Genomic DNA, 144,179 nt, shown 5'->3' on the forward strand with positions numbered 1-144,179 from the left:
AACTCAGGTGTGCCCGTGCAGCCGGCGAGCCTCAAGTGGCGAACGTATTAATCATGTCCTTCTATGTTGTTTTCTGAGACTCTGATATCTAGGGCCTCGTTGACCCTGGAGACCGCTGCTCCCAGAGCCGGCCAGTTCCTAGAGAGAGGAACTGATTCACTGTGAGCACGCCTTGCACGCACAAAGCCGCGGACCCGGAGCCCACGCCCCTGCCACCTTCTCCAGCGGCACCCACACTCAGGACCACTGTCTCCTGCCCTCCTCACCCCAGGGCCAGGTACCAGAAAACTAGGTTTTCTGCACCCCAGAGCCCAATGAAATTAACCAAACTGCGGACCCTGCCTTGCCCGTTCTTCCCCGTGAAAACCACGATAAAGGCTGCTGCCTGTATATCTCCCCGCCCTCCGCCTCCTGATGGACCCTGGTCTCGGCCGTGTGGCCTCCCAGCGTGTGGCACGGTGCGCCCCCTCCTCTTGGGATCGGTGAGTATAAAACAAACTAGCTTTTCAGCGCCGGTCATCTCTTGTTCTGCTGGCCCTGTAACACCTAATAATAACAAAACCCGTATGTTAAAAAAAAAAAAACAGGGTGCGACGTACAGTGGTCTGTGGGTCAGAGTTAATGAGTGGCTTTTATCGGGAAGATCCAGTTACACGGAGAGCAGTTAAGACAGCGTCTGCTGAAGCCACCGTGGGAAGACTGGAGGTACTTAACCTGGTTCACGGCATATTACAATAATCCCCGTGTTTGCTGTTGCCATGACGAGGCCCCTGGGGCCACAGCAGCGAATGGGCCCTGCCCTCACACCACTTTCAGGCTTCCACAGCATTTGTCAGGGGGCCCTCAGCTAGCCGGGAGGAGCAGAAAAGGCTCCCTGGGACCCAAGTACAAGTTAGCCAGGCAAGCAAATGGTATGTGGGCAAGCAAATGTTTGTTTTGTTTTTAATTTAAATTTTTTTAAATGTTTATTTACTTTTGAGAGAGACAGAATGCAAGCAGGGAGGGACAGAGAGAAAGGGAGACACCGAATCTCAAGCAGGCTCCAGACTCTGAGCTGTCAGCACAGAGCCCGAAGCGGGGCTCGAACCCACGAACTGTGAGATCATGACCCGAAGTCGGACGCTTAACCGATTGAGCCACCTAGGCGCCCTGTCGTTTTGTCTTTGATTTAAACTGAGGTAGGAACAGGTTTGGTCATCGGTAGGGGGCTGCTAAGACCAGCTGTGACTATGTCACATTCTAATGTGAGCAGAACCCTCCCGGTTCACCGAGAAGCATGAGCGAGGGGCCATCCCCCACAGTACGGCATTAATTGTGCATTTATACACTGCATGTACCTTCTACATCCTTAGGCAAGGTTAGTAACTGGGACACAGACCCGGCCCCTGAAGACCTCACAGAGAAGCTCCCTACCCAGGACACTATGGGACCCACGGGGGAGTGTGGGGTGGGGGGCAGAGACCAGCAGAGAGTTGGGGCTCCCGAAGCCGGTGGCCTGGGAAGGAGCACTGTTTTTCTATCACAGGGGCCGGCACCTTCTGGACCAGTTTGGCTCCAGACTGGGTCATGAGTCAGAAAAGCCGTTGTGTTCCAGTCACGATAAGGTCACAGAACCTTGCGTTTGTTTCCTCATCCGCAGAAAGGAACAACGTCCAACTTCCCCCTCTCATGACGAGAGACCCATAATGTCATGAGAACTTACCAAAGAACCAGGAGACCTTCCTCGGCAACAGGATCCTGGCCCCCAGCTTTCCGTGTGGTGGGGCTCTCAGTACTGATCCTGTTAAATCCACTTCTATCTTTAGTGAAAACCTACAACGTTATTGCCACGAGTCAGAGAGATCGGAAGGTGTTAAAGCTGCCACTGGCATTCGGCCGTGATGCCTCACGCAGAGGGGACCAAAAGGTAACGAGACCAAGTTCCTCACACGACTTCAATTTAAATTAAACTTCCTTTAATGAAATAAAAAACAAACGGTGCATTGCATAATATCTGTGGTCACAGTATAAAACAATACAATTAGTTCATGTAACATCGGGTATGGACAAAAATACACGAGACCCTTTATTTGTCTACGTAAAATCTGGCAGATCCTTCTGTGCGACGCTAAGAAAGACAGAGAGTCAACTTTTTTTTTTTTCTCCTCCTAGCGATCTGCGCGCAATATTTATCACGGAGAATTTGGTCAAACAGCAGAGGAGGACTTACCGAAATCCCAGATCCCTTCTCCCTCTGCTGCCATCGGTGAAGCTAAAAAAAAACACAAGTTTTCTGAAAGTAGCAAGTTGTGTAGTATTGCTTATTATTCCTGCCCAAAAGGCTCAGTCTTTGGCTCACGGATGTCAGTGACAAAATCATGGCTGCAGGCAGTCTGTAAAGCAAGAAGCGAGAGCCACCGGGGGAAACAGACAAGGGTCTGGGCAGAAGGGATGTCCTTTGCCGGGATCTTAAGGAAAAGCCGCGTGGGGGGGGGGGGGGGAGGGGGAGGGAAACACACAAATAAATACATTTCTAAATTAACATTTAAATCCAGTTGGTGAGTCAGAGTTCCATCGTCCCATGAAAAATCCGAAGCGTTGTTAAAAAGTCAGAGTTTGCATTTTTTTTCTTTTTTCTTTTTTAAAAAGTGAACAGTGTTATGTAAACATCATGAAGTAAACAATTGAAAGTAAATTTGAGGCTTCTATCTGAACATAGCTTAGGCTCTTCCTGGGGGCTGTTTTTATGATTAGTTAAAAAAAAAAAAAAAACAAAAACAAACCCAAACTGTTTATAAAGTTTCTTTTTGTTAAGAAGTGCAATTTCATCTGTGTGAATTGTGGCTAGGTTCTTCTTCTGTTCACACCAGTGCCTCTGGCAGGAACCCCCTTCCAGAAGAGCACTTTGGGGGGGGGGAGCCGTATTTGGTACAGCAAGAGAGTGTATCTCACATATTTAAAAGGACACACATTCCAGGCCAGTTTCTGGCCCTGGATGGAGTGAGGTCCCTGGTACAACACCCTGGGATTTCTTCCTCCTCTGTACCAGCCCCTAGGCGACTGGCAGTGTGGCCAGCCCCACGATCACAGGGTGGGGTTGGGGTCAATGCCTTAGCAACCCCAGCCTCGAGCTGCAGTGGCAGTTTGCAGTCAAACGCTCTGCCACGGAGCGATACCCCCAGCAGTGGCGGTTTGAGAGCAGAAGGTACAGCATGTGAACACCTGTCACTTGCCGTGTGTCTGGCGTGACCCATCCATGGTTTTACGCATACCTGGGGCCACCTGGCCACACTCACAGCAAGGTACCCTTTGCTCTACCAAGAAGGGCCTGCACTACGACAACCCTGAACCTTCTTTTAATGGTGATAACTGTGTGGACTCAAAGGGCACTGGTGTCCCTAACGTAGCACCTGTGAATGTGTGTTCCCTCTTCCGTTCCCGTATATACAATCACCTGGGACCCACCTCCTCTGAGATAGCATAGTTAAGAAACAACTGGTAGAAAAGACCCAAATCTAGTGCCATCAAGGCCTCCTCCTGTTCCTCTGGTCACCCGTGCTCGGGTGGGGCAGGTGCTGGGCTTGGAACTCACTTGTGCCACTACCGTTAACACGGCGTCTACCGTGAGTGGTCCCCTAGGTGGGCAGGACAAAAAGGGAAGCGGGGTGGCAATCTGCCTCCTGGGGGTGACTCAGTGACAAGGGCAGAGTGGGCTGTGTGTGGGCAGCGCAGGGAGGGAAGCAGCGGGGACGATGGTGAGCCGGTGGGCGGGGGAGTGTGGCTCGTCTGGCCCCTTGTGACAAAGAGCCGCACATGAATGGCCATCATTTTGTAGGACTTTATTGCTCAAAACAAACGAATCTTTTTTCCCTTCGGAAGACAGAGCAGCGTGAGATCCGTCAGAGCCAGGATGAAAGCGCAGAGGATTGCAATGCGGGGCATGACTCACCAGTGAGCCTCAGAAAGCCCACTGGGATGCTTCCGAAAGGCCAGTGCTATGCAGGGGCAGATGCCTCGGGGAGCAGAGGAGCTCTTTTGGTCCGCGTCCTACTCCGGGTACGAGCGGTCAGGCAAAATGGATTGCTCTCAGATCTACTTTGTAGGCTGTTCACACGGCAGTAAATTGCTGGTTTCCTTCGTGTTCCTAACAGGAAAGCAAACATACCACAAAGCGTACCCTTGCTCGCTGACCCCCGGCGGGGGGTCTTACGACGACTTGAAGGGCTGAAAAGGTCATGGAAAATGCACGGTTCTTCCAGGCAATTTCTGATTCTGTGAAGTCGGTCAGTCTTGCAAGCAGCAATACACCTTCACATTAAGGAGCCCAAGCAGCCACGAAGGACGTGGGGTACACGTGTGGGTGCCCCTCGGTGGCCGAGGCCTTCACCTTCCACGAAGGGCAGGAGAGGGGGACGGAGGTGACGTCCTCCTCCAGACACAGCCCCGGCACCCCCGACACTCCTGGCCCGAGCCGAGGACAGCTGACCCCCCAGGACTCTCTTCTGTACTCCCTGGGGCCCCCTGAGGCACGGCGGCCTCAGAACCATCGGAGTGAGGGCCTGCTCCTTCCCTTGTCCCCAACCTCGTCTTCCTTGAGGACCTTCTTACTGCCCCGGACAGAGGTGGCTGTGTATTTTTCTTCATATTCATTCTTAAGGCTAAGGTGGCAAGATAAGGTGCTTGGTGGGGAGCCAAATTCTAGATTCCAGGGCCATTTCAGCACGCTCACATAAAGCAAATACGAAAGAAATGGAAAGGGGGCAGAGAAGCAAAAAAAAAAAAAAGGAAAAGGAAAAAAAAGCATTTGGGCTCAGTAAGAAGTTACATACTGCAAGTTTAGATTTCAAATGTCTAAACCCCTGAAAATACGGGGTGGGTAGGGTAGTCAAAGCCACGAATGAGCCTGCGGCACAGGTCTGTGTTGTCGCTGGGCCGGGGTGGACGGCTTCGTCTAGCGGCCCTCCTAACACGGGCCCGACACGGAAGCTGGCTCCCGGCGGGCAGCTCTGTCCTCCCCTAAGACAAAGAACTCTGAGAGCCACCGTCCTTCCTCACCGCGACCCCTCGAAACCAAACATACGAACACACACAGGTCAGAGATCTATAAACCGGTAGGAGAAAAAAATTAGACAAAGGGTAACCATTAAAAAGCCGCAGCCGGGAACACACACACACGATTGTTCTACCAGAAAGTGCCGTGGGAAGAAGAGTCGTGGGCTGGTAAACGTGTCCGCGCTCAGAACTTGACATGCGGGGGGGAGGGAGCGCCCGGTCCCACCTGAGATCGGAGAGGACTGGTTTCTAGTGTCACACACTGCGCGTGAAAAAGATCGCGGTCCTCCTCCCGCCCCGTCGCTCCTAGACCGCCCCTGTCGCGGCTCCCCCGGCGTGGCCTAGTCCATTTCCATGGACATGAGGCGGCGGCGCTCACGCCTTGTCTCCTGGACCTCCTTCTTACAGCACCAGTGGGAGCTACAGTACCCGATGAGGCAGGACAGGAGCCCGATGACGGTGGACAGGCCCACGCCGATCAGCAGCGGGTACTTGAAGGCGTTCAGCACTGGAGGGAAGGAACAGGGGGATGCCGGTCAGTGGTGCGAGGAGGCGGCCTCGGGAAGCCTGCCCCCTCCCCTCCCCTCCCCTCCCCTCCCCTCCCCTCCCCTCCCCACCCAAGCGGGTGTCCCCGCGGGGCCCAGCTGGCACTCAAGCTGTCCCCAGCACCTAGCGCAGTGCTCCGGGCAGGAGCCCTCTGATCTGCCCACAAAGTGAGCACATGACACCCCGCCCGGTTCTGTGGGGGAGAAACAAAAAACCGGGAGAAAGATTTCGTTCGTTTGATGTCTCTGAATGTCAGCTTGCTTTTTAGGGTTTTGGCAGGAGACTGATTTTTAAAAGTCAGTATAAGGGCGCCGCACATTCAGCAGCAGATGCGTCCTTAAAAAAAAAACAAAAAAACACAACACTGTTCATACATCAATTCTGTGCATCGAATAACTGAAGTGTACTAGTGGGGCTATTTTAAGTAACACTAGAGTCGATTATCCAGGAAAGTGAATAATTCCCTCCCTTGTTCAGGAAATCTGGCTTTTCAAATGGAGCTACTTGAAACAAGGAATTTCTGCGATGCAAACAGGGGATAAATGACGAAGTTTCAGGAATGCACAGACACGGTACGGACCGCACACCCCCAAATCCCAAGTCCCTTCTCCCAGAAGCAGCAGCACTCTTGGCGCGGGTGCTAGCACGCCTGCCGGCAGCTGGCATTTAATGTCGCTCACCTTTCGGAAGAGCCCATCGTACGGCAGAGGAGACAGAGAGCCACAGAGGCTAAGGCATCCGTGGACAAGCTGGGGCTCCAGTTCCAGTCTCCCCCACACTGACATCTCCTCAGGGACACCCACTCAAAGCTCTCCCCTAACCCTCAGAGGCGCCGGGGCTTTAATTCTCTCCGGGGAATTTCTCCATTAACGTGTACTCTCAAGTTTTTGCAGAGAAGACAGGTTTCTCATTAGCCCAGGAACAGCTGCCCCCGCTCTGGGATGCTCGGGGAACAGAGGGGTGGGAAGGGGGCCCTCCGACCACCTAGTTAGAATGACTCTGGAGGTCGGTGTGGGCCAACAAAGCAGGGAGCCCCTTCTCGTCCCAGGGTTCCGGAGAGAACCCCCTGCATGCTAATGACACCAGTTGGACCCTCCCTTTTCCAAGAAGCAAAACCAAGAGGGCAGGAGGGGCAGGAACCCACTCACCACCTCTCCCGGGGCCCTGAACCCACTCCCTTGATGCCGTTCTCTGGCTCTGCCTGGCAGAATCCATGCCAGCCCCGTGACAGGGAAAGTGGGTCTGCACACAATTCGGAGAAACCATCAAACGTCTCTCCGGTAAGTCCTAACCACCACCTCCCGGTGGCGGCTCGGGCACATGATGCCGCACCTGGGGTAGCAGCAAGGCCTCCTTCTGCGTGCCGGCCCAGGGTAGGTCTACAGAGAGAGAGAGGGCCGGGTGCTGGGTGGCACATTCCTCGAAGGGCGGCCACCTGACCCTGTCGGCCGCCGCACAGCCCAGAGACGTAACCGGACGTCCTCCTTACCATCCATCTTCACAGTCACAAAGATGGGCTTGGAGTAGATCTCTGCCTCCTTCTGCCAGGAGCCTGTTGGGGACCTCACCCATGGGGTCACGGAGCAGTAGTAGTTGCCAAAGTCCTGGTCCTCGGAGCCATGGACTCGCAGCAAGAATTCCAGCACGCCGACACGCTCCAGGCTGAGCTCGCTCTTCCGGTCTCTCTCGGCCGTGGTCACAATCCCCTTCCGATCCAGAGAAGACAGGAGGACGGGAGCCTTGTCCAGACCGAAGGAGTGCACCGCGAACCAGGACACGTCAAAGGCCATGTCGTCTGTGGATTACAGACCACGCCAAAACCCCGGGTCAGCGCAACGGGCAGAAACGCCACACGAGGCTAACACGTGCGTAACCTCGCCAGGGGCCAGCGCTGGCCTGTATGCCATGGGTCTCACTGGATCCTCGCGACCCCGCGATGACGGCCCTGTCACACTGCCCGCTCAACAGCGGGACCAAATACCTTATTCGAGGTCACAGAGCCAGGGGCGGGAGAATGTGTGGCTTCACCCAGGGAGCGTAGCTGCGGACTCTGCCCTTTTTTTTTTTTTTTTTTTTTTTTTTTTTTACATTTATGTAGTTTTGAGAGAGACAGAGCACAAGCGAGGGAGGGTCAGAAAGAGAGGGAGACAGAATCCAAAGCAGGCTCCAGGCTCCGAGCTGTCAGCACAGAGCCTGACGCAGGGCTCGAACTCACAAATCGTGAGATCATGACCTGAGCTGAACTCTGACACTTAACTGGCTGAGCCACCCAGGTGCCCCGACTCCGCCCTCTTTTTTTTTTAATTCATTTATTTTGAGAGAGAATGGCAAAGGGAGAGTGAGCAAGGGAGGGGCAGACAGAGAGGGGGAAGAGAGAATCCAAGCAGGCTGCTGTCAGCGCAGAGCCCGATGCGGTGCGAGAACCCACGATCCAAGAGCAGGAGTCGGACGCTTGACCGACTGAGCCACCCAGGCGCCCCCGGAATCTGCCCTCTCTACCCTGCTGCCACCGCCCAGCCCAACGGGCACCCCAAACTGTCTCCCACAGCAGTGTTCCTTGACATTTCAGGCAGAAGAGCCCAGACCCAGAGGCCGCTAACCGCGGTCAAGAACAAAAGGTACGTAAAGTGACCTGTACACAATTCAGTGTCAACAGTTTAGATTTTATTGTTCTCAGTCCTTTTCTTCCCCGGCCGAAGCACTCAAGTTCCAGACAAGAGGGAAAAAAACGTCAAACTGAGAAAACTGAACACAACTTAACAGTCCCAGAGAGGAATACTACTGAACCTTAAAGTACCCTGCAAAACGAGGGCTCTAACAGCGTCAAATAAATGAAGATGGGCATCTGACAAAGAAGACTGGTACAAGAGGCAGTGCTCACAGGGTGTGAAGTCAGAGCACACGCCATGAGCCCCTGACCTCTTCCTCTGGCCGTTCCCAGTGGAGCAGCAGTGTCAGAACTGGGACACATCCAGCAGGCAAGAAAGGACCACGAGGCCACAAACACGGTTTTCTTTCTCTGTGTTTAAATGTTTATTCACCTCTCAGAGCCAGTGAGAGAGAGACACAGAGCGTGAGCAGGGGAGGGGCAGAGAGAGAGGGAGACACAGAATCCGAAGCAGGCTCTAGGCTCTGAGCTGTCAGCACAGAGCCCGACGCGGGGCTCGAACTCATGGAGTGTGAGATCAGGACCTGAGCCGAAGCCGGACGCTCAACCGACTGAGCCACCCGGGCGCCCCCAACACCGTTTTCTCTCAAATTCACTTGACAAGGCTTTCTGCATACATGTGAAATTACCCCACGCCCGTTAAACAAAAAGTAACATTTATTCACGAGTGAAAATACACTGGTGACCTCCAATAGCACTACGTCAAGGCAAACGGTATTCAGGTGCTTACGTATTAAAAGAAAAAAAACAAAAGCAAGACTTTGTACAAAATTATCCACATGGTTAAGTCCTTTCCAACTTGCTCTGGAAATGCTAAGTGCCAGAGCAAACCTCAGCTCCCTACCCACAGGATGACAGCTCTCCACGCCAACGCTCAAAATACCTGCTTTCCCTCCCCCTCGTCCGCTGCGGCACTTGAGCAGAAAATCGGATTGTTCTCAGTGTGTGGGTCATCTCTTGCCAAGAAGACCAACTCCCCGGGGGAAGGGGGGGGGGGCAGAGGAAGTGCTGTCAACATCCTCACGCCCTCACGGTGCCAGGGCAGAGGGGGCCCCCGGGATCATGGTCACGTGCTCAGTGCAGCTGTCGCCTGCGGACGCGGGGCGGTTACCGAAGGCAAAGTCACAACTGCTGTCCCCGTTATGTGGGCTCCGATTCGTGCCCCAGTCCCGCCGCGCCTCACAGAGCTGAGGCCGGCCTGGAGGGCCAGGCTCCCAGGCTGGACCAGTACTGGCGGGCCACGTGGCCTGGAGGAGTGACTTAATTCCCCGAGGCTCAGTTTCCTCGGCTGTAAAATGAGTATCAACAGCTTCACCGTGGTTAAGTTAGCTATCTCTGCAAGATGCTTAGAACAGCACCTCGCACGTAGGAAGCGCTCACTAGCCCTACCTCCACAGTACGACACACACGGTCCACAAACAGGTGCTAACAGGGAGGGCGTTAGCGCCTGTAGCAGAGGCTCGCGGTGCCCGCCCCGACCAGCTGCTGACGGTGCTGACTGCTAACACTCTCACACCCGTGCCCTCTTGCCGAGGGTCAGCCTCAGCTGACGGAAGCCACCTCCTGGAGGTTAGGAAACACCCTTGCTCCCCAACCGTTCAGCCCGTGAACAGTGGCTGACTGACGGCGGGCATCTAAAAGCCCAGTCCCTCACCTCAAGGAGGCCATACTCTGTGGTACAACCCACACACCAGAACTCCCCGTGGGGAGTTAAGACTCGTTCTGAAGTCACGTCTTTGCCTGGCTTCCTTCCCTTGCCCGGCTGGACTCCCTCACTCCCTGGGTGCACAACTTCAATTAATCACTTGCACACCTGTCTCGGGGCTTTGCTTCTAGAGGGCGTGACCTAAGACACTGCCTCTAAAGGGCCACACGATCTGCCCCGTCCCTCCCCTTCTGGGCACAAGAGCGCCTTGGCGCTTGGCCCACGTATGTGATATGTCCTTTCCAAAAGAGAATTCCTTCACGGCCCATCGGATGCATGAGGAAAAACTGAATTATAGCGTGTGCTTAATTATTCAGAATCTTCCACCCACACCGTCCACGGGTGCAAAGTTCTGGAAAACTGTGATCTGCATGATAACAGCCACCTATAGCTTCGGTAATTACCCTGGGGGAAAAGACTCTTATATTAAGGGCATGATTAATATACGGGGACCCATTAATTTGCTGAGCATGAACATTTACATGATTTATTTTTGCACATGTCACAAACGAGCTTCAAGGGTAAACATGGTACCAACCGCTGAAAAGGGTGTACCTCCCCTCCTCCTGCCAGCCTCTACTACTTTCACTTCCGTTTCTACTTCTGAATCCAACTCTGTCCCCCCCTCCCCCCCAGTCCACATCTCAGCTTATTCGAGACCGAGGCACCCTACCCCGCACCTTGAGAACAGAGCTAACCAACTGGTGGCTCGGAGGGACTTCTTTTCTTTTTCACCAATTCTTCTTTCTCCCACCTCTAAACCTCAACCATGTTGAGGCTCCCTGCAAGAACCAATTCGGTATCAACCAGCTAGTCCCGGGGTCCGTAACCTGCAGCCCGCAGGCCAGACCCAGCCCACCACCTATTTTTGTCAATAAAGCTTCGGTGGAACACAGCCAAGCGCATTTGCTTACATACTGTCCGCGGCTGCTCTCGCTGCGGAGGTGACTGCTGCGGAGGTGACTGCTGCAGAGGTGACTGCTGCAGGCCTCCCACGAGGCCAAAAATACCTCTCACCGGAACCCTTTATGGAACATAACTGCTGACCCTGCAGTAGTGGCTACCCGAACCGCGGGCCGGAGGGCCTGCGGCCACCCAGGCCTCCGCTGCTCGATGCCAGAGGGATCATGCCGTTCACTCTGGTTTCCCTGCAGGCCGTCCTCGTGTTGCTTACAACCTGCCCTGAATACAGAAAGAAAACCTGCTTCCCGTGCCCACCCCAGGGCCACGCATCCAGTGGTCTCTGCGCAGAGCTCGATTCCTTTCAAACCCTGCGGGTCTAAGTGTCAGGCGAAGACACCGACTGGTGTCTTACAACAGGTGTAAGACTGATGGCCCACGGCTCCCAGGCGTCCTGTTGGCAGTGCTAATATTTTTTGCAAAGAAAAGGTTTACAAAGGTTTCCCAAGAATTTAAACAATAGCACCGCCTGGTCGCTCGCCCCATTTACTCTGCTCTGTATTTCATCACAGACTTAACACCACCTGATATTACGTTATATGGTGATTTCTGTCTCCTTAATCAGGTGGCAAGCTCCGTGAGAAGAGACGTGGAGTGTTCTAGTGCCTCCTCTATTCCCAGCACCTGTTGACAGAAGACGCTCAATGCATCTCTGAATGAATAAATGAATGAAAGACCAGGGAAAGGGGCTGGACTCTGCTGGTAGGTTTCGAAGCAGCTTGAATCGGCCCCGGAAGTGGCCCACTGATTGCCTTGAGAGCTCATGTTCCAGTGTCTGGAATCATCTAACGCACAGATGCCTCCATCGACAAGTATTTATTAAACACCTACTGAGTACCAAGTCCTGAGCTAGGCAATTTGGGATCAGCAGAGAGTCTAATCCCTGGCCTCCAGGTCTACGCAACACAGTGGGAAGACACGAGACACATTCAGGGAAAGCAACATGGAGCAGGAGGCAAGACAGAGAGAAATACCTGGATCCAGCGCTCCTCCTTCAACAGCGATGATACAAAACAGCTTGATCAGATCTCCCCGGATAACCGACGGTGTGTCTGAATGCACGGAGGCATTAAATATAGGACCTGGAAAACAGGGATGGCACCTCATTATTCCCGTTCACACTCGTGTTTAAATTCCATTCCTGGCGCTCTAATGGCCATCTAAATGTGGCCCGCCTTCCTTGGACCTGGGCTAGGTGGCGGTCTAAGGTGGCTTTGCTTCTCTTCAGAGAGACACGTGCATCACGCACAGTCAAATGAGCGTCCTCTTCATTATAGCCACCACAGAACTCTTCCTACAGAATTACTTTTGCTTCTGGCTTTTCCCGTACCTCTTCTCTGATGAGAACCGTGGTCCCATTCGAAGGCCACCCCCACCTGCCAGCCTGATACAGCCTGGGTTGCTTCTGCTTCTGTGCGGGTCACCTCCAGGCCAAGGTGGCAGGAGAGCAGAGGGAACAGGACTGGACTGGGGACACTTCTGGCCCCCGACGGGGAGAGCGGCCTCGCTGTGCTGGGGACAGGGGCTCTGCCGTTAGGAGGCTGAGATCCAGTGAGCAGACCAACTTGCCAACAATGACGACACTGTAGGGGGCACTGGCGGGCACCACAGGCTCCAATCTGTCAGGGGAAATCGAGGCAGCATGGGTATTGCTTCAAAACACTACCCACACAGGATCGGTCTTGCACACCTTCCTGAGAACACCTCTCCTTGACTTTCAGTTTGCTTTAAAAAAAGAACTTTTTCCTTCTTCCAGAGGCCAGAAGATGGTGCTACTCAAAGTGTGCTAACTGTATAGGGCACAGGTACTCCAAGCTTTCGAGTTGTGAGCACAAAAATGAGCAACAAAATTCGAAGTATAAAGAGTGAACACATAAAGAGAATTTAGTGCTAGAATTTCGTAATATTTGCCACAGAGTCAGTTAGATGCATCTGACTGTAGATATCATTGCTATTATGCTATTTGATTACTAGACATAAGTAAGTGACTTATTAAATTAAAAAAAAAAAAAGAATGCCAGGGCGCCTGAGTGGCTCATTTGGTTGGGCGGCTGACTCTTGGTTTCGGCTCGGGTCATGATCTCACGGTTTGTGAGTTCGAACCCCACGTCGGACTCTGCACTGATAGCGCGGAGCCTGCTTGGGATTCTCTCCCTCCCCCTCTCCCTAAGAATAAAATATGGGGCACCTGGGTAGCTCAGTTGGTTGAGCTTCTGACTTTGGCTCAGGTCATGGTCTCATGGTTTGTGAGTTCGAGCCTCACATTGGGCTCACTGCTGTCAGTACAGAGCCGGCTTCAGATCCTCTGTTCCCCTCTCTCTCTGCCCCTCCTTTGCTCATTCTCATTCTCTTTGTCTCTCTCTGTCTCTCTCTCTCTCAAAATAAAAATTAAAAAAATAAAATAAACTTCAAAAAAAAAAGTATCCCTTTGCACGGCCGCAATCTGGCTCCTATCCTCTTCACTCCTTTTACTCCTCGGTTTTATGTGGCAGCATTACGTAGCTTTCAGCCAACCTGATCCGAAGAGCTCAGTATTTACCTCATTCTAATTTCTAAAATCTCAGAACAGGCAAACCTGAAGAAGGTTCCAGAATACCTATGGGACTTCTCTTGGGTTTCCTGGGAAGCAAAAAGAGATGGATGGCCCTGGACACAGATTCTGAAACTCATTCAAAGCTAAAAATATTGTGATTACTATCTTTTAAATCAGATCATCAAAGAGGAGGAAGTACTTTTTTTTTTTTAACACCTAAAAGAAATGACCGAGAAAGAGTGTGAAGGTCATGCGAACCAACGAGGCAGAGTCGAAAAGGCTGTATTTTCACTTCACCGTGAGCGGGAAGATGAACTGCTCGGATTGCTTTCCTCACACCAAGGACCAGAGTGGTCTGTTCTGCTGGGAGAAAGGCAAAGGGCGGGTGGAGGAGACGGCAGCCCAGGGGGGTGGGGCAGCCCTGAGCAGGTTGTGGGGAGAGTTCAGATGAACCACGGACAGCAGGAGGGCATCAACTCTGGGGGCAGGGCAGGGGGATCATGACAGAATGCCGGTCCCGGGCATGGGGAAAGGGACGAAAGCAGAGAGAAGAGGGAAGCCTGACCTACGTGTGGACGGCCTGCCCTTCAATTAACTGCTCTCCCAGCCACGGTTTCCACAGGTCCTGACCAGCCTGGATTTGATCTACCTGGATGGCTCCCTGGGAGTGCACGTTAGTAGCAGCCAAGGTGACCCGTGAGGACCACACGTTTTCTCTGACTAGAAACAGAGCTCCACCAAGGGGCTTTCTGGAAGTGTCCAGCCCCCTTCTGACAGACCACAAAATGGTAATAAAACAGGAAGAGCCTCATCATGGATTTAGGTTTCTAAATTTGAACCCGCAAAGGAAGACTTACCAATTTGGACAAATTTCACTTTCGTTTCTTTGTATGTCCAAAGAAAACCCAAAATGCCTTGTAGGTCACAAGTTATGGTTGTCATTTCCCCTAGCGGCTACGGCTGTGGGAACAACGGAGCACTTGTGCTATGGCTCACGATGCAGACAAGGGTCTGGGAAAAGGCTTCATTGTGATATATAAACGGCGGTGCACTTCCTTCTAATGAAATCAACAACTTGCTGTTAATATGGGTCTTTATGCCAGCCTTGGAAATATTTTTATTATGGTCAATTTCTGTGGTAGTGCTGTTTTTGTGAGGGAATTTGGTTAACTTCACAGACGACAGACGTCGGCACAGAGAATGTAAGTGAACAATCAGAGTCACTAGATGTCCCCCGATTCCTAGTCTGCAGAGAGTAAGCACATGGACCACTTAGTTTTTAAATACAAACACCGACAGGACCATGTTCCAACTCCAGCCCTAAAAAAAAGGTTATAAACAGCAGTGTTTTTGTGAAAGCCCAAACTGCAGGCCACCCACATGTCCATCAATAGGGTAATGGTTAACTAAATTTTCTAGGAGGTGTAGTCATTAAAGTTGTTATTTACCTAGAATTCGTTTTAACATGAAAAATACGTATCTTATAAGGTTAAGGCGGGAAAGCAGATCATGAAAATGTATATACGGCCTGAAGTCACAGTCATGAAGAAAACACGGAAGAGAAGATTTCTAGGAAGACAGACAACACCAATTAACAAGGTCTGGTAGGTTATGGGTAATTCTTTTCCTTTTCTACTGTATCATATTTAAAGTTTTTTCTCTTTTAAGGAGAAGAGCTTTCGTATTATCCTTTTTGAAAGGCCAAAACCTTGAACACCATAACATTTAATCCATATTTCCCCCTGACACTTTGGGTCAGTGACATTCATGACTCAGCAGGGCCCCTTGGGAAACACTGTCCTCGTACCAAGAGGCAAGTACCCCCAAACCAGAGGATAGAAAGGTGGACACCAGGAAGGACCTCTTTGTCATATGGCTCTTATGGCGTGCTGCTGATTTTTAGGAAGCAAAGACTCTTCAATATCAAGTCAGTGCTTGCTGGCAGTCAATCGGGGTGAGGGCACTGTGCTGGAAGGATCTGATGGCAACTTCTCCTAACTCAACTGTGAACTGGCCATGACAACTGCATGGATTAAATACAATAAAAACCTCAGCCAGTCTAAGACCGAAGCCAGTCTTCAACCTTTTATCATTTTATCTGTTGTGCAGAGATTTAAAGAATTGAGAAATAGATTCAATACCCATTCCTCACCCAGGAATAAAAAGATCTTATGTCTCCCTTCTTTCCCATAACAATTTGAGAGAAACAGCAAATAACAAATGTAAAACAAGATGGAATAAACTCCTATGGAGAGTAAAACAGATACATGAATGAAACACAAAGACCACATAATCCTCTGAATATCAATAGATACAGAGTAAGTATTTGACAACATTCACCATCTCTCATGGTAAAAACAAACAAGCAAACAAAAACAAACAAAAAAAACCACTCACCAAACCAGTAATGAAGGGAAACTTCCCCAACTCAATAAAGGGCATCTATGAAAAACCCACAGTTACAATGATTCTTAATGGTAAAAAACTGCAAACTTTCCCCGTAAGATCAGGAACCACACAAGGATATCCTCTCGTGCCACTACCATTCAACATTGTACTAGAGATGCTAGCCAGGGCAATTAGGCAAGAAGAAGAATTAGAAGGCATTCAGTTTGGAAAGGAAAAATTAAAATTGTCTTTATTCACAGATGCCATTTCATTGTATTTAAAACAGTCCAAGGAATCAACCAAAAAAAAAACAAAAAAACCAATTAAAACTAATAATAAGCCCAACAAGGTTACAGAGTCTGACATCAATATGAAAGGTTGCAGAACCTGACATCGATATACAAAAATCAGTTGTGTTTCTTTCTATACACTTGTAACGAATAAACAGAAAAGGAAATTAAGAGAGCCATCCCAGGGGTGCCTGGGTGGCTCAGTCGGTAGAGCGTCCAACTCTTGATTTTGGCTCAGGTCATGATCTGCTGGTTCGTGGGCTCCTGCTCCATGTCGGACTCTGTGCTGACAGCATGGAACCTGCTTGGGATTTTCTTTCTCCCTTTCTCCCTCTCTCCCTCCCTCCCTCTAAATAAATAAATAAATAAATAAATAAATAAATAAATAAATAAATAGCAATTCCATTTACAATAGCATCAAAAAATAAAATAAAATACTTAGGATAAATTTAATGAAAGAAGTTCAAGATTTGTATGCTGACAACTATAAAATATCACTGACAGAAATTAAAGAAGGCCCAAATAAATAAAAAGATGTACCATGTTCATGGATTGGAAGGCAATACTGTTATATGGCAATCTCTCCAAACTGATCTACAGATTCAACAGAAGTCCTATCAAAGTCCCAGCTGTCATTTTTGCAGACATTAATGGGTGATCCTAAAATTCATACAGATATGAAGGGACCTAGAAAAGCCAAAACAATCTTGAAAAAGAACAAAGTTGGGAAGGCTCATATTTCTTGATTTCAAAACTTACCTCACAGCTCAGTAATCAAACAATGTGGTACTGGTATAGGAATAGACATACAAAGCAATGTTATAGAACTGAGAGTCTAAAACAACCCTTACACTTATGGGTAAATGATTCTTGACAAGTGTGCCAAGACAAGTCAAGGGGGAAAGAAGAGGCTATTCAACAGATGGTGCAAGAACAGCTGGTTCTTCACATGTAACAAGGCAAAACTGAATCCCTTCCCCTGCCACACACAAAAATTAACTAAAATGGATCATAGCCCTAAATGTTAAGAGTTGAAACGTAAAACTGTCAGAAGAAAACAGAACCATAAATCTTCACAACCTTGGATCAGGAAATTGTTACCTGGACAAGACACCAAAAACATAAACAAAAAAAGAAAAAACTAAATTGGACTTCATCAAAATTAAAAGGTTGCATGCTTCAAGGGATACCATCAACAAAGTGAAAAGACTACCCACAGACGGGGAGAAGGTATTTTTAAACAATGTATCTGTGAAGGGGCTTGTATCCAGACCATATGAAAAACTCAACTAACCAATGATAAAAACATAAATAACTCAATTTAAAAATGAGTAAACAATCTGAACAGACATTTCTCCAGAGAAGATACACATATGACCAATAACTCCACGAAAGGATGCCTAACATCAACAGTCATTGGGGAAATGCAAATTAAAGCCACAATAAAATACTACTTCACACACCCACCAGGTTGGCTCTTCTAGAAAAGATGGAGAATACCAGGGTTGGTGAGGATGCGCAACACTTAGAACCGTCACACGTTGCCGGTGGGAATATAAAACTGAGCGGCTGCTTTGGAAAACAAACATGGCAGTTCCTCAGAGTTAAAGAGAGCTACCATATGACCCAGCATCACTCCTCGGTGAGAAATGAACCCTCGTGTCCATCCAAAATCTTGTACACTAATGTTTATGCCAGCATGATTCACAGTAGCCGAAGAGTGGAAACAACTTAATGTCCATCAACAGACGAATGGATAAACGAAATGTGGGACGTCCACACAATGGAATACTATTCAGCCACGAAAAGGAATGAAGCAGTGGCACACGCCCTAACACGGACGCTTGAAAACATCATGTAAAATGAAAGAAGCCAGGCACAAATGTCCACATATGTGATTCAATTTATGTGAAATGTCCAGAGGAGGCAACTCTACAGAGACAGAAAGATTAGTGGCTGCGGGGGGCTGGGGGTGGGGGTGGGGAGTACTAATGAGTCGAGTTTCTTTCTGGAGCGATGAAAAATTCTGGAAGAGATTGTGGACGGTTGCACAACTCTGTGAATATACTAAAAACTACTCAATTGTACAGTTCACATGGGTGACTTTTCCAATGTGTTAACTGTAATTCAATAAAGCTATTATTAAAAAAACAAACAAGCAAATACACAACAAAAGAAACTTGTGCTTTCTCTGCTCTTTCCAAATCTCAGGGTTTAAATCAATATTTCCTCTTCAGTAACCTAAAGGTTAACGGATTAGAAGATGCCAGAAGACAATTTTTTTAAGTTTTTTTTTAATTTATTTTGAGAGAGTGACAGAGAGAGAGAATGAATCCCAAGTAGGCTCCATACTGTCAGCTATCAACACAGCGTCTGATGTCAACACAGGGCTCAAACTCAGGAACCATGAGATCATTGGCTAACGTAAAGTGAGCCAAAATCAAGAGTCAGATGCTTAACCAACTGAGCCACCCAGGTGCCCCAAGATAATTTCATTATAGTATTAAAGTTTATGTTAATACAAAATAATACTAAAAAAAAAAAACTTTAACAGAAAAAAATAAACTTTAAGGTCTAGTTTACTTTTAATATAAAAGGTAATCATTTAATTCAACAAATATCTCGTATTCACTATGCTGATTCAATTAACACTTGAATTTTTACAGATGAGTATAAATGTACACGTTCAGAAATTTCTCCCTGGGATCCATGGGAGATTGACTGAAAATATTCAACATTAAACTCACAAATGATGATCGTTCACCTTGATATCCTAAACAAAACTGGGGATCAAACACTTTTAACTGACCTACCTACCAAAATGCACACACATAGGCAGAGATTTCAGAAGAGCCTCATGAATTACACAGATGAAAAAGAAACATTTCTCTATGTATCCATGCCATTAAAAAAAAAAAAAAAAGTGGACCTTTCCGCCTTACAGGCATAAAAACATTCTACTTAACCAAAGATAAAATCAAGTCGGAAATAGATACAAAAATGCCCTTGTTTTAACATGAACACCACCAATAACTATTCCTAATGAACCGGTGACAGGTACATTCATTCATCCATACCACCACAGCTCTGGTAACTCGATTAACTGACGGGAAATCTTTCTCCAGTCCCAAAGCAAGGGGAGGCATAAGGTCAGAAGCTCACCCCCTACGGGGAAATACTGCTCTGTAAGTTGGACCAAAACTAGTGCCCATCACCTTCAGTCCTGGGGACCCCTAAAGACCCACTAAAGAGTTAAAGCTATGGGGCTGGATGCCACAGGGGTCTTGGCCCTGAACCTTGCACTTCTGGCAAGCCATTTACAACGCCTCTGGGGGTTCAGCTCCCTCTTCTCTTTGTTCTCCACCATGTTCTCTAAAGGATCTAAAATAGCTGAGTTTGGGTTCATCTATTTTAAAAAAAAAAAAAAAAGGTAGTTTTTACACACAAAAACTGATACACGAATGTTCACAAGGATTATTCGCAATGGTCCAGGAACTAGAAAACACCCGAATGGCCACAGGCTGATAAACAGACAAACAAAATGTCGTGTCTCTGCACACTGGAGTATTATTCAGCCATAAAAATGGATGAATTACTGATACATGCTACAACATGGATATCCTTGAGGGCACTGTTTAATAATTAAGAATACAGGCAAACAAAAAACAGAAAACCCTATGTTAAGGTGGAAAAAAAAAAAAAAAGACATGAAGACCATATATTATATTCCATTAACGTAAAGTGTCCAGAACGGGTACGTGTATAGAGACAGAAAGAAGGGGAGTGCTTGCTGGGAGGCTAGGGATTGAAGGGTGTCGGCGGAGGGGTACAGGATTTCTGCAGGCGTATGAGGAAAATGTTCTCCAATCGACTGTGGTGATGGCTGCACAACTGTGACTGTCCTCAAAGCCACTGAATTATGCCCTCTGAATGGGTAAACTATATGGCACATGAATCACACCTCAATAAAGAAAGCCATTCAAAAAAAAAGTAAGCCACTGGATCAAGATCCTAGGGTCTCTCTAGTTCAGTGTGTGGTTCAACAGGGCTCCCTACTCACCAGCAGTCTGGAAGTCGATCTCAATAGGGTTGGACAGACTGGTTGCTGCTTCTCGCCACAGGCTGCCCCGGACAGGAGACCAGGCTGTCACCACGCAGCGGTACAGCCCTGCATCCGACACCTGAGTCTGGTACATTCGATAACGAAACTCATCTTCCTGCACCTTCTCTAGCACAACGCCATCCACCCGCGATGCGTCTGTCCAGTTCTCCAGCTTCACCACGGAATCCTGGTCCAGGGAGATGATGTACTTGGTTTCATTGGGGCTGGAGAGGTCCCCAACAGGCTTCTCAGCGGTGATGAGAACAGAGTAGCGCGGCGACTTAATATTCTTGGAAGACACTTTGCACGTCATCTCAAATGTATTTCCTGCAGCAAAGAAAGGCTTTGGCTGCCTTGCCTTCACCACAAGCACGGAATCTGGAACGAAGCACCAGAAAGAGGTGATTTCCAACAAGGCTGGTTAAAATGGACGTACGTCTGAGAGCACAATGACGGGGGAATTGGAATTTAGGCGCAAACTGCCGCACGACAGCACTTAAGAAAATCCGGAAGCCCGGAAAGAAAACCACACGGATCTGGAAGCAGGCTACAGGCCACCATGCTGGATGAAGCAGAAGAGTCTGGAACGATTTGGTGGGCGTGAGGGAATCTGGGAGACTTGCGGTGCCCTCAAGGACAGGAGGCAGAGCTCACGCTTAGAGGACGGGAGGAGACGTGGTTGAACCCATCACCCAAGGGGGACTCTAGGCCATGCCAGTTGCCTGCCCTCCCCTGAGGTTCTGCTGGGTGAGGGAGAGTCTGCTGGGAGGGACAGAGCAAGGGAGAAATGGGTTCTTTCTGTTTCATCATATGATGCTCTCGGTCAGAATGGGTTATTACTCAAGTGACGGAAACATGCACCTGTAGCTCTAGTCCTTCCCACAGAGACACTGTTTTAACATTTTGGGCGAGTGTCCATGGCTACACTAACTTTACGTTTAAGCACATTACTCCCTGCTTCTCTGTGAAAACAGAAATCCCTAAGCATATACACATTAGGAGTCATCTATATTATGACAGCTGAATGTCAGGCACGCGGAAGGTACTTCAACATTGGTTGAATGGATGAATAAATGAATTAAACATATTCTTTTCATCCTTTAATAAGATTATTAATTCTATAATCTGCCTAGCTAAAAACTGAAATTTTTATATTGGGTTTTTGCAGGAGCACCAAACCTATTAGGCAGAACACGTGTGTTATATAGTGTCTGTCCGGTGTCACTGGTTCCTGAGGTCCCACGGAGCCACCCACATTCTTTCTTGGTTCTCCCATGAGTTTGGTAATCCACTGATTAATTACCCAAGTACTTAGAGCCTCCCATATTCCAGGCACTGGCGATGCCACGGTAAACAAAGAATGCCTTATATGCTAGCAGGGGAAGAGGAACAAAATAAGTAAAATATACAGTATGGTTAGCGGGGGATCACGTGTGAGAAAATGAAGACGAGCCAGCAAAGGAGGTGGAGAAGGAAGAGCTGTGAGGTAGGAGGGAAGCCTAGGGAGGACACTGTCCCACAGCCAAGGGAAGACCAGAGAGGACGGTGTCCCACGGCCAAGGAAAAACCGAAGTACTTCTGGGAGGAGGGAATGATCACCGGCACTAAATCCTAAGTCAAGTAGGACAGCCAACAACTGGATTGTGCAGTAAGTCAATCACTAGCGATCTTAACATGAGGACCGGGGACAAAAGCCTGATCAGGGCAGGTGCCAGAAGGAACAGGAAAAAAGGAACTGGAGACACCCAGTACAGACAAATCAAATGCTTTGGCTATAAAACGAAAGAAAGAGCAGTGAGTGGGGGCCAAGGGGCTTGGGGAACGGAAAGATGGAGGGTGAAGTGAGATCAAAATTACTCTATAGGGGCACCTGGGTGACACAGTTAAGCATTTAACTCTTGATTTCGGCTCAGGTCATGATCTCACAGTTTGTGGGTTCAAGCCCCAGAGTCAGGCTCCACACTAAGCATGGAGTCTGCTTGGGATTCATTCCTCTCTCTCTCTCTTTCTCTCTCTCTCTCTCTCTTTCTCTCTGTGTCTCTCTCTGCCCCTCCCCTGCACATGCACATGCATGCATGCTCTCTCTCTCTCAAAATAAATACATAAACTTAAAAAAAAATTCCTTTAAAGGGACCTCTGGGTGGCTCAGTTGGTTAAGCATCCCACTTCAGCTCAGGTCACGATCTCATGGTTCGTGAGTTCAAGCCCCACGTGGAGCTTTGTGCTGACAGCGTGGAGCCTGCTTCGGAACCTGTCTCCCTCTCTGTCTTCTCCTCCCCCCTCCCCCCCCCTCCACTGCCACTCTCAAAAATAAATATTAAAAAAGTTACTTCATAAAATACAAAAGTAAAAGACAAGAGGTCTAACGGTACGTTTATAGGTCAACAGGAAAGGGCTGGAAATTGTAGTAATGTTGACAACAGAAGAGGGGGGAGCCATATGCCTGACCGGTGGGAGAAGCTGCCCTTTGCTAGGACCTGGGCTGGGGGCGAGCGTGGGGAAATTCTCCTCTGATGGCTTCTGCTTCTTTAGGGCAAGAGAAAGCAGGGCAAACAGCTGAGGGTAAGGCTGGGAGAGGAGGATTTCAGAGAAGGTGGTATGCAATAATCACTGTGGAGAGGAGGGAAGTGAACAGATTAGGGAAATGCAGAATGATTGCCAGGCAGCGTTGAGAGCTCGGTTGCCATAAACGATCTGAGATTTAAAGAGAAGCCAGCCCACACGTTTAAATGCTTCTGTCCAATGACAAATGCAGGTAGGGGGGAGAGCAGGCGGCTTTGAACTGGCCCGTGGTTAGGTCAGAGCACCATGCAAAACCAGAGCAGGGCAAAAGGGAGCTCAGCGTGCAAGGGGGCGGTGACGGCTGGCCGGGAATCTAAGCAAGGTGACTGCACATCTACCCTCTCCCTTCCACCCCCGGACATACCTCAGAATGAAAGCAGGGGCTATTAAAAAATGGGCAGGGGCACCTGGGTGGCTCAGTCGGTGAAGTGTCTGACCTCAGCTCAGGTCATGATCTCACAGTCCGTGAGTTCGAGCCCCGCGTCAGGCTCTGTGCTGACAGCTCGGAGCCTGGAGCCGGCTTCGGATTCTGTGTCTCCCTCTCTCTCTGCCCCTTCCCTGCTTATGCTCTCTCTCTGTCTCAAAAATTAAAAAAAAAAAAAGATGACACAGGGCAATAGGTGTAGACTGGACTGCCCTTGACAAGTGGTGCTATGACAGGAGAGAGAAATGAAGGCCAGTACATACAAGGTCATGGACTGCCGGTCCGGTAGGATTAAAGGGCTGATGCGGGAGTACTGGTGGGAAGAAACGGAAGGTGTGTTTATTGAACAGAATGTCTGGAATGGAGGACGCAGAAGGTTTTTGGTGATCACAACTCAGACGGTCTAGTGTAGGGTGTGAACGTGGGAGAAAATGACCAAGCCACACAGAGGACACGATGACTCGGGAGGAGGGCAGGGGACTGAGACAGAAAGGTTCATCTTCACCAGGCTTTTCCACCCTGGCCACATAGGAGAAGTGGCTTGGCAGCATTTAAAAATTCCAAAGCCCAGGCTGCATATACCCTCAGGCCAATTAAGACAGGACCCCTTGGGGGACTTAAGTATCAGGGTGGTTTTTTTTTAATGTTTATTTATTTTTGACGAAGAGAGAGACAGAGACAGAGCATGAGTGGGGGAGGGGCAGAGAGCGGGAGACAGAATCCGAAGCAGGTTCCAGGCTCCGAGCTGTCAGCACAGACAGCGGGGCTCAAACTCACGGACCGCGAGATCATGACCTGAGCCGAAGTCGGACGCTTCAACGACTGAGCCACCCAGGCGTCCCAGGCATCAGGGTTTTTTGGAAGCTCCGCGGGTGTTTGCAATGTGCATCCAAAGTGTGGGCCAGCACTGTACGCAGAGAGAAGCTAGCAAGTCAGTAAGAGGACTGGAGGGTGTGGCCGTGAAACAAAAGTGCCTCCCTTCCCAGAAGGAATGAGGACCAGGAGTCCAATGAAGGGGTGGCATGAGCTGATGAATAGGCCCTGCTGTAGAAGGAGCGTGGGGAGGAAACCCCTCTACTCAGGAGACCCCAGGGGAAACGGCGGCCTCAGGGGACAGAGCGAGGCTGGTCATGTTTCAGGTGGGAAGAGAAAGGAATGTTCCAAGCTGAGCTTCAGGCAACAGGAGATCCCACGGAGTCCGAGAGGGTCCTGTTTGGGTTTGGGGGGGCGTGTAGTACGGAGGGGGTGGCAACCAGTCAACTGAGGTGTGTCGAAAGGCATGTGGTACGTAACACCTCGGGCACGAGGGGGACCTAGGAAGCCTGGGCTCCCTGCAGTGAAGGACTTGATGAGTCGGGCGTCCCAAGGCAGACAAAATTGCTTCCCTCAAGTTCTTGTCACCTCTCCCCAGAAACAATCTCTCTGAATGGATGACTGACGCCTCAGGGGCAGGTGCAGTGGCCCGTGGCTGCCCTTTCATCTGTGGCACCGCAAACGTGCCTGCATCCAGCAGGAACTCGCAGACACGAACCCACCCCAAACACCCCAGACCACCCAGCAGAGCAAATGTCAAGAGCGGAGCCCCTCCACACTGCGGGCACCTACGAGATGAGCGTCTACCACCCACCCAGCCCCAGCTCTCTCCCCGGGACTGAGCCTCCTCGAGCATCAGCCTCTTGAAGGGGTTCACGCTGTTGATAAATGCAGTAGTCGCTCGAGTTTGCATTCTCTGGGCTTCCTGGCAGCAAGGGAGCCTGCAGGTGGGCCAGGCACGTAAAAACGCGCAGTGGGATGACCCGGGCCCGAACGAGAAAACGGACCGTCCCTGAACAAGACTAACGCGCCTACCTTCCGATGCCCAAAATATGTTGACGGGTTTGGAGAAGACGTCCTTGCTCTTGACCCAGCTGTCGTTACGCTGTTTGGTCCATGCGGACACAGCACAGTAATAACTGCCTCGGTCTTCCTCTGTGGTCCTTTGGATTCGGAAACTGAACGTGTCCGTACGCTCCTTAGAAAAAATGAAGTCTCCGTCCTGGGCCCGCTGCTTGCTCCGGTCTCCGTACTTCAGCGTCCAGTCCCCGTTCATGACTGCAAGCAGCTCGCTGGCCACCAGGTCATCGCTGCGCCGGTTCACCCTGTAGTACCAGGACACCGTGAAACGGATGCTGGCCTGCAAGCTCTTCATGTCCACTATGCGGCACTCCAGCTCCGTGAGGTCGTCTGAAAACTCGGGGACCTTAGAAGCATTCAGGTACACCTGATAGTCTGGTTCTGAACGAGGGGGAGAGGGAGAGAGGTGGGGGGAAGGGGCAGGATAAATAAAACCAGACAGCAACATACTAAGAATTAGCAAAAAGAACGAGACAAGCGCTACTCCCGTCCTGACCGTCAAATGCCCATCCTACCGACCACAGTGAAGGGAATCAAAGTCTTTGCGCTGGAGAGGAAGGATCTAGAAAGAGTCAGTTCCTGCAAAACTTGTACAACGCTGCCACCCGGGAAACCTCCCAAGGCCAGAAGCCAAATAAATGCCTGTAATCAGAGTCCTGACCTTTCCATAGGCTCGGGGGCTGTGTCAGTTACCCCAGCAGGTCGGTCTTCCGTGAGGGAGCCGAGGGGCTCAGTGCTCATGCTCTACCGAGGTTTTGCCTGGTAAAGCCAGCCTGCCAGGCTGTGCCGACAGAGCTCCAAAGCCCCCGCTGGAGCAGCACGGGAAAACCCCATCCCAGAGTGCATTCCAGCACTCGAGGCCGATCCCCACCCTGGCCTGGTTCCTGCCACCCTTGGCCAGGCTCCAAAGGCAAGGCCCTCAGGTCACCATTCGTCCTGCAGATTCTCATCCTCACTTTCCTGGTCCTCTGACTTTTTTCCGCTCAGTGTGTTCAGTAGTCAGTACAGCCTCCCCACACGACACTGTCTTCGCTGCCCCACGTGACTCTCCCACATAGTTCCCGCACACGGGAGAGCAGAGCGGGCTCTCTTGGGACCACGCCACTTCCCTGCCAGGTGCACGTTCTGCCGGGGGTGGGAGGGAAGCCAGCGCCCTCCTGGCGTCCCCTGACTGCCGTCACAGCCCTCTCACTTTTATTCTCCCCTCATGTGAAAACCCTCCTTCCTCGGAGGTTCACTGCACCCATCTCATCCATTTTTACCACTCCATGTTTCTGTCTCTGCTGTCCCCAAGGCCTTCCTCCACACTTGCCAAGGAACTGGCATTAGAACCTCTCTGTGGCCTTCCACCCCCTCCTCGGGTCATTCTCAACGATCTGAGGTTCTCCAGCCCCCACACCGTGTCACACCACTGTGGTCACCTGCTGGCAGTGGCCGTCTCCTCCTGACCGCCCTGCAAACTTCCACTCATCCTTCACTGTACCCTCCTCTGTGTCCGCCTTCGGGGTCCCCAGAGTGTGGCACCCTTTCTCCCTGCTCCCATAAGCCGTGGAGGTACGCTCGTACAGCAGCGTCCCTGTTATTACCGTTGAAGATCTCCTCCCCAAGTGCCAGATACACAGCCTTGTATGCAGCGGGCACTCAATCAATGTGTGCTGCCTGGCTTTTACAGAAAGTCACATTCTTCTCTTGTGGCATATGGTCCGCCAGGAGAAAACTAATTCTCCCTAAAGGGAACTTTCCATCTGCTACGGCGATCTTTATTCCCATCGCCCCAAACAGTTTAGTTTTATTTAACGTTGCTTTTATTGATGACTCATTCAGATTATAAACTGCTGAGGTCAAGGAACTGTTCTGTGATTTACACCTCTAATAAAATGTGTAACATCATGACTTCTCCAAGAATGATTCAGTGGCCAGGAAATGGAAAGAACGCAAAATCCTAACGCCTTCAAATGGCATCTTCACAAGCATTTCATTGCAAGTGGGGGTAGGCCCTGTGGCATATATAGTTAAACCAAGGGGACCTGGCCCACCAACGGGAGCACGCCGTGCCGTGGGGTGGAGGTTACAGAAACAGCATGGGCTGCCAGCACGCCACGCTGCCTCCTCATCGGACAGGTGAATGTGCTAGAGTCGCACAGCTGGGGGGTGTCCTGCCTCCTGGGCACAGGGCCGGCACCCCACGCTGCCTCGGCAATGACACCGCCTGTGGAATAAATACCACCCAAATGCCTTTACACCGTCCCGTGCCTAAGACCTTCCCAGATTACCCTACATCCCAGGCTTCAGATCCTTTCCTCCTGGCAGACTTTGCCAGAGCTACCTGAGCGCAGAGAGGACAACCAGGTTCCTCTCGCGCGGCAAGGACAGCAGTGGACTGGCTGGGCGCATGGCAAGATCGCACTGCTCTGTCAGGACTGACCTGGAGAGCCACACCAAGAGTGCTCGTGACACGGCAGGAGAAGCCACTGCCATGCACGGATCCCACCCCCATTACGAGCAGAACACGAAGACCCTTCATGTAGTTCCATGTTAACCAGAACAACAAACTGAGGCAGTAAAGGGCAGTGGTGAAGAGCCAGGGATCCGGAGGCAGACCGTTCGAATCCTGGCTTGGCCATCTACTTGCTGTGCACTTGGGCAGACTACTTAACCTCTCTGGTGCCTCACCTATAAAAATAGAGATAGTAGCAGTTACTGGCTCGCAATGCTGCTTGTGAGGACTAAGAGTTAAACTATACAGGCTGCACGCGGCTGGCTCTGTCGGTAGAGCGTGTGACTCTTGATCTCAGGGTTGTTAAGTTCGAGCCCCACGTTGGGTATAGAGATCATTTAAAAATAAAATGTTTTTTGGGGCGCCTGGGTGGCGCAGTCGGTTAAGCGTCCGACTTCAGCCAGGTCACGATCTCGCGGTCCGGGAGTTCGAGCCCCGCGTCAGGCTCTGGGCTGATGGCTCAGAGCCTGGAGCCTGTTTCCGATTCTGTGTCTCCCTCTCTCTCTGCCCCTCCCCCGTTCATGCTCTGTCTCTCTCTGTCCCAAAAATAAATAAACGTTGAAAAAAAAAAAAATTAAAAATAAAATGTTTTTTAAAAAAGGAGTTAAAATATACACAAAAGTGCTTACACTGGTGCCTGGCACGTGTGTGTATGCTTATGCACACACACATATACGTATATATACGGGCACACGTGCATATTGGCGAACTACCATTCACCATTCCCAGCTCATATCTGAGGAAGCAGAGCTTTAAAGAGGTCAGTCACGTGCCCATATAGCTCCAAAGTGGGATCTGAACCCAGGGCCATACCCTTTCTAACGCCTTTCAAGGACAGCCTCGCCTCCCGGATGAACCACGTTCCATCTTCGAAACTATTTTCTCACTCCCACTGACTGGCACAATGACCTGTAGCATCACAGGATGTCGTGCCTGGCAACAACACTGGTATGGCATCATCACCAGGAACCTCACCCACAGAGGCAGCTCCCCTCCACGTGCCGTCACCTAAGCCTGGATGACCAGCACCACCCAAATGGCCGAGAAGCAAGCTGTCGGATTTTCTTCTGTTTCCTTAGCAGTCACCAGCTCTTAAAAATAAGCCCTTCAGGGGGCACCTGGGGGGCTCAGTCGGTTAAGCGTCCGACTTCGGCTCAGGTCATGATCTTACGGTTCGTGGGTTCGAGCCCCGCGTCGGGCTCTGTGCTGACAGCTCAGCGCCTGGAGCCTGCTTCGGATTCTGTGTCTCCCTCTTTCTCTCTGCCCTTCCCATTCACGCTCTGTCTCTTTCTCTCAAAAATAGGCAAACTTAAAAAAAATTTTTTTTTAATTTTTTCAAATTAATGTTTTTAATGTTTGTTTATTTTTGAGAGAGAGACAGAGCATGAGTGGGGGAGAAGCAGAGAGAAAGGCAGACACAGAATCCAAAGCAGGCTCCAGGCTCCGAGCTGTCAGCACAGAGCCCGACGCGGGGGTTTGAACCCATGAACCGTGAGATCATGACCTGAGTTGAAGTTGGACGCCTAACTGACTGAGCACCCAGGCACCCCCCCCCCAAATATTTTTTTAAATAAGCCCTTCAGTCCTTGCTGGTTTACTTTCTTCCCCTGAGCATATTCCTCCAGAGGCATGCTGAAAATAAAGCTATTAAAATTACCATGAAAGACGGATGGTAGAGAAGCAGTAACATCTGTGGTCAGACCACAAGGCCCCCCCACAGCTCATTCCCTGGATACTGGAACCCAGCTGCTCCCCTGGGTTCCTCCTTAGGCTCAGACCCGAACACCAGCACAGAGCTGGCTTCTAGGCATCTCAGGTGGGTGTGTCCGTGGCATGGCCAGCGTACCACATTTGTACCATCACCTCGTTCCCCACCTGCCTCTGCCAATGCACACGCGCACAAACACGCATGCAAATATATAATACACACACATGCATGCAGGCACACACATGCACAAGCACATTCATACATGCATGCACACACATACGCACATTCATATATGCACACATGCTCACATATACAAGCACATTCATATGCTCACACAAAGCACACATTCATACATTACACACACACGTACACATTCATACGCATACGTACACACACTCATACATGCATGGACACACATATGCAAATACGCATTCATACACATACACACTCGTACACACACATGCACACATACATAAGCACACATTCACACACACTTGTACACATGCATGCACACGTATGTAAGCACACATTCATACACATACTCGTACACACACATGCACACATATGTAAGCACACATTCATACACACACACTCCTACACACGCACACACATACATAAGCACACGTTCATACACATACACACTTGTACACACACGCATGCACACACATACATAAGCACACGTTCATACACATGCACACTCATACACGCATGCACACACATACATAAGCACACGTTCACAAACACATGCACACCCATACGTAAGCACACACTCATACACACTCGCACATACGCGCGCGTGCACACACAGCTGACTCCCGCTCCAGACTCGGCCAGCTCTTCCTCCTAACTTCCCAATTACTGTTCCTGCTGCCACACCCACCATTTGCTCTCCAGGTCACCTCTGCTCAAGGCGTGTGCCGTGTCCGACTCTCCACTCCGAGGGGCCCTAAGCCTCACACTGCTCCCATTCCAGGACCTGCACACAGTAGGTGCTCTGGAAGTATCTGTGAACAAAAGTGGGAGCCTCATGAACACCGCCCTCATCCCGGCCCTCTCTGCCTCTGGCCGAGACTATTATAAGCAATCAACCCACCTCCAGGTGGACACAGGTATCAGGTCATCTGTACCGTAAACTTCTCACCTCCAGGGTGATGGGCACACTCCCCAGCCTGGCACACGAGGCTCTCATGAGTGTGAGTCTACCCCATTTATCTGGCCTCACCACCTGCTGCCTTCTTATATCTATTGTACATTCCCCTGGGGTGACACCTCTCCTCATTCCCTGACCTCCTCCCACATTTCCAGGCTTTCTACCTCCCTTCCTGCCGCTCCCTCTGCCTCGGCACCTGCGGCACCTGCGACACCTGCTCCGGTGGCTGTTGAAGAGACGACTGAACAGACTCCCCCGTTCCACTCCACACCCCACCCCCAAGTGAGTCAGTTTAAACCCGATGAATCCAAACACAGAGAAGGCAGAGCACTGCGGGGCTGCAGCATGTGAACGTCTAATTCAGCAGGACAGGAGATTCTCGTTGACTGGCTGATCTCCTTCTCTGTTAAGACTATATCTTAGGCCCCCCTACTGCAAAGACGAACAAAAACAAGTGGGTGCTCGGCTTGTGAACTTACAAGGCATAGGTTCCAGTGATTTAAAGGATGTTCAAAGGCCATGTGAACTACCCACCAGCCTTTCAGGCCGACTTTGGACTTGGACTCCTGGAGGAGGCATACACGGCCCCTCTATGTCAGAACAGCGGGAGTATAGGTGGGTTCTTCTTTCAGTTTTGTTTTGGCACACGGGTAGAAATTTTCCCTTTTTGTTGTTTTGCGATTTTAAACCTTGTTTGTGGAGAACTGTGCCCGTTCCTCGAACTCCATCATGCACATTCGTCTTCTGTATAGCCTTCTCTACTGACCAGAGAACGCCTACTTGGAATTCACCTGTCAAACCTCTGCTTCTTGTTCAACAAACCTTCACAGAGACCCAACACCCACCAGGCTCCCTGCTCTCCAAGCCTTTTATCTGAACACTGCCTTGAACTTTGATTATTATTATAGGTATGTCTTATGGACCTTCTGTACGTCGCTTCCCAGGGCCAGAGACCAGCTACCTAATTCCTCCTTCTGTGCCAGGCATGTAGTGCCTTGTACATAAATGATATTAAACCGTTTGCCGAATTGGAATAAATTTAATATTTTGCATAAAAATGCTCGTTTGTGGCATAAGCATTTCACTACTGATTTATCCTGCTTGATCTCATCAAGAAATCAGCTAAGAATGCAATGGTGGTTATGTTTAAAAACCTGCTTATCAGTTAAGGATGCACACGAAAGTACTTAATGGCAAAATGACATGATATCTGGGATATGCTTTAAATTCTACCAGAAAAAGTGTGTGTGTCTGTCTGTCTGCGGGAGGGAAGAGAGACAAAATACAATTAGCAAACTACTGGCAATTACTGAAGCTGATGGTTCTTTCCGCTTCTGCGTGAGTTTTTTTTACATTTATATTCCAAAAAGTTTTAAAAAATTAACAAACAACTCACCCACACTGTAAGCCCTTTCACAGAGTACAGAGACCAGACTAAGCACGACATCATCACTACTATTCTTAGAAACAAGGGTCTGCTCCCTAATCTGGCTCCACGAGGCTCTCTGCTCATATACACACCCCCACCCCCCCACCAAAGCTATAGTCTCTAATAGACTCTCCACCCCCTGCCCAAAGAAAGACTTGTTTTTTTCAATATATGTCATTGAACTCCCTTGTTACAACTTTCAAACACAATGAGAAGCTGTCACAAGCTCATTTGTTAAAGCAGGTAATTTGTGCCTACTGTGTGTAGGGCCTGCACTGGACGTTTTCACACAGATTGCCTCCTTTCCTCGAACAGGAATTACACACACACATAAGCACACGGCATCATAGCGGCCGGCATTTATTGAGGACTTTCCACACACCACACGCTGTGCCATATACATTTCCTCGCGTTCTTGCTTAATCTTAACAACCTTTGAATATAGGTACTATTTCCACGTACGTTTCCTAAATAGAAAAAAAAAAAAAAGCAAAACAAAACCCAGTGCCCAGAGGTGTGAAGTTGGAAGCCTCAGGTCTTGCACCGCGCATGTGAGCAGGATCCTGGCCTGGCTCCCCCACCAGGACCGAAGTGCCCAGCCTCCTTACATACCCGGTTGTGAACACTTTCTCAAAACCCACCAACATCCCAGAAGACGAGAGTGGCAATCACAGCCGAGGCACTAATCCCAAACTGTGTGTGACAGGGCCCAGCTCTAATACCCGCTCTGCAGCCTTGTTAACTTGGGAGAGCTAATCAGATGGGCAGGCTGCACGCACGAGTTAGAGGGAACGGGAGAGGGCGTGCCCCCGTGTCTGCCGATGCCAGTTCTGTTGCCTCGCACTGGGCAGGTACTACAGGGGCAGCGAACCGGCTGGCTAATTGTCAGAGTGGCTGCTCTCGCCATCTGCGTAACAATTACGTATTCTCTGAGGTTTAAACAGTTTATAAAAACCCGTTGTTTGGGGGAGACCCCCTACCCCACCTTACAGGACCATGATTGGGAGGTTGTTTTCAGCGTCAGCCACTTCAGAGAAGAAAGTAGCAACGTTTGGACCACCTCACGCAGTTTCCTCTCTTGCTTCATCCTCCTCGCCGATCCCAGAGAAGGAAGAGTGAACTGCCGGGTTTGGGGGGAGCAGGGGCAGGAAAGGGGCTGGGCGTGGTCAGCTCGACCCCCTCTCCTCGGGAGCAGCTGACTACGGGACCCACATCCTTAGTCCCTCCATGCCCTGAGACACACTCCCACGTCTTACTTGGTTAAGGACTTGGTGCGGAAGAGTACGTTATATATTGACCCTCCCTTCCAATAAATCCTCGTTATCGCCGCCAAGAGGATGTAGAGAGGACTCGAGCGCCAGTCACTGTGCTAAAAGCACTTCATAGGCAGCGTTCCACGGAAACCTAGAAAACCGAAGCCTCACAACCTTAGCAACGCACCCAAGATAACATGCCTAGAGAGCGGTGGAGCACATGCCCGCTCTCCAGCACCGGCCCACATGCTACTCTGCCTCCAGAGATAACCCCCGGACAGACAGCTGATAACAGTCGCCCATAAGTTCTGCAGATCTGAATCTTATCTCCTGTGGACGGCCCAGAACTCTGAAGTCTCTACCAAGTACTTAGCAGATTAGCAGCTCCCTTTAAAGGAAAATAATTACCTTCCTCGCTGGCACACGGCTGGAAGAGGGGACAGTCCTCTGGTGGGGAAGAATGCTAATCAGGTTCTTGGGACTGAAAAACCTGGCTCAGCTCTGCCTCCTCCTGTTCTTGTAGCCGAAACCCACGGAACGCCTACCAATTAACACCGCAGAGGTCTGGTACTTTGGGCAGACAGCTCAACCATAAACTGATTAGGATCCAACTCGTGCCAAAGACTCATTTCAGGCATCTGACTGCAGAGAGAGGTGGCCTGCTGTGTAGATCAACCAACCCTTCCTCCAGAGCCTCTCGTTTTAGCCATATACCAAATTGGGTCAACACAAAGCAACGTTTGTCCTCCATAGTAACAGCTTCTTACAGAAACTCCTTCACACACTTAAGATTTACGCCCTCAGCTTTTATAGAGTGGATATGAGAAACATCCATTTAAACAATCACTCAGAGCCTTTCATAAAGGAACAGTTGAAAGCACTGTCCATTATGTTCTCCGATGCCCTTCCATAAAAAAAAGCACATGATAAATTCAGTGCCAACAGAAAGTTTGGCTCCCTCTGTTTTCCTTCATCAGAGGTGAACTGTACAATCACATTTCTTCTTGCCCCAACTCTTCAAAACTTCAGAAGCAAATTCAGCACTCAAGTGGAGCTAACTAATGGATCCCAACCACCTTGCGATATCTATTCTTTGATTTGTTTCTCACCCCTTTTGATCTTGGTTTTATTTTTATATCTCCTGCTTTAAATCGGGCTTCATTTTGCAAGCCAACTTAAATCTTTTTTCTCTCCTTCAAAAGTAGGACACAAATCCTAAGTAAAAGAGGCTTTTTCTTACCCTCTACAAAACCATCACAGCCCTCCCGACTGCTTCAAGTGCTCTTGGACTCACCAGACCCATGCATCTCTGTCTGGTTAACACAATGGAACGTACGAGATGAGAAGACCCCAATCAGCTTCGACTCCCTCCTCTGCTCAGTGCACTAACCCCAAGCCATCAGGACAAGAACGGCCCAGCTTTTAAAACTTTATGCTTTACCATTTCAGGGGTAAAGCGGATTCCAAGAGCCCAGAATGTTTCTACATAAGATAATAATACTTGGGGGGCCCGGGTGGCTCAGCCAGTCAGGCGTCTGACTTTGGCTCAGGTCGTGATCTCGTGGTTCGTGAGTTCAAACCCCAGGTCAGGCTCTGTCCTGATAGCTTGGAGCCTGGAGCCCGCTTCGGATTTTGTATCTCCCTCACATTCTTTCTTTCTCAAAAATAAACATAAAAAAAAAAAAAAGATGACAATACTTGGAACAGACTTGACTCTGCGACATAATTCTCTATAAGCCATTCTAAACGTTTCTTTTGAAATAAAAGAAACAAGCACTCACCATTTGGTAGATTCTATTTTCCACACATGTCTGCAGTTATGTTTCCAAGCCTACATGCCCTTTTGGAATATGACCTTGCTCCTCTCTCATTAAGAAATGGGGTCCCAGGGCGCCTGGGTGACTCAGTCGGTTGAGCATCCGACTTCAGCTCAGGTCATGATCTCGCGGTTCATGAGTTCGAGCCCCGTGTCGGGCTCTGTGCTGACAGCTTGGAGCCTGGAGCCTGCTTCGGATTCTGTGTCTTCCTCTCTCTCTGCCCCTTCCCCACTCACGTGAGCTCTGTCTCTGTCTCTCAAAAGTGAATAAATGTTAAAAAAAAATTTTTTTTTTAAAGAAATGAATGCTGGAGAGTCCTTCCCTAAATCCTAACCCTCAAAATCATAACCAAAATAAAAATCAGTGGTTTTCAGATGGGAATAGGGCAGTACCTCACTCATGAGGTTATCGTGGGGATCAAATATTTAATGCACGTAAAGCCCTTAGCTCAGTGCCTGGTGTACAGTAAGTGTTTGATAAACGGTAATTATTATTTTTAACGTGTCAAGTAGCAAAACGGAAAGTTCTGTGTAACACCTGCCTAGGGAAGCAACTTTCGCAAGATGCAGTTTTGTGACAACATTCCATAGTCACATAATGTAAAATGACCTACATAAACAGAGTCCTTGGCACGTTGCCTGTCTTCCTATTTTTCTTGGACACCTCTCAGTCACCTCCAACAGCCCCCAAGGTGCATGCGGTAAGGTGTCCACATGCACGCACATACACGTCGTGTATCTAGAGATAATCATAGAGTGTCAGGCCAGGCCCATCCGTCTCTGGGCAGAGTCCAAAGGGGAGGTCCTGGAGAAAGGTCTGCTGCTGTACTCGTGCCCGACTCACCCCTGATAAGTGTCCCGGCAGCTGTAATGGAGTGAGTCACAGGCACGGGGAAGGAGGAGGTTTAAGAGGAAGAAAAAGAACACAGGCGGGGTTTCTACCACTTACACCCCCAGAAAGTTACCCTTCTGCACATATCTCTGTGCATTCTGGAAGCTGAACACGATTGCTTTCCTTGCAATTCTTGTTTTCCTATGCACATGCTTTAATACTCTCCATGTTTATCTATCCATTCGGCCAATGTTGCCCGAGTGCCCACCAAGTGCAGAGCGCCGCACAAGGTATGGGCGTTCTGCGAACCTTCCATCGGTCAGGGTAAAGCACGCTGATGACTTTCCTGACAGTGGTGCCGGCACTCTGCGGGCAAACAAACGGCTGGATCCTTGGGACAATAATGGAGCCTTTTCCCACCATTTAGTCTATTTCTTCTCACTCTCTGGAGGACGGGGCCACCAACAAATCCTTTCCAGTTAAAAGAGCCTATTCCCTCCCGGAGCAACCCTCCTGCTTTCTGACAGTCCCTGCATCTCCCCCAGGCGACGCCAGGATCAGTGCACCAGCACTTCAGAGAGGCCCTCACACTGGATTGCAGGCGGCGCTTTCTTAAAAAAAAAAAAAAAAAAGAAAAAAAAACCCCACCAGAGCTGTGATTCTAAGTTGGAGAGGAGGGGGGACCAGGAGTCAGCGCTGGGATTTGACGCACCATACAATGCACCAAGGATCAGAGCCGGGAGACAAATTCAGCTCCAGAGATGAAAAATCTTCTTTCGGTGCTGACAACATCTGTTTTATTTTGAAGGTTGCTAAGGAGAGTTCTAGCTGGGCCAACATTGTTCCAGTTCAGTACTTCATAGTGAGACTCTCGCACAGGGCTCAGACGGCAGGAATAAAAGCTCGCCAGATAAACCCTGCTCCTTTTACTGTGCAGATATCAAAGAATCACTTTGCTACCAGGGATGATTAACACCCTGCCTGGTCTCGCTCTGAATTGGCCATACCTTCTGCTCACACTCTTATTCCTCGTCCCCTCCCTGCCCCCTCTGTTCCCCACTTGCCGGCTCCCCCTCTCTGCCAATAAATTAGGAAGAAACAGACAGTGAACGTGCCACTGACCCGGGAGACTTTTGACACTGAGACGAGGAAGAGCTAAGTGTGGGATGGGGGTCATGGTGGGAGGGTACTTAGCATCAGACAATGGAGGAAATGATTTCCTGGCCTTTACAGATCTGGTTTACCTACTAACAATCACAGCAGAGCCCAATGCCTGCATCAGGGCTCAGAACAGCCATGGGATGGCGGAGAGATCAAGCTCAAAACAGAAGAGTCTGACAAGTGGGCCCGTCCCCACCTGTGTAATGGTGCACCCCGATCTCCGCTCGTCCCCAATCCTGCTTAAGCTTCTCTGTAATTAATTATAAGAGAGGAACAAAAATGAGGAAAGTCAGCCCTGGGTGGGGGCAAGCGTGTAGGAGAACAAGGGCCGGGGGAGATGAGAGTGGCAAAAAAAGACGAGGGCACGACAATTTCACATACGTGCGGAGTTGTTATAAAGTGAGGGTCAAGGTGGTCAACAGGTGAGAACCGCCCTGCCCCTCCAGCGGGGACTGGCAGCCAGTGAGAGGGCTCACCAGAAGAGCCTGGGGAGCAGGGAGACCCCTGCACTGAACTGGCAGCTGCAAATAAAATCATTTGGGGATTCCAGGGCATTCAGCAAAAAAAAAAAAAAAAAATGCATTCCATTAACTGAAGGAATTCTCTTTCTGCTCTGGGCTTTAGGAAGGCACCAGCTCCTGCCAGTGAGCACCTCAGAGTATAGGAAAAGGAAAGGGAGAATGGCAGTGCTCTTGCTCCAACAAAGATCCATTTCAAAGAGCCCTTCGGAGGGGCCGACCCTGCAAATCTTGACAACAAAAGGAAACTATATCCTCTCAAATGAGGGTATTGAGACAACCGAGGCCACATTATCCAAACATTGCCCTTGCCTGCCAGATTCTATTGCAGCCTGCTTTGCCCCTCCTTCCCCCCACCTTGGGATCTAGCCAGGCTAAAGTATGCTGGTCCCGATGTAAAGAATGCCAAGATCACGCAAAAGGCACAGTGCTCTAACTCATCCGGATATCCTAGGGAAGGGAGGGAGCCAGCAAGGCTAAGAGCCACCCCGTCCCCGCCCCCCCCCCCACCAGGCACTCACCTAGCCAGGTCACATCCACACTGGCTGGGGCAGACCTGGCCTCTGCCACCTTGTGCCAGCTCCTGTTGTGTCCGGGTGCCCAGAGCGCCACGTGGCAGAAATAGTAGCCGGAGTTTTCCTTGCTAACGTCTCGAACCAGTAAATGGTAGGAGCGTGCATCCACGTGACTCAGGGCCACGTGAGGAGAGCTGTGCACCAGGGAATCCCGGTCCAGCCGTGCCAGCACGGGGGCGCCAGGCCAAGCACCATCAGGCGTCCTGCTGAAGTACCATGTCACCTCGGGTCGGACGTCATCTGCTCGGTCGGTTGTGATGTTGCAGGTCAGGTCCAACCCCTTTCCTTCAGCCACAGACACATTCCTGGCCACAGCCACTCGAAGAACTTGAAAATGAAAAAAAAAAAAAAAAAAAAACCCATCTAGATAAACAGGGTTATGTTTGCCCCTCCCTGCTTTAGATCCTATTTATTTATTTATTTATTTATTTATTTATTTATTTATTTATTTTAATGTTTATTTTGAGACCCAGAGTGCATGTGCAAGACAGGTAAGGGCAGAGAGAGGCGGGGAAGAGAGGATCCCAGCCAGACTCTGGCTGATGGCACAGAGTCCAATGTGTGGCCTGAACTCACAAACCACGAGATCATGACCTGAGCCCAAGTCGGATGCTCAACCGGCTGAGCCACCCATGTGCTCCTAGATCCTCCTCTCCTTTTATCTTATTTATGGCATTAAAGTCAGAAGGCTCTGTGCAATTGTAAGTGTGTGAGAAATATTTACTGAATAAATTAAGGAACTATAACTCGTTTCTTTTCATTCCACGAAAATACTAACAGCAGCAAACACTAATACACTTACTATGTGCCAGGCACTATTCTGAGTGCCTTGTAAATACTAACCTTCAAAACAACCCTAGGAGGTAAGTACTAGCATTGTCTCCCTTTTACTGACAAGGAAACTGAAGCACAGAGAAGTTAAGTAAGTTGCCCAAGGTCACACAGGCGACCGTTTGAAAAGAAGTCGGAACATCGCAAAACTACAATTATAGTTTCACCATGTGCGTGATAAAACTTGGGTGCTTCTACAGACAGCTCAGTTCTGACTGGCTGACGTAACTAGTTTGGGACTAGGGCCTTGGGGTTGGAGGCTGGCAGGCAGGAGGTAAGGGTGGAAACATCTTCTGGGCACAACAGGAGAAAATCCTAAACAGAAGGACCAGGAAAGTGAAACCAGACAATATGCCTTCATGAGTCAAGTCTTCAAAATGCAATGTACTTAGAGCATCACATATTCTGTTAGACACGCCCACCTTAAAGTCAATCATAAAGCATATATTCTGAAACTTTGCAAAACGCCATGACTTTTGAACTCTCCACACCACTGCCTTCTCGCATGAGTGTGGATGATTAAAAGTAGACTATATTTAGATGAAGCATTGAAGTATTTGGTGTCACAGTCTCTAGACAGATCTGGTTTCAGCATTCCCCTGTCAAAGCTTTTTACATGGAAACGTTTTACTTTATTCGAGCGTTGTTTGTTTGTTTTTTTTTTTTTTTTTAAAGAAGTTGAACATCTGTAATCAGAGTAGAAAAACATTCAATTCGTGGTAATGCTCTGGGAACAACTGCTTAAATGAGAAATAGCTAACGTCTCCCAGGGGGTTCAAGTGCAGGCGCAATCCTGGTCTTCCAGCAAGACTGGCTCAGCGTCAGCTATCCTGAGTAAGCTCAGTAACAAAGGCTGGTGCCTAGTTCAGAAATGGCCCAACCCCAAAGCCCAGGCCCTCTGGAGTAGATGGTTTTCACAGGAGTATTTCCAGAGCCTGACAACATTTCCGACAACCATTTCAGGCCACGTTCAAGACCCACCTTGACGAAGATGGAAAATGAAGTGGGTATATTATAAAAGAGAACTGATAAGTCGAATTTTTCACCCTCCAAATTGTGCCTCCTCCTTCACCTCTTGAAAGGGGCCAAAAGTAATTTGAGGGCATCTTTTGAGAGGAGTCAGTATGGAAACTTCTGCCCTGAGCCTGTGCTGTGGTGAACAGCCCCACATATGATGCCTGTGGTCAGAGACCCTGGAATGCTGCTAGCATCCCTCTGTGTGGCTGGAGGCAGAAGGAGAGAGCCACATGAGGGAAGTAGGGGTAAATACACAGCTGTAGACTGCACATATGGAGAAAATGGATTCTTAGCTTTAGGAATATCCGCAGAAACGGCTCTTCAACTGAATAGTTCACTTTGTAATTTTCTCTCCGCAAGTTGCGAAATAGCTTGTCACATCACTAACCATTGTTCCCGTATGTTCTGGACTGGGGGGGGGGGGCGGGGGGGAGGCTGGTTCACAGCTGGGAGACAGGAAAGTGCAGGCAAAAGAAAAAGGAGAATCATTTCTAAGGACTCGTAATGCAAGGGGATACCTCAGACAAAGCCTGTGGTGGTGAAGCTTTCTCGGGCTGGACAGAACTGAACCCATAAATCAGACACCAAGATGTGCACGAACCAGACCACTCCCAACTTGGCGGGGAGGCGGGTATTGCCACATATATTACACAGCCCCACTGTTTAAGTGGCTTTGGGCTGTTTATCATAACAACGCAATAAGAATATTTAAGAAGGTAATTCTGGAGAGTGCAGGTGTTGACAAAAGAGAAAGGCCAGCACTCCAGCGTGGTGGCTCTCAACCTGGAGTCCAAGAAGACAGTTTAGAAACTCTGTGACATGGATGGGAAAAAAATCTTGCCTTTGTGCACATGCGTGATCTCTCTCTTGCTCTCAAGAAAAAAAAAAGAAGCCACAGATATTTTCAAATGACGTTGTAATTGTTGCACGTATCTTAAAATATCATTTGCATCCATTGCTACTTGGAAACTACAGTAGTTACTAAGCCTGCCAACTACAGATTACTTAATGAATGAATAAAGCACAATATTACTACATAACAAATTTGTCTTAAAATATTTTGATAACTATTTTAATGTAATTGTTTTCCTTTGTCACCTCAAATATGCGTTTTAGAAGTTAAAACACGTTAATTCTGAGAAAGCATCTGTGGACTGTCAAAAGACCACCAAAGCGGCCCATGGCACAAAATGGTTACGAACCCCAGGCTCAGGTGAGAGTCAGAGGCTAGTACATCCAGGCTCAGAGTTTTCAAGTCTTATACTAGCTATTATGGGTTCTGTGGCTTGTTTGAAATAACAAATACCTTTACAGTTGAGATTCCTGCACAAAAAGGTAACTTGTTGCAAAGCTGAAACTCTTAATCCTCTGCCCTGTGAGAAGAGTTGTCTGATACAAGCTTGAACATCCCAGCTTCTTAGGACAGATTCCAGGCAGATCACACCCTCAAAGGAAGGTGACCTGAGTCCATTTAGAAAGTGATTTCTGCGGCCAGTGGAACCAAGACTGACCGCGATGGGTAGCATCCTTCCTCGGCAAGAGCACCTCCCGCCTCACCTCACTAATGGCTGCGGTCACTCAGGAACCTCACTCAGGAACCTGCTTTTTTACCAAACCCAGTTCCTGGGCAGTGGTATAAATGCAGAGCAAAATGCTCAGGACCATGCAATCTGCAGAGGAAAAATACTCCCCGTGTGCACGGTTTCCTGTTTTCCTTCCCGTCTGAGTTACAGAGTGGCCACACATTCACACTTTACACTGAGGAAATGAGTCTGTCTTCCCACCGTACAAAGCAGGGGGCGGCAGCAACAGATGTGAACGTTAGATTCCCAGAAAACCAAGGACAGCCATCCATCCACAGCAAGGACCACATCTTGAGATGGTCTCTTTACGCTGTCTTTGTCAGAGCTGGAGGTTCTACGGTGCCTGGAAACGTTCCTCAAACCCCTCTGACCCCAGGGCCCAGACAGGGCTGACCGCCTGGTAGGTTCTCCATTAATGCCTGTTGGATACTGAGTCAACAACAGCTTGTTTTTCTCTCTTACCTGTCTTTTCATGGCTTTTCCTAAATGTCTCTTGTATTTTCTTACTTCTCCAGTAGGAATAGGAAAAGGTTGGCTTTTTTTTTTTTTTTTTTTTAAAAACAAAAAACAAAGGCTACTTCACAGATGAGAGGACGCAGAACTTCTTGCACGGAGACCCCAGGGCCAGATGCTTGCTCCTGGGGTGTGTGTCATACATGGAATGAGAAGAGGCCCGGCCCTAGAGAAGTCTCACCTAGCAGGGCACGGCCCATCTGAGGGGACCCAGAGGACCCAAGATAGACGAGAGGTCTGCGCATGAGACAGACACACATCCCCACCAGCTGTGCAGAATGGAGGATTCAGAAATTCAGGAAACACCCGAGCAAGATAAAGCCAAAACACAATAAAGGGAGCAGGGTGCGGACAGCTCGGCCCCAAAGCCCCTCGGAACACCAGGTCGGACCTCACTCTGACACTTAAAGGGACTTAAGCTTTCAGTCAACAAACTGTCTTAGTATCTTCTGCAACCTGCAGCGTCCCCTGAGTATGAATCCAGACGGGAAGCAGCTGTAAAGCCACACTACAGGCACACGGCACAACACCAATGCGCCTTTCCCCAGCTGTCACCACCACCTACTCCCCCATCCCCTCAAAGCCAGGCCGCAGGTGACCTGTCAGCAAAAGACAGGGCTCCCTCCCGCCTGTTTCTTTCCCCGGCACCGGCCAGAACACAGGCCAGGGTGCCAACCGGATAAGTCCCAGGAGCTCACCTGTCGGCTGGATCAGCACGGTGGCCACGTCCACGGCTTTCTCCTGAATCTCCTGCCAGCTGCCCTGCTCTCCGATCCACTCGCTGACCACGCACCTGTAGGAGCCCTGGTCGGCGGCCAGGGCGCGGGCCACGGACAGGCGGTAGCCGTCGGCGCCCACGGTGTCCAGGCGCACGTCTCCCACGCGGTAGCGCTGCTCGTAGCCGGGCCCCGGGCGGAAGCGGCCCTCGTGGGTCAGGGCCAGCACGCTCCGCCGGGCCGTGCCCCGCTGCAGCTCCCACAGCAGCGCCAGGTGCGTGTGCAGCGGCGACGCCGTGGAGGCCGAGCAGCGCAGCTCGAACGGCTCGCCCAGGCGCAGGCTCAGGCCCGGCTCGGGCGGCGCAACGGCACCCACCTGCAGGGCATCGGCCAACACTGCGGGAGGAAGAAGAGGCGTCAGTCGCGCAGCGCCCCCCGCCCCTGCAGGCACCAGCCCCTTCTGGGGCTTTCTGGCCCCAGGGGGAGCGGCGTCCCTGCCCTATTTAATGACCACGTGGGAACACTCCCCATTTTAATTTGTGCGTAAGGCAAAAAAAAAAAAAAAGAAGAAAAAGAAAAAAAAGGAAAAAAGAAAAAAGGAAAAGAACAAAGGAAAAGAAAAAAGAAAAAATAAGAGGCACTAAGAAGACATTCCTCCCCGCCCCTCCCCCCCCCAGCTGGATGGAAAACACTCCCTTTTGGGAGTTGTGCCCTGGGGATGCGTTTCTGCCACCCTTGAACAAGTTGCTTTACTACCCTGTGCCTCAGTTTCCTCATCTCTAAACAGGGATGACAACTGGACCCATCTCAGGGAGTTGAGGGAGTTGAAGGAGTGATAAGGGAAGGTGCCTGGCACTCGGCAAAGCTGGAAGATAACTAGCTGTTACTGTCAAACGCTCCTCTGTTCGGGCACAGGGCTGCAATAGGGAGCCTGAAGAATCTCCTAGCAGATAAAGCAGCATGATGGGAAGACGGCAAAAGCGTGGCATGAGCTGCCTGTGCCCTGAGGCCCAGGAAATGCCTAAGAATAACTAGGGTGAGCAGAAAGTTTCTGCAGGATAGGAACCCTTTAAGGAAACCTGAAGCCTCAGCTATTTACTCTATTAGGGCCATTTGGAAAAAGGCTGCCTCTTTACAGAGTCTAGAATAAGGGGCCAGAAATCAAGAAAGTGTTGGTGAGTGCACGTTAGGAAGGGAAGTGATAAGCGAGGTAACCAGAAAAGCGGCCTCTACCAGGGGGCAAGGACAATCTCCCAGGCTGGTCTACAAGCTGGATAAAAGAATCCTCAAACAACCCTATTCATGATCTCTTCCGTTTTTCTCAACATTCCACACCGAGAAAGGAATTCAGCGTCCTTAAGACAAAGCTACATCTTTAGAAAGACCTATCCTAAAGACCATCTCTACTGCACAATGAATGACCTTCTAGTATATATACGTCGGTCTGTGAGTCTGGTTCACATGACTCAGTTCCCGTGGCCAGTTATCTGTTAGCACACAGCCACAAAGCCGAGGGCCACACAGACCCTGGACCGTGCCAGGCAGGCACCGGAGGCGCCACCTGGGCAGCCAGCCAGTCTCTTTTGTGACCGTTTATCTATCTCCTTTCCTCACCCAAGAAAAGCCTCTCCTTGCTTCTTCCTTCCAAAGACTGGAGAAGAAACAGGAAACCACTGGGGGAAAAGGGTAGGGGAAATTCTCCGGCTGCCCCCTACTCCTCAACATGAGAATTACAGGGGACATAAGTGTGCATCTGACCTAATAGAGGTAGGGCGTGTGTGTGACTAAAAGCAACACATTATTGAACTGCCATCAAGAATGTCTCATGGGACTTTTTTCTAAAAAACATCTTTAGGATTTTCTGTTAGAATAAGGAAGAGGTGACGGAAGAGGCAGATTTGATGTGTCAATACCTACATAATGCATGTGGCTGTTTTATTCCCTCATGATGGTTGAACGGGGTGGGGGGCGGGGGAACAGCAGCTGCAACATGGCAGGGTTCTGCGCATGATTACAGAGAGAACAGATACTTGGGTCTGCCCCCTTTTTTTAGATCATCGTGTACATCTTCTACATGCCCAATCGTTACCTACAGTCCCTGCTCTAATATAAATGCTTTATGGCGGGGCGCCTGGGTGGCTCAGTCAGTTCAGCGTCTGACTGGGGCTCAGGTCAGGATCTCACAGTTCATCAATTTGAGCCCCTCATTGGTCTCCCTGCTGTCAGCCGGCTTTGCATCCTCTGTGCCCCTCTCTCTCTGCCCCTCCTCTGCTCGTGCACTCTCGCTCTCTCTCTCTCAAAAATAAACAAACTTAAAAAAAATACATAAATAAATACTTTTTTGGAACAAGGCAGGGTATGAATAAATGCATAATTAAGTAATAACAATAATAATGTTTCTATTTTGCTGGCCCCAAATGAAAATAGTTTGTTCTTGCTTATTTACTAATTAGCTGAGAGAATTTTAGGCAAGTAATTAACCTATGCTCTTCCACTTCCTCATGTGTAAATTAGGCAAATATCCTGCCTGGTCTTCTTCATTGGGTTCAGAGAATCAAAGGTGGGAATAAATCTAATAGGACTTGGGAAACAAAACAAGCAAACAAACCAAACCGCACCCCAAACATTCCAGGTACATAAGGTATGATTCTCCGCAGAGAGGCCAGTAAGATAGCGGGGTCCGTTGGAAGCTAGCAGTGACCATGTCGTCCTGTCTCTACAGAGAACCCACACAAATTCTAGAGTGGGCACTGAGATCATGAAGGGCACGAAGAAGGGCATGAGCTTGGAAGTATGTGATAGTCTCATGAGAGTGAACGTTATCATGACCGTCACCTTCTCACTGCAAATCTGCTAATCACCTTGTGCTCAGAGCCTTTAAGGGGAGCACCGTTTCACAGAGGAGAAGTGGAGCCATGCAGCATGCCCACGGCCACACGGCTGTCCAGCCAGTCACTGGAGCGAGTGCGGGCAGCCTGGCCCAGACCTGGGCCCTGCCACCACGCCAGCCAAGGATGGGTCAGAATCACAGTGAAGAGAAAGGACCCTCCCAGGCGACCCCGCCTACCCTCTGCTGTTAAGCAGGTAAGGTGCTTCTTTCTGTCCATTGGACGGAGGGAGCAGAGCCCCAGAGGAGTCTCCTTTCTTGGCAAAGTCACCCCCAGCCGAGTGGCAGGGGAAGGTCTAGCCCCTGACGCGATGCCCACCCCCCTCCCGAGAGGCTATACCTTTAACCTGCACTATATCCTCATAGTTGCCCTGGACGGTGGCGTCGGTGCTGGGGGTGGAACACTTGTAGTGGCCCTGGTCCGAGGGCTGGACATTCTTGATGTGGAGCTCCACGCCATCGTTGGCGGTCCGCCGCAGCAGGATCTCACCCCTCTGCAGGCGCTCCCGGTACGGCTGGGCCGGGAAGCCCGCCTCCCAGGTGCTGGCCAGCTCCACGAAGCTGCTGCCCGAAGACGAGAAGCTCCAGTCGAAGTTCTGCTCGCTGGGGCCGTCATAGTCGCTCACGTTGCAGGGGATGACCAGCTCGGTGCCCACCACCCGCACCAGGCTCCCCGAGGGGACTCTCACCACACGCCCTCGACACAGAGCTGCAATGACAAGAGAGGACAGGCAGGCATTGAGTCGTGGAAGGTCATCCCAGTATAAATGGGTCAAAACCCCGTTGGGTGTTCCTGCTCACAGGCTTGTGGCAAAAATGTGACATGTGGCCAGCTGGGAAAAATGAGGCGCTGCCTCGATCTGAGAAGGTTAAGCCCATCCCTAGAACCCCGAGCCAGGAATACAACCCTCAAGTGCATGCCTCTCACACAACAGTTTCCTAGGATTGGCGGGGAAGAAGACAAGTATGAAAAGTAGGCTAACCGTAAACCTGAATGGCTTCTTCCCTCCCGTTACTATTTAACATACCATTGTCACTCAGCGTGATGCAGAAATATTTTAGGGTTGGTGCGAAAGAAAAGGACACAGCTAATCAAGTATTTACATTTCTGCCCACCCTGGATCAACCCTCATCCCTGGAGACCATTCCCTAGGGCTCCTGAGACCTGATTTACACTGATGGATGCCAATCCCGAAACCCGAGAGCAGCCTGCTGATAAAAAGATTTAACTCCGGTTATCTGACATTGCCTATAAATTAATATTAAAATATGACGACTCCACCAAGTATTAATTTTCTATTTTCTGGCTCATTTCCTTCTCTCTACTCTTCACCCTGATCTAAATTCAGAATGAGGATAGGGAAACACAAAGGGAGACAGCGCCTTGTCTGGCTGGTTGCTGGGCGTTGTTAGGAACGCGGCAGCTTGCCGAGTTCAGAGGACAAAGCCAAGAGTTTACTGGTGTTCCCTGCCCCGAGAGCACATACCTCCCAGGCCTCTGATAGGGCCCGGGGGACCGCACCTATGTGGCCTTTAAGATGTCATCTTTCCCATGAACTTGAGGGTGATTTTGTGGTACATTTATGACCTGTGTACAGCATTTCAATTTGGACCAAATGAACTTGTCTGGCTCCTGCCTGATGTACCAGTTTTATGAGCAAACTGGTACAGCACTAAGGCAAAGGGGAAGCCATGGGCTCTGATATCCAGGAGGTCTAAGTTTGGGTGTTCATATACCTTGTACTAGGATGAATGCACATTCACTAGATTTCTCGAAATTAACTCTTTTTCTTCAGTATTAACGTCAGGCATGGCTAGGTCAAAAGGAACATCACTCAAAAATCACAAGAATTAAAAAAAAAATACTCCTTGTTTAAAAAAAAACTGAACAAAATCAACACTATACTAACAATTATAATGGAAAGACAAGAGGGGCGCCTGGGTGGCTCAGTTAGGCATCCGACTTCGGCTCAGGTCATGACCTCATGGTTTGTGAGTTGGAGCCCCGCCATCAGGCTCTGTGCGGACAGCTCGGAGCCTGGAACCTGCTTCAGATTCTGTCTGTCTCTGTCTCTGTCTCTGTCTCTCTCCCTCTGCCCCTCCCCTGCTTGCACTCTCTCTTTCTCTCTCAAAACTAAATAAACATGAAAAAAATTTTTTTAAAAAAGCAAGTATGAAGTGATTAGAAGGACTGGAAAGAGCTCATGCCCAATACAAAGAAGTTAGATTTTTTATAAGGGAATCAGTTATGTCTTATACAGAAATCACATACAAAATTGAGTAATTTCCCTAGAAAGTTTAGTTGTAAGAACAACTACCACACCAGATTTGCCCTCAAATACACTCTGATAGGAGTATGCACTCTGAAGGAAACCGAAGAGACTGACCTCTCTTAGCTCTGGCTGCCTCAACTATAAAATGGGGAAAGAAGGATTTACTGAATTTGTGAAACGGAAAATGCCTGGCTGAGAGTCTGCCGTGTTATAAGAGCTCAATAAAATGGGAACTTCTGTTATGTATTTTCAATTTTGTATTTCTATCATTTGTTAAGGGTTCAATTACAATCCCCCCCCCAACAATACCCCTATGGTGAAGACCAAGCCCACAGTATCTCAACGGGTGACCATACTTGGGAATGGGGTCACCGCAGAGGTTATCAGTTGTTATTAGACATCATCGGTTGAGGTCATACGAGAACAGAGCAGGACCCTAACCCTATGACTAGTATCCTTAAAGAGAGGGAAGCCTCTCTTTATGCACAGACGTGTATAAAGGGAAGACACCCCATGAAAATGAGGGCAGAGATGGGAGGTGAGGTGTTTACAAGCCAAGGAACACCAAAGGTTGCCCACAAACCACCGGAAGCGGGCGGGGAGGCCTGGAGAAGACTCTCCCTCATCCTCCGAAGGAATCGACCCCGCTGGCATGCGGTCTGCTAGTCTCCAGAGCTGTGAGAGAGCACCTGTCTGCTGTTGAAGCCCCCAGGTAGTGGTTCTTTGTTACAGCAGCCCAAGCAGACGGATACACCATTGTTGCTTGCTTTCCAATGATTCACTTCATGGTTTTCAAAGTCTGAGTTGCCATTCGGTGATTGTGAAACGAATTTGTAGTGGTTGTGACCAGCATGTGTGTGCGTGTCTTAATACAATGCAACAGAAGAGGAAATATTAGAGTCCACTGCATTTAGTATGGAATAAATACTGTTGCATTCAATGTTAAGTACACAAAGGTGTGTGTGTACCAGATGATGATGAAAATTATATATCTTAATTTGTATTGGGGTAAAAAAAAAAGAAAAACAAGTTGAACACTTTTTAAAATCCATCTCTTATTTTCTGCACCCATTACCATTTCCTTGAAGGGGGGGAAAAGGAAGCATCCCTACAACAGAAATAGTGATAAGGTTAGTGTGTGCTCTATGCAGGGGGCTGTGTGTCAGCCTACCAGGGGGCAGGTCTGGACTGCTGCCCCGTTCAAAGAAAAGATGCCACACCCTAAAACACTCTACTTAAAAATAGAGTTATTGGTGCTAATAACTTGGAACTGCGGGTCACGTGTCTTCCTGCAGACAACAGGACCGCCATATTGTTACAGAATAGCACTCAAACATGCTGCTGCTTTCTTCCTAGGACAACCTGGTGCTTACAGGATGTGGCCCATGACCTCACATCTATTGCTTCTGGCAAACACACAGCATATAGCCTTCCTGCTGCCCAGCATTCCTCAAGTGCTCCTCAGATCAGGCTGACTCTGGTGGAAACCGGGTCAATCAGAATCATTCTGGCTCGCTTTTGCGGAAGCCAATCAGAAACTTTCAGTTCCCTTGGAATCAGGGTACTATAGAGATGATTTTCAAAAAGAAAGAGTCCAATGGGGGGTGGGATGGAGGGGAAAGTGGGTGATGGGCATTGAGGAGGGCACCTGTTGGGATGAGCACTGGGTGTTGTATGGAAACCAATTTGACAATAAATTTCATATTAAAAAAAAAAAAAAAAAGGAAGAAAGAAAGCGTCCAAGATGGTTGTGTAGGAAGATCCTGAACTCACTTCCTCCCAAGGACACATGCAATCTACAGCTATGTAGGGATCACTTCCCTTTGAAAAAGATCTGAAAACTAGATGAACTGTGTCCACACAACAGAAGACAAAAGGACTACACTGAGATGGGTGGGAGAATTAGGAACACTGTCGCACCAAAACAACCACCCCCCCACTGCAGGAACATCTCGCCAGACAGGCATTTCTCCTGGAGGAGCAAGGGGTCAGGGCCCCACATCAGACACTCCAACCCTTGGGATCCATGTTGGAGACACGAGCGCCCCAAAACATCTGGCTTAGAATCCAACAGGGCTGACATCCAAAGAACCTACGGTGCCATGGGAAATGGAGATTCTTCTTTTAAAGGGATCACCTGCTTAGGGATGCCTGGGTGGCTCAGTCAGGTAAGCGTCAGACTTCGGCTCAGGTCATGATCTTGCGGTCTGTGGGCTCGGGCCCCGCGTCGGGCTCTGTGCTGACACTCAGAGCCTGGAGCCTGCTTCGGATTCTGTGTCTCCCTTTCTCTCTGCCCACCACCCCCCACTCCCACCCCAGCTCGTGGGGGTCTCACTTGCCCCAGAATCCAGTGAAAAAGCACCCATTCCAAAAGCACCCAGACTGTATGTGAAGGAGATTCATTTGCTGGTCTGGGGCATCTGCTGGAAAGACAGCTGGCGCTCTCTCCAGAGATGGGGCACTGGCAGAGACCATTTGTAGCTCTCTACCTACCCTGCTGGTGTAGACTGGGTGCTTGGGCACAACTCAGCACCCTCCCATGGCCTCACTGGGCTGGGTAGGGGTGAGTGCTCATGGCACCGTCCTGCCGCCTTGCTGAGGCTGGAGATCTTGGGTGACTGCAATAATACCGGCTCCCTGGCAGGCGTAAGCAAGCAGGAACAATCACGGCATTCTCTGCCTCCCTTGCCAAAGCTGATGAGTGCAGGTGGCAGTTGTGATGCTCCCCTACACCCTGGCTGGGGCTGGCAAGCCCTAGTGGTCATAGCATTCTCCCACCCTCACCTCGGGCCAAAGCATGCATGCAGACAGGGCACTCTCCTGCTGCACTGCTGAAGCCCACGGGCATCTTCCCACTGCCTTTCTGAAGCTGGAAGGGTACCCCACCCCTACAATCTCTAGCTGATCTGCTAAAGCCAGCAGACATGCAGAAACCACACAGGAGATACCCCCTATCTGCCTGGCCCTGGTGGCCAAGGGGGCTGGTGTTCCTGAACTCCAGGGGACTAGGACAATCAGAAAGACAATTCTTAGCAAGCCAACACCCACAGGACACTGCACAGACAGCAGACGGCAACACACTTATGTGAAAAAAGGCCTATTTACTTATCCTGAAGCTTCAGCCTGCAGGATAACCTTCAGGTTTCCAACACATCCGGAGGCTATGCAGGCATTCCCAGGGAACATAAGCAAAGAGACACCATCCTTGTGCACCCCACTGGCCTCACTACAGCTTGATGAGAACTTCCAATAAGATTGTACGCTCTCTCAGGGCCCCAATTTTTGCAACTGTTACCCAAGGGACGCCTCCAGATCTCCTGGTCTGGAGGCCAGCGGGTTTACAAGTGCAGTCCCACAGGACTGTATATATTTGCATAATTTAAAAACTGCTGCCTAAGGGTCTGGCTTCTACTCAGCCTGAAACGAGGTGATAAATGAGATTTGTCCCCTTGGAGCAGTGACAGATCCTGGCACACCCTCAACAATAGGGACATATCAAGAATAAATCAGGCTACTTAGACAATCACAAAGGTTTGAGAGACAACTAAGAGCTATGGCAAGGTCAAACAGGAAGGATCATTACCTACACAAGGCCACTCCTTCATGCCTGAGAGGTAGCTATTTCACCTAATACCCAAAAACTAACGGAGAGTCAAGCAAAGTAAGACAGACAAATATGTTCCAAACAAGAGAACACACACACACACACACACACACACACACACACACACACACACACCTCAGAAGAAGACCTTAATGACATGGAGATAAGTAATCTCCCTAATAAAGAAATCAGAGTAACGGTCATAAAGATGCTCACCAAACTTGGGAGAAGAATGCATGAACCCAGTGAGAATTTCAACAAAGATAAGAAAATAGAGGAAAGTACCAACCAAAAGTTACAGAGCTGAAGAATATAATAACTGAACTGAAATATACAGTAGAGGAATTCAGAGCAGACTGGATGAAGCAAAAGAATGGATCAGTGAACTGGAAGACAAAGCATTGGAAATCACTCAGAGCAGCAAGAAGAAAAAAAATTTTTAAAGATGAAGATATGGGGTACCTGGGTGGCTCAGTCAGTTAAGCATCCAACTCTGGCTCATGGCATGATCTTGCGGTTGGTGGGTTCAAGCCCCACATGAGGCTCTGTGACACTGACAAGCTCAGAGCTGGAGCCTGCTTTGGATTCTATGTCTCTATCTCTCTGGCCCTCCCCCACTTGTGCTCTCTCTCAAAAATAAACAAACATTATAAAATGCTTTTCTTAGATAAAAAAATAAAAAAGAAGATAACTTAAGAGATCTGTAGGACAATATTAAATGGAATAACATTCACATCATAGGGGTCCTAGAAGGAGAAGAGACAGAGAAAGGTGTGGAAAACTTAATTCAAGAAATAATGGCCGAAAACATCCCTAACCTGAGGACAGAAATAGAAAACCAAGCCCAATAAGCACAGAGAATTCTAAATAAAATATACCCAAAGAGAGCCACACCAAGACACATTATAATTAAAATGTCAAAAGTCAAAGAAAAAAAGAGAACCTTTAAAGCAGCAAGAGAAGACCAACTTGTTACATACAAGGGAAACCTCATAAAGTTATCAGCAATTTTTCATCAGAAATTCTGCAGGCCAGAAGAGGGTGGCATGACATATTCAAAATGCTGAAAGGAAAAAACTTCTGACCAAGAATACTCTACCTGGTAAGGTTATCATTCAGAATTGAAGGAGAGAGAGTTTCCCAGATAAGCAAAAGCTAAGGGAGTTCATCACACTAAGCCAGCCTTACAAGAAATATTAAAGGGACTTTTTAAAGCTGAAAAAAATGTCACTAATTAACAACGAGAAACTATACAAAAGTAAAAAAATCTCATCAGAAAAGGTAAGCATATATTAAAAGTAGTGGATTAATCACTTATAAATTTAGTATAAAAGTTGAAAGATAAAAGTAATAAAATTAAAATTACAATAATTAGTTAATAAATGCATAAAATAAAAAAAAGTAAAACGTGACATCAAAAACAAAATGTGAGCTGGCAGGACGTAAAAGTGCAGAGTTTTGGAATGTGTTCACATTTAAGTTGCTATCAATCCAAATAGACTGTCATGTACATGGGACAGTATATGTGCACCTAATGGTGACCACAAAGCAAAAACTTATAGTAAATACACAAAAGAAAATGAGAAACGAATGTAACACTAAAGAAAGAAATCATACCACAAGGGAAGAGAAAAAGAGAAGAAAGGAACAGAGAGGAACTACAAAACAGACAGAAAACAGTGAACAAAATAGCAAGAAGTACATACCTATCTTTAATTATTTTAAATGTAAATGAACTAAATTCTCCAATAAAAAGACATAGAGGGGCTGAATGCATTTTAAAAAACAAGTCTCTTCTGTATACTGCCTACAAGAGACTTACTTTAGGATACACACCAACTGAAAATGAAGGGATGGAAAAAGATATTCCATGCAAACAGAAACGAAAAGAAAGTTGGTGTAGCTATACTCATATCACACAAAATAGATGTTAAAACAAAGACTGTAATAGAAGACAAAGAGGACCACTACATAATGATAAAAGGTTCAAGCAAGCAAGAAGATACAACATTTATATATACTCATGTACCCAACATAGAGGCACCAAAATATTTAAAGCAAATATTAACAGGGGCCACTGCTCAGTCAGGAAAGCATCTGACTTCAGCTCAGGTCATGATCTCGCGCTTTTTAAGTTCAAGTCCCGTGTCGGGCTCCGTGCTGACAGCTCGGAGCCTGGAGTCTGCTTCGGATTTTGTGTCTCCCTCCCTCTTCACCCCTCCCCTGCTTGCACTCTGTTTCTCTCTCTCCCCCAAAAATAAACGTTAAAAAATAATAAATAAAATAAAGTAAAATGTTAAAGCAAATATTAACAGACCTAAAGAGGGAAGTTGACAGCAATATAATAATAGTAGAGGGTTTTTAACACCCCACTTACATCAATAGATACATCATCTAGACAGAAAATCAGTAAGCATATCAGCTTTGAACAGCACATTATCAGACCAGGTGGACTTAACAGATATATACAGAACATTCCACTCAAAAGCAGCAAAATATACATTCTTCTCAAGTGCACATGGAACATTCTCCAGACAGCTCACATGTTAGGCCATGAAACAAGTCTCAATAAATTCAAGAAAACTTAAATGATATCAAGCATCTTTCCCAATCACAATGGTATGAAACTAGAAATCATCTACAAGAAGAAAACTTACTTAAAAAAAACACAAATACGTGGAGATTAAACAACTGGGACAACAAAGAAATCAAGAGAAATTAAAAAAATACCTAGAGGAAAATGAACAGAAATACAACATACCAAAATCTATGGGATGCAGCAAAAGTGGTCCTGAGAGGGAAATTCGTAACAATGCAGGCTTACCTCTAGAAACAAGAGAAATATCAAATAAATAACCTAACTTTATGTCTAAAGGAACTAGAAAAAGAAGAACCAAAGAAGCCCAAAGTTAGTGCAAGGAAAGGAATAATAAAGATCACGAGTGGAAATTAATAAAGACTAAAAGGAAATAAAGAGAACAGGGGAAAAAAATTCAATGAAGCTAAGAACCTTGAGAAGATAAACAAAATTCTTTAACAAACAAAATTGACAAGGCTTTAGCTAGACTCACCAGGCAAAAAAGGAAAAATCAACAAAATCAGAAATGAAAGAGAAGTTGCAACTGATAGCACAGAAATACAAAGGATTATGACACTACTGTGAATAAGTATATGCCAACAAATTGGACAACCTAGAAGAAATGGATAAATTCTTAGAAATATTTGATCTTCAAGAATGAATCAGGAAGAAATAGAAAATCAGAAAAGACTGATTACTAGTAAGGAGACTGAATCAGTAATCAAAAACCTCCCAACAAATAAAAGTCCAGTACCAGACGGTTTCTCCGAATTTTACCAAACATTCAAAGAAACATTGAAGAGGAGGGAATGCTTTCAAATTCATTTTATGAAGCCAACATTCCTCTGATACCAAAACCACATAGCACCACCATAAAAAAAAAAAAAAAAAATTACAGGCCAATATGCCTGATGAACACAGATGCAAAAATCTTCAATAAAACATTAGCAAACAAAATTGAACGATGCATTAAATGGATCACACCCATTCACACACACACCGTCATATACCATCAACAATACATTAAAGGGATCACCACCAACAAATGAGATTTATTTCAGGGGAGCAAGTCTTGTTCAACATCCATGAATTGATCAGTGTCATACACCACATTAACAAAATGCAAGATAAAAATCATATGATCATCTCAATAAATGCATAAAAAGCATTTGGCAAAATTCAACATCCATTTACGATAAGAACTCTCATCAAAGTGGGTACTGAAGAAACATACCCCAACAAGAACCATATATGACAAACCACAGCTAATATCATGTTCAATAAGAAAGAAATAAGACAAATGATAAGATAAGATAAGAAAGATAAGAAATAAGACAAATACCCACTCTTCCCACTTTTATTCAACATAGTATGGGGGTTCTAGCCACAATAATTAGGCAAGAAAAATAAAACACAACCAAACTGGAAAAGAAGAGATAAAACTTTCACTATCTGCAGATGACTAATGCTAGAGATAGAAAACCCTAAAGATTCCACCAAAAAAAAGTGTTAGAAAAAATGAATTCAGTAAAGCTACAGAATACAAAATTAACATACAAAAATCTGTTGCATTTCTATGCAGTAATAACAAATCATTAGAAACGGAAATCAAGAAAACAATCCCATTTACAATTGCATCAATAAGAATACGATACCTAGATGGTACGCCTGGGTGGCTCAGTCGGTTAAGCATCTGACTTCAGCTCAGGTCATGATCTCAAGGTTCAAGAGTTCAAGCCCCGCGCTGGGCTCTGTGCTGACAGCTTGAGCCTGGAGCCTGTTTCAGATTCTGTGTCTCCCTCTCTCTGCCTCTCTCTCTCTCAAAAATAAGTAAACATTAAAAAAAAATTTTTAAAAAAGAGAATACAATACCTAGGAATAAACCAAGGAGACAAAAGACCTGACATCAGTGGAAGAAGACACAAATAAATGGGAAGATACTCCATGTTCATGGATTGGAAGAATTAACATTGTTAAAATCTCCATACCACTCAAAGCAATCTACAGATTCAGTGTAATCCCTATCAAAATTCCAATGGCACTTTTCACAATACTAGAAAAAATAATTCTAAAATTTATATGGAATTGCAAAAGACCCCAAAGACCCTAAATCATCAGAGCAGTCTTGAGAAGCAAGAACAAAGTCAGAAGTACCATGCTCCCAGATTTCAACCTATACTACAAAACTACAGCAATCAAAACAGTATGGTACTGGCATAAAAACAGCTACATAGATAAATGCAAGAGAACAGAGCCCAGCAATAAACCCATGCACATGTGGTCAATTAATTTACAAAAAAGGCAAGAATACAAAATGGTGCTGGGAAAACTGAACAGCTACAGGCAAAAGAATGGACCTGGACCTCCATCTTACACCATATACAAAAGTCAACTCAAAATGAATAAGACACTTGAATGTAAGACATAAAACTACAAAGTTCCTAGAAGAAAACAGAGGTGTTAAGCTCTACGAAGTTGGTCTTAGTGATGTTTTTTTGGATCTGACTTCAAAGGCAAGGGTAACAAAAGCAAAAATAAACAAATGGGACTACATGAAACTAAAAAGCTTCTGTACAGCAAAGAAAACCATCGACAAAATGGAAAGGCAACACGCTGAACAGGAGAAGATATTGGTAAATCATATATTCAATAGGGAGTTATTCAAAACATATAAAGAACTCATACTACTCAATTACAAAAGAGCCCAAACAATCTGATTTAAAAATGGGTAGAAAATCTGCACAGACCTTTTTCTAAAGAAAATATAGAGTGCAAGGGCACCTGGGTGGCTCAGTCAGTTGAGTGTCTGACTCTTGATTTTGGCTCAGGTCATGATCCCGGGTCGTGAGATTGAGCCCTGCATCAGGCTCTGCGCTGTGTGGAGGCCGCTTAAGAGTCTCAATCTCTTTCTCCCTCTCTGCCCTTCCTCTCCCACCCCCGACCCTGCTTGCAACTTTCTCTCTGAAAAAGAAAGAAGAGGGGTGCCTGGGTGGTTCAGTAGGTTAAGCGTCCGACTTTGGCTCAGGTCATGATCTCATGGTTTGTGAGTTAGAGCCCTGCATTGGGCTCTGTGCTGACAGCTCAGAGCCTGGAGCCTGCTTTGGATTCTGTGTCTCTTTCTCTCTCTGCCCCTCTCCCACTTATGCTCTGTCTCTCTCTGTCTCTCAAAAATAAATAAATGTAAAAAAAAAAACAACTTTTTTTTAAAGAAAGAAGAAAACATACAGATGGCCAAAAGGCACATGAAAAGATGGTCAAGATCACTGATAATGATGGAAATACAAATCAAAATCACAACGAGGTATCCCCTTAAACCTGTCAGAATAGCTGTTACCAAAAAGAGAAGAAATAACAAGTATTGGCGAGGATGTGGAGAAAAGGGAACCCTTGTGCACTGTTGGTGGGGATGTAAATTGGTGCACCCGCTCAGGAAAACAGTATGGAGGTCCCTCAAAAAATTAAAAATTGAACTACCCTAGGATCCAGCAATTTCACTTCTGGGTATCTATCCCCAACCTTGAGGGTACCATGCTAAATGAAACAAATCAGACAGAAAAAGACAAATAACATTTGCTTTCACTTACACGTGGAATCTAAAATACAAAGCAATCGAACAAAAGTCCAACTCATAGATACTGAGAACAGACTGGTGGTCGCCCGAGGAGAGGAGGCGTGGGGGAGGTGAAATGGGTGAAAGGGATGAAGAAGTACAAACTTCTAGTTATGAAATAAGTCACTGGGATATAATGGACAGCCTGGGGAACACAGTCAACAATAGTGTATTAACTTTGTATGGAGACAGATGGTAACTACACTTACTGAGGTGATAATTCTACAATACATACAAAGGCTGGATCACTATCCTGTACGAAACAAATGTATTTGTGTCAATTATACTTCAGTTTAAAAAAACAGAGAAGGGGGGCGCCTGGGTGGCGCAGTCGGTTAAGCGTCCGACTTCAGCCAGGTCACGATCTCGCGGTCTGTGAGTTCGAGCCCCGCGTCAGGCTCTGGGCTGACGGCTCAGAGCCTGGAGCCTGCTTCCGATTCTGTGTCTCCCTCTCTCTCTGCCCCTCCCCCGTTCATGCTCTGTCTCTCTCTGTCCCAAAAATAAATAAACGTTGAAAAAAAAAAAAAAACAGAGAAGGGCGCCTGGGTGACTCAGTCGGTCGAGCGTCCGACTTCAGCTCAGGTCATGATCTCACAGCTCGTGAGTTTGAGCCCCGCGTCGGGCTCTGTGCTGACAGCTTGGAGCCTGGAGCCTGCTTCGGATTCTCTCTCTCTGCCCCTAACCCACTTGCATTCTGTCTCTGTATCCCTCAAAAATAAATGAAACATTAAAAAAATTTTTTTTTAATAAAAAAAAAAAGAGATGATTTGCTCTGAAGCCATATTCGCACAGCCCTCCTGGCTAGGTGAGGAGGCCATCTACAGCAAAGAGAGCCAGGCAGGCACCTGGACCAGACAGGTGAATTGAACCTCACCTGGCATCACGAGCCACCGGATCCAGCCACACCACCTCAATCACTCCACTCACACGCACACGCACGCGTACACACTTCTTCCCCCGCACATTTCAGTATCTTGCAATTTCACTCACCCCCACTCATATCCCTTCAGCGAATTTCTATCACTGGCAACCCAGGGCCTTGGAATCCTACATGACCATTCAGCCCTGAACCCATTCGTCACCAGAGTTCACAAAGGACATATGCAATCTCTTTTTTATATTTACTTTTAGTGATGACCAGACAATTGTGAAGATCCCTAAGAGAACTTTCAGAAGGAAATGTTGTGGGGGAGACCCTTAAGAGGCAGCGTAGCCCAGGGGTGCCTGGGTGGCTCAGTCGGTTGAGAGTCCGACTTTGGCTCAGGTCATGATCTCACAGTTCGTGAGTTCAAGCCCCGCGTTGGGCTCTGTGCTGACAGCTCGGAGCCTGGAGCCTGCTTTGGAATCTGTGTCTCCCTCTCTCTCTGCCCCATCCCCACTCATGCTCTGTCTCTGTCTTAAAAATAAATAAAACATTATAAAAAAAAAAAAAAAGAGGCAGTGCAGCCCGGTGCTTAACCTCCTTGGGGCCAAGTTTCATCATCCGTGAAATGGAGACAGCAATAACCACCCCCCCCACACACACACCCATACTGTGTAAGGAGTCACTGAGTTGTGTACCCTCACCGCAGTGCCCTGCGGTGGTAAGGAGCTAACCTCATCACAACCTTCCACGCTGCTTTCTTGGCAAGGTTTACAAAGGAATCCCCTAATGTACAAATCTTGTCAATTCCTGTCAGTGGTCAAGAACTTGACCAGGGTTAGCAAGCTGCCCACAGCGCCCTCAGGCAGGAGCCTACATCCCTTATAAGGTCTCTCTCCCGTCTCTCTCCCTCTTCTTAGTGATTGGAGCTTTGGCACCTGACCCAGCCCCTAGTCTCCGCTCTGTAATCCGTTTCCCACGTGGTTGCCCAAATCATCTTTTTAACCCATGAATCATGCATCCGTTCACTAGTCAAGGTCTGTGATGGCTCCTTACCACCTCCAGGATACAATCGATCTTTCCCAACGGCCCCCCCCATGTGATTCCCCCAGTTCACGCCACCATCCCTCTCACCTGAATTATTGCAAGAGCCTCCCAGCTGGCCTCTGGCTTCCACTCATGCCCTGTACTCCCAACCCAGCAGTTGAGGCACTATTTTAAACACTTAGGCTGGATTAGGTCATCACCCTGCTGCAAACTTGCCGATGGCTCCCCATCTCAGGTCAAAGCCCAAACCCACAGAGGCCTCACAGACTAGCATCTGAGGCCTCACAGGACCCAGCGCTGCTTCTCGAACCTCCTGCTCCTCTCCCACGCACTCCCTGGATGGTAGCCAGCCAAGCCTTCCCCCTAACATTCCTGGAACAAACCAGATCTTCTCCAACCTCCGTGCTCTTCCGCAGGTCCAGAGTTCAGAGCACACTCCACCTCGAAGCCTCCTTCACCGGATTCAGATCTTTATTCCCGGGTCAGCCTCTTGTGCACACACCCACACCCCCCAGATCTCCTGCCAGATTTTCTTATCACTCATCGCTAATAGACTCTATGTGTATTTGTATATTTTTACTATCATTTATTGTCTGTCTCTTCCCACTAGAATGTGAGTTTCTACAAGAGCAGTGATGGTTATCTGCTTTGTTCACTGCTGAATGCCAGAGCCTAGAACAGGGCCTGGTACCTAGCAGTTTGTTCAATAAACATTTGCTTAATGAGTGAATGAATAATAGACTTACGAGGTCATTGGCAGGCTGGCCACTCCAGGTGGCTTTGTCTCTTGCCACTTTTCCACCCTCTAAAGTTCAGCCTCCGACAAAACAGAGGACCCTTCATTTCCTGGAAATGCCATGCTTTCTGAGGCCTCACGGCCCCTGCTTCTGTATCTCCTTCACCTGGAATGCCTCCCAGCAATCTCCTCATCCTCTTGGAAGACACTGTCCCAGAAGCACCTCCTCTGTGAAGCCTTCCCCCTCTCTCCTGGGATCACTTGGGCACTCCTGCCTCCATGTTCCAGCTCAACCTGCAAAAATACCTTCAGTGCTGGCTACGTTAGCGTGCCACTGGGAAAAGTAAAGCAGGTATGAACAGATGCTTGAAAGATCAAATTCTAATCTAAAAAGATATAAACCCAGCCAGCATCTTGCATGCAGAACAGAGATGTTCCCTCATCCGTACAAACCAAGATGTTAAATTTTGGTAACAGAATTTCAACTTGCTCTGAGCAGTCTGGTATTTAGCACAGATTTCCTTTAATATTGTTAAATAACAGCTAATAATATTTTTAAATATAGTTTGTAAAAATTAAAGCATATGGCCCTTTTCAAATCAAAAAGAGTGTCTGCAGAGCCACCCACTGCCAATTTTTGTCAAAACCTCTTGTAACAGTTGATAACTGACGGAAAAAGAACAATTTTCTCTGGTTTTCCAAATTCTACCAGTATTTCAAACTAAGAGCCCCAGACACTTAATGGCAACTGAAACGTATTAATTTAGCTCTCCACAAAGAGGTCTTTACAAAGGAATGATTTTAACCTGTGCTTTCATTTGTTTTTAGGGTTCAGTGTAAGAACCCCTCATACGAAAAGAATTTCTTCATCAGCCTTAAAAGCACCATTGAGGACACTACTGTGTTGTTCAATGACTTAAGCGTCCGCATGTTAAAATTCCCTTGAAATGCAGTACCAGAAAAAAATACCTGTTGATGGACCATTGTACATTCTTTCCCCAGAAAACAAGAAGTACGCAGGCATTCCTTGCGTTCAAGCCAGTTGGCACAGCCAAGAGTGCCTTTGTTATTCAAGACAAAATAAGGGCACAGCAACTTCACATCTGTAGAGCGGTATGAAAGCTTCTGTGCCAAAGCATTAGAACTCCCAGTTACTAAGTGGCCCAGCACCACATCCCAAACCCTTACAGGTAAGTCTCAGAAGCTTCTACTGTCTCCTAACTCCCATTCTAAATAAATTTTGCGGGGCGCCTGGGTGAGTCAGTCGGTTAAGCATCTGACTCTCGGTTTCAGCTCAGGTCAATGTCTCGTGGTTTTGTGAGGTCAAGCCTTGCGTTGGGATTCTTTCTCTGCCTCTCTCTCTGCCTCTCTCCCACTTGCACTCTGTCTCTCTCAAAAATAAATAAACTTTAAACAAATAATTTGCCTAAGCCTACAAAACAACCTCAAAGAAAAAATACCTAATGTAATTGTTACTGCTAACTTCATCTCTCTTTTCTCTATCCCAACTTCCAACTCCTGTTTCCCCCAACATATACAAAATTCATGTGTCCGTCCGTACCTTAGCTTCAAGTCAGTACTAAATATGGTCAACTATGGAAACCATACACAGTTTAAACTTCTAATAATAATCTGTTCTTTATCTCCATACCTTTCTCTCTCTCTCTATGTCCCTATTGCCTTTGTACTTTTTTGTTGTTTTTTTTTTTTTTACCTTCATCTTAAGGTTTTTATTGCATGTATACATGGATGTCTTTGTAAATTGCCTCCAATGCTTTTTTGGAAGGAGGGGAGGGAAGTAGGGTATACATTTCTAAAGACCAATAATTAAGATTTCCTCTTTAGGGAGATTTTCCCTTTCTGCTATGAAGGAGAGTAGCTTGTATCAGATCAACTCCAGCCTCGCAAACAACTACAAAAGATGGCTAAAATACAAGAAACAGCTAACTGAATGCATTGTCAGTAGTCAAGGTATGAAGGATCAGGGGACCAAGATCCCAGAAACACACCAAGGTGGGCCCCACAATGTCTACTGCTTTTTCTCTTGAGACATTTGCCAATTTTTTTAAATGTTTATTTTTGAGAGAGAGAGAGAGAGAGAGAGAGAGAGAGAGAGCATGAGTGGGGTAGGGGCAGAGAGAAAGGGAGACACAGAATCCAAAGCAGGCTCCTGGCTCTCAGCTGTCAGCACAGAGCCCGATGCAGGGCTTGAACTCACAAACCATGAGCTCATGACCTGAGCGGAGGTCAGACGCTTAACCGACTGAGCCACCCACACACCCCAAGACATTTGCCAATTTTTAAGCGACGTAGGTGCTTCCCAGTGCCTCACAGGGCCAAGACGACAACTGAAGTTCAAACCCCTTTAGGAAGTCATAGCTGGAGAAGTCAGGATCCCAGAGAAAAAGGCAACAACAGAGAAGCCAGCCTGACCTGCTGCACTGATTTTTCCTCAAGGCGAACTGACATGAAAGCTACACTCAGGGGGACAGGGCTGGGTAAGTGGCTGAGAAGCTAAGAAGAAAGTAAACAGTAGGAGGCTAAAAGGTTAAGCAAAGTTTTCAACCATCTCACAGTACTGGGGAGACGAAAATTGGAATTCTGAGTTCACAAAGGAAGGTAGACTGTAGTAAACACCCCAGGCGTTTGGGGACAGCCCTGAAGGGCCATGCCCTCGGAGTGAGAGCAAAGCTCAAAGAATCAGCTGTCGTCGACACTGAGTTCCAGTCTCAAAACATCTCTCAGTCCCTCACGGGATCGTGGTGAGCTCTTATTCTGCTGGACTGCCGGAAAAACAAGCACATCTTCTTAGGAAAAAGAGAACATCGTGCAGAGGTGCAGAGTCTCTGTGGCTTTTCAGTATTCAATTGAAACTTATCTGACGTTCCAGATGATAGGACCAAATGACTGAATTACAAAAGAGGAAGAAAAAAAAAAAAAAAAGAAAAACAGACAAGAGAAATAGATCCACAGGGATCCAGATACTGCTGTTATCAGCATGGACTTGAAAATAACTATGGTTAATTTACTACAGAAATAGACAACAGAATTTGACCCCTTAACTGAAATCTATTAAAATAATCAAATTGAAATATTAGAACTAAAAAACAAAATAAAAAAACACATATTTGAAATTAAGAGCTCAATAAACAGGGGTGCCTGGGAGGCTCAGTCAGTTGAGTGTCTGACTTCGGCTCAGGTCATGATCTCATGGCTTGTGGGTTCAAGCCCCGAGCCTGCTTCGGATTCTGGGTCTCCCTCCCTCTCTGCCTCTCCCCGTCTCGCGTTCTGTCTCTGTCTGTCTCTCTCTCAAAAATAAACATTAAAAATTTTTTTTTAAAAGAGCTCATTAGCTCTTTGGTCTCGGTTGCGGAAACAAGATGACGAAGGGGACGTCATCGTTTGGAAAGCGTCGCAATATGACGCACACATTGTGCCGCCGCTGTGGCTCGAAGGCCTGCCACCTTCAGAAGTCGACCTGTGGCAAATGTGGCTATCCTGCCAAGTGGAAGAGAAAGTATAACTGGAGTGCCAAGGCTAAAAGAAGAAATACCACTGGGACCGGTCGAATGAGGCACCTAAAAATTGTATACCGCAGATTCAGGCATGGATTCCGTGAAGGAACAACGCCTAAACCCAAGAGGGAAGCTGTCGCAGCATCCAGTTCATCTTTTTTTTTTTTTTTTTTTTTAATTTTTTTTTTCAATGTTTATTTATTTTTGGGACAGAGAGAGACAGAGCATGAACGGGGGAGGAGCAGAGAGAGAGGGAGACACAGAATTGGAAACAGGCTCCAGGCTCTGAGCCATCAGCCCAGAGCCTGACGCGGGGCTCAAACTCACGGACCGCGAGATCGTGACCTGGCTGAAGTCGGACGCTTAACCGACTGCGCCACCCAGGCGCCCCGGCATCCAGTTCATCTTAAGGATTTCAACGATTAGTCACACAATAAATGTTCTGGTTTAAAAAAATAAATAAAAAAATAAAAAAATTAAAAAGCTCAATAAACAGGTTTAATAGTAGACTAGAAGGAACAGGAAAAAAGTCAATATAAGTTATCCAAACTGAAGCCCAGGGTAAAAAAAAGGATGAAAAATACAGAAAATAGTTTACAAGACACATAAAAAACAGTAAAAAGGTTAAACACAAGTGTAAGAGAGTCCTACAGGAGAAAGAAAGAATGTGGTAGAAGTAGGCAAAATTAATTTTTGAAGAGATAGTGGCCAATATGTTAAATTGACAGAAGACATCATGTCCCAGATTCAAGAAGTGCTACATATCCTGCGCAGGAGGAATACAGAGAAAACCACACCTAGGAACATCGTGGTAAAACTCTCTAAAGGCAGAGAAGGGAGCATGAATACAACCGACAGCTGACTTTTAACAGACACTCCTCGTAAGACAATGGGATGACATCTTTAAAGTAATGACAGAGTTGGGAATGCAAGCCGGTGCAGCCACTCTGGAAAACAGTATGGAGGTTCCTCAAAAACCGAAAAATAGAACTACCCTACGATCCAGCAATTGCACTACTAGGCATTTGTCCATGGGATACGGGTGTGCTGTTTCGAAGGGACACATGCACCCCCATGTCTATAGCAGCACTATCAACAATAGCCAAAGTATGGAAAGAGCCCAAAGGTCCATCGATGGATGAATGGATAAAGAAGATGTGGTATATATATATATATATATATATATATATATATATACACAATGGAGTATTACTCGGCAATCAAAAAGAATGAAATCTTGCCATTTACAATTATGTGGATGGAACTGGAGGGTATTATGCTAAGTGAAATTAGTCAGAGAAAGACAAAAATCATATGACTTCACTCATATGAGGACCTCAACAGACAAAACAGATGAACATGAGGGAACGGAAACAAAAATAATATAAAAACAGGGAGGGGGACAAAACATAAGAGACTCATAAATATGGAGAATAAACAGAGGGTTGCTGGAGGGGATGTGGGAGGCGGGATGGGCTAAACGGGTAAGGGGCACTAAGGAATCTACTCCTGAAATCATTGTTGCACTTTATGCTAACTAATTTGGATGTAAATTTAAAACAATAAAAAATAAAATTAATGACAGAGAATAACTGCCGACCTACAACCGTGTACAGAAAAAAATTTCCTTAAAAGGCAGACAGAATAAATATGCTTCAACCAACTCTCAACAAGCGAAAGAGAATTAATTGAAAAAATACTGAAGAAATACCAAAAGAAATACTAAAGGGAGTTCTTCAAACGGAAGGAAAATGATCCCAGATGGAATCATGGATGTAAGAAGGCATAAAGAGCAACAGAAAGGATAACTCTGTGGCAAATCTACTGGATGCTGACTATACAGTCCAATATTAGTAATGTCTTCTAGAATTTAACATATATGCATAATCAAAATATATGACATCAACAGCACAAAAGCGAGGCGAAGCTTCGATGTTCTAAGGTCTTGCGTGATCCTGGAAGTGATAAAAAGGACCACCGGTAGACACTAATAAGTCAACAATGTATGTTCCAACCTCTAAACTAACCACCAAAATGGCAGAATGAATAACAAACAAACTAATGGAGGGAGGGGAATAATGAAAAAATATCTGATTAATCAAAGAAGCCATCATTTCAGCTAACTTCATAGAAGCACTTCTCATTTAACCTGTAATCTATTCACTTTGATTCATCAGCAAATAGCTGCCAACAATAAGTTGGGTATAATCCGCTGTGTGTCTCATACCATGCACCGAGCTGGGTGCAATTCAAAACTTCCCTTAATGAATCCACAGAACAGAACCATAAGGTAGACACTACCTCCCCTATCAGAGAACTGATGAAACTGAGGACCGAAGCTGAGACAACAGATGCAAAGAAGTTAAACAACTTGCAGAAGGCCATCACAGCTATTAAAGGAGGGACTCCCACCCAGATTCATCTGGCCTATGTGCTGCCCTGTCCAAAGATGGGCCGGAATGGTTTGCTTTCGACTGCATTGTTAATATCACCACCTTCAGTTGGTTTTGTCCTTCCTCCTAGTAGGAAGAAGAAACCGCTCGAAATTCCATATGAAATATTTCAAATTCTCCAAGGGCAATGTGGACCGGCTAGGCAGCAACGTAACAACGAGTCACTAAGAGAGGAAATATTACACGTTCTCAGTATGATGTAGATAGAGACAAACAGAATTGTCATAAACCATTTCCAGTTTCTTCAAAACCTTCTCTGACCTGTTGCCTTCATTATTTTAAGCGATACTAACTTGAACATCTCACACAATCATATTCAAAAAAGGGAAAAGAACTTTATCCCTTCCCATATAGGAAGGACTTCTGGAATCCCTACTGCTGTGACTTTTCAGTAGTAGGGATAACTAAGAAGCAAGAGGTAATCGCTTCCAGATTACCATTTCGCTACCTTTGAAGTATTCAAGAAAATTAGTAAAGGCCTTCAACTTTCTTGTAGCGTGCAGAATGGATGGGGATGGGAAAGAAAAGTCAGGCAAGTTTTTCAAGGTAAGCTATTCCTGCAACACTTATTTCAATAAGTGCTTACTGGCAACCGTGAGGAATCATTAAGAGAGACAAGCTAATGAAGACTAAACCGTATTTATCTACCCTCTTCCACCCCTTCATGATATCCATGGGAAATATGCAGATTTTATTTCTTGGGTTATCATCAACATTATTCTAAATCAAGACCCACAGAGTACAGTGTATCTGTAAAGGATTTTTTTTTTTTTTTTTTGCGATTGTTTCCATTATTGCACAAACTTTATCATCTCACTGAGCTGCCCGGAAGCAAATAATCTGACTTTCCAACCTGAGCCATTTGTAAGATGAATATTGGCAGTTACTGAATCCATTGGTACAGGGAGAGCTGAAATACTGCAACAAAGAGCTTATGGTATTGCAGTCTGCCTTGTCAAAGGACATCTAAATCCCTCTTTTCTGAGTCCTTACAAGGCCCCTAAAAGAGACCGGGGGCGGGGAGGGGGGGGGCGCACGGGGTACGGATTTCCACACGGAATCCCCAGTCCACATGTGAGCTAGAGATGAACACAGAGAAGGTCAAACTTGCAAACTCTAGTAGAGCCTTTCCTGGCATGTCGGACTCACCAAATGAAAAACCTTTGTCTCTTCACGTCTGCCATTGCAAGGTCTGGCAGGAAGAGATGGTGGCAGCTCTCCCTAAGTGACAAAAACGCAGCCAGGTACACACGAAACAAGTCAGAGCCAGCAGAGAACGTGTAATGAAGTCACATATGGTGGTACTTCAAAATCCCATCTGAACGCAAATCAGGTTCTACAAGAGCAGGTCGTATAATCATTTAAAAAAAAAGAAAAAAGAAAAAAAGCAAGGTTCGGCTCAGACCTCCCCGGGATGCACTAGACAAATAGAAGACAGCATTACTCACTCAACAACCGAGTGAGCTACCGAGCAGGAAGCCCCTGTGCGAGACGACAGGAGAGAGAAGGACTAACCAGCCTCTGGAACTTCTCCTGGGAGACTTAGAGTGTGTTAAGAGCCATAAGGTGCACACGAAAACTGTAATATAAGGAAGGATATGAGAAACCAAAGAGAGGTACTAACGAGTGCCATGGGGTTCGAAAGTGAGGGCATGTCCACCCAAAGGGTTTAGTGGAAAGCTTCATGGGTGTCAACAGTTGAATTAGGCCTTTTGAGAATGGCGCTGGACTGGGGACACTGAGGATCAAAGTGCTTTTTTTCACACACACACAAAAAAATCCTTTGCAGAAGGGAGGAGCATAAGGAAAGAGCCTGGGGTGGGGGGAGGGACCCGTGGGGAGCAGGGGGGTTGGAGCAGTGACCGAAGGCGGACAGGAGTGGACACACGGGAGGTCCGTCGGGAGCCCTCTGCACGAGGACAGGCGGGACAGAAAGAGAACCAAAAGTAGGGCAATGCAGGCGATGGAAAGGCAGCAGCTCTGAGGGCCACGCTAAGAAGCAGCCTCAACTGATAGACCTGTGGCATTAGAGACAGCAAGGAAGGGCTAACAGCTGCCTAAGGAAACAGTGGAGAAAAAGTGCCAGTGACACGTAGGCAAGTTGAAAGGTCCGCCAGGCAGTGGGGATGGAAAACCCCCAAAAGGTATCTGAGCCCAAAATGAATGTGGAGTCGCACGCATGGAGGGAGGTGGGTGAAGAGGGCATCTGTGTAAAGGTAAAGACGTGGGATCACTGAGGTCACCACAAAACAGAGTGCAGACAAGAGCAGGAGGGACAAACCACCATGATCTCTTGCATTTAAGACACAAGCAGCCGAAAAAGACTTAGCAAAAGCAAAGAAAACAAAAAAATCACAGACACAGAGTTAGGGAAAAAACAGGAAAGGCTTCTATCCTGGCAGCCGTGGGATGCAAGGCTTTCAAGATTAAAAGGCTGAGAGTAACGTGCCATTCCCTTATGCACATACCCATCTCCTTGCTCCTGGCAGCCTGCAAGCTGGTCAGGCGGGACCTGCTCCCTACCCTGCATCCTGCACAGTATCGAGAGCAGACTCCTGCGATAGGTTTCGGTTTGGGAAAAAACAAACAAAAAACGAATAGCAATGTCAAACCTGCAGAAAAGTCAAGGCAGAGCGCTGCTGAGAAAAGACTACTGAATTGATAACTACTGGTCACTGGTAACCACGGAAATGCATTCTCAGTGATGCGGTGTGGGATTTCCAGAGAGAGAGCCAGGGGAAAGGGAACGATCAAGGATGCAATCCAGAGAGGGCACAACCATGAAAAAGATCCAAAGCCGGCAAGACGAAGGGCACAAGTGGGAAGTTGATCCTGCAAAGTCAACCAGTCGGTTCTCCAAGCACCTTCTAGGCACTGGGGAAATGCAGCTCAGTGTCCCTGCCCATAAGAAGCTGGTGTTCTAGTAAGGAAGGGGGCAAGGAACAAACCCAGAGTGCTGATAAATAACCTGATAGGATAGTGACAGGGATGGGTGGGGGAGGGGTAGCAGGCTGCTTTTGCCAACAAGGTCAGGAAAGGTGATCCTCTCACAAGGTCACCTTGACCTTGAGTTCAGACCGGAATGAGGAGGCGGCAGGGGCTGAACGCTGGGGCAGGACTGCTCCGGGCAGAGAGAACAGCTAGTATAAAGGCACCAAGACAGAGCAAGCTTGGGGTGTTCACGGAACAGAAAAAATGTCAGTGTGACTGGACTGTAATGAAGGAGGGGGCAGAGGCCTTGACTCTGGTTGGAATGGGAAGCACATCAGCTAGGGAATGACAGACAGACCCTGCTTTTTAGAAAGCTCCCCCAGGCTGCTGTGTGAAAGACGGATTATGGTGGACCCAACTGGGAAGCGAGGACAAGGTACAGTAGATCAAGTACAAGATGATGGGCACCTGTCCTCAGGCTGTAATGGCAGTCATTCTCAGAGTGGTCAGACTCAGGATACACCTTGCATAGTTAGTAGATCCTTAAACCACATGGGGGTTAGGGGTGCCAACCCCCCAGGCAGTCAAAAATACACATATAAGTTTTGACTCCCCAAAAGCTTAGCTACGAATAGCCTACTGTTGTTGACCGAAAGCCTTCCTAGTAACATAGTTGATGAACACAACATTTTGTGTGTCCTACGGAGTGTATATTATATTCTTAAAATAAAGTAAGCTAGAGAAAAGGAAAATATTATGAAAATCAGAAGAACATACATTTATCGTATGGTACTGTAAAAAGTCCACATGTAAGCGAATCTGCATATATAGTTCAAACCCACGTTGACCAAGAGTCAGCTGTGTATATCTGGAGCTGGGGGGAGGCCCAAGCAAAGAGCTTCATTGAAGAGTCACCAGCACATAGATGATATTTAAAGCCACAGGTTGCCTGGGGTCACACAGGGAGACAGAATGTATACATAATTATAGAGACAAAAGGAGCCAAAGACAGGGCCCTTACTTTTGTTAGAATTTAGGAGAAAAGGATGGGTAAAATTAAAGCCCCCCCCCTTTTTCTTATGTTTTATTTTATATTTGAGAGAGAGAGAGAGAGAGAGAGAGCGCGCGCACAGGGGAGGGATAGAGAGATAGAGACAGAATCTGAAGCAGGCTCCAGGCTCCAAGCTGTCAGCAGAGCCTGACGCGGGGCTCAAACTCACAAGCAGTGAGATCATGACCGGAGCTCACCGAAGTTGGATGCTTAACCAACTGAGCCACCCAGATGCCCAAATTATAGAGAAGTTTTGAGGCAAAAGCTTGAGGAACATTAAGTTCATCTCCAATGTCTCAGTAAAGTAGCAGAGAGGGGTTTAGATCTTATCATGGAAAAGGTTTAGAATAAGCCATTAGAAGGAATATAATAGAGGGGCGCCTGGGTGGCTCAGTCGGTGAAGCATCTGACTTCAGCTCAGGTCATGATCTCACTCATAGTTTGTGAGTTCAAGCTCCGCATCGGGCTCTGTCATGACAGCTCAGAGCCTGGAGCTGTTTTGGATTCTGTGTCTCCCTCTCTCTGCCCCTCCCCTGCTCATGTTCTGTCTCTCTCTCTCTCTCTCTCTCTCAAAAATTAATAAACGTTAAAAATTTTTAAATAAAAGCATTTAAAAAAAGGATTGTAATAGGAAACCATTACAGAATGAACACAAGGGAGGGCTGAAATGCAGTAATGACCCCCTGATTTGGGGGAAACTCAGGTGGGCAGGTTTCAAGATTTTCCCCAGCAGGATGATACAGCTCAGGATCAGAGACAACGGTCGGTGTGGATAACTCAACCACGTGCAAGAACTGGCAAAGGATTACGGGAGTGGGTTATGGGATGTCGACAAGCCCACCATTGAAATGCACGCCACACTAGGAGTAGAGCCCAGGACAGTGAGCGTGGCCTGGTGGACTGGACAACAGGAACATTCAAGATCGAGGGATCACAGTGAGTATGAAGATTAGGTTCAAGAGACACAAGGGAACTTAAAAGGGGCAAGAAGGAAGAAGCTGTGGTCATGAGGAAAATCAGAGTGGACTATCAAAAAGGGAAAAGAGGGGCACACGGGTGGCTCAGTCAGTTGAGCGTCTGACTTGGGTTCAGGTGTGATCTTGCAGTTCGTGAGTTCGAGCCCCACATCGGGCTCGTGAGTGTCAGCCTGTCAGCGCAGAGCCCGCTTTGGATCCTCTGTCCCTTCTCTGCCCCTCCCCCGCTTGTGCTCTCCCCCACAAATAAATAAATGTTAAAAGAAAAAAAAATGGTAGAAGAATTCTGAGTGACAACAAGGTCCAGGTATGGCCATTAAATCTCACACAGTGGGATTTTCCTAGGGGCTGAGCTTACCATAGAAGGTCCTCCCTGAGTCTTTGCTGGCCCAGGCTGGCTGCTGCAACATGAGGGAGGGGCAGGGTGGCGAACAGACGGGGAACAGGGCGAACAGACGGCGAACAGGGTGGGGAAGGGCGGTCCAGTCATGCAAGCCTTGTTCTCACCTAACATCTATCTCCGTGATATCTGGCTCCGGTCTGTAGCTGCTCATACCTGCTCATGGGCATGGGGTAGCCTTCATCCAGGGCAAGGCGGAGCTAGTATCCATATGCCGTGGGTCAAACAAGAACCCGGTGACACGGACAACACTGACTCCACCGGAACCGACAGGCTCTTCAGGAACAACCCGCCTTCACTTAGCCTCTGGTGCTGAGATAACCATTACCTCTGGCACGACGGACAGGAGGGCGAGGATAACAGGAGAGATGCAGGGCCCCCAGCGGCTGAAAAACGCAACTGCAAGCCACTTCTTAAAAGACTGGTTCATGAGGGCCCCTGTTGGGATGAGCACTGGGCGTTGTATGGAAACCAGTTTGACAATAAATTTCATATTAAAAAAAAAAAAAGACTGGATCACGAACTGACTGCACTTCTTCCTAGTAAAATGCTGTATCCTGTAAGCATGACATCGCTTCCAGTTCCGGGGCCTCTGAGAAACCCCGGGGTGGGGGCAGAGCCTTGCGAAATCTTTAATTCTACGTTATGAAATCATGGGGTTCTCTACTGTGTCAGCTCGGCCAAGCTGGCACTACATCTCCCAGCATCCTCCTCCCTGCGCAGCTCCGGGTTGAAAGGAACCCAGAATTTTTCAGAAGCACCTGTGAGACTTGGGAGGCAGAGGGAAGGGAAGCTGCAGCCATTAGGCTCTGGTGGTCGCCATGGCTAAAGATGGCGAGAGACAGATGCGCGGGCACTCGCGAGCACTAGTTTTGTCCTGGTTTTTCTTTCTGCTCCAGGTTTCTTCCCAAGCACTATCCTTAGCGACCAGCGTGACCCCAAGACCACCACGGGCTCGGCTGCAAAGGCAGAGGCGGTGGCTCTAAACAGGCTTTTCCCAGACCCTTTGCCACCCCCTCCCCCGCTTCACCATCCCACTCTGCGTGGCTCCCAGGTCCTCTGTAAGCCCCAACCTGGCCACAGGTGCTTCAGGAGGCCTGACCGGTGGTTTTCCTCGGCTCCTCCGGCTCCCCCTTTCAAGCCTTCACTTCCTCAGCTCCTCCCATAATCGTGTAAAGATTAATTCCTCTGACACGGGCCTTGTTCCACCATATTTACGGTGGCTCTGCTTCCCTGACGGAACCCTAACGGACACAGTAGGCCAAGTATTGAGCAGAGAGCTTTGCCCTCAAAGACTCAGTAATGGACAGAAACCACCTTACATTTATAGCCTTGCTTTACAGTTTGCAAAGCCTGCTCACATGATTTAATACTCAACCTTGAGAGGATTGAATAAGGAAACTGAGGTTCCGAGAAGTTAGGTGGCCAAACGACCCGCGCAGAGACCACTTGGAGGCAATCTGCGCTAATGAGTAACCAAAATAACTCTCTACGTGTAGAATGATTTAAACAATTCTCTGTCCAAGGACCAGAGACAGAAAAGGCTGCGGCAAGATCTATCCAGAAGGATTAGTTTGGAGCGTTCTGTAAAATTAACAGCTGCTAGCGGCCCAAGCACTGAGCAGCATCCCTCACTGCTCAGCCATTTTCAATTCTCCCCATGTTCAAACTGGCCAGGGTGGTCTGCCAAGTTCTGGGCGAACACCTGGCCCTCCTTTCAGCCTCTAGTTTCAAGAGAATGGGGGATTCACATTGGGTTTAAACTCGCATTTGTGCGTGGAAGGCACCTGAGACAGTCGTCGGTGAAATACTCCCCTAGTCCTACCGTGGCCAGCTTTGTCCTCTCTCTCTATTTTACTGTCTCCGGTACCCTTTCTCTGCTCTTTCTTAGCCTTGTCCACCCTTCTTCCCTAGCAAGGCCTCACTCAAGCCCACCCTTGACACCTCTAGGCACACTGCCAGGTTGCCATGGGTGGTGTGGACGTCCCTGCCCATCTTCCCCACTGAGGCTCAGTAAGCAATACACTGTGGTGGTCTTCAACAGAAGACTCTGGGTTCACACGCCCTTTAAGGAGAAGACTTGAGCTCTGTCAGTCTGATATTTCACACACCTACCGTGTGCTGAACCACATCACCAGGTAAGGTGACTGAGCCAACACCTAGCCAAGTGCCAGAGCTGAGGAGGCGGAAACAGTGTGGCAGCTTTGCAGAAAGGCCAGGAGGAGAGGAGTTCTCCAACAACGGGAATCCTAAGATATAAGTAAATAAAGGACAGGAGGGGCTTAAAGCATTCTAGGGAACACAGCACCTGAAAAAACAAAACAAAACAGACACTCACCTACAACATCAGACTTAAACTCCTCCAGGTGGCATTCAAAGCGCTTCCCAATCTTACGATTTTCTCTCCCGTCCCAACCCTTTCCCTCTGGAGAGGCCCTCGGCTCTAACCCTCAGCTCTAGCCACAAAAATGCCCTTACAAATGGGTCAATTTCCCTACCCTTGCTCTCCCCTCTGCCTGAAACAAATACCCCGCCCCTTCTCTGTCAGACAAAACCCCGATGATCGACAAGATTCAGTAAGCTCATAGAAGTTCACCTGACGGAAGCCGTTCCTGATCCCCAACCTCCCCCTTCCCCCCCCCCCCTCAGTCCCCAGCCAGAGTTGTGAATGTGCCTCTGAGGGGCAACTCGGCTCAGCCACCGCTCGTAGGAAGCTCGTGTGCTGCCCTCATAGGACTGTGAGCCCCTTGAAGGGGCAGATCGTTGCCTCCTCATCGCCACATTCCCAGCCCAGCAACGTGCCTGGTGACAGAATGACTGATCACTTCTACCTCAGTGGGCTTTGGTAAACTGGAATGTCAGAACCCAAACTGATCTTTGGATCATCATCTAGGGGGGTGAACAGGAGTTACTTCATCTCACTGATATCAGAAATGACCCCTGATCAGTAACTTCCAGAAGAGCTCTTTGCTAAGCTCAGCGCAGAAAGCAAAGAGCACAGGGCTAGGGCACCTGTCACACACAGCATCGGTCAAGAACACCGCGGGGCGGGGACCTCGGCACCTCGGGAGGCGACGCAATCCCAATATTCCAAAGCCCACATTTTGACACCTCAGGGTTATTATCACTCTGCCGTGGGGCTAGAGGAGCCAACACAGCTGGGTGCTTTGGATCCTTGTAAAAGGTTCTCGTTCCAGACACAGCACCAAAGCCTAAAAAACGCACAGACAGGTACAGAGGAGACACAGGTAGTAACACACACAGGTATGGAGCATTATGTCCGTCACCTTACCTCTCCTGCAAGAGCGCCTCTGTCTAAACCAGCCCCCAATACTCTCCCTTCTCTCCACACGTTTTCGTCTCGAATGATCTCGGACACCTCTTCAACGTCACCTCGCTTCCCGTGTGTGGGTCACGCCTCCACATCTAGACTGGCAGCTACAGGGGTCGAGGGACTGTGTCTACGTCCCTACGTGCCCAGAGCTCTAGAGTAACGCCTGGCACAGGGTGGAGAGGAAGTAGTAGTTAGGAAGGAGGCAAATGGAGGGGCGAGCCACGGGCCGCAGGCAGCAGCACACTGCCCCTTCCCTCAGACGTGGCCAGAGCTGGCTGCTGGCCGGAGCAGGGGTGACAGGCCCTCGGGCTGTGGTCTGGACTGACCCCACCACGGGGCCCCTGAGGCTCGCACTGGGAGTAGAGAAGCCTGCTTCTCCACGCTGTGAGCACGAGGAAGCCCAGGAAGGGAGGAGATGCCAGTTGGGGATGGGAGAGGTTGTGTCAACCCCACAAAGGGAGGAAGGGGTGGAGGTGGCGGAAAGACAATAGCCAGAGTGGTCAGTCCTCCACACCAGCTGCCAAGGAAAAGAAGTGAGGAAAACCTCCCAAGCAAGACTGGAGGCTTTCCCGTCCCTTCTTCTTCACGTGTGGACTCCATTTTCTCCTAGCCCACTCCACAACCCTCTGTCCTAGAAATGGAGTCACAGGCCAGTCCTCCAGAAATACTGTGGTAGTCACAAAAAGAGACCACAAGCACGCGTGCAAAAGAGAGAAGGACACACAGGTCACCTCTGAATCCTGTGATTAAGGTTCCACAACACAGATTTTACATGTGCATCTCACAGAGGTACGGTACATGCCCTCTACAGTACACATGCTATTTGCACACGTATATATGCAAGATATCTACAGACGTTTTCTAAGCACACACACTAATCTAATCGTCCGCAGGCTTGCATGCCTACACGCCAGGGTAAACAAAAATGGACACTGTCCCGTTTTCACGGGGCTTCCAGCTGGGGTGAGATAAAACCCCTCCTAATAAACAGACCATCAATTGATGGCTGTGCTGTGAAGGAACGTGGCTCAACGAGAGCCGACGACAAAGGAATGTGCTACAGGCAGCCTCACCCTGGATCAGAACGTGTCATCCTCTCTCAGGGCAGCAAGGCTTGACCTGAGCCCCAGAGACTCAAACAAATGGAATTAATTCCAAGACGACATATGAACAGAAGAGGGGCACTGCACACATAGGCTGTAGAGTCGGTTCCTAAGGGCATGGAATGAGGGTGACTGGGGAAAACCATCACGGGTTCCGTTCTCACACTTGTCTGTTCTGAGGCCCGGATGCCTTCGATGAACATGCTGGACGGGACACAGAGCTCGTGTGAGCACTGCCGTTTCCTTAGGACCAAACTCACACCCGGCCTTGGGGTTAACTCCCGTAAGGCTCGTGGATTCTGAGGCTACAACTGGGCAGTATACCCCCACCTTGCTACACCGCTGTGATATTCCAGAGATGCGCCCACAGAGCTCCGTCCTCTGCCACTTACGAGCCAGGTACAACACTTGAGCTGAGACTCATCCTGGTGTTTCGACTGCACGCTTATTTGCGGGATAAATTGTTATTAAAGCGGGGGCTCTGATGAACGGACCACGCGGTTGCATAAACCGGGTTTCCAGAGAAAAGCATCTAAAATCCCCCTTCTCTCCTCTACGAGGTATCTGTGTCTCTTATCAGGTGTTAGTTAGTCCTTTGAAGAAATGTTCTGATCGACCACCTATGGGGAACATCAGTAATTGTTTTGTGAACCATTTTCCTTGTAGGAAACAACCCAGAATAGGATTAGGGCCTGACTTACCACCTGAATTTAGCAGGCGAGCTCCCTGTTAGCCCCAGCAGACCTCACCAGCCTTATGCACGTGGGCTCTGAGCTGCTATGTGGGCACTGACAACACCTCTCAGGGTGACTTTGCTCACATTCGTCCTCTCCGCCAACCTCCCCTCCTCAGAGCTTAATATCCACATCCCCTGAGGTCTCTCGTACCGTTCCAGTTTAAGTCAGCTAATTCCCGGACGGAATGCCAACCGGCACGACACCGATCTACTCCCGCCTCCGAGACACTGTGCGGGTCATTCTCCTAACTTGAAATGCTCTGCCTGCTCCTGGCTCAAAGTGCTTTCTAGTCCCACCTGCTCCGTGGAGCCTTTCCATAATAACAGCTCCTGGCCTCGCTTTTGTCCCTGGGATCCTGACAGCCCCATATACACAGCTATCTAATGATTCAGCCACTTCGACGTTTCAAAAGCACCGGCGATCCACTCTGTTATAACGGGTTCCGTCTCCACGTTGGCCCCCCCTTTCCTAGTTCCTTTGTAATTTCCCAGTGTCAGAAACACAGTAAATAGTCCCTAAGTGCTGCTGAAGCACTAAAACGTAAGCTCCCGAGGAAAAGCAGGAACGTCTCATACGGCAGAGTAGGGTAGCAACTGGGCACAAATCATTTATCCACAACCGCCACCACTTTGTGCAATCCAGGGGCCCGCCACATGCCGGGCTCTGGGCTAGGCACCATGGCCTGAGCTTGAGGCTTACTGTACGGATTCCTCAGTCAAAGATGACGGACTACGGTGCCCTGTAATAAATAAGAAAACATTTGGATGTGCCAGCCTTCGGAAAATGGAAAAATGAATCACCGTGCCCAAAGTGGCTTGGCTTCACTTTCTGAAGTCCTCGCCGCAACAGAAGCAGAGCGGCAGTGCACTGGACAGACACCAAATCGGCTGGCATTCCGCTCTTAGGACATCCTAGGGGACGGTGCATTTATACCGCACGAGCCAGCCCTTCACCTTCAAACACATGCAAGAACTCACTCCTGGAAGGCTCCTGGTAAGCCTGGGAAAATCTCCACATCCAAGATGAGTGAGGGAGCACTGTTAGGCCAGCAGCACACATTACATCTCAAGGCAGCCAGGACGCAGCAAAGACCAAGGCCACAGCAACAACACGGAGGTCCTCCGGGTACACCCTTTCCGTTGGTATCACATCCAACGTCGTTTTTACCTTCCTCCTTCAGACTAACAGAATGAAAAGGAAGAAAGGCCCCACACACGAGAAACACATTTCTGAGCCAGTTAAGGCTCTTGATTGGAAATGTCGGAATTTCGACTCTCTTGTCCTTTAGGCAAGTGGAAAATCCAAACTAGCGTCGATATGTGGACACATTTAAAGATGTCTTTGTCTCTTCTCACTGTGGGGTGGAGACTGTTAGGAAAAAGAGTCTATGCAAAGTAACTGTCTCCCAGGCTCTCTCCTAGATTGGAAGGCTAAACGTGGAAGAAAACACAAGTCCCATTTCTGAGGGCTGAGACTTGATTATCTCCACCCCGACTCACTCACTAATGGCTGATTTCCTCAACAACACTTGCAAACAACCGAATCAGTAATAAGAAAATGTCCGCCATCTAGAAATGCCTAATTGGTTTTACTGTTTCTGCAACTTCTCCCAGAAAGTCCGTCTGAAGGCGCAGTTGGCCTGGTGGTTGGGATACCTCCGTGACCTCAAGAACCACAGGGAAAGATACCCTGTTTCCCAGCACGGGAAGTGGTCTGGAAGGAGGAAGCAGTTACCAACACGGACACAGAACAACAAACAATTCCCAGAGCCCTCTGGGTCCCCAGCCATCCCTCTGTGGAAAGGTGCCAGGCAGGTGAGAGGTGAGAGGCGCAGGCTATAGACAGGAGGAGAGCTGGGGAAGATAGGCCAGGAGCCAGGGACACCAGGGCTGGACCAAGCAGCCCATATGGCCGCCAGCAGGGGTCAGCGCGGATTCCAGCAGTTCTGGAGATGGAAGGGGGCCTTCGGGATCAGCCAGCCCAGGCCTTACTGGACTGAGGCTAAGAGCTAGTCAGCAACTTGTCCAAGGTCACAAAACTAGTGAGTGGAAGATCAGGGCCAGAAACTGCACCTGCTGTTTTAAAAGACAAGGAAACACATGTTATCACATTTTGGCTAATTGTATCAATTCCTCTGTCTGTTTTCCAACCCAGGTCAGACTCTGCATATCTGTACTGACACAGAGAAGCAGAACAGCCTACTGTGGTAACACGCCCAGACTCTGGAGCCAGGCGGTGTGGGCTTGAATCCCAGCAGCTCCGCCACTGCCCGTAACCTGGAGCAGTTTGCTCCATGTCTCTGTGACTCAATGTTATCACCTCTCAAATGGGGGTGGTAACAGCACCTGCCTCATGGGTTCTGAAGCTCGCTAAAGGATTTCATATACGGTAAGTGCAGTGCCGGGCACAAACTAAGTGCTATGTAAGAGGTAGGGAGGAATAATCCCCATATTGGCTTCTCCCTGGCATACCTGCTCTCCAGCCCCCAACTCCTGCTAGTCACAGGATCCTGCCTTTTCCCTACAACACCTGGACGCGATATAATTGCCACCACAACAGACCTACGTGAACTGCATCCTTCGTGGCCAACTGAGCGCCTGTCACATTCCCATAGAGCCCACCCCAGCTCACTTCTAGCTCTAACCCTGACCACGGCCTTTGCCTCAGAGCTCACCAAGGGAAGCCAAGGCCACCAGATACATGCCAAGCTCTCTTCCAGGCCAGTGCTTCTCAAACTTTAGCAGGCATTTGAATCCCCTGGGGATCCGGTTAAAACACAGACTCTGACTCCACAGACTGGAGTGCAGGCCCTGAGATTCTCCCTGATGCCGCCAACACAGCCGGTCCCCAAACCCCACTTTTGAGTAGCAAAGCTCTAAGGACCACAGAAAGTGTAGTGTTTGCATTTTTCTAGATTTTTATCTTCGTGACAAACCTGCAAGTGAGATATTAGTCCCACTTGACAGATGTAGAAGCCGAGGTCAGAGAGGTGAAGAAACCTGTCCGATGTTGGAGGGCTGCTAAAGGGCACATTCCAAAGCCTGATCCCTACTTGGCCTCCATGAAAGTGATTTCCGAGAGCAGAAAGAGTTTAGAAAAAGCACATGGAAAACAAACTGCTGAAATCTTCTTAGCTGGTGAGCATGAGATAAAGATGGGTTATAAAAATGGCCACAAAGTCCCTGTGCTGGAAGTCCCACCTAGCAGCTGAAGGTCTAAAAGCAGCCATCAGAAAGGAGGCTAATTCCACCAATCAATAAGGAAGAAGACGTCCAGAGGAACACGGGAAACACTTTCAGTTTGTGCAGAGAAAGGGAACACACGGACAACCTCTATCGGGCATGTCTGGGGACTCTGTGACCACTCTTCAGGCTAAAAAGGCTGCAGGCGTGGCCGAGCCCATGGTTCCCATGCCACACTGCTCCCTGCACATCCCCCCTCCACCTCCCTTCCCTCCTCTCGGGGAGACTGCCTGGCACTCCGACCTCCAAGGCCAGGGAGCTCTGGAAGGCTCCCACCCTGCTGCCTCCCATCCCTGGAGTGCAGCCCCAGCAATCATCCTGTAGCAGCCCTCCACCCCGCTCAGCCTGGCCTCCCAGCAGGCAACAACCTGAAAAGGTGGGCTGTGGCACCTGCTATGGCGGTCCCACTTCACTCACTCCTCGAAGTCGGCGATTCCGCCTCGTCCTTCACTGTTGGGTCAGAATCACAATCTCGCAATCCAAGGCTTCTCTTCGCCTTGATCTTCCTGCATTTTCAGCAGCATTTGACCAACCCCCATAGCGGGTCTCCTCAAACCCTCTCTGCTTGCTTCTGACAGAGGGCTCTCCTGGATCTTCCTCCAGCCCTGACTATTCCTTCTAGAACTCTCCTTTCCTGGTCCTGCTCCCTAGCTGCCGCCATCCCTGGCTGCATGCCCTTGACCCTCACCTCCATCATCCAGGTGCTGCTGCACCCTGTGGGGACACCACCCACCACACACCCATGCATCCCGTCCCACCCGAGGGACCGCAGACCTGAGTCAGCTCGGTTCACTGTGCAATCGGTAGTCAAAACAATGCCTGGGCCGAGGAGTGTGCATGCTCTCAGTAGTCACTGAATGGATAAGTGACCTCTCACCAGGTCACTGGACTGCTCAATTCCCACCTTCAAACAGCTCCTCCCAAGGCCAGAACGGGGCGAAAGGGTTGTGGTTCACCGGTAAGAGACAACTAGCAATCGCGGTCAAACCGGAGCGCACACGGGAAGTGATAATATCTGCAGGGCCTTCTTCAGTAAACAGGGCGTCTGGTTTAGAGGCGGCTCCGACCTGTGGGCTCCGGGGGCTGAGAGCATCTGCATCATGACACTGGCTCCTCTTACCATGGCCGACAGGCTGCGAAGTTCTGGCCCAGTCCCGCTCTACATAAGGACGGAGAAGAATCGTTACCAGGACATTCTTGGCTTGGTGTCACTTCTATTTTTAAATTTTTTTTAAATGCTTTATTTATTATTGAGAGACAGAGAGAGACAGAGCACGAGTGGGGGAGGGGCAGAGAGAGGGACATAGAATCCGAAGCAGGCTCCAGGCTCTGAGCTGTCGGCACAGAGCCCGACGCGGGGCTCGAACCCACAGACCGCGAGATCATGACCTGAGCCGATGTCGGACGCTTAACCGACTGAGCCACCCAGGCGCCCCTTGGTGTCACTTTGAAGGTCTGAGAAGTAACCCAACCATCTGCACACTGCTTCTATTTCATTAGGATTCAAAGAGAGCACCCATTCTGAAATGCGTCCTGAACCCTTCAACATAATCCTGTCCTTCACAGTGCCGAGAAAAATTCATCTGAGACACAGCAACCCTAGCCAGTGTTTCTCGACTCCCCTGAAATATCCCGAATGATGCAAATGCTCACGTTCCAGCTGCTTATAAAGGTGCAAAGCAGGATGCAATTAAGGTCCCAGAAACATCATACTTAAACTTGAATCATGCTGCTGAGCGACTCCGTAATCTCACACAAACACTTAGGGAGCATTGTGGAGAAATCAGCATTCGAAGAACACAAACGTGTACACGGTGCCATTATCTCTAGTCTCCGGGAAATCACATTGCCGGTCCGCAACTGCGTTAACGACCGGGTCTCATTCTGGTGCTTTGCAAAGACTCTACAGTTGGGGGGGGGGGGATGATTATTCCAAGACCTAAAAACCACTGACTGTGCCAACTGCAGCACTTCGCCTTTTCCAGAAGATAAATTATGAAGCGTCTTTGCCAGTTCAAGTTATTTTCCCAAGGCAGAGAGTCATATGGCCTTGCTCCCCTGCCTTTAAGGAAGCAAGGCAATTAAACTGACCGGCTACGAAGTGCCCTGACAGGTTCCCCCCAGCTTCATTTGATATAAAGTGAGATGCAGACACACACTGCCGGACAAGCACACAGCTTCTGGGACTTCCACACACCGTGCCGATATGAAAATGTATGTTCAATCTACGGGGGGGGGGGGGGGAACCGCTAAAACAAAATAGTCATACAAATGCCGACCGGCCGGACCGCCTTGTAAGGAGCCATCACTGACAACTAGGCTTCCTATTCAGCAGACTAATAAGAATAATTATAGCCAGGGCAGGCATTAATCAGCTTGGCAGATACAGGAATTCTGTTAACAAGGCTAAAATGAGTGCCAAGGAATCTCTGAAGGCCACGGCACTTCAAAGACCGTTAAGCTGGATGCATTCACTAGGTTCCTCCTGCCAGCCTTCCCCTCCTCCCGTGCTTTCTGGAGGAAGTTGCCCTTGGGTCCCTGGTGACCTGCTAAGGGTTGCAGAGTCGCCACATTTGGGAGGTGGCTCCTGCGACGGCCCCTTCAGGAATTGCACTTGGACTGCACTTGTCCCAGACCCTCCTCTGTTTGCGCTCCGAGTGTCCAAATGCTGCCGCCCTTTTCTGGCGAAACTAATCTCAAGCAACAAACAGCATAAGGTGATGGCGAACATCGGTCAACTTTTCCGTGGTAACAGGCACAGTAGACTCCAGTGATCAAATCCTGGCTCCGCCATGGAACAGCTGAATGACTCGGGACACGGGAAGTCAGTTTCCTCGTGTGCAACATGGGAAAAAGAACAGCACCTTTCTCAGCGTATTGTGAGGATTCAGTAAGAGAATGCACAATAAAACCTGATGCTTGATATGCGCTCTAGAAACAGCAAATATCGTTACTGTCACATGCAGAGCCCTGTACAGAAACGAAAAGAACCGGGGCACTTGGGTGGCTCCATCGGTTGAGTGTCCGACCTTGGCTCAGGTCATGACCTCGCAGTCGATGGGTCTGAGCCCCACGTCAGGCTCTGTGATGACAGCTCAGAGCCTGGAGCCTGCTTCGGATTCCGTATCTCCCTCTCTCTCTGCCCCTCCCCTCACTCACACTGTCTCTCTCTGTCTCAAAAACAAATAAACATTAAAAAAATTTTTTTTTAAAAAGAAACAAAAAGAACCAATGAAACATTCAGTATATGGACACACGCACATCATGCGAGTGGCTGAGCCTGGGCGGTGCAAGGGTGGGCATATTTGCTTTTTACCTTACATCCTTTGTAACTGACAGAGACTGCTGGTCCTCCCCCCATTCCCCCCCCCCCCAGCCAAATCCACTCTTCTCTTTCACAGCAGCTGGCACTCCATTGCTGCCAGGCCACTTTTTCTCAGCTTCCCTTGCAGCTAGGGTGACCAGACTAAGTTCTCTTGAATGGAATGTGTACAGAAATGATGAGCACCCCTTCCAAGCCTGGCCTATGAAACCCCCAGGTGTTCTCCTCTATGATCTTTCCTCCATGTGGGGCTGGCACGGTGATGGTGACGACCAAGCTGACGTTAGGTGGGCTGAAGACAGGGGACTGCCATCAGCCAGGGTGCCAGAAAGGCTGCGAGGGGCAGGGATACTATTCAACCTTGAACATCCCCTTGGGACTGTTTGGAAAGACACTTCTATATCGTTTGAACCACTATGCTTCGAGAATCTTTCTTTGTTAAAGCAGTCTGGCCTAATTAGTACAAAACTCTTCTATCCTATTTGAATTTTAAAATATAGATGTAATGCTTTTGTCATTTCAAAACGATTTCGATGGATTTGCAAGTTATTCCTTTCTTTAAAGACACACATGGAGAATATCTGAATCCCTCCCCAGATCTTTGTACCTTTCACTCTCTAATCCATGCTGTGTGTTACGTCCTCAAATACATCCCCATGTTTGTGTTCCTCTCACCCTGAGAGCTTTTTTTTTTTTTTGAATGTTTATTTTATTTTTGAGAGAGAGAGGGAGACAGAGTCCGAAGCAGGCTCCAGGCTCCAAGCTGTCAATACAGAGCCCGACGCGGGGCTCGAACTCACGAACCACAAGATCATGACCTAAGCTGAAGTCAGCACTTAACCGACTGAGCCACCCAGGCACCCCTTATCCTGAGAGCTTTTAATGGCTACCCATTACCCACAGATTGAGGGATATATACGTGTATTCATTCAGTCAGCCAACACTTACCAAATACCTACGATGGGCCAGGTACTACTACTATCCTATTAGTAGTAAGGATACTACAGTGAACAAGATGACCATGGTCCCTGGCTCTAGGGTTATAATCAGGGTGGGGATTTAGCCCAGAAAGAGACAATTATATACAGTGAGATAAATAAGTGACACGACTGGAGAATACACCCATGAGGCCAACAAACCCAGCCCTCGCAGCCCAGACTTCTCAGCACAGCACAGAAAGCCTTCAGGACCTACCCCACACCCACCTTTCCCCTCCCACCTGTTCCTCCTCCCTCCAGCTCCAAGGAGCTTCCCTGCCCTTCCTGAAGCAGCCACACACTCTCACTCATCTGAACTTGATGCCTTCCCACAAGTGTGCATTTCCTGGAATGCTCTCCCACCCCTTCTTTCAAAATTCTAATTATCCTCAAGGCTCAGCTCAAATGACACCTCTTCAGCAAAATCAACCCCAACCCCAAGTCAAAATTAATCATCCTCTTCCTTGCTTCCTACCAGCACATGGTTCCTCTGTCAGGTATTTCATTCTGTCTTATAGTTAGCTGTTTCATTATTTGTCCATCCACCCGCACCGACCATTCCATGAGGCATCCATCTGGGACGTTCTGTGGGCTCTAATGGGTATTTGAGAAATGCTGTATTTGAATGGATGGACAAGACGGGTCAGACGCAGGCAACAGAAGTGAAAGCCTTCTCTGCGAAGCTGAGTGGATTCTGGTGTGATCACGGAGAGGCAGACGTAGGAAAATTTCATGGAGGAAGCGAGTTTTAGGGGGAAAGGGAATACACAGGCGAGAGGGGAGAAGCAGGAAAAACATTCCTAGGCCATGGGAAATAGAAAGTCCAGAAGGTTCACATACATTCTATGCAAAGGACAGCAAACATTACCTAGAACGAAGTATTTGATTCAGAGAGAAAATCAGAGAGAAGAGACCACAAGGGGCATAGCAGCCTTGGAGGAAAAAATCATAAAGAACCAATGAGCCCAGGTGGGACCCCCAAAAACGAACCTTCTGGACAATGATGAACTAAGAAGGGAGGTTGGAGGAAAAGGTCAACCAGGAAGATGTCAGAAGTTATCTGTGGGGGGAACTATCAGAACCTGGGCTAGTAGGATAGTAGCTGCAGAAACAAGAATGGGAAGAAGCTGGAGTCTGTGCTAGGGGAAAAAAGCCACAAAATCGAGGGACTGTGTGAACACAGAGGTCAAAAAAGAGCAGTGACAGCAAGATTACACCAGGATGCAACACAAGAGGAAAGATGAGCTTGTTCATCAACATATTAAGTTTCCGGAGCCAGTACAGCACGGAGGGCTTCCCAGAGGTCACAACGAAGCCACAGCGAGTGCGATGCTGTAGGGCAGAGCTATCATCTGGAATACCAGGCTCAGGAGCTGTTAGAGGAAAAGGCACTAGCTGGTGACACCATAGACGTTCATGTATAGTTAACACGAAATGCCCAACCAGCACAGGATACACTGGGACACATACAACCAAGACTTCTACAAGCTGTGCTTTCCCCGTTTCTATTTTTGCTCTTGCCAATCTCTTTTCCCCTTTGCCTTTCCCTCGATGTAGTTACACCCAAGGGCACTCTTTTCAAACTTCCACCTGAGCCCACCATCTGAGCTGGTGCACAGGTTGTAAACTGCACAACTCTAGGGGGAGTCACTCACATTGGCTACAATGTGAATAACGACGCCTAGAGTTGTGCAGTGCACAATCTGTGCAACCAACCATGGGCCATGGCTTGGTTTGATCCTGATACATCAGTCCATTAATGGACTATCACAGCAGAGAACTTCAAGGGTCCCGGCGTGAAGGGGAAAGGCTTAGGATCCAAGACCGTACAAGGCATGCTACAAAACTAAGTGAAAGATCTGGAAGCTTTCTGCACATGGTTGCAGCTAAAGCAATATGGCTGGACGAGCTCTCTTAGGGAGTGGATTATAGAAAAAGCCTTCAAAGGTGAAGAAAAAAACCCCAGTAGCAGCTAGAAAGGCTGGCCCACCAGCAGCAGGAGTCGTGGGGGTTGGGACAGTGTGGGCCCTGGTGTCAGCAGAAAAAGGAGTGGCTGTGGAAGGCTTCCACTGGGACCTCTGCCTGTAAGTGCAGAGTAGTCATCTGCCCTGTGTGCAGCTGGGGCCTGGCTGGGACAAACACCATACACCATGCATTCTGCAAATGATTCAGATCTGCCTTCTCTCGGGGTTTGGAAGGGAACCCCGGGTCAGGTCGCAGGCCTCCTTCTGTTCTGGTTGACACAGACCAAAGGGATCCAAGAATATTAAAGAACATCAAAGCACTGGGGTCAGAACCTCAGGTACCTTGGTGGTCACTTAACAAACATATGCATTTCTACTGTTGCTAACTGCACGGTTATGTTAAATAACCCTACTATGATAATCACGTAGATTTACACGAAGATGGTGTCTGTGTGTATGGGGTAAAAGGAAAATGGAGAGAAAACACACACACACACCCCAAAGATTCCTTGGGTTGCGGAAGGCTCTGGGCCAAATTATCCAGAGGCACCCAGATTTGGGGAGGGTGGAAGACAGGGGACAGGAAAGGGAAGAAAAGTAACAGGTAGGAAAAGTTGGAGAAGCCACGGCTCCCAGGTCTTTGTGTGCAAATGTGCAGCTAGGCAGCTTGAAGAAGAGCTGAAGGAAAAGGCTGAGGCAGAATATCGAGCCACCGCCAACATGACGAAGGACGCGCACACCGATTTTTCCTGTAGCGCTCTGGGCCACCCCGTGACCTTCGTAGAAGGAAGTTGGCGGATTCCCTGCCATCCCTGGAAAGGCAACTCAGCGTGGGCTGGCATGTGCCAGGGGCGATTGGGCCCGTCTCGGCTACGGCGGGGCACATCAAAGGCGCGTATTTCCGCCCCCCTCCTGGGGACGCGGCTGGGGACCGCGGGCACCTTCCGAGGCCGGGAGTTCAAGGTGAGCCGGCTCCCGGCGGCCAACAGGTAGGGAGGGCTGCGGGGCGGCGGGGGGGAAGCCGGCCACGGGCCACTCCCCCGCCCTCCCCGCACAGGTGGGGCGAGGCGCGCGGCCTGGCCGGGCGGCCCCGCCGGATTCGCGCCCCGCTCCGAGCGGCTCGGCGCCGTTCCCCGCCGGCCCGCGCCGCCCGCGTACCCCGCCGCCTCTCCCGGGAGCCGCCCGGCACCTCGGCGCCCCAGGCCGCGCGCCGCAGCTGCGCCCCGCCGAGCCTCCCCCGGGCCCCCCGCGCCCCGCCGAGCCCCGCGCGTGCACTCACCCAGCCCCAGGAGCGCCAGCAGCAGCGGCCTCGGCGCCAGGCGCCCCATGCTCGCCGGGCGGGAGCGGCTCTCCCCCGCCTCCTGCGTCCCCGCCGCCTCTCCTCCTCCTCCTCCTCCAGCTCCGGCTGCTCCAGAGTCCGCGCTCCCCCGCCCGGGCCGCGCGCCTGCTCCGCTCTCCTCGCGAGCCGAGAAATCCCAGCGCTGGGCCGTACGTGAGCCCCTCGCTCCGCGCCGCCCGCCCGCCTGCCCCCGCCCGCCTCCCGCCTCGCGCCTCCCGCCGGCCGGGCACCGGGAGCCGGGCGCCGGAGCCGCCCCGCCGAGCCGAGCGCGCAGCCCCGACCGCTTCCCGAAAGCAAAAGGGAAGAGCCGCAGCGCCCGCCCGCCCGCGCCTCCCATCCGGCGCTCTGCCAGCAACAAACACAAACTTTCCCAAGCCCCTCCCCGCTCCAGGTAACGGAGGCAGCGCCCGGCCACCCGCTTAAAGGGGAGGAGGCGGCGGAGCCCACCCCCCTCTCCCCTCGGCCCCCCGCCCCACGACCAACTTTCCTCCGACCTTTAAAAGTTGGCCTTGGAAGGACTCCGCTGGAAGCCCCATCGCTGCAGCTCTCTTCCCCGACAGCCCGCGTCCCGCCACTCTGGACGCACCCACGCGTGTCTGCTGTTTCCTCAGCTGCCTCCCACCCACCCCCACCCCCACCACCGCTCGTCTCCAGCCCAGCACCCCACCGACAAGCCGCCGGGCTCTGGCCAAACATTGTTCAGGTAGGACTTCCCCAGAGGTGAGAGGACTTTAAACGTCACCGATTCCAACCTCTTCGTGGTACCGAGACCTCGTGTTCAGGTGACCTGCCCAAGGACTCACGGCCAAGTGGCAAGACCAGAGCCTTGATCTCACAGGCTCTGATCACCGCCCTGTGGCCGGGTGGGCCTCTTCCCTCTCCCGGGTGCCTATGGCATTGATTAGAACACTTCCCACAAATACACCCATGGGGAAAAGACAAAAAAACAAGACCAAAAATCCATGTATTAATAGCTACAGTTCTTGGTATGGAATGTACTCTTAAGACTAAATGGGTGTTGCTTTAAGCGGACACAACTGGTTACCAATACTCTTTTTTCCCTACAATAGGGTTCTGAGCTTCCGATTTGAATACAAAAGGCACAGTATTGAAAAAAAAATTGTTAGTGTTCATCGTTTAAAACTTCACAAGGGTGATTCACAAGAGTGCTCCTATAAGGGACCATCCTGGCGCACCATGCCCCCCCAACACCAAGGCCTTTCATCAGTACCTGCAAAACAGATCACAGATGTTAATGGACAAACTGCCTGGGTGGGGGAGGGGAACCCTGTTTTTAACAGGTGTGTGGTTAGCCAGGTATGGACCCTTTGAAAGGGACTCTTAAAGGAGCGCCTGGGTGGCTCAGTGGGTTAAGCGTCCCACTCTTGATTTCGGATCCAGCCTTTTGGGGCTGACAGGGTGGACAGAGCTTGCTTGGGATTCTGTCTCCCTCCCTCTTTCTGCACCCCCCCCCCACTCCTGCATGCATGTGCGTGCATGCTCTCTCTCTCTCAAAATACATAAATAAGCATTAAAAAAAATTCATCCCCGGTGGCACAACAATATGAATGTCTTAATGCCACCGAACTGTACACTTAAACACGGTTAAAATGGTAAATCCTAGTTTAACACAAGAAAACATTTTTATTTCATTTTTGCCACTGAGGTGCTCTTCGTTCTGTTCACCCACCCTGAAATCCCTTTCCACTTCCCATCCCATGGAACCCTCTAGAATTTCTCTGGGAAGTTTTTGAATTTAATTCAATCCACCTTAAATGCAAGCCTGATGTTAGGCCTTGGGAGATGCTGGAACCACAGAGAAGAGGAAGGCTGGGCCCCTCCAGAAGCTGGGATCTTTTCCTTTCTTAACCCCACCACAGCGCTTAATGTCTGGACCACACGTCTTGGCACTTGGTCACATTCAACTGAGCACGTGCTATGGACTGAATGGTTGTACCTACACCCCGCCCCCACCTGCCTCAAATTCATGCATTAAAGCCCTAATCCCGAGTGGTATTTGGAGGTGGGGCTTTTAGGGGGTAATTAGGTCCTGAGGATGGGATGGGGCCCTCATGAATGGAATCAGTGCCCTTATAAGAAGATCTCTGCACCATGTAAAGAGACAGCAAGATGATATCTGTCTGCAAACCAGGAAGAAGGCCCTCACCAGGAACTAAACCATCTAGCAGCTTGATCTTGGACTTAAAGCCTCCAGAACTATGATAAATAAATGTCTTTTTTTTGTTTAAGCTACCTAGTCTATGGCATTTGCCATAGCAGCTTGAGCCGACTAAAACGGTACAACATGCATACTACTCGTATTTTTGTCTAATAAAGGAAAGAGTCGGTGCTAAAAACTCTTTTGTTCAACAAATAAGTACAAGTCTGGACACATGATAGGTCTTCAGTAAATGTTTATACAGCGAATTAATGCCAGGCAAAGGGCTAGACCCTGGGAATACAGAGATGGACAAGGCATTTCCTGCCCTTGAGGTGCTTAGTGTCCACACATCATGACTTGGAAGGTGTGACAGCGTAGGCGAGGTGCAGGTGTGACACAGGGAGTGGTCGGTCCCAGGAAAAGTTGTCAAAGAAAGCTGATCAGAGAGTATGTCTGTGAGATGAGTTTCGAATGATTGGGAGGTCTTTAGCTGTGAGGTGTAGGGATGTGCTTATAATAGATGTTGTATATTTAACATGATAGGGATTCTTCTCCCCTCCCCTCCCCTCTCCACCCCCAGGTGTTATTAAATTAATGGTGCATTTTCAATCATGGAAATAGCAGTGGTTAGTAGTTGAAATGGAAATAATAAATAAGACTGCCCAGGCAGGGCAGGCAGAATGATGACGGAAGTGGATAGCCTGTTGGTAGCGGGCAGTGAGCTGTGTCATGAGAGTCAGCCCAAGTCAGCCGTTTTGTTGCAGAAAATGGGTGTAAATTAATAACTCAACTCCAGACAGTTGCTCATAACCACTGCTCTTTGCATAGCCCTGACTACCAAAGGATAAAATCCTGAAGAAACAGAACACCTGCAGCAGACTAGCACAATTTATTAATTCATGACTCTGGAATCCAATGATGCTTTGCTTATGAAAGATATTTATGCCAGAGTGAGTAACCTCCTATACAGGTAAGGCTTTTGCCCCAACCAATTGTTCTCAGTTTGGTTCATCTGTGGGCTTGCCTAAGGCAAGACTCACTCTCCAGCAACTCTGACCCACACCCAATCCCCAAGGAGGTGAGTCCTACCCTGGGTTTCCTTTGCCAGATCACAGAGGACCCTTGGAGGCTCTGGTCAAGACAGCCAGGATTTGTCTCTGGATTACGCTTCTCTGTCTTCGGGCATGTCCCCCTGAAAACCCCATGAAGGTCCTCACACTCACTCCTGACAGATTTTCCTGCTGAGATCAGGAAAGACGCCCTATTATTTAAAGTTAAGAATGGAATTATTAAAAGGTCCCTGTGAATGAATGTGCTGATTGTTCTAAGATTCACCCACACGTGGTGTGTTAGTGATGCCATCCGCACCACCCCATGTACACACACACACACACACAGTCTCCAGGTGCCCCTGGCCCTACTTGAGCAGAGTGGCAAGGGAAGGTGTCCAACCTTTCCATTCCAGTAATCATTCTCGTTAACATAGTCCTTGTTTTCTTTGCAGGTGTCTTTTCCCCCCATTGAAGGTACGGAGGGGATTACCAATCAAAAAGAAATGTAAGATTTAATCATCAAATTAGAGGATGGAATTAAAAGTTAGAAAGGAAGAGTGGGGAGGGGAAGCCTTCGTTTCCTGGTGAGTGACAGTCATTCGAAGCCGGTGAGCCTGTGGAGGATGTTACGAAATGCTCAAGTGACAAACTTAAAGACAGTCAGGGCTTCATCTGTTTGGACTGGGTTAAGCATGGTCCTGCGGAGAGCTGAGCTCTGTGACCTCCGGCCTCAGGCTGGAATGGGAGATAGTGGAGAGAATGTTCTTAGATGACCAGATCGACCCCTCATTGAATGTCCGCCTTCCTTCCCCTTGCCATTACCTCCCACCAGCCTTTCTCACCCCACTTGAGCTCTGCTTCACGGCTCAACTGGAATATGGTCTCCAGTTCTCGGCACGACACTGTAAAAATATTTGCAACCTAAAATTCACTCAGAGTAGGGATGCGACCTCAACTACAGGATGCCCAGTTAAACTGACTTCCAGATAAACACGGAATACTTCTTTAGGGTAAGTATGTCCCAAATATCACATGGAGCACACTCATACCGGGAAAAGTATTCCTTGTTTATCCAGAACTTGAAGTCAACTAGGCATCCTGTATTTTTATTTGCTGAGTCTGGCAACCCTTGTCCAGAGAGGAGTTACCTTATATGGAAATAGGTTCTTCCAAAAGACTTGGAGAAGGACAACAGGGAGCTCTCAGTAGTTATCTTCTGATTATTTTGAAGTTTTGCATTTCAAAGGAGGAATAGACTTGCTTCGGGGTGTTATGTTGAGTCACTGGGTAAAAATTGCCAAGAGACAGAATCGGCCTAGTTTGTCACAACCAGAGTGAGCTCAATGATGAGGGGAGCTGCATTTTGTGTCGGTATCCTGCTCTCTCTATAAAGCCTTCAGGCAGACATTAAATGCCTACCTGTAAGGGAGGCTGTGGGGGGATTATTGCATGGGAGGTGGGGGTGGGGGATGGGACAGAGAAGCTGACCTCAGAGGCAATCCTTTCCAACCTCAAGATCCTGTGATTTATCTAAGGCCAGCCAACTCTCTTGTCTAGTCCCTCTTCCAAAGTGAAATCTTTGTCCACGCTGCTCTTCCCTTTTCTGGAACTTCCACCCCTTTGGGCGGGGCTGGCTGTCTGCCCTGGAGCTTAGAGAACAGGGTGAATTCATGCACCAGCCACAGCTTTCTCGTGGAAAGCTGGGATCGCTACCCCTGCTACCTACTCTCTACTGGAGAGGACCCATAGCTAAGTTATTCTAAAACCCAGCTGTCGGTTTGGGTGGACATCTCCCCATTTTTATCCACTCCACTCCGTAGCTCATAAACCCCCCTCAGCAAGTCACTTAGCAGAGGGGTACATTTTGCAATTTTGCCTACCTTGGAAGGTGCACGGGGAGTGGCATTTTGCCAGCCAGCCACTTCGTGGTACTTTACTGAATGACTTTGGTCCCCTGTAGCAGAGGCAGGTTTGTAGCACCCATTTTAATGTGTTACTTTTTTTTTTTTTTTCTGGCCTGAAATTGCATCCATGCTCTGTCACATAAAGCTTGTGGGGGCCTTGATCATCCATCTGCGTCTGAGTTAGGAAGAATGCAAAGTTACCTTCTGAGGAGAATCTCGGGCATCTTGCCCATGAAAACACAGGAGGCCCCGCTCCTGAGCTTCGGTGGGCTGGCCTCACATCGCCCCTGCATCGTCACGACAGCATGTCAGCTGCTTGACGGGCAGGGTAAGTGCCTCTGTGCTTAACCAGCCACCCAGAACGGCCACCATCCAGATGATGATTGCAAACTCACCGCTCCGCAGCATTTTCAAAAGCCCACCTGAGAGAAACAACATTTATGGAAGATTACCTGAAGTAAATGCAGTCTGTATATTCTTCTAGATACCCTACGGTCTACCCCTGAATTATGAATTAAGCAGACAGTCAGTGAGCTCATACCTAGCTATCTCATATGGGCACCCCCATGACGTTGCTTTCACTGAATTCCAGATTGTCCTGATGCCATCAGTTGGCACTGAGGGATGACCTAACAAACAGCCCGACGCACTTTGTCATTGTCTTTTCCTGGAAGGACAGGTCATTACATCAGGCAGCAGCCTCTCTGCTTAGGAGATCACGGAAGAAGGTTACTCTGTTCTCAGCACTACAAACGATTGCGCTTTTCCTTAGTGACTGCTTTCTTTTTACCTCACGGGCTCCGTAAATGTTATAACTGGTGGTATTTCTCTTTTCATGCTAGTGACTAGACAGGTTATGGTGAAATCCGCACCTCCCCCGCCCCCAGCAGATGACTACGACAAAAAGCACAAATTTTGCATAGCCTCACTCGCCCCTGTTCTTTTCCCTTGCCCTCATTTGACTTTCTTCATTTTCCTTTCTTTTACATTCCTGTGCTTGCACCACGTAGGAACCCGCTTCCCGTCCTCCCTGCCACGGTGATACTCTGTTCCACACCTCCTGCCCTTCAAGAGACATTTTAAATTCTAACTCCTCATTTGCAGATTAAATACAATGAGGTAATAATCACAACGAACTCTGCTTCCAGGGAAAGGCTGGAATGTGATTAAGCCCAGGCGGCTGCCCTTGAACTCGGGGCCTGTGTGAGAGAGGCATGACATCCCATCAGAGCCCCGGGAGCTCCTGAGAAAGGACATCCTTTCTGAGAGCAGCAGACAGACAACTGCCTGTCCTCCCCTAACCCTAGCTCAGCGCACTGTTCTTGTGTCCGCAGCACTGGCTAGCAAATGTTAGAATCCACTAGCTTTCTCCAAGCACACAACGGGTGGAGGGTTGGGGTGGTCTGAGAACGTTCCGGGCGGAAGGATGGTAATTCACCTTGGGTTCTATGTAGTTAACAGCTCCAGTGCGCTGGTCCAGCCGGCCCTGAACTGCTCAGTGTCCCCTGCACTCTGCTGCTTCTCATTTTTGAACATTTGCTGCCACCATACCCAGCCTCTGAAACACTGTTCACACTTCTGTGCCTCTGAACTGTCGCCCTTGCCCCCAGTGGAAACAGAAGGGTCAGGCATTACCCTCTGATTTTCCAGCTCCAACAGTTGGAATTGGCCCGCGGGGACGTTAACTGCTTCATGCCTCTCTCTGGTCTGCACCTGTCCTGGCCTAGCAGGCAGGAGGGACAGGTGTGCTTGAGGTGGGCCACTGATGGCACACACTGAACTGTCCCCCACCGCTTTATGGAAACCCCAGGAGGGGCCGAGGGTTGTGACTTGGGGCATCTGCTAGAGCTTACTCATCACTCCTATCTCCAGGCTGGTGTCCCCCTCCCACAGAACCCTGTGAGTATCTCCAGCTCTTTACTGAAGGCACGTCTTATAGTTACACAACATATCGTTACACTAATGACAGCAGAGGCTGATTTCTACTCAGCTTCGTACCCCAGCAGCCAGCACAGTGCCTGACACAGAGTAGGTCTGCTCAATAAATGTGTCAGCTCCAACGAATGTAGCTTTATCTTCTTCATCCAGGGGAGTGCCACATAAAATTTTATTTGGGGGAAACAAATATCCAAAGCCACTTATCTAGTCCAACTCTCTCATGTTACAGATGAGGCATCGGAGGCCCAGAGAGCCTAAGTAAGTTGTCTGAGATTACACAGTATATTAAAGTGATTATGGAATATTAAAATGATTCCACAAAGTATGCCAAATGCAGACAGGGGAGCCAGCCGGAGTTACAATGTAAATTATTAGCACTTGAAATGGAGGGTATGACCATTCTGTGCTGGATTTCCAGCAGGAAATTGCTCAAAATAAATTAACTTGGAAAGTTCCTGAGCTCTGATTAAAGAGGTGAATGGCTTGAATGGGGCTCTCTCTTCTAGGAGAAGAAATTCGCCCTCTGTAAACACATTTTCAAGTAATGTACCAAGGACTTTGAATCAGAATGAACTTACTTAGCATTCTCTTCCTCCAACCCATTCATCTGACTGTGGCAGCTATAGGGAGAGGCATTTTCATTTAAAAAAAAAAAACGAGATGTGGATGGCACAAACTATCTTAATAAATTGAAAGAAAAAAAAAAAAAAACCTCGGCTAGCCCTCCCCTTCACCTATGCTCCCTCCTACCTCTAGAAAACCTTCTGCTGCAGTCTTGGGCACGTGTGTGAGATTCAGAATGCCAGGGATGGTCAAAGATTATGATGAGAGCCCAGAGAAATAAAAGTTTACCACTCCTCATTGCATGCCAATGTAAAAAAACAAAATAAAACAAAAAAAAACCCAGCAGTGAAACACTTTAACTTGAGTGGACGGGGGAGACTGTGAGTCATGGGAACTAGTTGGCCTGCCAAATGAGAGAGTTAGGACTTGCTTGAACAGACATACTCCCACTAAACTTTTCTTATTTGCCCAGACATGGGCCAACATTACTTTAGGAAAGAGGGGCCAGTTTAGCATTTTCACCGTCCATCATACCGTGACAAAAGAACAAAAACAAAAAACAAACAACTTGATGAGTGTAAGGCAGACACCTGCTTCTCCCCTGTGTGGTCCATTCTCCACAGTTTTCCTTCTGACACTCCCCAGAGCCGGAAGCCCCCGAAAGCCAAGTGATAAAGTGGTGGTGTTTTTCTGCAGGCGATGCAGAATGAAGCCAAGAGACCTGAACCGGAGTCATCCATTCAGGCTGTGCCTCTTACAAAAACTCTCTGACCTGGCACGAGTCATTTAACCTGTCTGGGGCTCAGTTTCCTTGTCTGTAAAATGGGGACGATAGTGATATTTATGGCCAAGCATTATTTTGGGAACTGAGAAAGGGCTCATGACATATTTATGAGGTAGAAGCTGCTGGTGCGCCACTCAGCAGTGGGTGTCCCCACGAGCACCGTGGCTGCCTACCGAAATGTGTGCCCCGTTCCGCAGTGTGGGACCATCACCGGAAATCGGTCCTGCTGCCGGGGACCACGTTCCCAGCTCCCTCTCCGCCTAGATGAAATGACAGAAATGACACCTAGGGGAGCAGGTTAAAAAGTAGTTACGTGGCTTTCTCATACTTTTCTTCCCATCTGCTAGTTGGAAGCAGAGGCCTAAGACGACGGATCCTCAAGATGGGAAAGAAACAAGAGTCCGCAAATCTCTACGTGGGGGAGAGCTGCCCCAGCCAGGAACACCTGCATTGTCCTCCTATGCCAGGGAGAGGGAAACTTTGATGGTGTTAAGTCACTGGAATGTGGGGCTTCCTTGTTCCAGCTGCTACGGTTACCCTAAGTAGTACACCTCCCTCCTTCTCTTCTAAGAAGCCACCCTGTTGTAGAGGAGTCTGCCCACCTCTTTGAGCCATATGCTCCAAGGGGGGCTGTCTCCATCCCCAGTCCCAGGGGGTCATTCTGGATTGCTCTACAATGGGAGGTCTCTAAAGCTCTAAACTTGAAGTCTTATTTTTTATTATTTTTTATTTGAGAGAGAGAGCACGAAAGTGGGGGGAGACAGAGAGAGAGAGAGAGAGAATCTCAAGCAGGCTCCGTGCTCAATGTGGAGCCCAATGTGGGGCTCGAACTCATGAACTCATGAGATCACGACCTGAGCTGAAATCAAGGGTTTGACGCTCAACCGATGGAGCCACCCAGGCACCCCCTACTCTTGAAGGCGTTTAAGTTTAATACCCTTGTCAGGGATTGGTTTAAACATGACCAGGTGAGGAAACTGGCCAACGAGATGTGAGGGAAGCCTTGCAAAGGTCCTTTTCTTATATCAATGTCACTCTGACTTTTATGATTACTGCTTTCTCTTGTCTCTGTTTTCCTTTTATTTTCTTTTATTTTATTTGTAAGCTTTATTGAGGTATAATTTATATACAATAAAATTCACCAATTTAAATATACAGTTTGAGGAGTTTCTATAAAGTCCTGTAACCATCACGACAGTTACAATGAAGAATACTGCCGTCTCCCACTAAACATCCCCATGCCCCTTTGTAGTCAGTCTCCCCTCTTCACACTTGGGCTCTGGCATCCTCCGATCCGTCTTCTATCACTACAGTCTTACCCTTCTAAAATTTTACATAAATTGAATCATAGAGATTCAATAGTCTTATATGTCTGGCTTCTTTCGCCTAGCATAATGCTTTGGAGAGTCATCAATGTCGTTGTATGGATCAGTAGTTCATACCCTATGATTGCTGAGGACTATTCCGTTGTACAGATATAACACAATTTGCTTCTCCATTGACCCACTGATGCATATCTGGGCTCTTTCCAGTCTTTGTTTCTTATGAATAAAGGCACTATAAGCACGTGCAGGAGAGTGTTTGCTTGGACATACGTTTTCGTGTCTCTTCGGAAAATACCTGGAAATGGTGTTATTGGATCATGTGTTAAGTTTTAAGTTTAAATTTATATAAGACATCACCCAACTGTTTCCAAAATAACATTTTGGGAATTATCATTTGGCATTTCTTCCCAAAACATGTGAAAGTTTCCGTTTCTCTGCATCCTTGTCCACACTTGGTATTGTCAGCTGTGTTTAATTTAAGCTAGCCCAGTGGGTCTGTAGTAGAATCTCATTGTGGTTTTTTTTTTTTTGTTTTTTTTTTTAAATTTTTTTTTTCAACGTTTATTTATTTTTGGGACAGAGAGAGACAGAGCATGAACGGGGGGAGGGGCAGAGAGAGAGGGAGACACAGAACCGGAAGCAGGCTCCAGGCTCTGAGCTGTCAGCACAGAGCCCAACGCAGAACTCAAACCCACGAACCGTGAGATCATGACCTGAGCTGAAGTCGGACGCTTAACCGACTGCGCCACCCAGGCGCCCCTGTGGTTTTTTTTTTAAGTTTACTTATTTAATTTGATAGAGGGAGAGAGTGTGCACAAGCAGGACAGAGGCAGAGAGAGAGAGAGAGAGAGAGAGAGAGAGAGAGAGGATATCCCAAGTAGGCTCTGTACTGACAGTGCAGAACCCAATGCAGGGCTTGAACTCATGAACTACGAGATCATGACCTGAGCCAAAGTAGGATGCTTAAGTGACTGAGCTACCCAGGTGCCCTGCGGTTTCTTTTTTAAGTTTATTTATTTATTTTGAGAGGGAGAGAGCGTGCATGCACACACACTCAGACACACACGCACACGTAAGTGGGGGAGGGTCAGAGAGAGAGGGAAAATCCCAAGCAGGCTCTAAATGTGGGGCTTGATCCCACAAACTGTGAGATCATGACCTGAGCTGAAATCAAGAGTCAGACACTCAACTGTCTGAGGACCCAAGCACCCCTCATTATGCTTTTAATTTGCATTTCCTTGGTGAGTAATTATGTGGAGTATCTTTTCATGTGCTTATTTCACCATCTGTATATCTTCTGTGATAAAATGTCTATTCAAATATTTTGCCCATTTTTAATTGGGATGTTTGTCTTCTTATTAATGAGTTATAAGAGTTCATTGTATATTTTGAATACAAGTTCTTTATCCAATATATGTCATACATCTGTTTTTTCCACCATCATGTTTTCATGGTCTGTCTTTTTTCATCCTTTTACCTTTACCTGTTGGGGGCTTTATATTTAAAGTACAATTGTAGTAGATCGTATACAGTTGGGTTTTGCTTTCTTATCCATTCTGACAATCTCTGCCTCATAATCAGGATGTCTGCAACATTTACATTTAATGCAATTTCAACGTAATTGAGTTTAAGTCTATGAACCTGCTATTTGTTTTCTATTTGTCTCATCTGTTCTTTTCTTTTTCTGCCTTTATTTGGATTGAGTTTTATTTTGTTTTTAGTATTCCATTTTATTTCTTATTTTGGCTTTTAGCTATATGTCTCTGCTACTCTTTTTAAAGTGGTTTTTGAGTTTACAGTATATATCTTCAACTTGTCATGATCTACCTCGTGTAAATATAAAAATCTTACAACACTCTATGACCATTCCCCCTTCTCCTCCTTTGTACTATTTCTTTTCCATTAATTTTGTTCTACATATGTTATAAATCTCAGACTACATCATTGTTACTTTTGCTTTAGACAATTACTTTAAAAATTTTTTAAATAAGAAAAAATGTCTCATATTAGTACACATGCTTACATTTCCAGAGCTTTTCGTTTCTTTGTGGGGTTCCCAATTTACATCTGGTGTTGTTTTCCCGCCACTTCAAAAAATTTCTTAACATGTCTTATAATATATGTCTGCTGGTGATAAATTCTCTCAGCTTTTGTTTGCCTAAAAATGTCTTTGTTTCGTCTTCATTTTTGAAGGATATTATTTCCCCTGGATATGGAATTCTAGGTTGTAAGGTTTCTTTTTCTTTCAGAACTTTAAAGATGTCATTTCATTGTCTCCGGCTTGCAGGGTTTTTGACAAGTAGTCAGCCATTACTCTTATCTTTGTTTGCCTGTTTACAATGTATCTCTTTCTCTGGTTACTTTTAAGATTTCCTCTTTATCACTGGTTTTCAGCAATTTTATTATGATGTGTTCTGCTGTGATTTTCTTTGTGTTTATCCTGTCAGGAAGCTTATGAAAATTTTAAGACCTGTGTTTGTATAGTTTTTAGCGAATTTTGAAAAATGTTGGCTACTATTTCTTCAAATATATTTTTGGCCCTCATTGTGCTTTTTTTCTCTTCCTAAACTCCAGTCATATGTTTATTAGTCACTTGGTATTATTCCATAGGTCACTGTGGCTCTGCCCATTATTTAAAAAAGAACTTTTTTTCAGTCTGTGCTTCAGTGTTGATAGCTTTTATTGCTACGTCTTCAAGGTCATTGATCTTTTCTTCAGTGTTGATTATTCTGGGAAGCCCATCCAGTAAATTTTTTTTATCTCAGATATTGCATTTTCAGTTCTGGACATTCTATTTCATTATTTTTGTAGTTTATCTACATCTTTATTATTTTCAGTTTTGTCTTGAATTCTTGGATATGTTTATAATAACCATTTAAATTCCTTTTTCGAAAATTCCACCGTGACTGTCACCTTAAGTCTGATTTTTTTTTTCTGGTTAAGACACATTTTTCTGCTTCTTTGCATGTTCAGTAACTATTGGATGCTAGGCTTTGTGAAGGTTATGTTAAGTATCTGGATTTTGCTGTCTTTTAAAGGCTTCTCATGCACAGGCAATTAGGTTACCTGCAGATCAGCTTGGTTCTTTTTAACTACTTAAGATGTTTTTATTATCAGAAGTAATATTTAGAGGTGCCTGGGTGGCTCAGTTGGCTGAGCGTCTGACTCTTGATTTAGGCTCAGACCATGATCCCAGGGTCATGGTATCAAGCCCTTTGTCAGACTCCAGGCTGAGCATAGGATTCTCTCTCTCCCTCCCTCTGCCCCTCGCCCCAACTCGCATGCTCTCTCTCTCTCTTTCAAATAAAAAATTAAAGAAAAAGTTTTTAAACAAGTAATGTTTGTTTTTTATACAAGACTTGGAAATCTGAAAAATATAAAAAATAAAATAAAGCAGTCCAAAATATAATTATCCAGCAATAACCACTGTTAATATTTATATATTTCTTTTCAATGTTTTTTACCCCGTAAGAATACATTTTGTTTTTTAAAAATACATAGGTATTATCACGATGAACACACAGTTCTGTTTTCCTATAAAAATATTTTCTCATATCATTAAAAATCTTGTATAAACATAGTTTTTTGGCCTTTTATTTTGAAGTAATGTTAGATTTACAAAAGAGTTGCAAAGGTAGCACAGAATTCCTGTGTCTCCTTCACCCAAGCTTCCCTTGATGTTAACATCTCCATAACTACAGTACATTTAGTTGCCAGATTTAGCAACTAAAAACACAGAATGCCCAGTTAACCTTGAACCTCAGACAATGAGTGATATTTTTAGTACAAGTATATCCTAAATATTGCATGAGACAAAAACAAAAACAAAAACAAAACTTGATTCTTTCAAGTACTTTTTAACCTTTGTTAAGCAAGTTGCCTTTAATCTAGGGTTCGTTTAGCCTTACTACTAAGGCATGACCCATCTGGAGTCCCCAGTGAATGCCCAGGTCTCCAGAAAAGACTCTCCACTCTAGCTGGCTAGAATACAAACAGCTGTCATTCCTGCGTGAATATGGAATTTTGTTTTATTGCCCAGCCTTGTGTAGTTTTCCTCTGAGTTTAGGTTTCATGCAAAGATTCAGAGTTTCCCCTTAAGCAGATTCCTGGGGGGTCTTTTTGTCATCTCTCCAGGACTCTGACCCCCATTCCAAACTCCATCTTCAACTCTGATCTCTGTCTCCCAAACATAAAGAGGTTGCCATGCTCTGTGTGGTCCCCTCCTGCTCCGGGATCCAGAAATATCTCCAGGAAGAAAGCCAGGGCAATTGTAGGGCTCATCTAATTTTCCCCCTTCTCTGGAGAATCACCCTGCCCTGCCTGCGTACAATGATGGGAAACAACTTTTCAATATATTTTGTCCAGTTTTGTCATTCTTTATGGCAAAAAGGCAATTCCAACATCAGCTACAGTTTCATGGCCAGAAATGGAAACTTCTCTTTTTTTTTTAAACAAAACAAAACAAAAACTCACACACACATATGATCTCTTTCTTGGAAGCTGTCGTTCCTGGTTGTGATGCTGGCTGTGTGTAAGCCAATTTATAGACACGAAGAGAGCTGCCCTACAGACAGAGCCAACATGACAAGAACGGCAGGAAACAAAGATGGAAATCACCTGGGTCCTTGGTGACATTGTTGATCTACTGATCATTTTAACCTGGAGCCCCCCACTTTGGAGACTTACCTCTATGTGAAAAAAATGTTTTTCTTAATTTTTAAGCCAGTTGGTTGGGATTTTTTTTATTTGACACTTAAAGTGCCCTAATTAATACAAATTAATGTACTAATAAAATAGCAACTGCTCAGTAATGGCCAGTGGGCAATTTTAAAAGTACAATTGTAGAGTACTGTGTGCTACCTAGGTAGGGTGCTAAGAGTTTTATATACAGTATTGCACTTAATGCCATAGCAAACCTAGGAGGGAGTTAGTATTTTTTTTTTCATTTTTATTTATTTTTGAGAGAGAGAGAGCCTGCAAGCTGGAGAGGGGCAGAAAGAGACGGAGACACAGAGTCCAAAGCAGGCTCCAGGCTGTGAGGTGTCAGTATAGAGCCTGATGCGGGGCTCGAACTCACGGACTGTGAGACGAACTCGAACTCATGACCTGACCCGAAGTCGGACGCTTAACCGACTGAGCCATCCAGGCACCCCTAGGAGGTAGTTAGTATTAACCCCATTATATATACGTAGAACTTGAGGCTGAGAGACCAGCACATTTTTTAAGCGTACAATGTTTAGTCTACGGCCCAGCCAAGATCCAATCACGGCCTCTCTGCCTTCGAAGTTACACAGTTGTTTAATCTTCCAACATTGGTTTTCAAGTCCTTGAATTTAATCTAGACCAGAGTTCTTTTCACTAAAAAAGGAGAAAAACGATGAATGAAAAAAAATACCTTGCAAGACAGGGATCCAAGGCACTGAGTGTTAGTCCAGATTCAGTGTGAGGAGAGTCCTAATCCGAATCCTGTGTCCTGACTTCCCCGGCCTGCACATTTCTGAGAAAAAGAGTCCGCACGCTTTCTGCTAAGTCATGGCAGCTAGCCAAGTCATAATACAAAATACCTGAACAGGAAACCTAAGCAAGCGAGCACTCAGGAAATAGGTCCCTGGAAACAAAAGGTCCAGATGTGGGGCAAGGTTGATCAAGCAGCCAGGGAGCATTATCAGGGACAGCAGAATGGAAGGATGAACCCGGAGTGAGTGACACACTTGGTGGGAAACAGAAGGGGCTGGGGAAGAGCCCCCATGGCCCACGACCCTCTTCACGGTCCTGCTATGGCAGGAACCTGAATGGTGCTAGTTTAGAGGGACTGCAAAGAATCACAATCCCTAAATCACACTCTGCCTGCTAGGAATACCAAAGTCATAGTTTTAAGACTTTGAGAAATGTAAAAGATGGGATGCATTACGACAGTGTACAAACACCATAAATCCTTTAGAAAACTCTTCCCTTAGTCACTTAACGTAAGTGGAGGTTCTGAGAGCTGTTAGCAGAGAGAGAGAGAGAACTCCAGAGCAGGAGCAGAGAACGGGAGCAGGGAGAGGGGAGGGGCGATCTGGCACAGGGCAGCATGCCCAGGCTGGGCTCCAGGAGGTCAGCTGCACTCGCACATCCTTCTGCAATGACACACTCCAGGCAGGCTCACCACCAGAACGGGCATGAGGCTGAAAACACACGTTTCTGTTCCTAACAAGTACCTTTCCCAAAGAAGGTGGGCAATAAACTGGAGTGAGTCAGCTAGTCAGTGAAGACACATCACCAATAGAAAGGAAGGCACCTAGAGGGTGGGAGCGAAGGAGTGTCTGTGTGTGTGTGTGTGTGTGTGTGTGTTGGGAGGTGTGAGCCAAGAGACAGAGAAGGAAGAGCCACTCTTCCCCCCTCCGATCCCAAAAACCTACCAATGACACTAGTTTGGGTAGAACTGCCTTCAGAGATAGGGGAGGAGACAAGAGAAATCTAGGCATGCCTGACTGAGTAAAAAAAGCAATAAAAATTGCATTAGCTATGGAGGACAGCATGGAAAAATGCAAACAGTGAATTTGCTGGGGATGGGGGTGGGGTGGAACTGTGAATGATTTTTTTTTAAGTCTGTTATTTCGAAAAATACCTTTTTCAAAATGACATCCTGGGTCTGAGAGTCAGGATTCTGTGTGCATAGGCCCGAGTCCCTGTTCCTGGAATTGAATCCCCGCTTAAGAGGCTGGTAGCACTTTAAATTGATCCTGAGAACAAAGAAGGGAGCCTTTGCCACATTTTAATGGCCTCCAGCTGCCGGACCAGCCCCTCCGGGGGCCTTAGCCACACCCTCAGCGCTCTGCTCTTCGGGCAGGCTGTGCTTCCAGAGGTTTGACTGTCTCTGAGTTAGATTGGCTCCCTGGAAAATGTTACTGCCAGTATCACCAGTTGCGGAAACCAGCCTGCCTTTGGCACAAGGAGCCTTGCTGGCTTTCCTTTCCATAGACTCTCCCGTGGGATCAAGCCACGCAGCCCTGACCTGGGGCCACCTCTCTTCTCTGCAGCGGTAGGGTGGGCAGAGAGACTCTTGAAAGGTCTGGGCTGCTCGGTCAAGAAATGCAAAGGCCTGACAGTCCCCCTGCTGAGCGGTCCATCCAGCCTCCGATCCCGCCTTCCAGCTTACCTTTAGGCAAGTCTGGTAGGGGAGGTTAAACAAAGCTAAACCATTTTCTAAATCACCAGCTTTGAAGGTCATTCCTCCCTTCTCCCAACAAGGAGAACCTAGATGTTTAAATTGCTTATCTCCTGTACTACTTAATTAAATGTTTAAAATTTAAAATGAGATGAAATAGTATGGAGGCTCCTCAGAGAAGTTAAACATAGAATTACCATACGACCTAGTCAGTTCCGCTTCTGAGTATATATTGCAAAGAATCGGAAGGAGGGACTGCAGATATTTGCACAGCCACCTTCACAGCAGCATTATACACAGTAGCCAAAAAGGTGGAAACAACCCAAACATCCACCAACAGGTGAGTAAACAAAATGTGGTGTAAATATACAATGGAGTATTATTCAGCCTCAAAAAAGGAGATTCTGACACGCCACCACGTGGATGGACCTTGAAGATACGGTGCTCAGTAAATGAGCCGAGCACAAAACCATGAATGTCTTATGATTCTACTTTTATGAGGTACCTAGAGTCGTTAAGAGACACAGACAACAGAATGGTGGTTGCCGGGGGGGCAGGGAAAAGGGGGGAATGGGGAGTTATCCTTAATGAATGGGGAATTATCCTAATTCTGCCTGACCTTTTCTTTCTGTTTTTCTTTTTTTAAGTCTTTAAGCCCTTTTGCTCTGTCCTTTTCTCCTCTGGGCTTGTATATATTTATACGTACCTTTGTTAACGCTTACTACACTATAAAAAAGCAGTCTTTAATGTTTATTTATTATTCAGAGACAGAGCAGGAGAGGGGCAGAGAGAGGAGGAGACACAGAATCCACAGCAGGCTCTGGGCCCCGAGAGCTGCCAGCACAGAGCTGAATGCGAGGCTCAAACTCACGAACTGCGAGGTCATGACCTGAGCCAAGGTCAGACGCCCAACCGACTGAGCCACCCAGACGCCCCACTAATTATAACGTGATCGTCGGCACACGTAGTTAGCCCTTGAGTTCCCTGATCCACGGTCCCTGGACCATAAGGCCACGAATGCTGTGCTCCCGTGTCAGATGAGAGCCTCACTCTTCCAGGTGTGGTCTACAGACCCTTAGCACCACCAGCATCACTTGGTTGGAAGCTTATTAACAACGAGGACTCGGGGCGCCTGGGTGGCTCAGTCGGTTGAGCGTCCGACTTTGGCTCAGGTCACGATCTCGCAGTTCGCAAGTTCAAGCCCCGCGTCAGGCTCTCTGCTGACAGCTCACAGCCTGGAGCCTGCTTCAGATTCTGTGTCTCCCTCTCTGCCCCTTCCCTGCTCATGCTATCTCTCTGTGTCTCTCAAAAACGAATAAACGTGAAAAAAATTTAAAAAAAAAATGAGGACTCCCAGGCCCCACCCCAGACCGATTTAATCAGAAACTGCCTTTTCTAGGCTCCAGGTGATCTGTATGCACATTCCAGTTTGAGAAGCCCTGGGTTAGAAGCTAACGGAGGTGAATGGTGAGCATGAGCTTGAGTTTATGAAATCACATGCCCTTTTTATGGGGTCTGACCCCATACAAGGGGCTTGGTAGCCTCTGGAAGCACCTCCTCCCATCACTCAAGCTGGCTCTCATCTGGCCCACAACGTTCCTTACGTTATATAAGAAGAAGACAGAAATGAGCTGCGTGGGGAGGAATCCAGCCTGCCTGGGTGGGGCTCCATTCAGCACGATGGAACAGTGATGCCCTTCTCAGATGAAATCTTGTCATCACAGCAAAACAGGCGTGGTATGGTCCCTAGCATGGTGACTTCTACATTCCAGCTGACTGTCTACTTCCTTCAAGGAAGGACGTCAAAGATTTGTGTGATTTTTAAAAAAATTTTTTTAATGTTTATTTATTTTTGAGACAGAGAGAGACAGAGCATGAATGGGGCAGGGGCAGAGAGAGAGGGAGACACAGAATCCAAAGCAGGCTCCAGGCTCTGAGCTGTCAGCACAGAGCCCGATGCGGGGCTCGAACTCATGGACTGCAGGATCATGACCTGAGCTGAAGTCGGAAGCTCAACCAACTGAGCCACCCAGGTGCCCCAAATTTGTGTGATTTTTAAAGGCACTCAACAAACGTGTGTTAAGCTTGGACTTTAATTCCTTCCTTTCACAGGAGAGCAAACCAAAGGCCCAGTGAGGTGGGAGTTGCCTGAGCTGTTTTGCCTCCCCTGAGGATCAGGGCGAGAGCAAAATTGTCAGCACCTGCCAGGCTAATGAGTTGTTTTTTGGTTTCTGTTTTAAATTAACTAATTAATTTATTTTGAGAGAGAGGGCGCCCACATGCGTGCATGGGAGGAGGGGCAGAGAGAGAGAGAGAATCCCAATTCGACGCGGGATCTGAACCCACGAACCGTTGAGATCATGACCTGAGCCGAAATCAAGAGTCGGATGCTTAACCGACTGAGCCACCCAGGCGCCCGTGAGTTGTTTTGAAATATTTGTTCAACATTTATTTAGTGCCTGTCAGAGTAAACTGATCTATTAATGAAAATTGCATCTAGAAACAGATTCTCTTGTTCGTTTACACCCACTGGCCAAAACAGACTCTATGTTTTTGCAAAAACTTGGCACAATGTTGTCCTCTCTTCTGATGTTCTTGTTCTCGATTCAGTTTTCTTTCACGATTTTCTAAACAAGACAGCTTCATGACAGGAATACGAAAGGGTTTAAAATTTCAACAAAAAGAATTAGATTATTCAGCCTTAGTAAGTAGCACTATGTTGCCCTGTTGCCTTTCGGAATTCATTTAATTGTGACTTTTGGTTTGGTTGCATCAAACACGTGTATGTGGCATATCTGAGCCTAATCCACAGAGATACTTCAATCTGGCAGTGTTTTTTAAATTTTTTTTTAATGTTTATTTATTTTTGAGAGACAGAGACAGAGAGAGGCAGAGCATGAGTGGGCGAAGGGCAGAGGGAGAGGGAGACACTGAAGTCTGAAGCAAGACCCAGGCTCTGAGCTGTCAGCACAGAGCCCAATGTGGGGCTCGAACTCACGAACTGTGAGATCATGACCTGAGCCGAAGTCAGACGCTTAACCGACTGAGCCACCCAGGCGCCCCACTGGCAGTGTTTTTAAATCTATTGCTCAAGCGTGCTGTGTGGTTTCAGGAAAGAGACCAATGTTCCCATGACTTGGAGGGAAATCTGAAGGAAGTGGCAACCCTTCCCATTTGTAACAGTGTTGTGCTGCTACCCTGGGTAGTAGCTTGGTTGGATCTTCTTAATTCGGCTCTGACTGCAATTCAGATGCATCTGGGCATATCTGGAGGAGTCAAGGCACAGGCTGCCAGGAGACTATTGGCATAAAGAGACGGGGAGTGTTTGGACCGTTGGAAAAAGAGTCATCCCAAAGAGCAAGACCTATAGTCTCGTGTCAAGACCTCCCATTCTGTGGTGGTACCTCTGTTCGCCCTAGGACAACAGTAGGGGCCGTTGGGCTGTTCCCTGGCTTCCTCCCCTCCCCCTCTCCACTGTTGGCCCTGACCCAGAATGGCGGCTCGGGCACTGAGGACTCACTCCAGGGTTCCTCGCTGTAGGCGCCAGCAGCAGAACGTCACAGGACTGGTGGAAGCCAGAAAAGGAGGGGAGGAGAATGGAGGAAGCCACATGACAGCTGAAAGGGCTTGTGCATGAGCACACAAGAGTCTTCCGGGGGCCCCAAACATGAGTACGAGAGACTTCAAGGTTGACTGGAGAGCCAGCGATAGCACTTAGGAGGGTAATTCTATTCACATCCCGAAGCTTGTTTGTTCTGATGGCATAAACAATAAACTAAGAGTCTGGCGCTCTGCTTTCCCCTGGCTGGGGGACCGTTGGCAAGTCAGTGACCTCTCTAAGCCTCAGTTTTCTCCTGTGTAAAACATGGCCACCATGACTGCCTAACCCCTTCAAAGGCATTTTGAGTTTCATGTGCTACAAAGTACTTGAAAGTGTTTTCTTAACTATAAATGAAAGTAAGCTATTCTTGTTAACCGGAAGAAATGTCAACTCCCGAGGTCATAGCCTAAGGGAAGGGGCTGTAAGACGAGAGAGGTACCCAGGACTCCAATGTTAAAGATTTTATATTTGTGCCAAAAGAACTGAGAAATGATGTGAGATGGCCAACTCCAGGTTGTTGGCAGAATATCTGTGAACAGCGCCCCCTGGAGTTGGGCAACCCAGCAGCTCCGGCTCTTTGGGACCCCCCCATTTTTTCATATTGTGCTGAAACTTGGCATAAGTTTGAATCACATACTAGACTTCATTGGGCAGGACTGTCGGTGTGGTACCTGTTGGGGGGAAGAAACTATGGCAGGTTTAGAAATGATGGACACACTTACCTGCAGGGTAATAACCCTGGGTGGTGGCCGAAAAATTTAACCCAAGATCTCCCAGACCAACATGTCATATCCTGTCTAGAAGAGGACTTTCCCAAGCAAGGAGAAGACTCATTCGGGATTCTGCAGGTTATTGCCATTATGTCATAGTCTTGGGCACTCTGATAACAGGCAACATACGGAGAGGTACAGGTCATGGCATGCACTGTTCCAACAGGTTCTGGCCACGCAAAGCAAGGCGGAGCCTTGGGTGGTAGAAAGCTTTCTGTGGGAAATTTAAATGGCCTGAGTTATGTTAGTAATCGATGTTAACCTCACCCTGGGGGATCCCATCACAACGGAAATTTTGGGTGTTTTCCCAGCTTCAGTAGGGAAAGGAATACGACAGAATGCTGTGCTAATCGCATTTGGACAAAAAGTCCAGAAAATGCAGCCTTCACAGGGGCCACTGGGGTTCCTGGAAAGCTATTCGGTTCAGACACCTGAGGCACTTGGTGCAACAGGGGTATTCCTTTCTCCTCCTGGCTGGTGACATTGGCTCTGTGCTCCACTCCCTGGGCTCCTACTCGGTTCAGTTTTCAATCAGACAATCTTCCGTCAGCCATCAAGGTCCCTTACGGCTTTAAATCTCTACAAGTCTGTCGTCAAACATCGATTGTGCAACTAAGCGTTCAATGCACCATCCCTGGCACTGTAGAAATCATGTGCTTTTTTTCCTTCCCACCCCCGCCCTCCCAAGAGCTTATCCAGCAGAGAGGCCAATGAAAAAACTAGAGAGCATTCTCGTTTACTTAACATCTTCTGTTAAAGCACTGCGAGCAAATTATTTTTCCAGATAACCGAAGCTTACGACAGGGTGAGCCGAGAGAGGACTTTAGCTAACCTTGAGGTCAGGAAAGGCTTCTAAAGAGGTGCCCTCGAGGCTGGGAACGGAAGTGCCCGTAAAAATTCATTGAAAGAGGAATGAGGAGCGGAAGGGAATCCCTCGGGAAGAGGGAACTGCAAAAACAAATGCCAAGAGCCAACATGGGGTCTGAGGGAAGGTGCAGAGAAGACTGGGGCTGGGGGGCACAGCGGTGGAATGCTGCATGGGGGTGTGCACAGGGCAGCTGGTGCACAGGCGTGAGGCCAGAGACATGAATGGAGCCAGGACACAAAGAGCCTTCCGTGCCTTTGGATACCAACTGGATCTTCATCTTTTTTTTTTTTTTAGTCTGGGTATAGCACAATTTGATTGATTAGTGGGCAAATGTTAATTGGCCCCTTACCCAATGGCAGATGGTGATAATAGTAATTGCTAACCATGAGAGTTTACCATATGCCAGGCATTACACTAAGCACCTGCTTGGATTGCCTTATTTCATCCTCGTGTAACAGGCATGAGTATCATCCCCATTCTACAGATGGGGAAATTAAGATTCCCAGAATTTAGGCAGCTTGCCCCCAGTCCCACAGCTTGTCTGGTGCCAACCACGGTAGGTGCCACAGATGATGAAGTATCTGGGGAGATGTTTGTAGAAGGGCATGGCAGTTTTCTGACCTAGCTTCAGAGGTCACACATCATTTCTGCCATACTCATCAAAGCAGTCACAAAGATCTATGCACGTTTAAAGGGAAGGGAGTGCGGCCTCACCACTAGATGGGAGGAGTGGCCATGTCACGTTGTCAGAAGAACAAGAAGGTTAGGAGATTCTGAGGCTGCTATGTTTGGAAAATGCCGTCTGCCAGGGGGCACGTTGGGAAAAGGTAGGAGATTGAAGGCTTCATCTACTGCCCCGCTGAGCGCGATTGTGCAGTGCACCTGTTACAGAAACACATATGGCACCCTCAGTCCCAGCAGTTTCGCTTTGGAAGACCCCTGACTGAGTGAATTGAAGGGTAGGAATGTTTTCTGGATCCCCCCCATACTGTACCTCCTGGAATTATTTTTCCTTAAATTTTTTTTAATGTTTATTTTATTTTTGAGAGAGAGACAGAGACAGAGCATGATCAGGGGAGTACCAGAGAGAGGAGACACAGAATCTGAAGCAGGCTCCAGGCTCCGAGCTGTCAGCATAGAGCCTGAGGCAGGCTCAAACTCATGAACCGTGAGATTGTGACCTCAGCCAGAGTCGGATGCTTAACCGACTGAGCCACCCAGGTGCCCCTATTTTTCCTTGGTGATGCCACTGTCTTCTCACCCAGGCTGGTGTGGCTAGGTACACAGGCAGTAATGATCCTTATGATGCTGATGCTCCATAGTCTAGAGAGCACGGGGTGGAGGGTGGGGGGCAGCTGCGAGTGGGGGAGGCAGTAACTATAGCTAATTTCTCCACGAGAGTTGATTATATCCGAGTCACCGCCTCTCCAGACAACAGTGGGCTCTGTTTCACTGAGAACTACGAACATATTAGTTACTTATTTAGGAAGCTTATTTAGGAAGGGGTGTCCTAGAATGGACTGGAATCTCTGCTGGTAAAGTGGTTGGAGGCTCCATGTATCCAAGCAAACACGACCTCAACTTGCTGGTGTTCTACCAGCCTACACACAAAAGACAGAACGTGTTAGAAACAAAAACAGGGGCGCCTGGGCGGCTCAGTTGGTTAAGCGTCTGACTTTTGAGTTCAGCTTCAGGTCATGATCTCATGGTTTGTGAGTTCAAGCCCCTCACGGGGCTGTGCACGGATAGTGCAGAGCCTACTTGGGACTCTCTCTTTCTCCCTCTCTCTCTGCTTCTCCCAGACTCACACTCCCTGTCTCAAAATATAAATAAATAGACCTTAAAAAAAAAAAAAAGCAAAAACAAAGAAAAAACTCCAGAATCTCTGGATAATCAGATCCATTTTACTGCAGTGGGTGGGCTGAGAGGTGAACTAGCAGGACAGGAGGTAGAACAGATAACTGCAGAGGACTTGGGGCGGTAGGCTAAGGTTTCATCTTGCTTAGACCAATCACTTGTACATCTCTTTGATCGTGCAACCTGTGAGTCTGACACCTTTCGAGCGCTCCTTGTCAAATGAAGACTCATCACGGCTATGCTAATATACGATGTATGCTCTACAACCTGTTCCAGACTAGACATCGAGGCAGGGGCCAAATAATTATCAAAGATAATCTAATAGATGTTCGGTTACCCCCAATTGATCAGTATATACGTGCCACCTTAGAGGCCACTGGCTCAGCCACCGGGAAAGCTTTGAAAAGAGTCTTGCTCCTGGGAGAGGCATGGCCAAGGTAGCATATGAGGACGTCTAAGCTGGTCGAGAAGAGGTGCGTGTTAGCTCCAGACCTGGGCCGGCCCTGGCCTCCTCTGTGGTTTTGTTACCGAGAGAACCTCTTAGTCAAGCGTGGACTCACCTGACTCCCTCTGTGCTTTTCACGTCTCTCCTTTCCCAGCTGTTCGGGGCAGAAATCCTCACTGCATTGTTCCACACACAGAACAAATTGCACCGAGTTCTCTAGACCTGCGGCATGTCGAATAAAGGAAAATCATATCTCAGTCTGTCAAAGCTTTTCCTTGATCCAGCCCAAAAAGATATCTGGTCCATCTTCCTCTGTTACCATGTGCTACAATTTCTCTCATGCCCCAAATCTTGATGGTCTCTTTCCCTGGCGGCGTTGGAACCTCGTGAATCACCCACCCGGTGGGCCAATAATGCTGCTCTGCGTAGGAGAATGTCTGATAAAATTGTGTAAGACGCATTCAGCAGTGCGAATATGCGCAGCCGTTGAATGTTAATTCTCTCGGCAGGCCAAAAACCATGCCCACCCGTCCGCCTGAAGTCATGCTCTGGGTTGTCTGTACCTCTCGTTTGTCTGTAAGCCTTGGCTGGCAGCCGGTGGGTGTACGTGGGCTCACATTTGCAAACTAGGCACAGAAAGGCTGTTAGCCTACCCCTTCCACTGTTGCTACCTTTTAGTGGAGGTGACCTTTTTTTTTTTTTTTTTAACCTACCACGTTTAACTAGTTATTCAGAGTCCACCGGGGAGGTGGGCTTCTGAAAGGTGGCAATGATCGAGCCAGAGCCTTACTGGGATGTGAGGGCAGGGCCAGGACTAAGGTGAGGCCAGGGAGGTGCCTTCTAAGATAAGGTGAGAGGGACCATTTTCACCAGGGTTGAAGCGGAGTTCCAACCGGTCTAAACATATACTAGATCCTGAGGTTTTCCCATCAGTCCAGAGGAGCTCAGGCCAGATGGAGCTGGGAATGCAGTTGGTGGCAATTCAGAGTTTTAAAAGCCTCTACCTGAGGCTAGGAAAACGAAATAGGGATAAGAGAGGTTAAAGGAGCAGAAATAATTCACATCTCCTGCATATTCACACGCCGCACGGTGGCCCTCGGCAAGTAGACGGTGGCAGTTCATTTGAATTGTATGCCTGTGGCCTGTCGGTTTAAGGAGCCCCGACCTTTTGCGCTCTGGCCAGTGGGCCATCTGTTACCAAGTTAAAAATGTCACCCCTGCAAGTCTGCTGCTCAGCCCGCTTTGCTGGTCTCTGTTACACACACGGCTTCTGACGCCTCGGTGGCAACATTCCATTCCAGAAAGAGCAGAATTCCATTCGCTCTTTCACGGCTTCCACATCCTTCCGCGAAAAATAGCACCTGATGAAATCCTCCCTGCTCACACACCTCTGAGCTTTGAGGAAAGCTTGAGAGCAGGCCAGAGGTTATCAGAATGGCTCCAACTGCACAGCTCAAGCGGCTCTCCTCTGTCTAAACACAGTTGACGTGTTCAATAAAAGGAAAACATGGGAGCAAAGACTGTTTTGTCTTTTCCTCTTGAAAATGGTGACATGGGGGGCGCCTGGGTGGCTCAGTCGGTTAAGCGTCCGACTTCAGCCCGGGTCACGATCTCGCGGTCCGTGAGTTCGAGCCCCGCGTCAGGCTCTGGGCTAATGGCTCACAGCCTGGAGCCTGCTTCCGATTCTGTCTCCCTCTCTCTCTGCCCCTCCCCCGTTCATGCTCTGTCTCTCTCTGTCTCAAAAATAAATAAACGTTAAAAAAAAAAATTAAAGGGGCGCCTGGGTGGCACAGTCGGTTAAGCGTCCGACTTCAGCCAGGTCACGATCTCGCGGTCTGTGAGTTCGAGCCCCGCGTCAGGCTCTGGGCTGATGGCTCAGAGCCTGGAGCCTGTTTCCGATCCTGTGTCTCCCTCTCTCTCTGCCCCTCCCCCGTTCATGCCCTGTCTCTCTCTGTCCCAAAAATAAATAAACGTTGAAAAAAAAATTAAAAAAAAAATTAAAAATAAAAAAAAAGAAAATGGTGACATGGTGCAAATAATCTACATGTCCAAAATAGGGGACTGGCTAAGCGAATTACCGTACATCGACTCGGAGGAGTGTTATGCGGCGATTAAAATTAGAGAAAATCCTGGGGTGCCTGAGTGGCTCCGTCCGTTATCTGTGTCTCCCTCTGTCTCTGCCCCTCCCTCCCCCCTCACGCTCTGTCTCTGTCTGTCTCAAAAATAAACATTAAGACAATTTTTTTTTAAAAGAAAATATCCTTATAATGTTACATGAAAAAGCCCACAGAACACAGAATTATATGTTCGGTCTGTGAACTATGCGAGTGTCTGGACTGTGGAAACATGCGTATATAAAATCAAGAAAGTGATTTTAGCAGTCACTGCCCCCCCCCCCGCCAGTTGGAGCATGTTCTGAATGATGTTATTTATATAACGATATTGGTGCCTGAAAAATTTCTAAGCACTTTGGAAAAAATGAAGAAGGTCTGATGCACACGGGGTGGGGGGTGGGTCTGTGTCCACTCAGAGGCTGGAGCATGGGCTCTGGCTTTCACTGTCTGGTTTGAGACACTTGGCCACTCTGGAGCTATATGACCTTGAACATGTTCTTATCTCACCTGTCAGACGGAGATAAGAATGCTGTCTACCTCATCGGCAAATGGAAGTCTAAGTTAGTATATATCTAGGGCTTGGAAAAATCCCTGGCCCGGAGTGAGCCCTCCGTAAATATCAGTTCTCGTGATTATATTGTGGATAAGCCATACGCCCCAAGCCGCATCAGCTCGGGCAAAAAGCTAAAATCATAGAAATTTCTCTGGCTTGGCCATGACCTGGTCTTGCAAATCTTTCCTGATTTTTTTTTTTTTGCCAGGAGTCTCCGGGGGTATTTGGCCAGCAAGGGGTCCTTGCTGCCTGGGCAGGCTGGCAAGAGAAAAGCCCTGGGTCACTAGCTGCGGGCCTACGGCCCACCACAGAGAGGCTGGCTATCTCTTCCAAGGACAGGGAGGTGCCTGTTGCTCAAGCTGCAGCCTGGCAGCCGAGGTGGCGGCTACCGCAGATGCCACAGCTGGTGCCGTCTCCTGTGGATGCCCAGAGTCACCCGCCAGCTGCCCCACGCCAGTCTCCCCTGTGCCCTGCCACCCGGTCCTGGTGACAGCATGGCTTCCACTTTTTACACGCATGCACCCCACACACACTCAGCCCTTTCGGATGGAGGCAAGTCTGGGTGGCAAACACTCCGTTTCTCTTCACCCTGCCCCTCCTCTCCGCCCCTAAGTCACTGCAAGGGTTGAAAACTGTGTATGACAGATGCTCCTTTCTTCCCCTTGAGGCCCCACAGGCCTTCCTGTTACCCGCCTCCTTCCTACCCGTGGGACAAGCCCAGACTTGACCACATCCCCACAGGAGGACAGTTCTGCTCCAGCTGGGACCACATGCAGCTCAACGCCAGACTGACGTACAACCTGGAGAAAACATTGGGATGCAGAAGCGAGGCACAGATGCCTAGATGGCAAGGGCAGGGATGGTGAGAGTGGAGGGAGAGGGGGCGCCTGAGAATGCTGTTGACTGGACACTAAAGATGTGGGGACGAGGGAGGGAGGCAGCTGCTGGAAAGGAAGAAGGGAGGCCCCAGCAGATGCTAAAAAAAAAAAAAAAAAAAAAAAAAAAAACCCAAAATGTGAAACTGGTTTGCACAAATCTTCTTCAACCTCCCCCAGAGTGTCAGGAAGACACTCAACCACTCCACCCCACCCCATTCTTTTTGGCCTTCCAATCTGTACAAAAAAGGGCGCTTGAGGGAGGGGAGGGGGGCTGTCCCTATGCGTGATTGTCTCACACACCTCATTCTAGAGGCAGACCTATTATCTCAAGTGATGCTTTCTTTATCCCTCGTGCAAGTGTGATTAGAAATGGGAACAATGTTCCTTAATAAAGGGGGAGGGGAGGGACCCGAGGAAAATTGGATGTTGCGTGAAGGGAAGAAGATGCACGTAAAACAGCCCTGGTGGAAATAAAGTGCTCAACCAGTCCTGTATCCATTAAAGTAATAACATTGGAGCGGGCCAGGTTTATCACTCCCTGGCAGTCCCTCAGCGGGGGAGTGGTGGCTCTTTTTAAACATGAGAACAGAGTTGCATGTCGCTGCTCCGATGTGGAAAGACAGATCTCCTGGTCCCTCTCCCCCAGACATCTTCCCCCAACCCTGCGCACCCCCCCCTCCCCAACCTTGGACTTCTCCCAGCCTCTGGAACCATCGCTAAAATTCATTTCACTCTTTAATTAGATTTCATGGAGTAAGGGATTGGGAGGGGTTTGGGGAAAGGCGTTCATATGACCTCTTTCTGTAGAAAGGGGTAATGCTGTTGATAGGGGAGGTGGGACAATGGTTGCTATGGAGACATATTCCCAGACATACAGACACACACTCATTTTAATGCCTATTTTTTTTTTTTTTCCAGCAGGGGAAGGATCCGGTGCCCTATTTTTAGTGTCAGATTTCAGCAAAACAATTCACTTTCATTTCATCACACGCACACTGCTGGGTTTTAAAGTAGGTCACATTTTCTAACCATATCAGGAGCTCAGATCTGTCTTGCCTGAGTAGTGCAGGGTTCCACAGAATCTTCCACGGAAGATTTTACTGATTGAGACAAAGATCTCAGACTTGCCTTGGCACAGCTTTCTTTCATCTCTGTTTGACAGGCTTTAGAATAGGCAGAATGAATAGCTGCAGGTAAATTTACATTTTAAGGACGAATGCAAAAATGTCTATTCAGTACTAATAGCAAGGAGAGGTCTAGAAATTAAAAATGACAAACTGATCTGTTATTCTATTATCAGGTTATCGCTGATTATTATAAAAATAGACCTTGAGTGCCAATTTCTCCACAGTCCATCGGGGAAGAAATAAGTCCTGGCTGGTAGCTGTCCAATGTAAATTTTTTGATCTTTGTTCCCGTTCGACTGGGTATGTCAGAATATGCAAATCCAGAGTTCGGGGTTTTATTTTCTGCCCTGTGCCGAGCTGCAATTTGTAAGTGTTTCTGTCTGCATTTCTTGCTTTGTGCTCTCGGCCAAATCTCACAACCCCTCTGTGACTAAAATACCCTATTGACTGGAATGAGCACTGGACGTTCCTCAGCAGAGCTGGCCTGAGGCGAGATGGTGAACTGGTTCAACGTCTACAGTAGCCCTAGACTCACCCACGCCCCTGGATCATCCCACTGCCTCCTCATTTAGGAAAGGCTACTCTCCAGTCCCTTGGAACTTGGTATGTATTCACAAAGCCTTTTTGTTTCTAATGGGGGAGTTATTTTCACACTCATGGACTTCTGGCTTCCCTTCCGCAACAGAGTGGGGAGCTGCCTGTGTGTATAATCAAAGGACACCACATGGCCCACAGCCTTAAAAATAATAGCCTGATAGAAAAAGGAAGACTGTGATGAAGTCGTTGAGATACAATACTCATAGTGTCATCCTGGGTGGTAGGGGTTCAGCTGATTTTTATTTTCTCCTTCCTAACTTTTTGTATTTTCCAAACTTAGTTGAGCACATGTTCTTTTTTTTTTCTTTTTTAATTTATTTTTGAGAGAGAGAGAGAGAGAGAGAGAGAGAGCGAGCGAGCCCAAAGCAGGGCTGGAACCCATGAACTATGAGATCATACCTGAGCCCTGAGCCAAAGTTCGACACTTAACTGACTGAGCCACCCGAGTGCCCCAAGCACACGTTGTCTTAATCAGAAAGTGATGAAAAATAAACGCAAACATGATCATCTCTGGGTGCCTGGGAGGCTCAGTCAGTTGAGCATCTGATCTCGGCTCAGTCAGGATCTCACGGTTGGTGGGTTCGAGCCCCATGTCGGGCTCTGTGCTGACAGCTCGGAGCCTGGAGCCTGTTTTGGATTCTGTGTCTCCCTCTCTCTCTGTCCCTCCCCTGCTCATGCTCTCTCTCTCTCTCTCTCTCTCAAAAATAAATAAATATTTTAAAAAATTAAAAAAATTATAACCTCATACTGAATGACTATTACGTGATCATTGCTATGCTCTATGCTCATTGTTATTTTATATTATTATATCCTCACAGCCACACTCTAAGATGAGCATTATGATCCCCATTTAACTGAAGAGGAAACTGACATGGAGAGAGTTTGCCCGTGGTGACACAAATTGCAAGAGACAGAATGAGAATCCAAGCAGAGATTATCCAAATGAAGACCCAATTCGAACATCCTGATCACATGTTTTTAAATAGGTATAGCTACCATTTATAAAACACTTCCTAAATGCCAAACACCATTATATATATATATTACATTAATATATATATTTTATATATAATACATTAATATATATATTTTATATATATATAAATATCTACACAATAGGTAGTTTTGTTTTTTAATCTGTATTCTACAGTTAAGCAAACTGAGAAGCAGAAAGGTTAAGTCAATTTGCCCAAAGTCACAGAGATAGTAAATAATGAGAGTAGGGGATATAGGAACCCAGGTTTGTGTAAAGCCCCAGGAGTTCCCTAGAGCCGCAGGTTCAGATCGGGGAACTGAGGGAAGCCAATCTCTCGGTTAGGGAATGGACATTCTCTACTACGGATGCTCTGTGGTCACACCCATGAAACTACTGGTTGGAAACGTTGAGTCTTGCCTACATAGCAATCTGCTGTGTAGATTGCAGGTAGGTTCCATCGGTATCTCTTGACAGGCCAGGGCCTAGGATAAGAGGCCCTTAGTCAACCTATTCTCTAGAATCAGTATGGCTGAAGTTGATGAAGATGGCCTCAGGTGGTCTGGGACCCTAGATCTCTGGAACACCTGTCTCCAATATTTGAATTCAAGCCTCAATTCATTTCTTTTGTATTAGCGTGGTAAAATTCTTGGGTCCGCTTTTGGTAGTGGATCTATCTTGGCTAACACACAAAATTAGTATCAGGATTGGGGGTTTGTGGAGTATCGTCATTACATATTCCTAAAATCCTTGAACATCAGGAAGAGTAGAAAACTAAAGCTCAGTCTACCCAATCTGTGAGATATCAGAAAAGCAATAAGCGATAATGGCTTCCTGCCATTGGCCTGCCATCTAAATTGATGAGCAGTCCAGTGGTTCGGGAACTGAAAAGTGAAAAAGACAACAGGGTGCCTGGGTGGCTCAGTCGGTTGAGTGTCCGACTCTTAGTTTTGGCTCAGGTCATGATCTCTCAGTTGGTGAGAAGGAGCCCTGCATTGGGCTCTGGGCCAACAGCTCAAAGCCTGCTTGGGTTCTCGCTCTCTGCCCCTCCCCCACTCATGCTCTCTCTCTCTCTCTCTCTCTCTCTCTCTCTCTCTGTCTCTCAAGAATAAATAAACATTTTTTTAAAAAGGGAAAAAGACAATTATCCTCACCCCCTCAAAACATGCATTCATAAGCAGTGGCTCTAAAACTATAGTAAGTTGCATTCTTCTAAGTGCCATTAAAAGCTCTCTGCCGAGGGTGCCTGAGTGGCTCAGTAAGTTGAGCATCTGACTTAGGCTCAGGTCCTGATCTCACAGTTCACGAGTTCAAGCCCCACATCAGGCTCGATGCTCAATGTAGGACCTGCTTCGGATCCTCTGTCCTCCTCTCTCTGCCCCTCCCCCATTTGCACTCTCTCAAAAAACATTAAAAACAAACAAAAAAACTCTCTGCTAGACAATGGGCGACAGCTTAGCTGTTAAGATGCAATTGAAAGCGATGCTTTCTGGGGCACCTGGGTGGCTCTGTCAGTTGAGCATCTGATTCCGGCTCAGGTCATGATCTCGTAGTTCCTGAGTTTGAGCCCCGAGTGGGGCTCTGTGCTGACAACTCAGAGCCTGCAGCCTGCTTCGGATTCTGTGTCTCCCTCTTTCTGCCCCTCGCCCACTCACTCTCTCTCTCTCTCTCTCTCTCTCAAAAGTAAAATAAACATTTAAAGGAAAGAAGTGATGCTTTCCATGGGGCACCTGGGTGGCTCAGTTGGGTAAGCATCCAGCTCCTGATTGTGGCTCTGGTCATGATCTCACGGTTCAGGACTTCATTCAAGCCCCACGTCAGGCTCTGCTCTGACAGTGCAGGATCTGCTTGGGATTCTCTCTCTCCCTCTTGCTCTGCCCCTCCCCCGCTCACTCACTCTCTCAAAGATGAAAATAAACTTAAAAGAGTAAAGGTGTTGCTTTCCTTCCAGAATGGATTGTTTCAAGTAGCCTCAACTAACTGCCATTAAACTGAGGGGAGGGGTGGACAGAGGACCAAGGTGTATGAGTACAAGCCGGAGTCTTCACATTTAAAACCTATTTTTAGACAAGATCCTTGGCTGCCGTTACTGGTCCATGGACGTGATGGAAGGGAAATGGAAGAGATACCTACTGAGGTTTTGAAAGAATTGCATTCCCAAAGAAACCATAGACGTGACGTGCAAAAGCCTGTGCCTGCAAAAGCAGTGCAAAAGCAGTGTCAAAGCAACCTTGGTACCTCCAAATCTGCAACAGCGGGAAACAGGCAATGAAAGCCGTGCACCCCCAGAGGGCATGCTCGCTGCTTCATGCCCCCGCGAGGGCCACGGAGGATAATGGACATAAAGGTGCCTCCCAGAGGACGGCTGGCTGACCTCTTCTGTGGGAGAAGGCAACCTCCTCTATTCTTGCTCGGCAGGATTTGATAATTGCTGTAGACTGTGACTGCTTAGGCTTTCCCATTTTCGGAACGGTAGCTTTAATTGTGGTTTTCCTGTTCCTACTCCATCGCCGTGTATGTAGCGTGGTTGGGGGCAGACAGCTAGTTTTTAATTGGTGGTTTGCGAGATCGTGTAACATCACATCTGGACTCAAGCAAGGAGACTGCATGATACCCGCTGAGCTCGATTTTGAGCTGAAGGCAGACCCTTGATAAAATGTTGGTGTTTCTTCTCTTGGGGAAGGAATATGTCCTGTGTGAGGAAAGAAAGGTTCATACATATTTTGGGGAAGTCAAGAATTGAACTCCGGCAGTGGCTGCTTAATTGTCTGAAAACATTTGTTTTCCTTAATTCTATAGTATCAGAACATCTCATATTTAGGCAGGCACATACTGCTGGAAAGACTCCACTTCCTAGTCTTCCTGGCTCCCTTCCAGTTAGGTAAGGTCACGAGATTAAGGTTTGGTCACTTGGATGTAAGTAGTAGTGTGAGCAACTTCTAGCAAGTGTTCTTAAAGGAAGGAGGAGTTTCTTCCTCCTGGTTGGAATGGGATGTGAGGGCTGGAGCTAAAGCAGCTATTTTGGACCATGAAATGGTTTGGGAACTCGAGATTATGCAAGGCAGAAAACTGAGGAAAAGGAATCTGAGTCCCTGATACTGGAGGCACTTTACAATCTGTGGACTCCTTACCCAGGCTTATTAAAAAGAGAAATAAACGTTCATGTTGGTTAAGCCACTGTGTGTGTTTTGGTTTTGGTTTGTTTGTTTGTTTTTGGTTTGGTTTTGTAGGGGAGAAGGGTAAGGAGAGTTCAACCTCCTGCTTGGCAAACCTAATCCTAACTAATACGTGAGAAGTTACTTTCTTGAGTTATCCCGATTTTCCTAAAGGTGAGCATATCTTGGAGGCTGAAGACCGAAAATGGCTTGCAGAGGCCATCAATGGAATTAAACAAGATGCCACCTTGTCCCATGATACACAAATTAGAGGAGAATCCCATGCTCAGGGAATTCCCTCTCCCTCTGTCTTGAGACACTGGAACTTCAGAAACCCAAATTCATTTACTTCTCTGGGTTTTAGCCAGGGAGCTTGTCTGCAAAGAGCTCCCTTATTAGACCACTGTCTGCCAGGTTGGTTTAGGAAAAATTTCCCGACTGGCACAGAATATCTGTGGCTCTGGAAAATGACTAAACTATTCCAAACTATTTTAAAAGCAAATCCATTCTTAATATCCCAACAACTGTGGAAATTCTGTTCCATCTAGTTCGGTATAAATCTATTTTTATTTCTTAACTCCTTATATCTTCATAGGCTACGTTTTTTATATGGAAATTTTCAGATTCTGTTTCTTCCAAATTATATTTTATGAATTTGCTGCCGTTGAAGCCTGCCTCTGATCCCACATCATTATTTAATCACCTCGGTATAAACACTGATTCAATGATTTTGCTATTGGTTACCTAAATATCACTAGCTCCCTTCCGTTTCCTCTCTTGTACAATGATGGTGCTTGTTTATAAAACTGCTTTGAAATTACCAAGGGGGGAAAAAGCTACATCAAGATAAAGTGCTGTGTTGTTCTTCCCTTGGAAATATGCCTTGGCTCAAATTGGAACTTGGGGTATAAATTGTAAAAGATTCTGCCAAGAGCACTCTAGTTCTGATATACAGTGTTGGATGAATTTCTGCTTTCAGGCCAGGTCATTGTGCAACTTGAGGGAGATGGGAAAGGAGAGTCAGATAGGAAAAGGGTTTTATTCCAGGGCTATCGTGCATATTCATAGATGGGCGAGGAGCTCCATTTCTCCCTCCCTTCCTCATTTTCTCCTTTCTAAAGTCCTACTTCTTTCCCTCCTACCACCTCTCCTCCCTTCTGCCTTCCTGCCACCCACGGATACTTCTCAAACGCAGTGGTAGCTAATCAAAAATGTCACCCCCAATGAACTTGGAGAGGTCATGTGTAGGCACTCTAGACCACAGCCCCAGCCGAACTCGTAGACAGTAGTAAGCACTGCGTGCCAGTCACGTGCACTCCAGATGACTCCAGCCCAGGTGCCATTGACTCCAACCACACGGAAGATTCCCCATGAAGAACCACCCAGCCAAGCCCAGTCAACCCATGGGATTGTGAGAGTAGAACTGACTGTTGCTTTAAGTCACTACATTTTATAGGATGGCTTATGACACAGCAATAGCTAATTTAAATGAGCCAGGCACTGTTCTAGAGATTGGAGAGTGAGCAAAACGAATGAAAATGTGATCCCTCCTGAATCCACAGGCTAGCAGGAAAGGTAGCCAATAAAAAAGGTGAATACACAAATAGTAATAAAGGCCCAGGAGAGAAAATAAAGTAGAAAAGGAGAGGAGAGGGGGCTGGGGAAGGCTTGGCTAGGGTTGCTGGTGAAGGATCCCTGAGAAGAAGATTTTTGAGTCAGAAACGAAGAGCAGTGGGAGTTAGCCATGTGGCTACCTGGGGCGCGCCCCGGGGCGCCAACAGTGACTGCAGAGGCCCTGAAATGGCAGCACATCTGGGAGAATCAAGAAGCACGGAGGCAAATGCAGCTGGGACGGAGGGAAGGAGGGTGAGGTCGCTGGTGATGAGGTTGCAGACGTTGGGGGCGCAGATCAGCAGGGCCTTGCGAGTCAGAGCAAGGACTTTGGCCTTCATTCTGGATGGGTTGGGAACCGCTGGAAGGCCTTGAGCTGTTGAGTGACGTCATTTGGCTTATGACTGAACAAGAGCACTCCCGTTGCTGCGCTGAAAACAGAAAAGACAAACACAAGAAACGCAGGCCCATTAGGAGCTTTTTAACCACACAGGAAAGACACGGTGATGTCTTGGATGGGTGGTGGCAGTGGTAAATGGTGAGGAAGAGGTTAAATTCCAGGTTTATTTAAAAAGCGTAGCTGATGACGGTTTGAATTTGGGCTGGGAGGGAAAGACAGGAAGCAAGGATGAAACCAAGATCTGAACCATCGGAAAGTAGGTACCGTTGATTGACGTGGAGGGAAGTTGGATCAGAAACTTCCTAGTGGGGGCGCCTGGGTGGCTCAGTGCGTTAAGCATCTGACCTCGGCTCAGGTGACAATCTCACACTTCGTGGGTTCGAGCTCTGCATCGGGCTCTGTGCTGATGGCTTGGACCCTGGAGCCTGCTTCGGATGCTGTGTTTCCCTCTCTCTCTCTGCTCCTCCCCTGCTCATGCTCTGTTTCTCTCTCTCTTAAAAAAAGTTTTTTGTTTTGTTTTGTTTTGTTTTTAAGAAAAAGAAACTTCATAGTGTTTGAGTCTCCCTGCTGGAAGGTAAGTTGAAGCAACTCCAGAATCTTTCAAGCCTGGAGGATAGAGATAATACCTGAGTCCACTGTTCCAGATCCTTCAGGGTGTACTCTCTTCATGTGCTCAGTCATGAGGACCCACACCCTAGCTGGTCTCAGCCAGTAAAGGCTGACTGAATGAGTAAGTCTCAAGGGTTAGTCAAGGGTGTGCGGCTAAACCTTTGGCAACTGGCTGGGGGGGGGGGTGGGGAGGGAGTGCTGATTAATGGCTTGCCAATTCCCATGGTGTGAATGCTCTCACTGGGGCTGCTTTCAAGCTACCGGCACAACACCACTCAAGGCAAAGTCGGGGGTGCTCAGTAGCCTGCCGTCAGGTATAAAACCTCCACCATGCAGCTACAGTAGATGTACGAAATCTCAAGAGCGTAGATAATAGCGAAATGTGGTCAAATAATTAGTAAGTGATGAGTTTTGAGTCTTTATTACCTTTGTTTTTAATATAATGGTTTAGTCGAAAGTTTACATCATTTACTATTTAATAATGATTATATTGAACAACTGGCTGGCAACGAGTTCTTGCAAGCCAGTATGAACCAGTTCGAGAACATCCCTGGTTCACAGCTCTTACCAGCCAACTCTTTTGTCCACAGACGCACACACACACACACACACACACAGCCACTTCCCTGGTATCATGCTGGCTGAAAGTAGTGAGTTCAGACCGGTGTCAGCCTTGGCCACCTGGCGGACTCATCTGACTTAAGGAGGATCCCACCCTCTGGTGAGGCTCGCTACCAAGAGCGAGAAATGCCAGATGTACGGTAGCCTCATGGGAACTTTATTGCCTGGCCCCTGAGTCATGCCTCCATGCTATAGATTCTTGACTTTGAACCTCAGGGAGCAGGGAACTTGAACTTTAACCCTTTCCCTCCCAGGAGGCATTGGGCTCTCAGGAAAACAGGTCCTCCAGTTCCGGAAGGGCCTGATCTGCCTATGATCGAATGGGGAAGATTTTCAGGGGTGGGGAGAGGGGAGGGAGGAAGAATGAATCCTGTTCCAACATCTCCCAGGACCGAGGGACTACTTGTCCTACATTTATAGAACCAAAAGAGATTGTGAGTGACTCATCACTGCTTCAGGATGATTTACCCTCTACAGGACAAATGGTCCGTCCCTACTACATTCGTGTAAGCGACCGCAGGAAGCCACTTAACAGGCTTCCACAGAACAAAAAAGATACACTTCAATGCGATTGTCTATCCTTGACTGTGGAGAGAGGCAACTTTCACCGCGGAAAAGAAAAACACAACTTTCTCCACGGTGCATTCTTCTGGGAGGAACCTCTTGTCCCCCTCCCTCCTTCTTTTTGTCTTCTCCCCCACCCTTCCTTCCTTCTCCAAACATTTATCCAGTGCCTTTCTGAAAGCATGCCACCAAGCGCTAGGAATGCCAAGATGAGTCAGCGGCGAATCTACTCTTGTTCCCTTTCAAGTCGTTCTCTACAAATCTGCCAGAGTGCTTTTTTGAAAACGCAAATCAAAAGGTGACCCAGCTCTCCTCTTTTCCATTCCCTTCCCTTCTCTTCCTTTTTCTGCCTGTCTTTAAATATATATAAACATAAACATAAACATATATATTTATATTATATATATTTTTATATAGTATATATATTTCTATCAATGTATAATTAAATGTAATTAGTTAAATATATTACATTAATATACATAATTAATGTTTAATTAATTAATTATAAATTGTATTTATTTATTAATTTATTTACTGGCTGCTTTGTTTTCTTTCTTCATCATAAAACGTGCACCAGGGAGCTAGAGGCTCAAGGAGGGGTGAGCCGGTGAGGGAGGCGGTATGACTCAGTGGTGTTGAGAGACGGGCCAGGTAGAGGTAGGTTGAGCTATCTGGAGCCAGGTTTATCACTCTTGGAGAAGGGAGGCACCGATAGGGCAAGGGGAAACAAAATAAACTTCCTGGCGGTGGATTGCAGCTGGATCTATCACTGTAAACTGTGGTTTAGACAGATACATGATAGATACATAGACAGATAATAGATGGGAAATAAACATGTGTGTGTATATGTACACTGTGTTTCCTAGCTCTGCCCAGCGGAAGAACCCAGAAGGCCTGACACCCCAAGTAGCAGCAAGAATTCTTAGTGCTCAGACGTTGGTGTCCAGCCCTACTCTCCACCATAAGGGACCTTGGTTTCCTTAAACAAATAGCTGATTCCGGGGTGGGGCAGAGAAAGAACGAGATAGCATAAGAATAACATTTTGTTGCACCAGAGTGTAGGGAAGGTCTCCAAGAATAATGAGGACAGGTCAAAAGGACACACAAACCGACCTGAAGGGGCTTCTATGGACCACATTTGGGACAATTTGAAGATCAAAATAATGATAACCTATTGACTACAATCAACACCTGTAAGTCTACGCAGATATAGGCATATAAATAAAAAAAAATGAAGACAATTATTTCTTACAGTGGAAAGTCAACTAATAATTGCAGAAGAAATAGCGGTGTAAGGAATTCACCTCTTGGATTCATCCGCGTAATCATTTACTCAAGAAACATCAATGGGTGGTGATGGATATGGGTAACAGTGGTGTGAGGGAAGGGCCCAACCCCCTCACCCACCATCTCCTGGCCACTCCTGGATCAGCGTGGGTGGCAGCGCTCAGGCAAGGCTCCCTCAGATCATACCTGCAGTCCTGACCAGGGTGCATACCTCCGTCTGCCTCCCGGGCTTCTTGCCCACGCTCTATCACAAGCCTGAATTTTATGGAAATTTTATGGAACGATTTCAGAAAAATCGTTCCTTGGAACTAAACACTGTGTATCTTCTGTCTTCTTATAGAATAACGATCAAGGGGGGAAGGGCAAAATAGGTGAAGGGGAGTGGGAGACACAGGCTTCCAGCTATGGGATGAATAAACCACGGGAATAAAAGGCAGGGCATAAGGAGTGTAGTCAACGATACCGTAATAGCGTGGTGCGGGGACAGATGGTAGCCGCACTTGCACTGAGCACAGCGTAATGCACGGACTTGTTGAATCGTGGCATTAAACACCTGAAACTCATGTAACATTAAGTGCCTACTTTACTTAAATCAGGGGCGCTCAGTCGGTTGAGCATCTGACTCTTGCTTTCAGCTCAGGTCATGATCTCGTGGTCATAAGATCAAGCCCCACGACGGGCTCCGGGCTGGGCATGGAGCCTACTTGGGATTCTCTGTCTCCCTCTCTCTTTGCCCTTCCCCCACTCAAGCATGCACACGTGCACATGCTCTCTCTCTCTCTCTCTCTCTCTCTCAAAAAACACAACAAAACACAACAGACTCACACTAATTAAAAAAATAATAGGGGCGCCTGGGTGGCTCCGTTGGTCAAGGATCCGACTCCGGCTCAGGTCATGATCTCCCGATTCACAAGTCCGAGCCCCACGTGGGGCTCTGTGCTGACAGCACAGAGCCTGCTTGGGATTCTGTGTCTCCCTTTCTCTCTCTGCCCCTCCTCTGCTTGCCCTCTGTCTTTCTCTCTCTCTCAGAAATAAATAAACATTAAAAAATTAAAAATATATAGCAACAAAGGGTTGGCAATTTAACCATGTGGCGTGCTGCCTGCCTAATTGGTTACCGGTGTTACAAATATAAAATGAAGTTGCTCCTCTAAAAAAAAAAAAGGAATGGTAATAGCAGCTAACATTTATTGAGTGCTTACCAAGTGCCAGGTGCTTTACATGTGTTTTCCCGTTTAATCCTTACAACAGTCCTTCCAGGAAAGACGGCTCTTAGCCACAGCGTCCACGTGAAAACACTTGGGCCCAAAGACATGAAATTATAGTGAGGAAAGAAGCTGACTCATAAATGCCGATAATGCGAGGGGGAGGGGCAGGGATTGCCCGAGACAGGCCCCACGAAGGTCACGTGTAACGGACCGACGTTGGCATTAAGCCTCCAGCGGAGCTCATGCCCGCTCAGCTATGGGCCCCTGTCTTCCGGGCACGTCTATGCCTTCAAATGCAATTTTGTCTCTCGTGCACACACCCTGAGTGCCTATGATGGGATGGCCTGAACTGAAGGGGGAGGGGTGGCTGGAAGCCGAGGAGTGTGGCGAAGAGGCTGGCGGGAGAAGTCAGCCCAGGTGCAGGCAACGAGGGGTGTATTTGCAGAGAGTTTAAAAATAATGAAACCAACTAAAAGCCATCTGGTTTGTATTACCAGCGTGTAGCATGGCGATCCTACACAACGTCAGTGACAAAATGCTCCCCCCAGCCAAAGGCTGACCCTTCTACCCACTACCACCCTGCAATGCCCCCCGGTTGGATGCAATCCAGCCTCACTGGAGAGCGAGATTTACCGAGTTTCGAATTCCCGGAACTTGCAGCGCCTCCGTATAGTAGGCGTTCAATAAATACTGACTCCACCAAACATAACCTTGAACTCAGATTACGTGTGTGTGGCCCTTTAAAACTGGCCCGGTGCTCCCCCAAAGACACGCCTCGGTCTCACCTATCACAAAGGAAACTTGCCACAACACGGGCCCACTCTGTTACAGCATAGAGGAAAATTGAGGCAATCACCCAGGCTACGTAGGCGAAGTTGGAGCTTTGCTGGAATGATAGAAACAGTTGCCTTCATTTTTCTCTCTGTGCTGGCAGTAGTTATCAGCCGCACCGCCGAGTGATTTTATTTATATATTTTATTTCCCTTTTTTTTTTGGAAAACCAGTGAAAGTCACCTCATAATTTAGAATATTAAAGGATCCGCTAGTTCTAGTCGGCCTTGGGATCCTAAGGGAAGCTAAGTGCTTAGAAAACCCTCCTCCTACTGCTCAGACACCCTCCACACTCTGAAATTACCCCAACCGGCTCATAATTGGGACCAGCTGGCAGGATGAGAGAGGAGGCCCCTGCCCCGAGCCAGGAATCGTGTTACAAATTTCATCCCTAGAAAGAAGCTTGACTTGCTCCTTTAAGGGTTAAGAGGTAGGAGGTCAAAGGCACAGCGCTTAGGAGCTGGGATTTAAATTGGCTACAGGGAACCTGAAAACAAAGGGCGTTCACATTAGCAACCGTGGCTCCTTGCTTTGTCTAGGACAAAGTGTGTGCGAAATAGCCCAGGCGACCGCGCCGGGCTACGGCCTCCGCCGAATTTCACTTTACAGCCTGTCTTTCCGGAACTGGCATCGTTAATTTGTATGCTGCCCGAAAGCTGTCCTTTTCCCAAAGCCCTCCTCACAAAGCAGATGCAGACCTCCAGAAGTGCACCGGAAATAGGGTGGGTTCGGAGAGAGGGGTGTCCGTGACGCTCGGTCTGTTTCTTAGTCTCTAATGTTTCTGGGACTCTGCTCTCTCCTGCTTTCTCGATAGACTTGTCAGCTCTCAGCTTTGCACTCCCACCCCCTTTCCTGTTGAGCCAGAACTACAGCTTTGCTCTTGGAGAGCAATTCCTGAGGTCTGTCCACCCTGTCTTGGCATTGGGCTCTCCGGCCTGGACTGGGAATCTGGAGGGAACAAAGCAAGCCTCTGGAGTGAGTGCACGCTTATTCTTCAGTACAGCCAAGTGTCAGCGGTGGCCCTTAGTGGCTGGTGGCCACTGTCCCCACCGAGCGGTTTTCGGTGGTGTGACCTTGGCTGTCTTCTCTGGTGCCAATCCCCTTTGGTTCTTCTAGCCTGTTGCCCAAGCCAGATTCTCCAGGCTTCCTGTTGATTCTGTGAACGATTTGATTGCTTTCCAATAATTTTTTTTTTTCCCTGCTTAACAGAGTCAATTTCAAGTGTCAGAAACCAAGACCCCTGACTGGTTCGGCATCTGTCCCTGCAAGACTTAGGAAACCAACCCAGTGCTTAAGAGGGAGAAGTAGAGATGAAAGATGAAAGACGGAGGAGTGGAATCAAGAGAAGGAATTAGCAGAACAGGGTGAGGCATCGTGGAAACGTGGGGAGAAGGAAGGAGAGTCACGGTCGAGGGAGGAGTGGTGGGGGGAAGGAAAAGAAAAGAATTGGCAAGTAACGAAGACCAGCCTAGAAGAGGTCTCTCACCTTGCTAACGCTAGTAATAGGAGCCTTGAAGGAAATTGCCAAAGTGGCCTCCCTGAGGTATTTCTACGTTTCTATTTTTGGCAGACAATGTGGTTTCAATGGTTTTCTGTGACCGTTTCAGGAACAACAGTTCCTTGATTTGGACTTGCTCCTGGAGAGAAATGAAGGTGTGAGCGTTTACTTCATACATTTATCAAATGTGCTGCATGCTTGGGAGCGCACAGATACATGGGCACGTGTATGCCTACTGTGATATGATAAATATATGCATGAGGGAAATGGGGCTCCGGCTCGTTGTATAGGTGGGGAGATTTTATGGAACAAGCCTATTTAATATGTCAAAGGGAAAACATTACTTACGACGCCCTATTAGCACATCATTCGTCTTACTGGGAAGACAGAATGAAGAATATTTAACAATTAATAGAAATCATAGGAAGAATTATGATTAAGTGCCATCTGCTGGCTTCTGTGGGTTTTATTTTTATGCAGCTTTGAGCCTGTCCTCATAATTATCGAACGTCTCTCTTGCGCTGAGGGTGAACTTTCCGTCCACATTTGGCCTATTAACAGATGCCTCGTTTTTGCGGATGTATTCACGTGTGCATGTGTGTATATGTGTGTGTGTGTGTGTCTGTGTGCTCACGCATGCGTGTGCCTGCACATGGGTGTGGATGTGCATGTGCGAGAAAGAAATTAATTTGGAAAAACAAACTCACCTTACAACAATCCGTCTTCCTCTAAATTCTGATTTGAGAGAGCAGACTTGGGTTTATTTTAAAATTCTGTTTTCGTAGCAGATTGCCAAAGCTCTGTGTGCTTAGCATGTGTATAGAGGGGGAAGGCAGGGGGATGGTTCTTTGAAAGGGACTTCTCTCTTCCGTTTCATGCGTCTCCTCTGAGAATGTATAGAGTTTGCATCTCAAAAGCTCTGTCTAGTTGACGGCAGGTGAGGAATTTCCATGTCTCATTTGGATGACATTGCAACAAGCAAGCATCAAGTCAAATTGTCTAATCGCTCAGAAGTTAGTGGAAAGGGAAACAGGTTCCATGTGAGCATATGTGACCTCCTCCCCTGGGTCTAGTTTTGGATTTTGGACTGTAAGTGCTCAGCAGGAAACAGGTCTTGCTGTTAGTAAATTACCCTGACTTGTGTTTACGTGGGGAGCCAACAGGCTTAGGTCAGCCCTGCTCTCCAACTAGACCCTTGAGCTGATGGTTTATCTGGGGAACTCACATTCCAGATCCATTGTTTGCCTGGGATTAATGAGATTGATTGTCAATAGTTCCCGAGTAATAATGGTAACCATTTACTGACTGCCCACTGTGTACTACAACATTGCAATAGACTATTGAGAAATAAATACTTCTATGTTCAAATATTTATATATTTGAAATTAGTCTTAGAATTTCAACAATAATGTCCAGCGAGTGTCCTTTATTATTTTAGTGTTACGTGGATGCATAAAAACAGAGGTAATCGTGTTATAAAATACAGTAATAAAGTGAACCTATCCTGTGACTGGAGATTAGAAGTGGGATGTCACCAAGTATCGTTACGTTGTGGCAGATTCTTCACGTGCTTTCGCTCTGTTTCTCACACTCTTTTTTTTTTTTTTAATTTTTTTTTCAACGTTTATTTATTTTTGGGACAGAGAGAGAGAGACAGAGCATGAACAGGGGAGGGGCAGAGAGAGAGGGAGACACAGAATCGGAAACAGGCTCCAGGCTCTGAGCCATCAGCCCAGAGCCTGACGCGGGGCTCGAACTCACGGACCGCGAGATCGTGACCTGGCTGAAGTCGGACACTTAACCGACTGCACCACCCAGGCGCCCCTCTGTTTCTCACACTCTTATGGACATTAGTGTTATTCTCCCCACTTTACAGATCAGTGCGTTGAGGCTCCGAAGGATAAAGTGACTTCTCCATCGCTCACAGCCGGTAGGTAGGAATGGTGGTGTGGTACACGGCAATCTTCATTTCTTCCGTCCCTGTGGTCAAGGCGGACCCCTCTGCCCAGCCCTATCCCAGGCGCTCCAGGTGACGAGCTCCACTTCTGGGGCTGAGGCAACATCACACTCCTGAGAGATTCCAAGCTGTCCTCTCCCTGACGTGGCCGACTCTGAGTGCTGACTCATCCCCATGGTGCTCACCGTCACTGCTCACACCCATGGCTTCTTCCCACCATCACCTGAGAGTCTGCTCAGGTGGGCCAGGCAGGTTGAAACTGCCATGGAGTGACTGCCAGCAGGTGTGGCCATGAGTCATGGTGCCCAGGATCTGGTGGATAGATACCGCCCGTTCTTTGCCACCCTCCCCCCCCTCCCTGGAGTGGGCCAACCGCGGGCGTGTTTTAGTCTGTCTGACATTCACCAGCAGGGCTGTGTTCATGAAGGCACTCCGTGCTGATTTCCTTTCCTTCCCCACCCCGCTTCCACATTCCCAAGTAAGCTACTCGTGCTCACATCCCAGGTTAGGGTGGCCTCCAGGAGAGCACCGAGCATGGGTTCCAGAGGGCCAGCTACTCTATGATGCAGCTCCCCTGAGGGCTCTGTCATGGTTGTTCACAGCCCCAGTGGCTGACAGTGCTGCCTATAGACAGCCTGCAGCTGTCCCTCGGTTGGCGAGAGTTACCCCGCCCGTGGTCGACTCCTGACTGACCTGGCAGTGAAGGATCGAGCTCTCTTGGCTCAACCCCGGACAGCTGTGGAGGGCGATTCAGGCTCCAGACATCCCCTGGGTTAGGGCGAGGTGGCCGCGGGCCTCGCCATGGCTCATCTCCTACCCTGGCACAGTCCCGTGGCCCTCTGCTCTTTTGCACGGGTGTTGATCCCAAGGCCACTTCCCAGCAATGCCCTGCGTGTTAATCTCCTCTCGGAGTCCCCTTTGCCGTGGGACTGCCGCACCCCAGCAGCATGTGCCCCTGAGGACCGGGGAGAGCAGGAGCCGGTGTCCGGACGTGGACGTGTACTGGGAGTGAAACTGGCCCAGTGTTGGGTCAAGTCGCTGACGCTTCGGGGTTAGTTTGTTAGTATGGGATTGCGCCGTGAATTTAAATTTATCCGACGCCAGTGCCTTCGTGCAGGTATCATTTCACTTCCCAAAAATGGTTATTCTTCCCCTGACTTTGGCTAGCAATTCTAACATCTGCTTACATCTGGGCTGCATTTGGGTTTCTCACACGTTGTGTCCTTTGACCTTTGTGGTCCAGGAGACTGCTGAGGCCGCCACCCACCTCTCAGTGCAAGGTTTCAGAGGCTTTGAGTGACTCAGCTCGCGTCACGCCTTGGGGCAGGGACTTGGCTTCCGGGCCTGGGCCTCTAGCAGTGTGCTTTCATGATGCTGCATGCCCTTTATTGGGTTTCTCCAGGACTCTAGCTCCGGCAGGAGGGGTGGGGGGTTGGGGGGTTGCTTCTTAACACACAGAACATGTTAACTCCACATGCAATTGTTTCAAGTTTATTTATTTATTTTGAGGGAGAGTGGGAGTGCAAGCAGGGGAGGGGCAGAGAGAGAGAGGGAGACAGAGAACCCCAAGCAGGCTCTGTGCGGTCCACGCAGAGCCCGATGCGGGGCTCGATCCCCCGAACCATGAGATCATGCCCTGAGCTGAAATGGAGAGTCCAACGCTTAAGCAACTGAGCCCCCCGGGCGCCCCGGCTCCCCACACATTTTTAAAGGAACTCCCGTGTACCACACGCCGAGAATACAAAGATGGATGAGACACAGCCCCTCTTCTCAGCCTTGTCACAGAGACAAGCAGGTGGACACACAGTCACAACACAGTGTTCCACGTAAATAAACGGCGCGGAGCAGGGGCCCAGGGACCCAGAGGGGGCATCGCAGGGAACGTGGTGCCTCAATATAATGTCTCTCCCTATCAGACGTGGCCCCCAAATGTGGAGTAATGACTGATCGGTGGAGGCCAGTAGTGTGGGGGGTAAAAGAATTCACCCGAAGGAGATAGAGGCTTGCCGAATACACCACAAGGGAACGGCGGGCAGGACAGCAGAGGAGAGACTGTCTGCCATGAGGCAGTGGGTGGGGGCTGTATTTAATGGCGGAAGGTGGGGAGGTTTGGGGATGCATGGAGTTCTCCCCTTTTTTGGGAACTGTGCCTGGTTGTAAGTAGCCCATTGGACAGTTAGGGCCTATGGATATTTTGAGGTGAGTCGCCTGATGGGCCTGTGTGTATTCAGCCAGGGGGTCTCTGTGGGCCCTTTCTACATTCCGTTGCTCGAGCCTGTTTGCCTAAAAGCAGCCTCTACAGGGAATATGCTGTTTGAACTAAATCTTAAAGACTCAAGGGTGCTTACTAGTGCAGTAAGAGGGGGGAAGGGAATTCTAAGCAGAGGGAACCGTCTATGCAGAGGCATAGAGACAGGAAAAGAGGGGCGCCTGGGTGGCTCTGTCGGTTAAGCGTCTGACTTCAGCTCAGGTCATGATCTCACAGTTCGTGGGTTCGAGCCCCGTGTGGAGCTCTGTGCTCACAGCTCAGAGCCTGGAATTTGCTTTGGATGCTGTGTCTCCTTCCCTCTCTGCCCCTCCCCCATTCTCTCTCTCTCTCTCTCTCTCTCTCAAAAATAAACATTAAAAAAAAAAAGAGAGGAATTTGGTTGACTAGAGCAGAGGGTGTGAGGTCAGGGGTGGGAGGGGGGGGCAGTAGGTCAGGCCCTTTAGACGTTATTATGCAGCCAGAAGGATTTATATTACCAGATTTGCTTTTCTGAAGGGAAATAGTAATCCTAATATGTATTGAGGAATTAGCATGAGCTATATATTTAACATAGATTATTTCACTTATTCCTTGTAAGAGCCTTATAAGATAAAGAACATTACCATCATTTTTGGATTATTATGCTTATTGGAGAAGCCCCTCTGGCAGCAGAGGGGGGTGGGTAAACCAGAATACACAGAGCCTGATGGCGGAGAGAATAGGAAGGATATGACCTTCCAGGCAAGAAACGACAAGGCCCTCAGCTCAGGGGCTGCAGAGGGAAGGAGAGGAAAGTTTGGCAGTCGGAGCTGCTTCTGCGGAATTTGGTGACTGAATGGCTGAGGCTGGGAGGCTGGAATATTCCATCACCCATGGAAGGGATCACTGGGAAGGCAGATTCATGGTGGGCGGGGGCATGTTGCATTTGAAATTCCGGTAGATGTCCAGGTAGAGCTGTCTATGGAGGAATTGGGTGTATGGGTTTGGAGACCCGGGGAGAGGCCTGGAGCTGTTATCAGATTTGGGATTCTCTCCCTGTCGATGGACATGGTGAGGAGAGCGACAGAGAGCAACAGCCTTGACATCAAATCCCACTTCATCATTTACTGATGGTGCGACCTTACGCAAGTTAATCTGTGACCTCAGTTTTCTCATTTGTAAATTGGGGTTGGGGGCGGTTGATAAGGCTAACATCGGAGGGTTATAATAAGCATTACGGATGCCTAACAGAGTGTCTAGGACACAATAAGGGGAGGAGAAGAAGAAATCTCAGGTGGAGAGTGTGTACAATAGGAAGGAAGCAGGGTGAGGCTGGCACCCTGGAGAACAGCAGTTTTCCAGAGGTAAAGAAACAGAAGCCAGCAAAGGGACAAGAAAGACGTGCTCAGGAATCAAAAGATAGAAGTGTCCTGGGAGCAAAGGGAAAAGATATTTTCTAGATGTTTTTTGCGGGTATCAAAGCCGAGATGAAATTTACAGAAAAAAAAAAATCAATGGCAAATAAATATATGAAAAGATGCTGAGTCATATTCCCTATTCTAGAAATGCAGGTTAAAATAATAATGAGGCACCACGTTTCATTATTCGATTGGTAAGGATGATTGTATTTAGTGATATTTAGTGTTGGCCAAGGTCGGGGAAACAGATGGTCCCAGATACTATGGGAACATACATTCATGGACATTCATGTTATTTTTAAAAAATGGGGTTTTTTTGAGAGAGAGAGAGAGAGAGAGAGAGAGGGAGAGGGGCAGAGAGAGAGGGAGACAGAGGATCCAAGCAGGCTCTGTGCCGACAGCAGAGAGCCCGACACAGGGCTTGAACCCACGAACTGCGAGAATATGATGCGAGCCAAAGTCAGACGCTTAACTGACTGAACCACCCGGCGCCCCCATTCATGTCATTTTTTAAAGGGCAGTTTGCCAAAATATATCCAACTTGTGAATGCATATGTCCTTGACCCAGACACTGCACTTCTAAGAGTTTGCGACAAACTCACACGTTTACAAAGATGCATCTTCAGTGGTATTAATTGTGACATTATTTAATGGGGCAAGAGAAATTGAGAAGCAACCTAAAAGTCCATCAAAAAGGGACTGGTTAAATAAAATGCATTGCACCCTTGTATTTTAACTGGGGTGGGTTGGGAGAAGGTAAGGGTGGGGATAGGAAGCAGACACCTTGGAATAGACACACCAGAATTACTGAGGCTGTGTGTGCACGTGTGTGGGTGTCTGTGTGTGTGTTGGTAGGATATGATGAACAGGGGCCAGAGGGTCGTATGCCCAGTATGGGCTGGCGACCCTGTGGACGAGATCCACGTTGAACATAGCTTTGTTTTGTTGAAGAGAGAGGTGCAGATGCCAGACTACGTGGCCCTTCTCCCCAACCCCATCAATCTTTAATAACACTGTAAACATCCGAATGGATTTGGTATGATTGGATTTCTTGTCAATGCTGGTCAAGGGGCTGAGTTTTGTGTGAAGCATGGCATGGGAGGTAGCCTGCCAACATCTGGGTCTCACATGTGCCGTGCATGTGTGAAGGATTCTAGAAGTGTCCGCAAAAGTGTTATCGGGGTGACCTCTGAGACGGGGCGCTGGGGATGCCATGTGGATATGGACGTTTCAGTTTATATCCTTTCAAACCACTGGCATTTTTGCTTTAAAAACTATTTTACAAATTATATGGTTCAGACAATGCAAGAGTGGAGCGAAATAGCAACTCCTCACCAGCTGAACAGAGTCCCAACTTTTTGTTAAAGATTTGTTTTCAGTTTATTTATTTTGAGAAAGAGAGACAGCACAAGCATGGGAGGGGGAGAGAGAGAGAGAGAGAGAGAGAGAGAGAGAATCCCAGGCAGGCTCCATCGACAGCACAGAGCCCTATGCGGGGCTCAAATTCACCAACCGCGAGATCGTGAACTGAGCCGAGACCAAGAGTCAGACACTTAACTGACTGAGCCACCCAGGTGCCCCCGAATCTCAACTTTGCTTCTGATTTACCATTTGGATGATGGTAAAGAAAACAATGATTTCCACAGAGAAGTAGAGGCAGAGACATTGTCCTTGCAGAAGGTTGGGATGGGACACATCCCTGGAATTATATAGTCATGTCTTATAGAAAAAGTAGTGTTTGCTCTACTTTATTATATATTTAAAAATTTTTTAAAGATGTTTATTTGTTTTTGAGAGAGACCGAGCATGAGCGGGGAAGGGGCAGAGAGAGAGAGGGAGACACAGAATCTGAAGCAGGCTCCAGGCTCCGAGCTGTCAGCTCAGAGCCCGACGTGGGGCTCAAACTCGCAATCTGCGAGATCATGACCTGAGCCAAAGTCAGACGCTTAACCGGCTGAGCCAGCCAGAGTCCCCTCTTTTTTATTATATTTACATGGTAGCTAGTAGGTGCTCAACAGATATTGATTGGCTTTATTGATGTTCAAAATATTTAAACCTTTGTCCAGCGTTAAGATATGCACGTATATTCTGATTTCACTAAATTCTACGGGGACCGTAACTCGGTTCGTTGTGACCTGCTACTATGGTAATAACCCCCTCTCTGGGTTGGGCATGAACACAGCACCATTCTCCTGACTGATATCCTGTGTGAGCCATCAAACCAAAACATGACCTCAGAGCGCCAATGAATCGCCTGCACGACACTTGAGAGTTACGTACACATTATTTTCATCTCTGGGGCGTTTAAGTCTCACTTTTACAGCAGTTCTGAAATTTACCACTTAACTCAGCTCTCGAGGAGCCAGGTGCCTTTTACCAGCTCCACTAGTTCCTGTTGAAATCACGGGACTGAAATTGCCCATTTGGAAAGCAGAGGAATTGTTTGTAATGCGGCTCCCCCAGGCAGGCTGGACGCAGAACTGGAAATGATCACGGCTCGTCTGGCGGGAGAAGTCCCGCACAGATATTCCCACTGAGGCAGACTTTCCTAGCTGTACCACCGAGACCCTCTGTGGGCTGGGGTCCCAGCGCTGTGTCCACTGTCGGGAAAGAGCTGCTTCCTCCGCCTCCCCCGGGACACCCCTCCCTTCATCTCTCCCTCCCTAGTGCCCATTTAATGGATTGATAGATCTGGACAGTTGATTTCCATTTACGCGGCTGAGGCTGCTCATGGCTGTGACAGCTCAGAGGGGGCCACCGGACATTTTTAACTTTGTCTCCTAACGTTTTATTATAACAATTTTCAAACATTCAGAAAAGTTGAAAAAAGAAACAGTGCAGCAAACTCAGCACAGAGATTCTTTTTTTTTTTTTAATGTTTATTGACTTTTGAGAGAGAGAGAGAGACGCACAGAGCATGAGTGGGGGAGGGGCAGAGAGCGAGGGAGACACAGAATCCGAAGCAGGCTCCACGCTCTGAGCTGTCAGCACAGAGCCGGATGCGGGGCTCGAACTCATAAACTGTGAGATCATGGCCTGAGCTGAGTTGGCGCTTGACCGACTGAGCCACCCGGAGCAAGATGTCCTGAAGCGGTTGTCTGCGTGGGGCCATTTTCCCGGGGCTGTCTAGATGTCCACACCGAGTCCCCGAAGAGGTCTGGTTTTGTTTTGTTCCTGTAGTTGGTGTGGTTGTTTAACGTCAGCAATTTGAATGCACCACTCCACTTTTCTCCCCGCTGGAGAATCAGAAGTATCTCTCTGGTTTTTCGGCGTTGCCTGATAAAAATTCACCGGTACCGATGACTTACTGTAAATAATCTCATAGTGAATTCTGGACAACGGCAGAAAATGCCACGCAGCTTCTTACTCATTTTGTTAGCCTAAAAACAAGCCATAAAACGTTGAGTTATAAACAGCTGTTGTTCCCACACGGTGCCTAACAACAGGACACCAGGGACAATGGCAAACATTCAAACAAGCCAGGAGGAAAGACATCTTAACCATCGTCAGTTAATGCCGATGAGAGGGATGGGTTTTGGAGTGTAAGGAAGTCTATGGAAAGGGGATACAGAGGTTGCCAAGACCAGCCCCTGGCGCTCTCCACTTTCTTCCATTTTTGTAGAGGCCCCTGCTAGAAAACTCTTCGATATATGACGCCTTTGTAAGGCCCTTTACAATTTACCAAGCACTTTTCTAGAGATCATCAGACTCGAACTTCCCAACAACTAGGAAGGCAGGCTAAGCGGTATTGTTCCGATTGATTTTTTCTAAGACTGAGCCCTTAAAGGACTTAACCAGGAGCATCCAGCCTTTTGTCCTACCTCACCAGGTAGAGCACGGGGTTTTAGAGATGAAGGACTTGAATCTGAATTCCTGCTCTGCCTCGTACTGGCTGCAGGCCTCTGAGCCACTGACTTACCCTCTCTGAAATTGTTACCTGTGAAATGGAGATAATAAAATCCATCTTGGAGGCCTAAGGTTAGGATTACATTAAATTATGTATGAAAAGTGCTCTGTCAACTGCAATGTATGATATGCATTTGGTTATCACAAACACGCAGATAAAATGTCACCTGTGGTAGTGTGCATTTTATTGCATTAAACTTTTTACGATGACGTTTTCAAACACACACTAATGTGGGTCTGAATATAATAAATATGTTTACAGTGAATCACCATGTACCCATCACCCAGCTTTGCCATTTATTAACGTAAGACCAACGGCACTAGATAAAGCACCATCTCCCCTGTTACTAGATTATTTTTTAGAACAATCCCAGACTTTATAGCACTTCTATTTTCTTTATTTATTTACAAAAATTTTTAATGTTTATTTATTTTTGAGAGAGACAGAGACAGAGTGTGAGCAGGTGAGGGGCAGAGAGAGAGGGAGACACAGAATCCGAAGGAGGTTCCAGGCTCCGAGCTGCCAGCACAGAGCCTGACGCGGGGCTCAAACTCATGAGCCGCGAGATCATGACCTGAGCCAAAGTCGGATGCTCAACCGACTGAGCCACCCACGCGCCCCATTTTATTTATTTATTTATAATTTTTTTTTTACATTTATTTATTTTTGAGAAACAGAGTGAGACAAAGCGTGAGCGGGGGAGGGGCAGAGAGAGGACACACAGAATCTGAAACAGGCTCCAGGCTCTGAGCTGTCAGCACAGAGCCTGATGCGGGGCTCAAACCCACAGACTGTGAGATCATGACCTGAGCCGAAGTCGGACGCTCAACCGACTGAGCCACCCAGGCGCCCCTATTTATTTATTTTTTAAGTAAGCTCTCTTCTCTACCCAACGTGGGCTTGAACTCACGACTTTGAGATCAGGAGTTGCAAGTCTGTATCACTTCATTAAAAAATACTTAAATAAGGAGAGAGACAGTGTTTTAAAAATGTATATCCACAGCACTCTTATCACATCTAAAAGAAATGAAAGGTAACCTTAATGCCATCTATTATCCAGTCAGCATAAAAATTCTGATGGTCTCATAAATGGTTTTTTCTCTGAATCAGGATTCAAACAGGGTCCACACATGCCTTCTGGTGAGATTACTCAAGTTTTAAAAAATCTATATGACAGTCTCCCAGCCCCAGCTTTTTTTTTTTCAACTTGCTATTTATTTGTTGAAAAAAGTGGGTAATTCGTTCTACAACATCACCCCCAGTTTGCATTTGGCTATTGTACTCTCATGGTCTCTTTTTCATGTTCTTCTATCCTCAGTGTTTGTACAAACTCGCGATTATATCTGGAAGCCTGCTTGGTTTGAGAATAAACTTCTGGTGGCAGTCTTGCAGGGATGTGCTATTTCCAGTTCCATCACATCAAGGAGGCACACGTTTGGTTGTCTCCTTTTTATGATCTTAAGGCTGATCGGTGGGTTCACATAGTGATCCAGGTTTTGTGAAGATTGAAGTTTCCAAATTGAAAAGCTTCCTTTTAAGAGCAAGAATCCAAAATGACAAATATAAAATTAGGTTCTGGGTCTTAGAGGGAAACCATGCTGGGGAGGGACATTGAAACTTATCCTGTATTAGCTCACGGTAACTCTGCCTCTGGATTCAGGGGCAATGAACGTGACCTATCCCTTACTATGTTTCCCATCATCCTTTTACTGCATCACCCACTGATGGTCACTGCCTACATCCAATTTTCGTTTTATTATAAAATATTCTTTTTTTTTAATCTTTATTTTTGAGAGAGAGGGAGAGCATAAGCAGGGGAAGGGCAGAGAGAGAGGGAGACACAGAATCCGAAGCAGGCTCCAGGCTCTGAGCTGTCATCACAGAGCCTGACACGGGGCTCAAACTCACGGACTGCGAGATCATGACCTGAGCCGAAGTCGGACACTTAACCGACTGAGCCACCCAGGCGTCCCTACCATAAAATATTCAAATTCTACCATTCCTTGAGCATTTATTACCTGGTCTTCTTATATCAATTATTTGATTACTGTGAGAATCAGTCAAGGCCTAGGTAGGAGACAGAAACCACACAGTCATTTGAATAGAAAAAATGTAATGCAATTAATTATTAACAAGTTATAGAAGCCTAGCCATAAAGGGTTAAGTAATTCTAAAGAACATAGGAATAGTAGATACAGGGAGTGGCCATACCTCCAGAGCAGAGTCGGAACACCCAAGGGGGTGACACAGTGGAAGAGGGTCTCCCCAACCCCAAGGATGGAGAGAGTGGCTGTAACCCACTGGAGGGTGGAGAAGTTCACTGAAATCCTTTAGACTAGGGCTGTGGGCAGGGAACTAGCCCCTGGGGTGCTGATGCAGCTCGATAGACAGCTGCCCACGGGGTGCTGCTAAAAACTCACGGAGGGGTCCTCCATAACTCTTGGCCACTGTGCACCACAGAAAGAAGCAGGAAAACCCAGTAGGACCAGGAGAAATTCCTTCCTCCTGTCATGTCCTTCTAGCATCCTCTACTGACAGATGCTTAACACTACATCAGGTGGCACCAGGAGAAATGTTTACAGGGTCCAGAACCAGTATCGATCGCAACGCACAACCAAGAAGGTTGGATCGGGGCTGGGAACCAGTACATGAGCAGCCGGCACACCATGAAATATAGTTCATGCAGGAAAGGCAGGATAGGTGCTTTGTCCTTTCCTTTTATTTTCCACTTTCCTGGATGAGTCAGTGCCCTAGAAACCCCCAAAGATTGCCATCATGATTTCTACTGTTGTTGTTTTGAAATCATTATGAACTTATGAATTTTAACATATCTGAAGTGCTCGATCCGTTGTCTTATTATTCCTTCTGATTGGCAGCGTATATTTTAAACGGGTTCAATGCATAAAGAATGCATGTATTCTCTCCTTTAATGTTTGTGGGAGAAAAGATGGAAAACTGTCTTAAAACTTGTGGACACATTATAGCAGAGAAACCTATGGCACAGAGGAATCCAAGCTGGAGGATTTCTTTTCTGTTGGCTCAAAAATTACCCTGAAGCATGTGGGAAATCTTGACCTTGAATGCACATCAGTCAGAAAGTAAGGAAAGGAAGCTTTGTTTAATCACAGGTGGTTACCCTGTTGAGTTTCCCAATCCGTGTGTCTTGAGCCACACATATATTCACGCTTTCTGCGTGTGCTTTGGGATGACCGAGGTTGGGAACCATTGAGTTAGATGACTGAGGCAGATTTTTCCCCCCAGCGTGGGCTGAGCCAGTATTTCTTACCCGCATGCTCTTTTAGTGTGACTTTTCCATGTGTCCCTCAAGAGGTGGAGCCTAATTCCCCTCCCCTTGAGTCTGTTCTGTCTGATGATTCATTTGCAACCAACCAAACGCCAAGCGAGTGGTGCCTTGTGATGTCCGAGGCTGGTTCAGAAAGGCCGTGGAGCTCCCGGGTGGTTCTTTCAGACACCAGGTATGAAGTCCTACCACCCTGCGGTGGCCAGACTGGAGAGGCCACGTGTGGGCTCTCGAGCCAACAGCCTGTGAGACCAGTTGAATCTTCAGATAGATACTCCAGCCAACTTACCCACAAGAGAGATCCCTAAGTGGGGACTGCCCAGCCATGTCCTCCCTAAATTTGTCACCCAGAAGATCATAAGTAAGCTGATATGGTTGTCCTGAGATGCCACATTTGGGGTAATGTGTAACTCACCAATAGTAGCTGGTATAAAGGCCTTGAAGGCTTTTCCTACGCAGAGGACTGATCAAGATCGTGTGCAGGTCCATACATTATAGGATTCTGCAGAGATTTGCAAAAAGGAGGTGTACTTTTAAGCTCTGATCTGAGGATTCCTTGAGAGCATGAGCTAGCCATGCTCATTCCTCCAGAGGCCATATGTCTTTAGGTCTCCGCAGTCACCTGTCACCTAGTCTGGGGTGGACCAGTATGCTCTCCTGGTCACTCCCAGGTATTTGCAGCCCCATCACTCATCCTGGGTAACAGCAGAAGACCAGTGGCTTTCCTTCTGATGTATCTTGTTGTGTTAGCTCTTGGAAGAATACGCTATTCTTGAGAAACAGGGAGAGTGGAATAAGGAATGTGCAATCTAGAGTCAAAAAACCTGGGTTCGGGGCGCCTGGGTGGCTCAGTTGGTTAAGCGTCCGACTTCGGCTCAGGTTATGATCTCACGGTTTGTGAGTTCGACCCCTGCATCAGGCTCTGTGCTGACAGCTCGGAGCCTGGAGCCTGCTTCGGATTCTGTGTCTCCCTCTCTCTCTGCCCCTCCCCTGCTCATGCTCTGTCTCTCTCTGTCTCTCAAAAATAAATAAATGTTAAAAAAGAATTTAAAAAAAAATCTGTGTTCAAGGGGCCCCTGGGTGGGTCAGTTGGTTAAGTGTCTGACTCTTGATTGCGGCTCAGGTCATGATCCTGTGGTTCAAGAGTTCGAGCCCTATGGCGGGCTCTGTGCTGAGAGCACAGAGCCTGCTTGGGATTCTCTCTCTCTGCCCCTCCCCCACTTGCTCTCTCTCTCTCTCTCTCTGAAAATAAATAATTAAACATTAAAAAAGACCTGGGTTTAA

The 144,179-nt window shown here is 47.8% G+C and overlaps 2 protein-coding genes and 1 long non-coding RNA gene across 3 annotated transcripts; 2 read left to right on the forward strand and 1 right to left on the reverse strand.

Annotated features, from left to right (window-relative positions):
* Positions 1-1,735: 1,735 nt before the first annotated feature.
* LOC124514551 (uncharacterized) lies at positions 1,736-2,486 on the forward strand. Its single transcript, XR_006962625.1, has 2 exons — positions 1,736-1,906; positions 2,152-2,486. It is a non-coding gene; the product is annotated as an uncharacterized LOC124514551 (long non-coding RNA).
* Positions 2,487-3,793: 1,307 nt separating this feature from the next.
* On the reverse strand, positions 3,794-87,656 carry PTGFRN (prostaglandin F2 receptor inhibitor). The gene is made up of 9 exons (XM_047082600.1): positions 87,581-87,656; positions 45,929-46,297; positions 42,684-43,097; positions 37,988-38,368; positions 25,058-25,483; positions 20,182-20,601; positions 11,885-11,992; positions 7,067-7,372; positions 3,794-5,539 (listed from the first exon to the last, which is right to left on the reverse strand). The coding sequence occupies exons 1-9, from the start codon at positions 87,627-87,629 to the stop codon at positions 5,373-5,375; spliced, it is 2,640 nt and encodes an 879-aa protein (XP_046938556.1). The 5' UTR covers positions 87,630-87,656; the 3' UTR covers positions 3,794-5,372.
* Positions 63,656-64,271, forward strand: LOC124514550 (60S ribosomal protein L37-like). The gene is made up of 2 exons (XM_047082601.1): positions 63,656-63,962; positions 64,214-64,271. The coding sequence occupies exons 1-2, from the start codon at positions 63,679-63,681 to the stop codon at positions 64,221-64,223; spliced, it is 294 nt and encodes a 97-aa protein (XP_046938557.1). The 5' UTR covers positions 63,656-63,678; the 3' UTR covers positions 64,224-64,271.
* Positions 87,657-144,179: the final 56,523 nt, after the last annotated feature.

Source organism: Lynx rufus, unplaced genomic scaffold (genome assembly GCF_022079265.1).
Source record: "Lynx rufus isolate CCGP_SWC_20201006 ecotype Redwood Valley unplaced genomic scaffold, mLynRuf1.p SCAF_2, whole genome shotgun sequence".
NCBI lineage: Eukaryota > Metazoa > Chordata > Mammalia > Carnivora > Felidae > Lynx > Lynx rufus.

Excerpts from the sequence above, each read along its gene's own strand:
- PTGFRN (XM_047082600.1), bottom strand. The coding sequence starts at position 87,629 with ATGGGGCGCCTGGCGCCGAGGCCGCTGCTGCTGGCGCTCCTGGGGCTG. Across the intron at positions 46,298-87,580 it reads GCTGGCGCTCCTGGGGCTGG|CTCTGTGTCGAGGGCGTGTG; the intron begins GTGAGTGCACGC and ends TTGTCATTGCAG. Across the intron at positions 43,098-45,928 it reads GGATATAGTGCAGGTTAAAG|TGTTGGCCGATGCCCTGCAG; the intron begins GTATAGCCTCTC and ends TTCCTCCCGCAG.
- LOC124514550 (XM_047082601.1), top strand. The coding sequence starts at position 63,679 with ATGACGAAGGGGACGTCATCGTTTGGAAAGCGTCGCAATATGACGCAC.